Source organism: Ostrea edulis, chromosome 4 (assembly GCF_947568905.1).
Source record: "Ostrea edulis chromosome 4, xbOstEdul1.1, whole genome shotgun sequence".
NCBI classification, from domain to species: Eukaryota; Metazoa; Mollusca; class Bivalvia; order Ostreida; family Ostreidae; genus Ostrea; species Ostrea edulis.
Genome location: NC_079167.1, coordinates 78567008 through 78673798, shown reverse-complemented (window position 1 = coordinate 78673798; position 106791 = coordinate 78567008). Strand labels below are relative to the sequence as shown.

The window sequence follows — 106791 nt, the reverse complement described above, 5'->3', positions numbered from 1 at the left end:
AGACAGTTGTTTTGAGCAAGAGGCATCGGACGGCGCGCACGTATACGTGCTATTCTCTCTAGTGAGGTTTACACATTCATAGTAAACTGCGTGCCGAGATGCAGAAATATTTCTATATCTAGAACTGCATACCCATGGAATTATATCTTAAATTGAAAACAAAAATACATTCCGTTATTTTGCAATATATCGTTTGTAATACTTAAAAACCGTTTTCCCAAGTTAAAAAAAGTCATATGAATAAAAAAAAAATCAAACTGAAATAGGGGGCCTCCGTGGCCGTGTGGTTAGAGCATCGCGCCGGTAAGTGAGAAAGTTTCCCAGTTTACTTTCGGTAGGTCGGTGGTCTCTTCCCAGGTACATTGTATCTGGGTTCTCTTTTCCACCAATAAAAACTGGGCGTCAGCAGATAACTGAAGAATTGTTGAATGTGGCGGAAAACATCAACCAATCAATCAATCAAAGTGAAATACAGCAGTCATATATGATGCGGTAATTTGAATGTGTTTTAAAGCGCGTGGTGAAATTTTTACTTTTGTATATGACTGTACCTTGAGAAATTTCGTTTCTCCTCCTTGGAGACAGTGACCAACGCGCGGCCTCGAGTAGATTTACATTTTAGACAAACAGTAGATCTGAGACGGGTGATTTTAATGTAAGGAAAACATAAATTGTTGACAGCCCCACCTTTCTACATTTTTGTTGTTGTTTTGTTGGCATCATAATTTGCACTAAGGATATAGTTACACTGTTTTACAACATGGCAGCGAAACTACCGGACATGTGGTAGTAAAACGAAATACATGTAGCGTTGTGTATGAATATTCGCTGTTCACACGTCGCATTTATTCAGTTTGTGTGAGTGAAATAGTAATAGTTTACATAGACATGCCTGCACCGGGGCGTCCGCAAGTATTTGACATTGGGGAGGCGAACTGGATCGAAAACTAGCATATTTTGGCTTAAATTCAGAATCCCACCTGAATCTTGATATAATTTTTTCCTATTTTGTCAATATCTTCAGGATACCATAGCAACTGTTTAAAGAGATCATTTGAATAATTATTCTTTTTAAAATTGGTAGAACTTTACCAATAAACATGAATTTAGCTACAGTTCCCCATCTAACATGAATTATGACAGATCTACCATTGCTCCCCTCACAGACAAAATTGTATCTTGTGAAAAATTATATTTTTTTTGAGGATGCTAGCAAAAGAAGTGCATGAGGTTTGGGCTGTATATTTGACATAGGGTACTGCAGGAAGTGGCAATCCGTATTCACTGTATTGGAAAATTACGTGCGGAAACGAAAGGGCGAGTCCATTGTTGCCATGTGACTTGGAAGTTCATTCTTCACATGCTTCATACAAGTATCACACACAACGAAAAAATCTTATCACTCAAAGTCAATAAAATCGTGCAATCGATGTCCGCCGACACTTTATTAGAAAATAAGCTATATCAAATCATATATTTTGTGTGCTATACATTCATGGACCCATAGCCTCCCTAGACATGGTACACTTTTTATTTTCTCTTTGCTTATAAACTTGGTAGGAAGCGTAGATACCCTAATTTTGTAACGTACGTGATTGTCGCCGACTCAATTTTTAAAATTGAACAAGCAAATATAAAAATCTGAGAGCGTTTTTTAATTTTCTTTGCGTTTATATCGTTTGTATTTCCTAAATTTTCATTCAATAAAAGTTTAACACCTTTTGCGTATGATTTAAAGCAGTGGTGTATATATTACTCCATGTCGCCAGATTATATTATGTGATCATAGGGTCAATTAAACACCCAATGTATGAACAAAGATTTCGTATTATCTTTATGTTTTTGATCTATTTTGGCGCTAAAATATTCAAAAACTTTGGGAAAATATTCATCAAGCGATATTTGGATGTGACATTGAGAAGAAGTCATCATTATTCTCAAAATTTTGCATTTCGATTTTAGAAATGTAACATACGATACAATAATTTTTTTATGAAAACATATTTGCAGAGCAAATGTTGCCCCTTTTATGAAAATCTCGTAGTGTACAGAGAATGAAAATATAAACATTTCTTTTGCAAAAGTCATTGGTTGGTCTCAAATTTGACAAACGTGTCAAGATGTAACATTCGTGATGTAACATTCGTTACCGCGAAAATTAATTAAAGGGAATGATAGAACAATTTCCCGCGTGTTTTTGCTCTCTGTCTGCATGATGTGGTATACGACATGAACGTCTATTATGAACATTTGAGTTTGAAAGTCAATACGTGTTAAATTTTGGGAATTAGGATTAATTTTCTCTTTCGGTAAGTACTGTTACAACAACTGCAATGTTTGGTATACAATATTGATTAAGCAGATGGAATGTTTTGGTCTGAATTTGTTCTTCTGATATCAAAGAATGTATATCGCATTCCAAATATCTCGAAATTCCTCTGGTATAAGAATTGCATTGAGTAGAACGCTGGTAACATACGTTACTCAAAGTAACGTATGTTGCTTAATGAAATGCTTGATTAGACATCAAATATTGAACTACATATTGACAAAATATCATCTTTAATGATATGTTTGTTGAATATCAACTATGTTATGAAGAAACAAATGTGTTATTGTTCCCGTATTCACCAGCATATACAGATATTCTCTGCAAGAAATACAGGCCATGTTTTTCTCTGCTACTGTCCTATTTATGATACATGTAACTATGCAACTCTACATTTATCAATTTGCTAGAATTCAGCATCTTTTCATAATATATCTTAGAAATGAAGGGGTTAATATCTGATGATAGTTATATGCAATCTTATAGAGACATCATTAAAAAATATTTTATCCGAGTGTAACGTATGTTACCAGGAATTCCGTTACGTAATATTATTCTACTTGTTTTTAAATTATTTTTTTTCAGAAATGGCGCTTGTGAGAGCAGAAGTACAGAATAACTACCATGAAAAAAATGCATTAAAACATAAGAACAACCATGAAAAAATGTTTTAGAAATAACATTATATGCTCCCCTTGTGACAATACTGAAAAGGTAGAATGTCTGTATAGACAGTGAAAATAAAGGTTTAACTACCGGTCAAAGGCTACCATAATGATACATGTAAGTTTTGTCTCTCAAAATACTTATAAGCAACTGGTCATTTGAGTAATTTTGTATGACCTTTGACCTTGTGACTTGAAATCCAATGGGGGTCATCTATTCATAAGGGGGCACCAGTGTTTCAAGTTTGATGTCTATCAAGGAAAGACTTCTCAACGGACAATAGCGTATGTCCAGAGTAGTTTAACCGTTGTCCTTTTGACCTCAAAATCAATAGGGGACATCTATGTCTTAAGGTTCACGTTAAATATTCATTCATAACACCGCGTGGTGGATTATACTGACAGTTTCTAAGGAAAGGTATTCCAAAATAAGCAACAAAAACATAAGATTCGGTATACATTTAATCAAACTGTTGGGAAATTAAACATTTTCTTTATATTATTATTGTAAACAGATTGTTAGAAATGGTTAAATATGTTTCTTTCCATTTTTTGAATGGAAATGATGTGTTTATAGTAATGAAAGGAAAATAAGAAACATACGTTACTTTCATTGTTTATTATAACAAAGAGCAACCCAGGTTTCAAAACATGTGTCTGTTATTTCTATAAGAATCATGAGCATTTAAATAGCGAAACATCAATCTTTTACTTTTGTTTTAATCGCATATTTATTGCAAATTAACAAATTCAGAAGAAAAGACACATTTGGTAAAAAATTTTGCTTATCTACGTTATATTTCTATTAAAATTGGTATTTCCATTGAATTCAGTGATGTTGTTATGATTTTGCAACATCAATCGTAAAGAATAACTGATGATGACATCGTTTTGGCATAATATTTTCATGGATGTACTGTTGTGTAAGTGTTGAAACATACGTTACATAATTATAGCGCTACTTCATTTACATACAAAAAAGCTATCGTTCTATATCTATTGCTAGTCTTTTGTTTTCATATTTCATACATATTGAACTGTTCGAGAATATTTGTTAATCAATTTTATTTTCTGCCATTTCAAAGATATTGAAAGTGATATCTAGTCGTTTATTTTACACTCTTAAAATCTTATTGCTGACTTTTACAGCAGATACTTTCTTGTTGTGTTGATTAAATATTTTCTTTGAAAACCTGTATTTATTGTCTTTCGCAAATTAGAAAAATATATGCTCAGTCAATTCCAATACAAGTCATGGAATAATACATGGAAAATTAATGTTTATCTTACATATTATCATGTCAAGGACTCAGTAACGATGGTTACATGTGAGAAAAATCTCGAAAAATAAACCATACTTTGACCTACTGAAAAAAAAAAATATGCCATACTTAACTTGAAACAATTTGAGGTGAGTGTTTAACAGATATTTACCATTAATAAAGGCATGTTACCATATATATTTTAAATGGTCGATAAACCATGATTTTGAAACCCTCAATTGCACGCTTTTATTGACTTTGGGTGTTATACATAATGCTAGTACTCTAACAAGTACAATATGCAAGAGCCCTACGGTCCTTATGCATTGATAGGTTGTCCCCCTTGGTTTCAGAACGTTCATTTTCCGCTATTTTTACATGCATAGTTATGTCTACATTAAACAAGATATATTTAGTGACTCCCCCCCACCCCCGGATTTTGACGTTTTGACAAAATAACACATCTATCTGAGTTGTTTTTTTTTTTGGCTTGTCAATAATATTAGCCAACTTCTCTGTACCCCCCCCCCCCTTTCCCCTTTTACTTTGTACTACGTGACTTTATGGTATATCGTAAGCACTTTTTCTTATTTTTCCTTATTATGAGCTGAAATCAAATTGATATTCGTTATTTTTATATGTAATATATATTGATACTATTTACTACTTTAAATGGCGATATTAAGTTGTGTTTAATCATGAAAAGTACATACAATACTACACCTTTTGGGTTCTAGACATAAAACTTCCACTAAATAATTAGTAACTGTATTATCATTATTTGATCTGAAATGTTTGTCTGAATTTGAATTAAAATGATGGATTATCAGAAATCTAATTTTACAGCTCCATATAACATATCAGTATACTTGGAAAATAAATCGATTCTTTCGATTAGTTTTTACGTGTATGTACGGTACAAGTATACAGGACTGTGCATAAATCTATATATGTGAGATAAATCAAATACTGTATGGATAGAAATACATTTATATATTTAATCTAAAATTAAAGGTGCATCAAAACCAGAAACAATATGTAATACGATAATGAACAAATATCGGTACAACTCAGCATATAAACTTTGCGTGGTGTATAACATTTTCATTTGGAAACCTGAACGTATTTACTAGACTGTGCTACATATGTATTAACAAACACAGGTATTTGTACCCGTTCAGTGAAATTAATGACATGTAATATCTAACTAGAATTCTTTTCGGACATGTACAGATTCTATGTTGGAACTGCCATGTAATTATTTATACAAATGTATAATTAATGCATCCAAAATGTAAGCAAATACAACCAATAAACATTTTTTTTTTAATTTTACGTTGCCGCGATTTTGACGTTTCAAGTTCACCAACTTTGACGTCGTTTTCTGTGAATTGTGACGTCGAAAGATAGGGGCCCTTTTCTCATGACGCCAGTCATATATATATATATATATATATATATATATATATATATATATATATATATGTATGTATATATATATATATATATATATATATATATATATATATCACTGAAGAGACATTATTTGTCGAAATGCGCATCTGGTGCATCAAAATTGGTACAGTATAAGTTTTACATAAGCAAAGCATATTTTTCTTAATTTTCATCAAATTGTTTATTAAATGTTCCCAGCTCCCAAAATATGGCGTTTCCAAATATAGACTAATGAATCCCTGTCATAATTGAACACTTTTCCACCTATCATCAGGTTCATCATCTTCTCATAAATTGATGATTTCAGTCATGAGACAAAGAAGCCGTTTTGCTGGTTTTTCACTGTATTTGTCAAACACAACTATAAAGGAGGATGGGTATCTATGTTACAAGAACGGACAGGAGTTACCGACCTTGGATTTCAATACAACTTGCGTCAAACATGGACGTTACGTTATATTTTACAATGAAAGACTTGACGGAACGACTTATCCTACCGGATATGAAACATCCCATGTTTACACTGAATTGTGTGAAGTAACTGTAACAGGTAATATTGTGTTACCAATTATACCTAGTGAATAATAAATGTAAATCAATATGATAAATACAGTAATATTGTGTGTTATATTATGCTACATCGTTGTGCAGTTAAATCCGTTTAGTGTATGAATAAATGAGGTGCTATATTTTTTCTATACTACATCTTTAGGATGTAAAGAATCCGGTGTGTATGGATATAACTGTGATCTACCCTGTCCAAACAACTGTCAGGAATTGAGATGTGACATTGTCAACGGAACGTGTTTGGGTTGTACTGCAGGATGGATGGGAGAGTTTTGTAATGAATGTAAGATTACGTATGTTACATCATTGATATACTATTGATACTTTAATGTCAATAAAGTTGATATAAAATGAGATACTGGTACGACAATATACATCAAAGGAATGAATTTTTTGGTAGCCTGTCCAGCTGGATATTACGGTCTACAGTGTAGATCTATATGTATTGGACACTGCAGAGACAACCTGTCCTGTAATCACACCACTGGACAATGTGACTATGGTTGCGGTAATGAATGGACAGGAATACATTGTAACACAGGTAAGTCATCTGTCATTATCTTAAAAGCTTTCGAAAAGAAACAATATATATCTAAATTTACAAATTGTACTCTTTGAGTATTTTATGGAGAAACACGGAATATCCATGAAATTCATATTTTAGATAGATGAAGACAACAAGGAAAATGGCAATTAATGTGAAGCAGAAAGGGGTATGTTCTTAAAAATAATAAATTTTCAGGGTGAAATAATATTTTGCAGAGTGTCCTGCAGAATCATACGGCCCTGATTGTGTGTATAACTGTAGTGGACAGTGTCTAAGTTACCTCCCCTGTAACAGGGCAACAGGAAGATGTGACAGTGGCTGCAATCTAGGATATACAGGGGAACGCTGTGACAAAGGAAGGGTTCACAAAATTTTGTTTCGAAAGCTACTTTTGGGTTTTGATAATTCACACAGATTGATCACTGTTCGTTATTTTCACCTTGCATTCACATTTATTTTTCCAAGTGTGTATTTTGCTTGTCTATTGAAAATTTGGTTTTCCCAGAGTGCCCTCCAGGAACATATGGCCCAGATTGTCTGAATGTCTGTAATGTGACAAATGGCTGTAATCCAGGATATAGCAAAGAACTCTGCGACAAAGGTATATTCATTTGTACTAACGATATTCACGAAGAAATCAAAAAGTCAATTAAGTACTACAAAATGTACATGCAAAAGTTATGCTTCGAAAACGTTGTTTGAGAGCCGGCTTTTGTATTCTGTTTGTCTTTATCTTTCACAAACCAAGCTTGGAAGCACATTGCTTTACTTTTTTTCTCATTATGCTTTGTTGTTACTGTTCCCAATTACTACGCATAGTATATTCCCTCAACAATGTTTGGGAGCATATTGTTTTTATTTTGTTTCTTATTATCATGTTCCCATGATAGAATTGGGAAAATATTGGTTTTACTCTGTTGATAAGTATCATTGTCCGCAATCAAAGTTTGGAAACATGACGTTATTACTGTTTCTTCCGATTTTCATTCCGTCACTTACTTATCATTGGGTCAAATGATGTCTAAAGTGTCACTTATCGATTGTTGCCTTTAGGCCATTCTTGACACACATATTTTGACTACGGATTATTCCGACAGAAGATGGTTAATCCTCCCAGGCACCTGTTCCTACCTCTGGTATATCCAGGGGTCCGTGTTTGCCCAACTTTCTATTTTGTTTTCCTTTTGGGAGTTCCGGCATTGGTCATTGTTCGTTATCTTCACTTTTCACGTAAGGTAATGACGTCATTTCGTTTAGAGGGCCAGTTTTCCCAGTCGTATTCTCGGAAAATATTCAAGATATCAACTTGAAATTTTCCTCAATTGTAAAGTTGAGGTGTCAGATATGCTTAATCGATCTTTAAAGTTAATCTAATCTACATTATTTTTGTATTCAAATATATTTGGTTGATAAGCAAGAACACAATATGAAATGTTGTCAAAAAGTACTACCCGTTTTTCCTTCCAAACGTTCAATGTATATGAATGTTCAAGTACTTACTTTCAATAACTAAATTATCAATATATGTGTATCATATTCAACATATGACGCAACGCTTTTTCGCAAGGTCATTTTCCCCCTCGATATGATTTTTTTTTATTTTCCTTATGAATTCAATATTTTTTATATTTTTGAAAAGCATATATTCCCTTCTTTCAGAAGATATAAAAATTATTTTTAATGCCTGGCAAAGTTATAAGAAAATAGCTATTTTTTCCACATGTACGTTTTCTTACGATTTTATTTCTCAATGTTTAAACATATCGGCGTTTTACCTATATTTATATATGGAAATAGGGAAAAGTAAATACAGCCTGTAAAAGTAGAGGACATTTCCATTTTGATGGGCCCTTATTCGTGTTATAATTCTCGGTAGTTTTTATACTACGATAAAATGAAATTGGGACATGCTGCGCGGTTTTCTTTAAAATTAGCGACAAAACGTCGTCGCTAAAAGGATCGACGCGCGTCGATAAAGTGGCACAATAAAGTGGTGAAAACTATTGTCATCTTTTCGTAAATTCAGTACCTTTTGATACACTAAAGCAATATACACATATGTATGAAATAATCAGCCAGGTATTTTCTGGGTTTTTTTTTTTTAAAGCATAAAACGAATATTGGTATATAACAGTTACACAACCTACATGTAACTTCATAAAACACCTATTGACGATGTTACATCGGCAGAGTAAATTTTAAAAAAAAATGAAATACTTCAATTTCAGATATTAACGTTATATTTGTTCGGAGTAGTAATAATTTTCCCCCTGCCAAACAAATAAAACTAAAAAGAAGTTCGCATATAGCCTATAGGCCTATAGTTTTATTTTTCCGTGATCGGGATCGCGGGTCCCGCGGGGATTTCTGAAAGTGTGCACTGGCAACACACGTGTTTCCGTTTCAACGAAAACAACAACAACATAGTTTCACTGTCACAGGGAAGGCTTGTATTTTACATCTTTAAAACGACCTGGTGTCAGAAGAAGATGCTCTGGAATTCCTGTTGCAGCATGACCCAAACGAACATGCATTCAGTATAAACATGTACATGTAAGTTGATGTAGCCACATAGGCCGACTAGAAAAAAAATTCCAGATTTGTTATGAAAAGTTCACGATTAATCAACGCGATTTGGGGCCATAATTTGTCGTTTCATGAAAGAAAATATTTATATTTTATGATATCTAAACCAAGTGAATAACACCCAATTGTTTATTAAGAGCTGACATCATTTAATCTGTCCTGGTCCGGCATCAATCCGTCTGATTAACACCCCCCTTTTCCAGAATTCTCTCCTTACCTGACGCGCGAGTGTAAGATGTGGGTGGATTTAGTGTACAATGAGAAGGGGGATGGTGTGGTTTTAATCAGACTGGGCATTCATGGTCGCTGGTTAGAGGGCTATTTTCCAGGATTTTTCCATGTTTATTAAAAATTATCTTTCTATGAAAAGAAAACACAATCTGTTAGGAAAACACATATTACGTCATTGTAATGATAGAATTTATTATCATAATTTGAATTGTTTTCTTCATATTGTAACAGAAATATAAACGAAATGTGTGTTTGGGCCGAAATGGGGGGGTGTGGGGGGGGGGGGGTACGTAACATCAAAGTCTGATTATGACAGGCTAATGAAAAATCATATATATTTCTCTTTTATCCAAATGCATATATTTTATATACACTGAGTAGCTTATGACCATAAATTACATGTGATCCATACATGCTGGTACTGGTATGCTATGAGCTTGCCTAGATTGTCTCTAATTTCGACTAAATCCACACGCCATCAGAGTACCATGCAAGGGGATTTAGACACTGTGTACCATGAAGAACCAGTTCAATTCTACTTTTATATCTGGGGTCACATACTTTCCCTCAGAGTTGCATTATTTTCGCTGGATCCTGTAGGTTTTAACCTGAATGTCTTCATTACCCCCCCCCCCCCCCCCCCCCATGTATATACTAGGCATAATGCTGACACCTACATCATGCATATCTTTTTTTTCATTACGCACTCTGCTACACTTGCAATGTATAATAAATTATTCCATTCATTTCTAACACATGTACGTACGCAATCCCCTACCAAATGTTACTTCAAATACAGGACATCTCTATCTTTAAATAAATTTGAGCTGTACTATGATTGTGTTGTGTTTACTACATTGTAGTTACAAAATGTAGCAGATTTTGTGAAGATAATAAAATATAGCTAGCAGTTGAATTGAATAACCATATTACTTTCTCGTGCGGATAAGCTTATCGCTCCTCATTTTCCTGAGATGAAAATGCACTTTCCCCGCGCAATGGGAAAGTCCAATTCTAGATGTGCGAAACTGTCCCTTGCTACCATGAAACTTATATTTTGCTTTAAAACATAAACCAACAATTCTTAATTGTAATTCTTTTCATCTTTAAAAAGGGTATTGCCATCCCAATATTTAGTTGGAAGTTCCCAGGTATAGTCCGCTAGTGACAGTCTGCTGGCAAATCCAGGCATGCGATGGAAGGATGCTGATGTGAAGGACACAGGGACACCTGATACAAGAACTGTGGCATTTCATTCAGAGTGACAACCTGACATTCAGTTGGTATGACTCTTTGAGGTTGAATACAGGGTTAAATCTGTATACATTTGGTTAACAATAAATAATAATAAATAAATCCAGATAATACATTCACAAATGGAATCACGGCATCATGGTACACTGAAATGCGTGTTTTACTGGTTTTTTCTTTACTGCATTACTAGGTATCACATACATACAAAAAAAGACAAAAAATGGAAAATTATTATTCTGTTTCTAATTATAAGGTATGGCAAGTTTTCTAAATGCTGACAAAAAAGGTATGGTTGCCAATACTCATTTTATTTGCAATTTCCTTTCAGATATTGGACCCGATTATTCAGAAAACTGCAGATTTTAGGAAGCTGTTTTTGACAGAAGATTTGGCTTTATCCATCTGTATTGCCACCAACCATTATGCTGAGATGGTCATATCTAGGGGGAAAGATTGTCATTATACTTCCCAAGGAAGTTTGCATCCTCTCACTGAAGAGGAATTGTACAGGTATTACTAGTTTTAAAGTACCGATATTGTGACGGTGAGTTTCAGTTCAAAACGAATAAAATTCATAATAAAAAGATTATCTTTACCAAAATTAATCTTGCTGTGCGTCTAACACATTTATTAGATGTGTACTACAATTACCTCTGATAAAATTTCATAAGTAATTAATGCATACTAGTGATTTTCAGAGGGCCTTCGCATTCTCTACCCAGAGTTCCGTGCGCTCCTCGCACTATACCTCTGTCAACGGCTTTTTACAGAAATCTTGTAAAAGTTTCTTTGATCCAACATTTATGTTTTGGACTAAATATTTAGTCATATTATGATATGTTTTTGGTGCAATCAAATTGATTTTTACTGTAAATTGTTTAAAATCGCCGTTTTCTGATCATAAATTTGGAACTACTTCATAATATGCGTATGAATGTAGGATATACACGTGGTGGAGATTTAAATGTAAACATGGAATCAAAAGTAAGAAAGGCTGTAAAAATACGATAAAACTTGTGAAATAAAAGACAAACAGCTAAATGGTAAATATGCACTTATTAAAATGTCAGTTGGCTATGAAAAAAGCCTGATGTATCACCTGTTGCCTGAACTTTTAAAGGGAAAGGAAACTGAAAATAATTGTTTATATCATGTGATTATATTGTCACGTGATTCCAAGCGTTGACAGAAGTGTATGTGAAGCTTGCGTAACGCGCCCTCTGGTGAGAGAATGAGGGCCTTGACTATAGAAAACATTTACAAAGCCAATTGAGCATTCAAAAGCTCTGACAATACATTAGTATTTATGGCAAAGTATTAAGAAATTCTTTTTTTTTCCCCCAGATTTTCGTGCATTATCTTATACATGTTTGCTGTGAAGTTCCAGTCGATAGACATATATTGGTCAATCCATGCCCCTTTCGGAACAACCCAGTACAGTGTATCAGGAATGATGTCTAGAAATAAGTTTTAAGAGGTTGAATATAAGAACATTTTTGTTAATTATGATGCAAGTACATTTAAATCTAGTGATTGAAAGTAAGTACTTGAACATTCGTATGCGTTGATCTTACAGAGGAAAAATGGGTAGTACTTTTTGATAAATTTGATAAGGTGCTGTAACTGCTGTTGATTAGCAACCAAATATATTTGAATGCAAAAAATTTAATTATTTTAGATTAACAATAAAGATCTTTGTTTTAATGTTGCAATATTTATTCTATTTAGTGGAACATAATGACAAAACGTCATATTATTAGAAAATGATGGATATGTACAATGTATATAAAGTACAAAGTTTCCATTTTATGACCTTTGACCTTAATTCTCTTCATCATATTTTTTGTTAAAAACCTTTTAAAATGATTAAGATTTATTTCAAGATTATATTTTTAAAATAATGTGACATTTACTAATCATCATTCAATGTAATTGTGTTTAAATTGTGTCAAATATATGTAGAAAGGCAAGTTATGGTCAAAATTGTACTACGAGTGTTGTTACTTAGCAACCAAAAATATTTGTCAATAAAATTGATTAATTTGATTGTGATGCGTTTGTAGTATTTTCAAAGGCACATCAGCTCATACATTTAGAATTTACTATTTTTGACTCGAATCTAGTGAGAGGGGTCGTAATATATATATTTCAGGGGGGGATGCAAAAATGTGCACATGTATGACCTTTGACCCCGTAGATCTCTTTGAGGTCATGGGATACCTTGACAAACTTTATAAGAAATTATTCCCTGTCCAATCCCGAACAAAATTATATGTCATATCCCTATCCCAAATCGTGATACATGCAGATTTTATTCGATGTAAAAATATTGTCATTTAGTCTTTTAAAACCTCTAAAATGTGCCGGTAGAGAAAGGGTGAAGGAATTTTTCTAAAAACTAAGTGTAATGACTTAAAAATCGTGTGATTGAACAAAACATTTTAGTCACTGATTAAATTTATGTTTTTTCTTGTGTTGTTTTCTTGCAAGCAATGTTATAGTCATGATGTAACAAAGTATGTCATGATGTAACAAAGTATGTATAGATATTAACTAGTCCTCGATTTCTTTAGATCAGAGTCACAATGTCCTTAGTATATATCAGCAATTCTCCATTATCAATTTTTATCAATAATTTCGACAACCAAAACACAAAAACATGCAATAAGATATATGCCTAAACACATCACAACCATTTGCTTAATATCAGCTTAAAGAAGGCTTTCAAATGATAAAGATGACCATTTTCTAGACATAATTCTGGAAACTAGGTTGTTCCGATAAGGGCATGTGTTGACCAATATCTGTCTATCGACTGGAACTTCACAGCAGACATGTATAAGATAATACCCAATAATCTGAAACAAAGTATTTCTTAATACTTCGCCCCAATTACTAATGTATTGTCAGAGCTTTTGAATAGTCAATTGACTCTGTAAATGTTTTCTATAATCAAGGCTTTCTAAACATTATGTGTTTAATTACTTATGAAATTTTATCAGAGGTAATTGTAGTACACATTTGATAAACGTGGTAGATGTACAGCCAGATTAATTTTAGTAAAGATAATCTTATTGTAAAACTTATACGGTACCAAGTTTGATGCACCAGATGCGCATTTCGACAAATAATGTCTCTTCAATGATGCTCAACCGAAATGTTTGAAATTCGAAATAACAATGAAGTTTTAGAGCTATTATAGTCTTATTGTAATGCATTTTATTATTCGTTTAAAACTGGAAATCACTAGCACAATACCAGTACTTTAGGACTAGCAGTATCTGTACATTTCCTCTTCACTGAGAGGCTACGAACTTCCTTTGGGAAGCATATGACAATCATTGCTCCTAGATATGACCATCTCAGCATAATGGTTAGTGGCAACACAGATGGAGAAAACCACATCTTCTGTCAAAAACAGCTTCATAAAACCTACAGTTCTCAGAAGAATATATATAATAAGTGCAATCAGATAAAAGAGATATATGATTCTTCATTAGCCTGTCATAACCAGACTTTGGTTTATGTTATCCCCCCCCCTACGCCCGCCCATTTGGCCCAATCACACATTTCGTTTTTATGTTTGTTACAAATGAAGAAAATATGTCAAATTAGGATAATGAATTCGATTACATTACAAGTTAAGTGCTACCCGGGTTGATATAAACTATTTGGTAATGTTACTACAATATGAAATTAAAACTTATTTCGGAAATCCTACAAAACTCTTCATATTGAGGAGATGAGGGAAAAAGGTCTGTTTTAGAGGAAATGTTAAAAATTTCGCGTTCTAGTATGTCCATAAACATAACAAGAATTAAAGTCTTTCTGTGCCAGCAATTTTTAAGTGAACACAACGGGCAACTCAAACATATCTTTATAATATATTTGACATGATTAGATAAAATGAGTCTGGAAAGCTGTGTACAATTTATTTGGATGCGGCACATTATACCTTCAACACATCTACAGCTCAATGAATCACCAAACAACCAAACATTTAATAATCTACAGATAAATGAATCACAAAGAAACATTTGATAAGACTTTTGAACCTGAAATGCCTCAAGATGTGAAACAGAATCGAAGAAAAACGGCAGACAACTGATGAAAACGAGGACGAATAACATTTTGTAAAAACGAGAAAAGTGTTTGAATAAAGAAGAGGAGGGGGACTTTAGAGTTCTTTCGAAAATATATAAGTAGTTTTTCGTCATCTTCTTGGCACGGGTTATTTTTCCTGCAAATCTCTAAACCATATACAATATTCCGATACTAGTCATAACTAAAGACCAAAGTGAAGATAATGGCATAAATACAGCGATCCTCAACTTGTAAGAACCAGAACACACTACTTGATAGCTAACATAATTCTTCTTTAAACAATTAAGCTTTCATCAGGTCTAGTAACAAATGAATCGGGCACTATATTGCGTAAAATACCTGTATATTGATGATAAGAATTGCGTTATGTTACAAGAAATTTGTTAGTCATCGTAGTTTAATTATTGATTGAAATAAGGAAATAAAAGTGAAATTGCTACATTCTTTAGTTAGAAATATGACGGATACACAAGCTAAATTATATTACAGACGTTCAGAGTTTGAATAAAAGCAATGATGAATACCAAACAGGTATTAAGAAAAGAGCAAAGTTACAAATTGCAAAATTCGTAAAAAAAAAAAATAAACTTCTTTGAAATCAATTAAATGAAATTAGACTATACAGATTTTAGGCGTCAAATGTTATTAGAATGGCTAGCTTTGTTGATCAGGACACTTTCGGCTGAATAATGTGCGTTTTGCGAATTTTACTTTTTTGTGAATTACACTTAGTGAATAAACATCGGGCTCGGAATCATCGAAGACCCCTACTCCGGACTGAAATTTGTAAACAGCGTTCTAGAATGCAGTTCACTATAGAATTGCGAATAGTGAACTGCAAACTGCGTACTAAAATATAATTGCCTCAAATTGCGTGTTAGAAACATAATAAAATAATTTCAGTTTCAATTTATTTCCGTAAGTTTATTATATGCTGTATGGGTGTATCTATTATTATTCGATTCTCATTTATTTAATTGCATGTTGTATTAAATGTGTATGAAAGGTAAAGATAACGAACAGTGATCCGTCTCATAACTCCTATAAGCAATAAAAATAGAGAATTGGGCAAAGACAGACCCAGGAAACACCAGAGTTGGGATCAGGTATGTAGGAGGAATAAGCATCCCCTACAATGTAAGTCAATTAATTGTGCTGAAGCACACGTGCATGCATGTGTACACACATACATTATTTTGGACTTTTCTATTTTGGATTCACTCTTATTCCTTCATCAAAATATTTTGAAATTTATTCTGAATTTATATATCAAGACTTGTAACATATCAGCATGGTCAACTACCTCTTCCGCACCCACTGGATTTTGATTGGATAATACCTGTACATTACATGTGGTCTAAAAGTTGTGACATGTGTATATATTGAACTGCTTCACTTAGTGGCGTAGGAAAAATCATTGATATTTTGTATGCATTTGAGATTAATTCTAATTCGATATAAAATACTTTTGAAAAAATTTCTATGGATTTCTTGTTTTTCAATACAATTTTATAAACTATTAATTTACTGAGACACTTCACGAATTGGTGTTGTGAAAGTTACTGATCAGGAAGGATTGAAGATTGATCACTGTTCGTTATTTTCACCTTTCATATGCACCGTTGATTGATTTCGATTGGATAATGGTTGAACTTCAATAGCTCTTCAATTAATGAAGGAAATACTACTATGGTGAAATTTTACTGCATTTAATAAAGGCGTCTACTAAACGATCCAATGGATCTTACTAATACAAATGACACCACTCTTTTAAATGAGAGTGTCTTAGTGGAACATCTGTAACGGTCCCCTTTACAATGAAACCAGTTTCTGTTAATTTTACAAAAGTAGTCCCCAACCAAAATTCTACTCACCATATTTCTTCAGATGTTCCGAAAGTAACACAACTGTAAAACAACAGTACTATTTTACAGTTGTGTTACGAATTGATTATAATTGCTAATCGCTGTTCAATCTATACGAGTTTATTATGTGTCATTTCAGTATCCCGGAGTTCCGCAAAGTATAATGTCACTGAATAAACACTCACAATAAGAATGTTCAGAGAAAAATCAGAATGTGTGAACTATTGAGGGATAGATTGTCTGGTATATCATAGCGTCTGCTGATATGTTCACGGAACAGGAAGGAGATAAAAAGTTGAATATTGTTTCTATTTTTTTCAGAGGCACCTAATACCAGTAATGACGAGTATAGTACTACAGATGCATATATTGCCGTCTTGTCAATCTCAGTGGTCATCAACTCCGTGCTTATTGTTGTCATTGTTATATTACTGAGGTAAGCAAAAAAGTTAGGGTTTTGTATGTCCTGCGTTAGTGCATAAATCTTCTGATATGCATCGTATTTTCTCTTTATTCTTGTTGTTGTCATTGTTATATTATTTAGGTAAGCAAAATAAGTTAAAATTTTGTATATCCTGGGTTGGTGCATAAATCTTCTGATATACATCGTGCCTTCTCTTTATTAGAGTAATATATAACAGAAAACAAGAGCAGCGTTCTTCTGACTACAGCTCCAGTGCAGAAATATCGCCACCTTCCCAAATCCATAATAACGATGTACACCAGTATCAGGAACTCAACATGCCCAATGATAGTTCATACCAGAATCTGTCATTAAGCGATCGTTCGTAGAATGCATTTTACACTAAACGCACTGCTACTGTATTGCTTGTGAAATCACTTTTTGAAATATTCATTTCCATCAATGCATTTGCAGGATATCCAGAGCATGGTGGTTCACATGCTAAAACTAAAGTTTTAGGTGTTACTAATATTGCTGATCAACAATACCGGCGCCACTTTATCAAATGACACTAATTCACGTTGTTTGTATTTACTAGTGTCTTGTCAATAACGATCCTTTGTTAGTTCAATACTTTTATATTCTCATGTAAGAACTCATGCTTACGCCACATAATGACTTGTTTTGATTGAAAAGTATTTTGGAACATAATAATCAAAACAAGTTTGATTTTACAGAGCACGATGCAAATGCATTCCTTCCAAATACTAAATCCCAAATATCATTAAGTACAATATCTGTATCCTTACCGAAGTTAACTTCTTTAAATATTTAAATATCACCGCCTGAATCCATTCGCCTTCTTTCATGAAATGAATTAAGAATTTTATAGACAATATCACCGTTGAATTGACGAATGGTTCCATGCAACATACCATATCTATCTGACTGTCCAGAGTGATTTTATGTTTTAAGTATATTTTCACTTTAGCTATTGAATATTTGAATGGTTTTAATGAACAATGGGTACAAGTAAAGGATATTTTTAAGCAAGATAAAAAAAATCCATAGTGTTCCACAATTTAGAAAACACATTCCCATCAGTCCCTTTGACTCCTGGATCGAATGCTTTCTCTGAACTATTCTACACCATCACATATTTTAACCATGACATAAACACCCTTGTCGTATTAGAGTATTATACATCATTGGAAAACAATTGAGGAATTTAGCATATTCTAAAACCAAATCAAGAAGAATATAAGTGACAGGAAATTGTTTGTGATGAATGTGGACTTTTTTTATCTAACAATTTGCAAACAAACGAAAACATGTAAAATATTTAAAGTACTGGCATCCCCTGTCGATCGTTTTTTTTTTAATATAAAAATCTTAATCTTAGAGTAATATATTGATATAGTCGACGATATTGAACTAAAATCATGAAATGTGAAATCAATTTGAAAACCACCGGTACTGTATGAAAAGTGAAGATAACGAACAGTTATCAGTCTCATACAATACAATAAACGAAATACAATTCAAAATAATAATGATTGCGTGATTTCTCTCTTACTCTAGATTACACGGCACATCTTACTGTTTCAGTGTTAATTATCAATGCTTTCAGTTTTCTTAAACCAAAAAAAAAATAATAATAATAAAAACTAATACTAATGAAAGGGAAATATAATGAACAGTGACCAATCTCATCACTTCTATAAGCAATACAAAATAGAGAGTTAGGCAAACACAGACTCCTGGATATACCAGAAGTGCGATCAGGTGCCTAGGAGGAGTAAGCATCCCCAGTCGACAAATCACACCTGTCGTGAGCCCCATATCCTGATTAGGTAAACGGAATTATCCGTAGTCAAAATCAGTGTGTCAAGAACGGCCTAACTATCGGTATGAAATACGTCAGACAGCATTTGACCCAAAAATAGGTTGTATTGACACACTATATCGTTATAACGACCATAGGAGTTGCAAAATGCTGACTTTAAACGAAACTGTAGAAACCCCTACACCATCAACGTGTTTGTCAGTAGCCTGCCTTGATTAAAAAACTGACCATACGCAGAACAAGCTCTTGCGTATCGAATCAGTTGAAGGATATAAACATCATATGCAGAGTCGTCTACTTCTGCTTTATACTTAGATACTGTATTGAAAGTAGATGTTGAAGGCAAACTAACAACTCAACTTTGTGATAAATGAGATGATTTCAGCTTTTACATCGTCAACTTCCCATATTTATGTAGCAATATTCCATTCAACTGCATATGGTCTGTATATCTCCTTTTATTGTCTTCATCCTCCACAGCGCAAAACGCATATTCTAGTCGCCCATGGCAGGACAAACTGCAAGCCCAGGGGTGGTCACCGGCACCAAAGGTAGTACTGGAAAGGAGAAAAGTATGGGCTGAATTGTAAAACTAACCTGAAACCCCTGTATTACTAGTCAGGTGCTTTAACCACTGAGCTATCCAGGCTAATATCTACTTTCCATATAACCCTAAATTTCAGCTGTAAGAATTCCCAAGAAACAGCCATAAATATATGTACATACAGTGCAAAATGTTACTAAAATTAGAACAGACATTATAAGAATAATTTCATTTAGTAAATGACACAATATTTATAATATTTTGTGAAAATTTGAAACATACATTTATTTGTAATTATACAAGAAGATGTAATACCTGATAGATTAATGAGTTCTGGATTTCAGTCGGATGTAAGTGTGTAACTGCATTCAAATTCTGAATTTTACATAGAAAAAAGACACGTATACAAATGCATTATGAAAGATATGGGATTTACCAGAGATCTAAAGATCCGCCGGGTTAAATGCTTCTAATAAAGCTAATTTTTACTTGGTACTTGGAATGATTACGCTACAGATAGTTCATTAATGGTGGTGTATTTCCATCAATACATCAATCTCATATCTCCTATAAGGAATAAGAAATTAAGAGTTGGGCAAACATTGAACCCTGAACATGAAAGAAGTGTGATAGGTGCCTAGTAGGAGTATGCATCCCCTGTCGATCGGTCACATCTATTAAGCAGCGATTGTTTGAGTTGGGGCACTGCTGACCTGACCATGAAACATGTAGTTTGCACTCCCTCAGTGGCGGTTTAGTTGCATGAATACCCGGGATCTTGGTTACTTGGCGGTTCCTTAAGTATTCATGGCTCATGTAAGTGGTGTGTTCGTCGCATTCCAAAGCCGATGAATGATTCCATCCGTTATCGTCATTGATATTCGTCACTGACAAATGATGATGATCTGCTTATGTATACATTAACATTGATATATTGATTGCTTATTAAACTTAAGTGGTGATTGATTAATTTACCTTTGTCGGTGATTTAGTAACCTATTTCATTAGTTATGTTTGTGCACTGAGAAAATCATACTCTTTGCACAATTCGACCATATTGCGTCATCACATTGTTTCTTAGGGCTGACCTACGGTAGCTCCCATAATCACTGAGACCAGTTGCGCCATATGAAGTCGAATGAACATAACGTGTTTGTACAATACAATCAATATATCAATGTCATTGTATACATAAGCAGATCATCATCATTTATCAGTGAAGAATATCAATGTTCATAGTATAGCATATGACCGATAACGGATGCAATCATTTTAAAATAAATGTGAATCAGGGACAGATCACTCAAAATGCTAAAAACTCGTCTGAGGACGTATTCTAACCCGGATCCCCACGGAATTGAATAAAGGAAATGTAAAAGTCTCTTGCAGATTTCGAACCTACTCGAACAAGAGTCGGTGTCGTTATGAAACTCTGGTTGGTAACACCTCTTGACTACCAATGCGTAAATCCATTTAAGGTATTCAATGTATAATGACCATATCTCATATCTAATAAATGGATGGTGGAATATTTGTAATCATGGTATCATTTTGAAGGGTTCATCAAATAAAAATAATCCACCATAGGAATTTTCAAAATTGTGTTTACTGCTTGATTTATTTCATCTAGAATTTAACATTGAAGTATATGGGAAAAGCATGTTTTATTACAATATTTTAAAATCAAGTTATATTTTCATACTAATCTCTTGGTAGAAAGTTACTTACACTTTCTTTTTATGAAAATATGAAATAAAATTAATCATTGACCACACACAGTTTTAGAATTTTCTTATTTTCACAATGGGCAGACAACTCTTCCAAAAAGTCTTAAGTGCAAAAAAGTCAGCTTCTAATCATTTACCAGTCATGTGAATTTCATCTGCTTCACTTTCATCATTATCTAACAATAAACTTTTATGTTGATCTAAATCCTTCAAAATTGTTCATTATCCTGCCGCCTTAAGGATTCTGATGTGAAACTTTGTCCAATGTCCACGCTCTAACTTCAAAACAAAAGAGGAATGTACACCATATGAGAATGATTGGAAAAAAACACCATATAAATAGTTGTTCTTGAGAGAAGTTATCACTACATGTCACATTCTTAAAATTTTGAACCCGAATATGACACATCCTGCCAAAGTATAGATTGAATATACATGATACATGATACTCCACACCATAGCAAAGGAATAGCTATGCATTGAACACAACTGAACCTCACTACATGGGAAATCTTGGATATTGATTTTACAAACTCCTATCGTGGTATTGAGAAAGGGTTTTTTCAAAATCCACTACATGTTGCACAGCCGTTGATAATTCTGTACTCTACTGAATACCCACAACGTGTGCCCAGATTACTACAATGGTTCTAGTTCATCACTTTATAAAGATACAAATGATGTCTCGTTACTATTAATAACAGCACTTATAACTGTATATGGGCTCTAAATTTTTCACATAAGAAATAAAATCCCTGTTCGTGTTTTCAGGTCAAACATTCCATCTGCCTGTAGGATGCAAGGTGAAGATAACGAACAGTGATCAATCTCATAACTCCTACAAGCAATACAAATTAGATAGTTGGGCAAACACGGACCCCTGGACACACCAGAGGTGGGATCAGGTGCCTAGGAGGAGTAAGCATCCCCTGTTGACCGGTCACACCCGCCGTGAGCCCCATATCCTGATCAAGTAAACGGAGCTATCCGCAGTCAAAATCAGTGTGCCAAGAACGGCTTAACAATCGGTATGAAACACGTCAGACAGCATTTGACCCAATGCGAGGTTGTATTGACGAACTAGATCGTTATAACGACCATAGAATTTGCGAAATGCTGACTTCAATCGAGACTGTTGAAATCCCTGTACCATCAACTTGTTTGTCAGTAGCTTACCTCGATTTAAAAACTGACTATACCCAGAACAAGCTCTTGCATATCGAATCAGTTGAGATATATAAACACCATATGCAGGTGATAATGGAATATTGCTACATAAATGTGGGAAGTTGACGATGGAGAAGCTGAAATCATCCCGTTTGTCATACAGTTGAGTTGTTAGTTTGCCGTTAATGTCTACTTTCAATAAAATATCCAAGTATGAAGCAGAAGTGGACGACTCTGTGGTGTCCTTTATTTCGAGCTCACAGGGATATATCAAATCGACATATGAATGAAAGCTATCATTGTTAATAGACAAAACGTCATCGATATATCTAAAAGTCGAATTGAAGGTCACAGCGAGAGATTTTTTCTTCTCACGTAGAAGTTTTTGAATAAATTCTGCTTCATATGAATATAAAAACAGGTCAGCTAACAAAGGAGCACAATTCGTGCCCATGGGAATTCCAACAGACTGTTGGAAGACCTGATCACCAAAGACCACGAAGATATTGTCAATGAGGAACTCTAGCATATTTTTTATTTCAACTTCAGAGTTTACAAGTGAGTTTTTTATTTCAACTTCAGTTTACAAGTCAGTGATTGAGTTGGTTTACTGAACATTTGGCCCTCTGATATTAATTCTAGTTTAGCAACAGGTCTAAAATTCAAAACTCACCAGGGAAGAAAAACATTAATAAACAAGTTTCAAAAAAGCATTTATGAATTAAGATTCATCTACATGTATTTTGAGAAATTTGGAACAATGCATGCATATCATTCGGTTTTAGACGTTTAGATCATTCAAAACAAAACTGTTTTTTTTTCAACACATCAATTCAAGTTTTAGTCAATGGCTGTATGCAAGGTAAAGATAACGAACAGTGATCAATCTCACAACGCTTATAAGCTGTACAAAATAGATAGTTGGGCAAACACGGACCCCTGGACACACCAGAGGTGGGATCAGGTGCCTAGGAGGAGTAAGCATCCCCTGTTGACCGGTCACACCCGCCGTGAGCCCTATATCCTGATCAGGTAAACGGAGTTATCCGCAGTCAAAATCAGTGTGCCAAGAACGGCTTAACAATCGGTATGAAACACGTCATACAGCATTTGACCCAATGCGAGGTTGTAGTGACGAACTAGATCGTTATAACGATCATAGAATTTGCGAAATGCTGACTTCAATCGAGAGTGTTGAAACCCCTGTTCCATCAACTTATTTGTCAGTAGCGTCCCTCGATTTAAAACCTGACTATACAAGCTCTTGCATATCGAATCAGTTGAGATATATAAACACCGTATGCAGGTGATAATGGAATATTGCTACATAAATATTGGAAGTTGACGATGGAAAAGCTGAAATCATCCCGTTTGTCATACAGTATTATACAAATGTAGAAGTTACATATTTACCTCGTCGACTTACCACTTGAATCCATACAAATGAAATATCGTGTGGAATTACTCACACTCAGTCGGGTGTACCAACAGTACATTACTAAATACAAGTTTCATCTAATTGACATGATATGTTATTTTTAGCATACATACCTGTATAAGTAAACCCAGTATACTATATGCTTTTATTAATCATACCGTTGACAGTTTTGGCTAACAGGATACACAAGAGATTCATTCTGTTTTATTCAAAATGTAATTAACGTTTAGAGATATTTACAACTCTGAATTTCAAATATTCTTTGATTTCTCTGAACTTAAATAACCTTTACGTTGAAAAAGTCAAAAACTAAACTTGGAATATCATGTCGCCAAATCGACTTCCACGTGACGTGTTTTCCTTGGAAGGTTTGTACACTGTAGTGACGGTTTTACTCGCGAGATCATCAATATTTAGTGACAACTGTGACTTTAATTTCATATCGAAGGTTATGATCGTTTATACATGTACCTTTTCAGATCACTGTTCGTTATCTTCGCCTTTCATCTTTAGAACCTAGTCGACCAGTACTGTTTTACAGCTGTATTACCAGTGAATTCATCTGCTGATCTCTGTTAAATCTTTCTGAGTTATTGTGGGTCATTTTCAGTTAGTTACCCCATAGTTGTACAAAAAATAATATTAGAGTGAAATATTGTCATTTATTAGATGACAATTAACAAATATTATCATTCTATATAATGATAACAAAAACAGCTAAGGGGAGATCTAGACAATACTGACAGCGCAAGTTGCTTCTATAAAAATCCCTGAATATGATAAAGTGATCTCCCCTGTTATACAAGTAAAATCAAAAACTTGACAAAATAAAATATCCAAAAATCATCGAATAATATAAACAAAACAAAAAACATCAGCTCCCCTGTTATACAAGTAAAATTAAAAACTTGACAAAATAAAATATCCAAAAATCATCGAATAATATATACAAAACAAAAAACATCAGCCAAAAAAAAATTAGCTGCATAAAATTAGATAGGTGAAGGAAGGGGAAGGAGGGTGGGTAAAACTTCTAAATTCCTCCTTGTAAAAAATTAATTTCAGAACTGACGCTATCTAAACATCACGTGATATGACCTTACCATATGATTGGACAATACATCAGAAACATGAACTGGTTAGAAACACAAAATGACCTTAACTACAGACTGTTACAAAATTACATATACAATGTAGATAGAGAATGGGTTCGCGTATCACAAATTACATAAATGCCATTATTTACAATAATGTAGTATTATGTAATATTGGTGCTCTGGCAGAGTTCCATATAATGATGGAACAACAACATAACATAACACCGGTACTGTGTGAAATATTGTCATTTATTAGATGACAATTAACAAATATTATCATTCTATATAATGATAACAAAAACAGCTAAGGAGAGATCTAGACAATACTGACAGCACAAGTTGCTTCTATAAAAATCCCTGAATATGATAAAGTGATCTCCCCTGTTATACAAGTAAAATTAAAAACTTGACAATATAAAATATCCAAAAATCATCGAATAATATATACAAAACAAAAAACATCAGCCACAAGAAGCAAACAGCATGTTTGCAACCCCCACACAGAGAGGTAGCTACCTAGTATAATACATCAACATCACAACCCTTAAAGATAAGGAACCAGTAGGCACATCAATATGGAAAAGCTACCATACACCACCATCAATAATGTTGAGAACTAACTCAAATATATGTAAAGAAGCCTAAAGGCTTGTGACATGGCACCTAACCGTAAGTTATGTACATAAGATTCAGGAGTGAGGAATAATTCACACAGCAGTTGACTTCTGACCTGTGTGCTGAGATTTTCAGGAAGGAGACTAGAATATACACAGCAGTTAACTTCTGACCTGTGTTTTGGTTGAATTGCAAGAGGGACTAGAAAGTACACAGCAGTTAACTCCTGACCTGTGTTACTCAATTACTATTGACTAGAAAAAGAAAAAAAAACCCACAGCAGTTGACTTCTGACCTGTGAGTTTTATTATTCTGCAACAAGGGACTAGAAGTGATATAGCATTAGATATGTGTCAAGCATTAGTATATGGCGCATCTGACTTGACAACATTGAGAAGGCTAGCTATATTAAATATGGGGATATGTGAATTCAAATTGTAAAGCTGGGCAAACGTATATATCTACGAACAGCATCATATTTCCATCTGACCATCTTCTGAATACAGTTTTCAGAATACCCTAAATGTGCTCCATGTGTAGCTGCCCCTATTCTGAAACTATGGCCTTTACATAGAGCTGGGTTGAGGCCAATTAAGCGGATTGTGTTCTGCAAGTTTTTGGTTACAAATGCATACGTGACTGGTTCACCAATTTCATAAGGATTTTTTCTCTGGAGGTTTGCTTATTAATAACTTGAACTACCGCCAAGTTGTCAGACATAAAAAGTACCCTTTTATTTTTCATCTCATTGCCCCATATTTCAATAGCCAACACTATTGGGAAAAGTTCCTTAATTGCAATTTGATATTCCTTCATATTGTCTTGCCAATGGGATACAAACCAATGGGACCCTAAAATGGCAGCAAACCCCATGGACCCAGCAGCATCGGTATACAATGTGAGATGTAGAGGTACATTTATATTTGGGGTACTGGCCCCTACATGACTGACAGGTGTGGGAGAACTGGCATGGGGTGTTTTTGCATGTTTCTCCTTGGTTGAATGCGAAGAAAAAGCGGACTCTTCCCGCTTGCTTGCTACGAAAGGGCTGCCCAGAATGATTGGGTTTTAGGGACAGCGCAATACATTTTCCTCTTAGTTCTTCCACCGGTTTTTGCCATGCAAGGTCCACTGATTCCTTTAATTTTCTAAAGGACTCATCATAGGTCCTCCATGCTGCATCACCATAGAGCCTATGCATTTCTCTAATGAGGCTCATGTATTTTAACAGGTGGGGGGCCTCTGATGAGTCCTTTTGAATTCTGATAATCGTGAAAATCAAGAAGGCATCAGTCCATTGATTGATTGACATGGGGGTTTTTGCCTTCATTGTATGCTGTACATTAATAACCCCCGGAGAAATGGACAGCGTAAGATGGTCTTCCTCCTGATGAGACAGCAGTATTCTTAGATCCAAGAATTCATTAGCCCAAATTTTTTATTTTATTTTGGGAGACACTGTCGCACCAAGAGGAATCCCCTCTGTTACAGAAATTATATTATTTGTGTTCATGGAACTTGTGCCTACTGGCTCACCTGTACTAGCACGCAACAATTGGGATACTACTGTTGCTAATGTATTCTGTGAGTCATTGACCGCTTGCCCAGAAGGAAATGGCTGGTTTGGCGCCTGAGACTCTGTTTGGTCTAAGTATTGGGGCTGAGGATTAGACTGGTCTTTTTCCTGTGATTGTTGCACAAAAGGCTCACTGTCTCTGGATAAGGGAAGTGCCGACTCCTCCAACAAGGACGACAAGGAGGATGCCTGTTGTATTTTACATATTTCTTTTGCGAGTTTTGCATAATCGATGCTCTCAGTAGCAACCGTTTTTGGACGCTTGGAACTTGTCCCAGACCTCTTTGATGTACTAGGCTGGTCTTCAAGCTCAGTGCCCATTGAGACTGGTCCTCTCTTGCGTCGGGTCATGTTTTGTGCCTACAAGACATCGAACTGTATCATAACATGAATCAATACAATGATATATTTTCTGAGCCTTGTACAATTCTAGTACATCACTTATGGCAACATCATGATGGTGCCCATTTTATGCTATTTTCACACAGTATTTAAAGGTATCATCATGTATAAAACCTTTAACATACATGTACCAAGACAATCGACTAATCAACTGAGGAGTGCATCTTGCTAAAACTTACAGGCCTGCTAGAAAATGCCTATAATTCTCAAGGTGATTTTCGACCAAAAATACGACTCAGAGTATGTCGAAGAAACACTGAACGTTGACTGTGAATAAGGAATCAGACAATTTATTCAGAAAAACACATTGCTCTGCATGAGAGAGAAAAATACTACTCTGCGTGTGAGTCCGAAGCACACTATTCAGCTTGTGGCTAACAAACACTACTCTGTGTGTGACTAACAAACACACTACTCTGCGTGTGACTAACAAACACACTACTCTGCGTGTGACTAACAACACACTACTCTGCGTGTGACTAACAAACACACTACTCTGCGTGTGACTAACAACACACTATTCAGCTTGTGGCTAACAAACACTACTCTGCGTGTGACTAACAACACACTACTCTGCGTGTGACTAACAAACACACTACTCTGCGTGTGACTAACAACACACTATTCAGCTTGTGGCTAACAAACACTACTCTGCGTGTGACTAACAAACACACTACTCTGCGTGTGACTAACAACACACTACTCTGCGTGTGACTAACAACACACTACTCTGCGTGTGACTAACAACACACTATTCAGCTTGTGGCTAACAAACACTACTCTGCGTGTGACTAACAAACACACTACTCTGCGTGTGACTAACAAACACACTACTCTGCGTGTGACTAACAAATACACTACTCTGCGTGTGACTAACAAACACACTACTCTGCATGTGACTAACAAAACACACTACTCTACGTGTGAATAAGAAGTACACTACTCTGTATAAGAAAGAAGCACACTATTCTGCGTGTGAATAAAAGCGATCTGACTATTCTGCATGATCATGGTGACAAATAAACACCCTACTCAGTGTGTGAATAAATAAACACCAAATCTGTGTGCGCCTTAAGAGGCGCACTACTCTATGTATGAAAAATAAAAATAAAAAATGCAATATTATATGACTACTGCACAATTTCTTATATATTAGTAACCCACTAAATTGCATGTGATAACTGGTTACTATAACATAACTATGTCAGAAATAAGGGTTATCAAGTCCTTACTGTATCTAATCATCTCAGGATAAATACAACCAGACATGTTCAAATGATAATAAAGCAACTTGCCAGTTTTCGTACACTCTGCACGATTTGCAAAGATGAGGCAATGAGTTACAAGTATGCAAAAAATTTTCAAAACAAAACAGAAAACGTAATAAAGTGTCATGCTTATCTGGAGTGCTGAAGGACAGCTATCCTAACACTGTGCATATATTTTTTCATGAGCGATGATGTGGCGTCAATGTGCACTCCATCTCTTCCCAGGTAGGTCAGGTCCGCCCAAAAACCACGGTGCGACCAGAAGTGGATTCCTTCAAGCTTCGCAATTTCAGTCCGCAGCAAGCTGTTTACTGTTATTACGTCATCGTTGTAGGAGGGACGTGATGCCCAGGGTTGTCGTCGTAGCAACTGGCCTATTATAACTGATCGCACACCTACCCCCTCTTTCAGATATTGAGCATAGGAGATAATGTCTGCGCACACTTTTTCTGGATGTGTTTGGCATAAGTCATTTCCACCCATTTGAACGAAGCACAGTCCGGGAGGATGGTTAAAGTTTAAAAATTCCGGGCACCGAGATAGCCGTGGAAAGGTTAGACCTCCTCGTGTTATGAAATTCACATTAAACAAGTTGCAATCAAGTTTTAAGTTATACATCTCAGCCGATGTGTAGGTAAATTCCTTTAAACGACGGATATATGAGTGACCGATAACATAAACTTCCATCGCCATCTTCTCAGATTGGACGGCGCGGAGCCTGCCTTGTCCTGGGAATACGCGATAAAACAAGTTGAACTTACTTTTTGTCTCCAAATCAGACTTTGTAAAAACGTCTTTTAGGCCTTTAGTGATTGTTTCCTTTATTTCTCTTGACACCGCACTTATCGTAAAACAGGATAAATCGCTAAAACTTCTAAATTCCTCCTTGTAACAAATTAATTTCCGAACTGACGCTATCTAAACATCACGTGATATGACCTTACCATATGATTGGACAATACATCAGAAACTTGAAGTGGTTAAAAACACAAAATGACCTTAAATACAGACTGTTACAAAATTACATATACAATGTCGATAGAGAATGGGTTCGCATATCACAAATTACATAAATGCCATTATTAACAATAATGTAGTATAACATTCACAGATTTTTCTTACGGATTCTTACGTATTCCACAAATCCATAAAAGTACACGGAATGTTACGATTTAAACATGGAGACCGACGAGTGATTTACGAATGCTTGTGATTGACTACGAGTCGGAGATCCGTAAGGACTCGTAAGAAAAATCCGTGAGTTTGAAGGTGGTATAATGCGCACAGAATTTGTGGTTTTTTTTTCTCTCTATCTATTTCACATATATGTCCGCATTCAGCCTAAGTATATGTGTGTGAAAAATGGCTAAAGCGCACGGGATTTGTGGGTTTTTTTCTATCTTTTTCACGTACATGCACTATATAATCTAGAAGAATAAAGTTTTGTTTACATTTGAGTGTCTCGCATGCATGAATAAAAAAAAAGGTATATATGTATATTTTCATTAGATGAATAGGCAATAAATATGATGTAGGCTATGGAACGGACTAAAATGTACATTTTTTATAAGTTAATCATTACGAGTAAGTTGTCAGTGTGTGCTAGATGTAAGTATGTATACTCATTTAAAAATGTTAGCGTTTAGATTATGATTTTTCCGTTTATTTGCAATAATAATCTGTTAGAATTTAAAGAAAAATAACTTCAGTACAAGTAAGTCAAATGAGTTGTTTTCATGACTGTAACATAAACAGCGCATAATTATGTTCCCCAAACAAAGTTTGGGAACATATTGTTTTTACTCTGTTTCTTCTTATTATTATTATGTCTCCGAACACAAAGTGTCGGAGACATATTGTTTTTGCTCCGTTTCTTATTATTCTTATTCTTTTCTTCTTATTTTTCCTCTTCTTTAGTGAGAAATTTGTCCGACCGATTTTGTGAAAGTGCTTCGACAGATCCACTTCAAACTTTGTGAGCTGATAGGGGGTCACTAGGAGGGCTGCATTCAACTTTTCAAATTTTCAAAATGGCCGCCGTTTCAAGATGGAGGCCAAAAAACGTCAAAAACTCAAGGTTGCCGGATTTCAACCAAATTCTATTTCTATGGTAATTTAGTGACCCCAAGTCCATTTTCACCATCAATTTTTTTTTTTGAGCCGCCATTTTCAAAATGGCCGCCATATTCCGAAATATTTGAAAGTGTTAAAATCTGTACAACATTTGGGTTCTGGGGTAAATGTTGGGTCCACAATTCATTTCTAGCATCAGTATTTCCTTCCCATCAAATTTCAAATGTTTCAAAATGGCCGACATTGAAGAAAATGGCGGCCAAAAATCAAGTGCGTCGGATTTCAACCAAATTCAGTTTTTAGGGTTTTTTGAGAATCCTGAGTGCATATCTGGCATCAAAAAGCATTTCTGACATGAGGAGGTGTTCGGAGACATTTGTGTTGGCATCCCAACACAGTTATAGCTCGTTATTATTATTATTATTATTCTTTTTCTCCGGTACTTTTTTGTCCGGTAGTGTTCTCAGAAACTACAAAAGGGGTCGATATGAACCTTTCCAGGATGATAGTATAGCGTTTGTAAATGTGCATGGTGATAGTCATTTTGTCTGCACATGCATGCACGCGCGCGCACGTGCACTGCAATTTTGGTACAAAAATTGGAAAATCAGAATATTAAGGGGATCGATATGAAACCTAAATACGATGGTAGTACATTATTTGCAGATATGAAAAATGATAGTAATTTTGTCTGTACGCGCACGCATGCGCGTGCACATGCATTACAAAATTTGTACACTAACTTTGAAATCAGTCTAACTTTTTTGTTGTTCATTGAAATGGTTTGATATTCATATCATGGGTAGATATTGAGACCCTTAACTGAGTTGCATGGTCAAAATTACCAATTTCCACGCGCATGCACGTGCGCTTCATTTTGATTGGATAGTACTAAAACATTTGTAACTATCTTATTTATGAAGCGAATGAGATGATATTCACAGTATACGTAGACAATATGTGTATCTATATATTGGTGTAACAAAAAATGCCAACGCACACGTGCATGCGCGTGCGACGTTTTTCAAACGTTCGATTTTTAAAGGACGATAACGTTTTTGTTTTTCATCAAATTCCATTGATATTAGGGTTTTAGATGTGTCTTGGTACTCCTTACAAATTGCTGTGATTAGAATTACTGCTCAGCACGTGCATGCACGTGTGCTGATTTCTGATTGGACGATTTTAAAATCGCTATAACTTCCTTATATTTGGTGGAAACGTTATGAAATTCATACTGTGGGTATATGATACAAATGCCTATTGAACGACATGGACAAAAATTCGAAATCATACACGCGTGCGCGTGTATGCACGTGCAACGCTTTCTTTCATTTCTTGGTACTGAAATGACCATATTAAACGTACTACATGTAATTAAAGGCTAAAATAAAATGATTTTTTGCTATAGATTCACAAGGACATTACATTTTATTTGGGGGAGGTTTGGGGAATATATGTAACGGTCCCCGTTACAATTAGAACTAGTTTAATCATGGAGTATAGCGCTGAAAGCGATACAGGCTCAGTTCTTTTGTCCGTTGGGTCACCGTCAGACATTGGTGTAGATGACTACAGTTATGAAAAAGTTTCTATAATAAGGACAATGAATCAGAATATATAGAAAACACGGTCACCAGTGTACACTGGACAGTCATTTGAGTGACATTACGGACGAGGATTTCTACTTCTAGTCGCATCAACTCCATAGCGTAAATATTGTAAAGTTCCATGAAGATGTTGGTCCTTCTCATGAACTTGACTCCTTATATGAGGTGACGTACAGGGGGTGGTCCTCTCCCCCTCTCTTCCCCTGAATAGTGATGAATTGCATATTTCATTTGGGTACTAAAGCGTATTACATGCCAGTTTACTACCCATATGCACGGCAACGATTATGATGCATATAGATATAACAGGCTTACGTGATATTGCAAATGTATTCTTTAATTGTTTCTTTTATCTGTTAAAACACAATGGGCACGGCATCGAATACGTATAGCCGTTGATGCAGATTAGATGTGAAAAAGGAAAAACGAAGGAGTTATAAGAAAAGAAGTATAAGAACCTCCCCACTAAACATCTTTCTCCTCTTTCATGCACCTCCTTCCTCTCATCCTGTCCGCCTCCTCTTATATCATGTATACTGTTACTTTCTGCTGATATTACCTCTTGTCAGTTTTGGGGAAATAGCAAAGGTTATAGATATGTAAGGAACAGAAAGCAGATCGAGTACAGGACAGCCTGACCCCAACTGGACCCCGACAAACGACATGCGTATCTTTGATGGGAATTAACCAATTACCCGATATCAAAATATACAGAGACATATAATCATTTCTATGATATGTACTGGTCAGATGACAATGAATCGGTAATTTTTTAAAAATATTTTATGACAATGGCAACAATTTTGATAAAATTTCCGTTATTTGAAAAAACACCATAAAACACACACACACATACACGTGATTCTACAACATAAAATATGCATATATGTAAATATAAAATATTGCAAACATTGTGAATTATGTCAGAGAAAAAGTACGATTGTGTACGGTGCCGACGGAGAATCTCTGATCTACATATAGTACTAAATAGTGATGCTTTTAAAAGTACGCTTAAAATATTAGTAATCAATTATCACTACATGTAAAATCATGCAAGAAAATGTACTCTATTGATTGAATATTGTTTAATGTCCCTCTCGAGAATGTTTCACTCATATGGAAACTACTTTGTAAAAAGGGATTGTATTATGTACGGTACATACTCAGTACACAAAGACCTGCAGGATAACCGCATTACGACATGCAGGTATTTTATACAGGACAGGCACGTACATGTATGTAGCATAATTTTTCAACAGGGGAAGGGGAAGCCGAAAAAAATCCCTACACCATTGTCTAAATTTCTTGACGAACAAATAAAAATAAATAAATGGATAAATGAATAGATAAACCAAAAACATAAAAAAAGTTCTTCTTTGGGACAATCAGCACTTAAATTCTCCAAACTCGGGGTGAGGATGCGGGATTAACGTGTAACCTTTGAAAAGTTCCGAAAATAAATTTTAAATTCAGGGGTGTGACATGTATTAGCGCCGACTCATAAATAATCCCAAACTTCGACTTCTTAAAAAGGGGGAGGGGGTTGCGCACCTTTCAATACATGTACACAAGTTCAATTCATAACTTCGACTTTACATTTTTATATTTCAATACTATTATAAAATATGGGAGGGGTCACCAAATATATCTTTTAACATTAAAAGGTGTTGAGAAAAGTTGCGGGATGGCAACACCCCCTCCCCCTATTCTACGTGCCTGCACGAAACACGTTTTATGTTCCATGGTTGAACACCCCAGGTACCGTGAAACCTCACAGGCATTACTCTCTAATGTGATTTCTCACTAGACGTTGCCTAGTGTCTGATCGGAAACTTCTTCAGTCCGATGAGAAAACGGCTTGAATGTGAGACACATCAGCGAAAAAAGCGTCGGTGCCGATGGTGTAGTTTTCTATGCGTGATCGAGGCGAGACAGTGTACGCATTATTTTTATAATATAAATAGAACAAAATCAGTAACAATTAATTTAGATCACATAACGCTGTAAATATATGGTACACTGTTTTATCAATATATTCACCGTCGCAAACCACGCCTAATGTACATACGTACGGTACTCCCGGACTTAGTAAGCGTGACTTACGCGGATGCAATGTACATGTATTTGGCTTATTGTATTATAAACGAACTAAGCTATTGACGCATTTATGATCTACTGCACAATATTATATTAGAATTTGGAGAGTAAAGATATTTAATTTTTATAGGCATATGGTTGTACGTATTGTAGGTTTATATATCTTCCATGTATATTTGAACTTGTACTGCTAGTTTTCATGATATCATTACGTACATGACATAAATATTGTGATAGTTTATTGAACAATTTTTCTATTTCACGGGAAGAAAATGATGAAAAACTCATTTTAGCGATTTATGGGTTATTGTGTTCCCATGGCAACCATAACATCAGATCATACTACATAATTCAAAACTTAGTGTAGCAGTTTACTGGTCAATTTGTATTTTCATGTGAAGGAAGGAATGAAAAATCAACAACAACAAAAATGTACCGGAAAAAAACTAACAACATATTTGTGTCATTCATGGACTCATTTAGTTGCCATGGTAACTGTAAAAAATCGTTACACTGCATAATTAGAAACTTATTTTTTCATTTTGAAATTTTTATGAGTTATATTCTAAAAATATGCATAGAGAAAGTTTTAATTTTCATTAAAAAATTTCTTCAAGTTTTAAGGAACATTTTACAATATTTACAGGCAGTCTACTGTAACTTATGCGCATCTTGTACTTCAATGTTTATGTACATGTATAATTATATTTACAATAAATGACACTTAATTTCATGAATGCATGTAATACATGTATATGAATACAACTATTCCTAAAATTTATATAAATGATGGCTGATAAACATTCAATGGGTGTGTTTTAGGTGACGAAACTGGTAAAAAAACACATTTTTGGGGATCTGTGGGGTATTTCTGTTGTCATGCCAACCGTTACACCACATTTTAGTGCATAATTAAAATCTTCAAGATTTTTGCTTTCAGAATATGCATAGGTTATATTACGAAAATGTGACTAGAAAATGCTTTAATTTCAATTTGAAATATTTGTATCTGCTTTGAAGGAAAACTCGAAAATTTCTGGTAGTTAAAGGGTTAAATGTCTCAAGAATTACAAATATGACAGCTCTTGATCACCTTATTTTCTTCAGTTTAGAATAACACTTCCTTGTTGGTTTAAGAATTCTAACATGCAGGCGTTTGTCTTTTTGATATTATTGACACTAACTTTGTCCTCTGGATACCGTAAGTAAACAGCTTTCATATCAGCTATGTCCGTCTTACTAGTAACTCTCTCATTTGAGTCTATGTCTGTCTTATTAGTAACTCTCTCATTTCTGTTTATGTCTATCTTACTAGTAACTCTCTCATTTATGTCTATGTCTATCTTACTAGTAACTCTCTCATTTGTGTCTACGTCTGTCTTATTAGTAACTCTCTCATTTCTGTCTATTTCTATCTTACTATTAACTCTCTCATTTGTGTCAATGTCTATCTTACTAGTAACTCTCTCATTTGTGTCTATGTCTGTCTTATTAGTAACTCTCTCATTGTGTCTATGACTATCTTACTATTAACTCTCTCATTTGTGTCTATGTCTATCTTACTAGTAACTATCTCATTTCTGTTTATGTCTATCTTACTAGTAACTCTCTCATTTCTGTTTATGTCTGTCTTACTAGTAACTCTCTCATTTGTGTTTATGTCTGTCTTATTAGTAACTCTCTCATTTGTGTTTATGTCTGTCTTATTAGTAACTCTCTCATTTGTGTCTATGTCTGTCTTATTAGTAACTCTCTCATTTGTGTCTATGACTATCTTACTTGTAACTCTCTCATTTGTGTCTATATCTATTTCACTAGTAACTCTCTCATTTGTGTATATGTCTGTCTTATTAGTAACTCTCTCATTTGTGTCTATGTCTATCTTACTATTAACTCTCTCATTTGTGTTTATGTCTGTCTTATTAGTAACTCTCTCATTTGTGTTTATGTCTGTCTTATTAGTAACTCTCTCATTTGTGTATATATTTATCTTACTAGTAACTCTCTCATTTATGTCTATGTCTGTCTTACTAGTAACTCTCTCATTTGTGTCTATGTCTAACTTACTAGTATCTCTCTCAGTTCTGTCTATTTCTATCTTACTAGTAACTCTCTCATTTGTGTCTATGTCTATCTTACTAGTAACTCTCTCATTTGTGTTTATCTCTGTCTCACTAGTAACTCTCTCATTTGTGTATATGTCTGTCTTAGTAGTAACTCTCATTTGTGTCTATGTCTGCCTTATTAGTAAATCTCTCATTTGTGTCTATGTCTGTCTTACTAGTAAATCTCTCATTTGTGTCTATGTCTGTCTTACTAGTAAATCTCTCATTTGTGTCTATGTCTGTCTTACTAGTAACTCTCTCAGTTGTGTATATATTTATCTTACTAGTAACTCTCTCATTTGTGTCTATGTCTGTCTTATTAGTAACTCTCTCATTTGTGTCTATGTCTGTCTTACTAGTAACTCTCTCATTTGTGTCTATGTCTGTCCTACTAGTAACTCTCTCATTTGTGTCTATGTCTACCTTACTATTAACTCTCTCATTTGTGTATATGTCTGCCTTACTAGTAACTCTCTCATTTGTGTCTATGTCTATCTTATTAGTAACTCTCTCATTTGTGTCTATATCTATCTTACTAGTAACTCTCTCAGTTGTGTATATATCTGTCTTATTAGTAACTCTCTCATTTGTGTCTATGTCTATCTTACTAGTAACTCTCTCATTTGTGTCTATGTCTGTCCTACTAGTAACTCTCTCATTTGTGTCTATGTCTGTCTTACTAGTAACTCTCTCATTTGTGTGTATGTCTGCCTTACTAGTAACTATCTCATTTGTTTCCATGTCTGTTTTACTAGTAACTATCTCATTTGTGTATATATTTATCTTACTAGTAACTCTCTCATTTGTATCTATGTCTGCCTTACTTGTAACTCTCTCATTTGTGTCTATGTCTGTCTTACTAGTAACTCTCTCATTTGTGTCTATGTCTATCTTACTAGTAACTCTCTCATTTGTGTCTATGTCTATCTTACTAGTAACTCTCTCATTTGTGTCTATGTCTATCTTACTAGTAACTCTCTCATTTATGTCTATGTCTATCTTACTAGTAACTCTCTCATTTATGTCTATGTCTATCTTACTAGTAACTCTCTCATTTGAGTCTATGTCTATCTTACTTGTAACTCTCTCATTTGTGTCTATTTCTATCTTACTATTAACTCTCTCATTTGTGTCCATGTCTATCTTACTAGTAACTCTCTCATTTATGTCTATATTTATCTTACTAGTAACTCTCTCATTTATGTATATATCTATCTTACTAGTAACTCTCTCATTTGTGTCTATGTCTGTCTTACTAGTAACTCTCTCATTTGTGTCTATGTCTATCTTACTAGTAACTCTCTCATTTATGTATATGTCTATCTTACTAGTAACTCTCTCATTTATGTCTATATCTATCTTACTAGTAACTCTCTCATTTATGTCTATGTCTATCTTACTAGTAACTCTCTCATTTGTGTATATGTCTGTCTTACTTGTAACTCTCTCATTTGAGTCTATGTCTATCTTACTAGTAAATCTCTCATTTGTGTCTATGTCTGTCTTACTAGTAACTCTCTCATTTGTGTCTATGTCTGTCGTAGTAGTAACTCTCTCATTTGTGTATATATCTATCTCACTAGTAACTCTCTCATTTGTGAAGCAAGCTGGTGAATATTAGTAACAATATACACTGTGTTAACAATGACATCGAGACAAGGAGGGTTTCTACGCATGGTATCTCTTACTTAGCTTTCTTTATGAATATTAAGAAACTGATTTAAGTTTAGTTTCCATCTTGTGATTACCTTGCTGGTCTTTGAGTAACAAAATACATATTAATTTGTTTTCATTTCAAAATAGAAATTGATACTAAAATCAGGAATAATCCACTTAATTTTACACTTCTGCTTCATACTTAGATACTTTATTGAAAGTAGACATTAACGGCAAACTGAGAACTCAACGTGATGATTCCAGCTTCTCCATCGTCAACTTCCCATATTTATGTTTTCACATGTATATCACAGTTTTAATTAATCTAATATTTTCCCAGCAAAAAATAATATCAATGTTTTGAATAATGAATTAATGATTAATTTAATGACAAATGTCAGTCATGTTCATAAGTCGTACAGAACAGATACTGCCTCCTACGGTAATCCAAAGCGAGAAGTTGTAAGCGAGTCACGAATTACTGTAAATTCCTGAATATACGCGAGGAATTTATTATTGCGTAGATAAGCGAGAAACATCATTCGGGAAATAAAATAACTCGATTTTAATTTTATAGAGCCAAAATACATGAAAAAACTCTTGATCAACAGAGCACTTGCGAATTTATTTTCTCGCGATTTGACGTCCATGAGTAATTTCGTGATAAGTACTCGCGTACATTAAGGAATCTAAAGTGTATCATGACGAGCCAGGAATGGCACTGCCTCCAAGGGAATTCATCAGCGAGATTGTTCATTACTTTTTTATCAAGTACGCCTACTCTACCGAGTAAGGCGAGCCCGAATCCATCTATTATAGCGATCGAAGTACGAGATGACGGTCATACCTAACAGACCCCTCACACAGACTTCCCATGTAAACTGTGGCAAGCTGGTATTGATCCTAAAGTATCCATCGCAAGCCATAAGCTGTTATTCTAAGCAGTGCTAGTCCGTTATATCCGCTGATCCACCAAGCCACAGCTTACAGCACTTAACAAATTCATGTAGGCATAGATGCACGGCGCTATTACAAATCACGTCAAAGTAATGAAAGACGAAAATAACAAACAGCGATCAATCTCATGACTCTTTTAAGAAATACCAAATAGAGGATTGAGCAAACATGGCCCCTGGATATATCAGAGGTTGGATCAGGTGCGTAGGAAGAGTAAGCATTCGGTCATTCTGAAAAGAGGATAGCAGAAAGAATATTTTGATTCAAATAGCATCACTCTAAAACCATATTAGAACTAAGATATTTCTTTGAAAGTAGTACAAGAGAGGACAAAAATAGGATGGGGTCATTTAAAATCTTCTCCTCAATAACCACTGAGCCAAAAAAAGTTAACTTTACATGGAAACGGCCTGGCATAGTGTAGATTCACTCTCACCCACTTTTGGGCCTCAATGTTTTATATTTTCTACATTTCAATAATTCAACAATAGCAGGGGCATAATTGGTCATATTGATTATGAAGCCCAGACTTAGTTTTACATAGTAATATATGAGGACATATCTTGAAAACCCTCCACTTGTCATAACAGGGTCATGGGTAGTCATCAATGTATAACGATCATATTATACCACAGTATGAGAATTCTATGCAACGCGTAATCTGATTGGTCTAAACAGTCACGTGCCAGGTTTGATAAAACTTCATATCTCCCTCATATCTCCCTCTCAAACATCATATCTCCCCCATCATATTTCACCCCTCAGCAGCCCCGTGCATTTCCCATAATATTTAAATCAATGTAGACTACAGTTTATTGTGACGTTACATTAAGTCCGAGTCAATGTACTTTCATAGTTCGTAAGGCACAAAAACTGGTTATCATATCACTGTATTGCGTTTTTTGTACCTTCTAAGACGTTGATGGCGCGGTGTTACCGATGGGGCGATCTAAGCTACATCCAATGTATAGATCCAATTTCAAATGCATTTTTGTAGCCTTGCTTTGTTTCCGTATAATAAACAATTTATTGCATGAATGTTCGCGAGATGTGAAGATTTAATCACCCAAGAGAAATCGTTGCCTTCAAGGAATATACTTTTTCTTGGGTGAATAAATCTTCATATCTCCCTCACTACAGTATCATGCAATAAATGTAAGGTGAAGATAACGAACAGTGATCAATCTCATAACTCCTATAAGCAATACAAAATAGATAGTTGGGCAAACACAGACCCATGTATAAATGTAAAAATTTTTATATCTGGTAAATGGATCGTGTGATTTTGTAATCATAGTATTATTTTCAAGAATTTATTGAACAAAAGTATTCCACCGTAGAAATTTACAAAATTTTGATTACCGATTGATTTATTTACCCTAAAATTTTACATTTAAGTCCATGGAAAAAGTATGTTTGATTAAAATATTTTAAAAGAAAATTATTTTTCATGCAAATCTCTTGGTAAAAGGTTACATAAACTTTCAATTTATGAAAATATGAAATATCATTAATCATCTACCGAACAAACTTTATAAAAGAATTAGATTTTCATTTTTACCAAGGGCAGAGAACTCTTCCAAGAAAGATCGGGTTCTAATTATTTACCTGTCATAAAAATTCGATCTACACTTCACTTTCATCATTATTTAAAATAAAAGTTTATTAGAAATTTATCAATATCCTTTTGTTATACATTGAATACCTTCCGGTAGTTAAAATTCAAGTTTGCTCAATTCATGAGTACCAGAAATAGAATAGGGTCACATCAGGAGATCAAAGTTTTAACTGCGAATATTTACAAAATCCATTATAACATTTTTGTCAACAGTAGAAAGGTCACGCTAAATCATATCAAATTTGCAAACATTCTCAAGTTGTGTGGATTCAAGTTTGTTCATGCCCCCTCAACTATACTCGGGGGCATATTGTTTTGTCTGCCCATGTCTCCGAAACTTTAACCTTGTTCATAAATTTTGAATGATGAGTGATCCGGTTCTCATGTTTCACGTGTGCATTTCCTATTATAAGACCATTCTGTTGAGACCAATGTCTTTAACCTTACTATCTAACCTGAGCTGAAAGCCCGACTGAGCTTTTCTAATCATCTGTTGTCTGTCGTCTATCTGTAAACATTTTTTTAAATGTTCGCCTACTGCACGAATACCACTGAAACTTGGCATAAATCATTCCTGTGTTCAGGGGTTTCAAGTTTATGCAAATATAGGACCATGCTGTTTTCAGATTTGTGGTAATCAAAAATGTATGACAGAACTCGCACTTGATCGATTTATATATATATACAATGCTAGATAAAAACTGCATATAACCAAATTTAATTGTAAAATTTGGTCTAATATCTTCTTCAACGACGGTTATATAATGCATTTGTGACAACATACTGCGCTCCTATTATTCAATATTGGACCATAACAACTACATTTAAACACATTATTTCTCGTTTTTACAATCGAACTGCGGACAAATACAAACATTACAACTGTAAAATTGTAAGGTTATCCATGACTGAATAATCTGTCCAACTTGCTGGAAACTTTAAAGATGGATTATTCTCTCATTAATTGAAGACGTTGAGATACTATATTTTGTTTGCAACAACTATAGAATGGATGCATTCTTTTGAGACACGCAAATGTGGGTGTCAATGTTATTGTTTGTTAACGTGTAATTTCAAGTTCACACTATTTTCGTACGAAAGGATCTTGAAATTACATTTGTGCAGATGTAAACTATAAATACTTGTATTTTCTCTTAATCTACAGCATAACTACTACGTATAAACAAATTATATCTATTTGCATAGCAGAGCCTTAAAGGACACATCTCGTGTTTTCAAAGTATACAGAATTATATGCATTTTGTCTTCCGTATGCTTATAGAAATTAATTGTAATAGTTCGTTCATTGAAGTATTGCGATAATTTGCCACGATACGGACTTAAATCTAAGCCCCGATTTCAAAAAGCCTAGTTAATTAGATAGGTAGTCACGTGGTACAGTGACGTCATATGCGACCTTCGTCGATCAACTTGTTGTAATAGTAGTGTTAGATATTTTTAAAAACTCGGGTTTTAGGGCCCTAATTTATTTACCATGGATAACATTTATTTCGATGTTGACAAATTTCCCGAGTCTTATATCTTTTAGACACCAGTGCATACAAATAGCGACCCAAATGTAGCGAGGAAAGCGAATATGAAATTTGCGAGTAAATAATGTTTACATGGGATCACTGTCTAAACACTATTTGGTAATGCCATTTCTGTAAACAACTGTAATTAGTGTTGTTGCTTTTCTAAAATAAACAGTGCAATTATTATAAAATTTATTTTTGGAGAAGTTAGATAGGCCTAAATTATAATACGATTATGTAGTATTGACAACTAGGCCTACTGTGACAGGGTGCATTTCGGGGGGAAAATATAATAAAAATGATCAAACTTATTGTGAAAATCACAATACTTTTAAATTATTTTATTCAAGCAATTTTATTAATCATTATATTTTGTTATCTACACGTTGTTACTTAGGAAGTGGGAGCGCTGCGTGCTGTTGTTGTAAACACGTACGCGTTCCTTAAAAAAAAAAAATGAACGCATTATAATTCAATTCAAAGTTGGGAAATATCATATTTTATTATTTATAATTGAAAGTTCTATTATCTTTTATCTTTAAATTTCGTTTTTAAAACTACCAATTGGTAGACACTGCTAGCAAAGTTCTGTCTATATGTTGTTACAAGGTGAAGGTCAGTTGGTGCGAGTGTGTATTGAATTTGAGAGCAGAACGGAATGCATATGCGGTAGGCCTATATGTAACAGTGCGAAGCTTCGATAGAACCATTTTCTCGCAGTTTATATACGTCTTTGTCCAAGAGCTTGTTTGAAAAAGTACAGGGACAAATTCTACTGGGGTTTTTTTATGGTAAAGTCGTTATGCCGACAAAAAATATTCACGTCTTGTCCCTCATACCTTCCTTCGAAAATTGAAAAAAACACAGTCCAAATCATCTCTACTGACAGCAAGTACACCCTTAAACGGCACAAAACAACCCAGTGCAGTGTTATTTACAAACCGTTAATGTGATAATTGTTTGTTTGTCAATTAAATCTAATCTGTTTATGAAATGGCTAACAACTGTTTTCAAATCTTCTCGCTCGAGGTCGCATATGACGTCACAGATAATGGCGCGTAAAATATCGAAGAAAATATGCATATCGCAAGATCTGAATTTCATCGCTATCAAACTCGAAAACTACGCAAACTGTTTCTTTTAAAACACATGTAAAGTAGTTTTAGGCATGAAATGAATTAATTTTGCTGAAAAAATTAAAAAGTTTAAAAACATGCGATGTGTCCTTTAAACATTGACAAACTCAATATGATATAATTTCCTCTGATAATTGTAGATTTTGCTCATCAATTCTTATTCCTGTCATACTTCTGCTACTTAATTTTTTTAATTTTGATTTTATATTGTTTAACGTCCCACCTGCGAATATTTCACTCATATGGAGACGTCACCACTGCCGGAGAAGGGCTGCAAAAGTTAGACCTAGATTCTCGGCGCTCACGGCCTTTAAGCAGGAATGGATCTTTATCGTGCCACACCTGATGTGACACGGGATCTCAGTTTTTGCGGTCTCATCCGAAGGACCGCCCCCATTTTGTCACCTCTCACGACAAGCAAGGGGTGCTGAGTGTGACGGTATTCCATATATTGTGTACTGACATTATGAACTGCTCCCTTATCTTATTTCAAATGCATGTTACAATTACTACTTTCCTGGTTATGTAGTCAAGTGTTCAATAAACTAGAAGCCATGCTTGCGTTCCTTTGTTCACCTGGAGTCATTTAAATGGACTTGTACGATCTGAACCTCGGAAGACCTATTCTAACCTGGATCCCCACGAGATATTATTTTTTTGGAAGTTGTTATATAATAATACTGGGGTGTGATAAGATACACAATGACATTGATAAATCAATTTGGGGTATCTGATTATATAAGAAAGAAAATGTTATTCGCAGCATTTTACGGAAGGAAATATTAGGAGTAGGGCATTTAAAATATCCATCTCCCGGGACATCATACAAATGATTTACAAATTTAACAAGATATCATATCAATGCCCTGTTTCTTTTGTCAGTTACGATTAATTACTCTACTTTCGAATATATGTTCTTGTTTCGATTTTGTTCAACTACAAACAAAATTCAGTACTGCTAATTTTGTTCAAATAGAGAAATAAAATGATATTTTTGAGTAACATTGTTGCTGCCCAAAATAACTAACAATGTGCTTAAGGATTGACACCCCACCGCGATTTGATGTTTATACTGCCATGGAAGTTATCACTTGAAATGACCTACATACGTATAAGGGACATCACTTATGGTTTCTCTAAATTCCAGTATGCTGACCTGAACTACTTTATCACGGTATATTTAGTGATGACGATTTCATTTAACTCGCAAATATCGGAATATTTTGATATCGGCTATTTTACCATTATTTACTGAGATTCACTTATTGAATATCTGAAACCTTTATGATTACAAAGAGCATGCAATTTTGAAACTCCTTAATATGGATGACAGCTTCCTTTGCTCCTCCGCCTTGGCGATTTACTCCATCGTCCTTGCAATTTCGCTTTGTCCATCTTCGTCCTCGCATTTTCCCCATCTCCGTTCTAAATGGCCGTCCTCGCATTTTCCCATCTTTATCCTAAATGCAAAAGGGCGAGTGACCTCATCAGAATATGATAGATTTTGTTAATACTTCATTATGTATTACAAAACAGTAAATGCTACTCATCTCAACAGAATATCACAGTTGTTGAAGGAAAGTACCTTGTTGTCCTTAAAATGTCAGCAAATATGCATCCATGTGTATACCAATTAATCGAGAAATCATGATGAAGATATATTCTGATCATCAATCGATGAAGATTGCATGAAATATTACAGAATGTCATTGGATAATTTGCATGTATGTCAACATGTACTCCACAGTATTGATAGACTAGCTGATTACCATAAGATCAAACAAATCGTGAGTTATGCAACTACAGCTACATTTTGGACTCACAATTTGTTTTTAAATCATTGTTTCATGTTGTCCCTTGATCGCAGAGAGTAATTTATAAACATTGTTTCATGTTGTCCCTTGATCGCAGAGAGTAATTTATAAGATCCTCTTTAAGTGCTGGCTGCCGATCATTATCCAAAACACCTGTTCCGTCTACTCAAGTATTACTGTATAAAGAGCAATCAGCATCCGTCTTTCAGAAATGTGTATACATGTAAATGTATAAAACTTTCTTTTCCAATTATTTATTTTCATTCTGCAGAGGGAAATGTTGAAAAACTTTAAACTTCATCATGGTCATTAAATGCCTTAAACATAAGAAATATGACAACTGTTGATCGCCTTATCTTTTTTCAAATAAAACTTGTTTGTTGTTTTGAGAATTTAAATATGCAGACACTTGTCGTTTTGATATCAATGATACTGACTTTGCCATATGTATACCGTAAGTAAACAATATATTGTTTATATCTATTGTACTGTTAACTTTCTCGGTCGTAATACGGTCTAGTGAAGTGTTGTTACTAACATTACTACACCGTACTAACAATCAAACCGAAACAAGGTACGGTCCCCATTTTCTACAGTTCAGTGCACCACATATTCCAATTTAGTTTTCTTCACACCATGTAATGAAACTAAACCAAGTTTAAGTAGTATCCATTTACCATCGTACATCAAAGTGTAGTTTACATTGTATAAATTTGCAACAAGATTATTATGTTTTACTCGACTTGGAAAATAGAAATGCATTTCACGTCGTTTTCTTGTTGAAACGCTGGAATAACCCCATACATTTTACACGTAAATTTTAATTTTTTATTAATTATGACGATGCAGCTACCATTACTTGTTCTGATCAGAATTATGTTTGTAAGTGGAAAAAATATTATTTTCACTCTCGGATAGCAATAGAATAGGTTTCTTCATTTACAGAAATCCTATCTCAGAATAAGGAGACCGAGCAAGCTGAGAAGGTAACTGACTGCCAAAAATCTGGAACATGTCAGCAGTATCAATCCAGTCGTGCAGTAGATGGAAACATTAGCACGTGTACAAGGACTGCAAAAATTGGAACACCACTAACATTTCCAGATAAACGGACATGGTGGTACATTAACCTTGAGAAAGTACTTAGCATTTACAGCATCAGAATACAGTTCAAAGACTATGGAGAACAATATGGTATGGTTTGTGTTGTTTTATTACCTATGTCTTGATACATAAGTGCAATGATTTTCGTTTTATGTCCATTTCGCTATTTTTTCATCTCTCCTCTTTAATTTTCACTAATACTACATGTATCTACCGGTATATGAGTCCTCTGATGGTCAAGAATAAGAAATTACTCGAATGTTTCTTAATTTCTTAGCGGCTTGCTAATCATACCCATCTAATTGTTTTCTTTTATTCAAAACGTAGATATTACGCCAGTAGTTAATGCTATCAAATTTTAGTACCTACTCTACATACAGCAAATTCGAAATGCTATTGCTGTACAATTAGACAAATAAAGGTTTCATTATATTCTACAAATTAATCATGTCAAATAAATTTCTTTAATGTGTATTTTGTAGATTAATACAGTGAAAGGCGTTGATTGAAAATAATATTTCATAATAATTATATGTATTTAGAATGTAAACGATGGTAATTAAAACTTTAAGAAATTCTGCATCAATTAAATGGAAGTAATACATGCATATCTGGAATGTACATCGTCAACTTCCCACATTTATGTAGCAATATTCCATTATCACCTGCATATGGTGTTTATATATCTCAACTGATTCGATACGCAAAAGCTTGTTCTGGGTATAGTCAGTTTTTAAATCGAGGTAAGCTACTGACAAACAAGTTGATGGTACAGGGATTTCAACAGTCTCGATTGAAGTCAGCATTTTGCAAATTCTATGGTCGTTATAACGATCTAGTTCGTCAATACAACCTCGCATTGGGTCAAATGCTGTCTAATGTGTTTCATACCGATTGTTAAGCCGTTCTTGGCACACTGATTTTGACTGCGGATAACTCCGTTTACCTGATCAGGATATGGGGCTCACGGCGGGTGTGACCGGTCAACAGGGGATGCTTACTCCTCCTAGGCACCTGATCCCACCTCTGGTTTGTCCAGGGGTCCGTGTTTGCCCAACTATCTATTTTGTATTACTTGTAGGAGTTATGAGATTGATCACTGTTAGATATCTTCGCCTTGCATAATGAAATGATAATGTTTGTAAATAAGATGTTTTGTATCAAATATATCGTGAAATATGGATCCATAGAATGTATCATCCTGCATTTCTGTCCAAAAATAAATTAACATATGCTGTATCACAAAGTCTCGCACAAAATGCTTCCTAAGAGGGATATCACTTGATCTTATTATACTTTCACGTAATATACTCCAATCTTATTGGTCAAGAAGCATTTGAAAAAACATTCTAAATATTTCCCTCTGAGAATAATAAGCACGCGCCCCAGGGTTATAGTATCTAGCAACGGATAATACTACTTGACAACGGGTGATATTACAAAAATTATCCCGTATAAAATTTATGCGCGTACGATTCGCCGAAGATTGTTAGACGACGTCGATTGAGCGTTTGTAATAAACGCGAATACCCGCATTAATATACATAGCATGGTATGGTGGTGATTGATGAAATGTTAACAGACAAAGGTTTTTCTGCTTTGTTGTTTATATAGCATACAGTATATTAAAACATGGTATTCATTGATCATATGTCAACAGATTCAGTTTACCTGATCAATATATACATGTAGGGCTCACGGCGGGTGTGACCGGTCGACAGAGTATGCTAACTCCTCCTAGGAACCTGATCCCACCTCTGGTGTGTCCAGGGGTCCGTGTTTTCCCAACTCTCTGTTTTGTATTGCTTATATTAGTTATGAGATTGATCACTGTTCGTTATATTCGCCTTTCACGTACGTTTTTCTGCTTTGTCGGCTACGCCTCGTTTAAAAATGGTTTTCCCGGGGTGAAAATTTTCAATTTTATGCTCAATTACAGGCAATATCTATATAGTATTATCCTTCAGAATAATACAATGAATTTTATTGGTCGACGACTGGTCACGAATTGTCTCCCTCACGTGCAGTAACTACTCTATAAATGTTACCAGCGCAAGCGAGACAACTCTGATAAAAATAAATAAAAAATGTGCGTGATCGTTAATTAATGAATTCTAATAATGAATTGTGTCATCCTAATGTGATGTCAAAATCGAATCTTTTCGTCGCGTTAATGCTGGTTTAACTGCTCTATATTGCTAAACTTATAAACATCGAATAAATGTATAACATTGAATATAAAATAAGATAGTGCATGTAATTATGGATAACATTGATTACACCCCTCGAAAACCATTGAAAATTTATCTAAATCTGCAGGAAAAGTTGTTACAATTTTTCTGACGTTCAAGAATTTTAAATATGACAAAAGTCAATAAATGTTTGATTACCTTTATACTCCTAGATTCTAATAAAACTATAATGATAAGTGTCGGAAGGTGATAACTCTACTGACACAGAATAATTTGTGATGTCTCCCTTCTAAACAGTCCATAATTGTATAGTGTATTATACAGTTCTTACACTTTCCTATTGTGGGAATGGTATCAGTACATGCTTGTTTGCCAGTTTGACTTGCCACTCACTTTTAAGGTTACCTATCACAGGTGCAATCGTGCTTGTACCTTACTCTTTTTCTAACATGTTACATATTCCACTTGTCTTCAGCGATTTCAATATTTTGATCAGAATCCATAGCATATAGATAAACGAACATGTGGTTTTCTAATAGAAAGTTGATACAAATAGTCAAATACCATCGCTTATATATCAAGGAAAAGTCTTCTCTTCTTTCCAACTGATAATAGTGTCATCAAAAATTGATAATTTCAGTCATGAGACAAAGAGGGCGTTTTGCTGGTTTTTCACTCTATGTGTCGAACACAACTATAAAGGAAGATGGGTATCTGTGTTACAAGAACGGAAAGGAGATACCGACCTTGGATTTCAGTACAACTTGCGTCAAACATGGACGTTACGTAATATTTTACAATGAAAGACTTGACGGGACAACTTATCCTACCGGATATCAAATAGAGATAGTTTTCACTGAGTTGTGTGAAGTAACTGTAACAGGTAATACTGTGCTACCAATTATACAATTAAAAATCCATTTAGTGTATGATAAATGTAAATTAATATGATAAATATATTAATATTGTGTGTTATATTGTACTACATCATTAACCAGTTTGTACATACGTTTGCAATTTTATGATGAGTGTATTGTATTGTTTATTTCGAAAAGCAGTATTGTTTATAGGTTGCAAATATATGTAACATACATGTATATTACAGTAATAACGTACATGTAAGTGAAAAAGACATCAATAAATTATAATGACAATTTTTAAATACGAAATAGATCATGTGGCCCAAATATAAAGGATATCTTTATGTTGTGGCCTATGTTGTGGTGTGTAAAATGAGGAGTCATATCTCCAATATTTTCTCTGTACATGTACTATATCCTTAGGTTGTAAAGAATCCGGTGTGCTACCTCGTTATACGGTTAAAATCCATTTAGTTTATGTAAATGAGGTCTTATATTTTCTCTGCATCATATATATATATATATATATATATATATATATATATATATATATATAGGTTGTGAAGAATCCGGTGTGTATGGATATAACTGTGATCTACCCTGTCCAAACAACTGTCAGGAATTGAGATGTGACATTGTCAACGGAACGTGTTTGGGTTGTACAGCAGGATGGGTGGGGGAGTTTTGTAACACATGTAAGATTATTGTTAATACTTCATTAAAATATGATTGACACTCTCATGTATGTATGCAATTTATAATGAAATCTTATTAAAAGAATGAATATTCCGTAGCATGTCCAGCTGGATATTACGGTTTACAGTGTAGATCTACGTGTACTGGACACTGCAGAGACAACCTGTCCTGTAACCACACCACTGGACAATGTGACTATGGATGTGGTAATGGATGGACAGGAACACATTGTAACACACGTAAGTTATCTTAAAGATTTTTTAAGCAAGTAAAATACAACTACTAACTATAGTGGAATATTTGAAAGATAAAAACGATGAAATATCAACGCATTGTAAATTTAGACTTGTGAAAAACAACAAAGCATTAGTAAAGTAGCTTCGGTTGTGAAACGGAAAAGTATACGCTTTTTTCAAAATAATAAATTGCTGGATAAAATCATATTTTACCAGAGTGTCCTGCAGAATCATACGGCCCTGATTGTTTGTATAACTGTAGTGGACAGTGTCTGAGTTACCTCCCCTGTAGCAGGGAAATAGGAAGATGTGACAGAGGTTGTAATCCAGGATATACCGGGGAACTCTGTGACAAAGGTTGATGTTGAAAGTGTAGTTTGATGTTTTAAATAAGTTATCGGTGGTATTACAGAAGTATTTCTTCTTTCTAAGTTGATGAAGTATGCTCTAAACAGTATTGCACTTTGATATTTTATTTTGTTATACACCTAAAATATTTCCCCATGTTAAACTTATAAGATTTAGAACCAACATTTTAACTGTTAAACTTACTCTCATATTTATTATATGAAACACATAGCAGAAACACGAAAAAAGTAATTATTGATTATCAATTAGGACATTGGGTGTGTTTTCTTTTAAACTACAAATGTAGTGGACACGTTGATAAATGTACGCAATCATTCTGTCTTGTTAAACCTCAACAAACCATGTGCCTCTGGTAAAAACTATACCTAGAAAATGAAGGTGCATAACAAATAGATATAGACTGTGTCCTCGGATAACGGCTATTTTTTTAATCCTCGAACGGATCTGTGGCCGTCTGGTCAATCAAACAGCACCTGTCATCGGACTCAGTCAATAACTGTATAATTCAAAACATACATGATATCTCTCTAATATGGTTATCATTAAATGATTTTGACACTTGAATCCGGCCATGATTTGCTCAAGAACATTTAGATATGATGAAATTATAAACAATTTTTAATCACATTGATAGTCTGTTCAGTTGGTCGGTACGGATTGAATTGTTCAGAGAGCTGCAGTTCCCATTGTCGATCTGAAAGTAATCATTGTAACCACAGAGACGGACATTGTGAACATGGATGTGACGATGGATTCAAAGGAAATAGATGCGAGGAAAGTAAGTATCCAGTTCTTAAATAAAACAAACTTACAGTCTGAAATGAATTTGAACTTTTACTCTAAATTGCATACATACATAGCTATATCTGTCTGTCCTTGGCCTTCAAAAGTTTACTGCATTTATTCCTCATTTTTCTTAAATTGTAAGCATCAAGGAAGTTAATTAATCAGTAAAAAAAATAATAATTTACATGTTTTACGTACTATATTGAGTGATATGATAGATAGTATGAACATACCAGTATGTTGGAGTATTACATGTATTTGATCTTTCGTTATGGATGGTGGAATACTGTAATGTTCTTACTTCGTTTGATCTTTTTGCATGTATGACGTTAATAAATGTTTGACATTTTCCTAACGGCACCTTTCACGCTTGTAGTCGTGTTTTGTAGGCCTATTTCTTCAGTTAATGGTTTATTCCCTGATCTCTGGGTAAAATGGTAGCCTGGTTTTTAGTGGTATTTGATGTAGTTTCTTGTATGATCTTGCTCATATTGTTTACTATCTAGCATGTGTTGATAAACACTTTTTGATAAGCAGATTTTGTTCAAATTGTGTTTTGTCACAACTAAGGCATAGCTGAAAACGAAATTCGGAGACAAATAGGAATGGTGTGGTTGATTGGTAGGTTGTTTTTAGTCACGTCGAGAATTTTTCACTCACATTGAGACGTCACCAGCTGTTTTCTGTGAATTTAGATCTATACATAGAACACACCACCGTAGCAAAAGTCTCTATTGTTTTTTTAAGGTCATATCCGAAAGATTATGATTCTAACTTCTAAATGTCGAGCGTTTAGTAAAGGAGCAACCACTACCTACATGTATGGTTACATCGTAGGTTTGAGGCGGCCATGGCATGAGAGAAACTCGAACGCACGACCTCCCGGTTACAAGGCGAATATTCCATTACTGCGCTAGCGCGACGGGGAAGTGATTTGGAAATCATTTCTAAAGTCATGTGTGCGGCATCAATGACAAATGACAATGTATCTCCCTATGAATATACAACTCATTCTTCAGAAATGTTGACGATTCACATACATATTGCAACTGGCTCACTGACCTTATCCTACTGTCACATATCGAAGATAATCCAAACAATAAAATTTTTGTGTACTTAAGGTATATGAAAAGTATCTCCTTCGTGGCAATATGAAATATGATATGCTATGTAACAGTTTATGAGCTGTGTTATGGAAGCTTATTTTGATTTTATTGAAAGTACGTGTTATTCATCAAGTATTATCAAAGAAAAATAGGTATGGTATCCTTGGAAATATTTGCCTTGTGCCATTTTTGTCAGGATGAATTGAAAAACAATTTTGCTCTGTTTTTTATTTCCACAATATTGATTGTTGGTAGTCTAAAGTAATACGTATATTCACGTAACATTGGATTGACCCTTTTAGTACTTCGTTACTAGCTTGAAAATACGGATGTATATTTAATTGCTGTTATAAAATTTAGAAATTCATTTCAAAATTAAGGATTATGTCCCTCATGCATAGCTCTTATCCTTGGACGAATTTGGCTCTACTTGTTTGGCACGCTGTTTTGGGCTATATTTTGCTCTAAAACGTCATACTTATTTCGGATTTCAAACATTTCGGTTAAGCATCACTGAAGAGACATTATTTGTCGAAATGCGCATCTGGTGCATCAAAATTGGTACCGTATAAGTTTTACATTATGACCCCTGGGTCGAGGCCTCTGCTGGTGGACTGTTAGTCCCCGAGGGTCTCTACATCCCAATAGCTAAGTACTTCGTTACTAGCTTGAAAATACGGATGTATATTTAATTGCTGTTATAAAATTTAGAAATTCATTTCAAAATTAAGGATTATCTCCCTCATGAATAGCTCTTATCCTTGGGCGAATTTGGCTCCACTTGTTTGGCACGCTGTTTTTGGCTATATTTAGATCTAAAACTTCATAGTTATTTCGGATTTCAAACATTTCGGTTAAGCATCACTGAAGAGACATTATTTGTCGAAATGCGCATCTGGTGCATCGAAATTGGAACCGTATAAGTTTTACATTGACCCTTTTAGGGTATTAGCGAAAACAAATCAGTGGCAAAATATCCTTAGCTACCGTAGTCAATTTTGATATTTTGAGATAATTATCATTGTCCATTTCTCTTCTTTTAGTTTGTAATGATGGCTGGTATGGAGAAAACTGCTCTGCACGATGTAACGAAAACTGTGTCAATCAGTCATGTGACCATATCACAGGCAGCTGTACATACGGATGTAAACCGGGATGGAGGACCCTCAAATGCGAAAAGAGTAATTCTTGATATGACATTTCTTACTAATATTCTTTGCATCATATAGCCTTTAATTATTTCAGCTTCGGTATTTCAAATGATCAACAAATTAGTACAAAAATGATCAATAAAGTGGAAATCTATTTTTCCAAAATGCATTTCTATAATACTGTCAATTTTTAGAATATATGTGCGCTTTATCTACGTATGACATACATCAGCATACACGTATATTGAATGGAGTCTGACGTGTTTCTTACCGATTGTTAGACCGTTCATTTTATGCTAATTTTGACTACGGATTACTCCGTTTACTTGAATAAGATCTAGGGTCCACGATGGGTGTGATCGGTCAACAGGGTATTCGTACTCCTCCTTGGCATCTGATCTCACCTCTGGTGTTTCCATGGGTCTGTGTTTGCCCTGTTCTCAATGTAGTGCTCTTTATAGAATTTATGGTATTGATTGCTGTTCGATGTCCAAAATGCACTTTTTCATCTTGCAGGAAAAGCTCGAATCACAAATAAATAATCTTATATTGCTTCCCTCTAATGTTCTTGTAGAATGCTCAGTAAAAACGTACGGCAAAGGTTGTGGAAATCACTGCAGCAGTCATTGCAGATATATGACATGTAATCCAATCACTGGATCTTGTTTGGAGGGCTATTTTTAATTATTGTGTACACACGTCGGACCCAGGTACCTACTTCACCTTTTTCATTACTATTCTATTTTTTATTTTTTTTTAAATTATTTTTAATTTTTTTTTTTTGCAAAATTATTGGGGCGGCGACCGCCGCCCCTGCCGCCCCTGCCGCCGACGCCCCTGTAGGAATATTATGTATAAGATGTTTTCGTTGTGCATGATGCACAGCGAAAACATCTTATACATAATACTCCTACAAGTACAATATGCAAGAGCCCTACGGTCCTTATGCGATGATAGGTTTTTCCCCTTGTTTTCAGAACGTTCATTTGCCGTTATTTTGACATGCAGTTATTAAAATAGGATATATTTAGTGACCCCCCCCCCTCCTCTGGGATTTTGACGTTTGGACAAAATAACATATCTGAGGGCTTTTTTTTTTTAGCTTGTCAATAATATTAGCCAACTTCTCTGTATCCCCCCGTACGTTGTACTACGTGACTTTATGGTAATCGTATGCACTTTTTTCTTAATTTTTCTCACTATAAGCTGAAATCAAATTACTGCATATTCCTTCTGGTTACATGTAATATATAATATATTATATGATATAATATAGATAATATTTGCTACTTTAAATGGCGATATTAAGTTGTGTTTAATCATGTAAAGTACATACAATACTACACCTAGTTTTAAGACCTAGACATAAAACTTCCACTAAATAACTAGTAACTGTATTATCATTATTTGACCTGAAATGTTTGTCTCAAATTGATCAAAAATCTAATTTTAAAGCTTCATATAACATATCAGTATGTTTGGAAAATAGATCGATTCCTTCGATTAGTTTTAACGTCTATACATGTACCGTACAAGTATACACAGATCTGTAAATGTGAGATAAATCAAATACTGTATGGATATAAATACATGTATATATTTAATCTAAAATTAAAGGTGCATCAAAACCAGGAACAATATGCACTACGATAATTGACAAATATCGGTGCGATTTAGCATATAAACAAATTTGCGTGGTGTATAACACTTTCATTTGAAAACCCTTACGTATTTACTAGACTGTGCTGCATATGTATTAACAAACACAGGTATTTGTACCCGTCCAATGATATTAATGACATGTAAAATCTAACTAGAATTCTTTTCGGACATATACAGATTCTATGTTGGAACTGCCATGTGATTATTTATATAATTCATGCATCCAGAATGTAAGTAAATACAACCAACAAACTCATTTTTTTTTTTACGTTGCCGCGATTTTGACGTTTCAAGTTCACGAACTTTGACGTCGTTTTCTGTGACTTGTGACGTCGAAACATAAGGGCCCTTTTCTCATGACGCCAGTCATATATATATATATATATATATATATATATATATATATATATATATATACGTATATATAACGCGCTTGCGTTAAATTTTTAACTTTGTGTACTGTTTATTCTATTTCTTTTTTAATATATATATATATATATATATATATATATATATATATATATATATATATATTAAAAGAAATAGAATAAACAGTACACAAAGTTAAAAATTTAACGCAAGCGCTTTCATTTTATAATCTTCAGGCGTTACATTTTAAAATAATTTTGAAATGGTCTGACGTCATAAAGGCGTCCTAACATTTCACGTACATAACGACGTCATAAACGAATGAAGGAAAAAGGTCAAACTCCCCGTCGAGGCCTCATTACGTCACCTACGTACAGACCTCTCCTATGTGACGCAGCACAATATACAGATTTGTATATTGTGAGTCCGCGATTATCACGCGGGCAAATAACAATAAAGAAGTAGTTCGTAGGTAAAAGATTGAAAATATTGACATTAAGAGCATTAATATAAAAGTATGGATTTTATTTTACACATAAAATTATCAAAAGATCATTAAAAGGTAGGGATACTCTGCTCAAATTATAGTGTTTAATGTTTACATTCTTCTTTTGAACTGTTTACGTTTGACGTTACGTTTTTATCGTCATTCTACAGTGACGTCACACAGTATATGCGGCCTAAGAATTCGCTATCCCATAATGCCTAACTGGAAGAGATTGGTTTGTGAGCAAACGAACTCTGGCGGAAGTTTGGGGAAAAGGTTTTTACGTTAAGCATATTATGACGTCATAGATAATAACAGTAAACATATTTCACAGTAAGATATTGAGAACCGGTTTTAAAGTATTAATAAAGTGTCTTTCTTTTTCTCGTCGGGAAATAGTATTTTCTGTCTACAGTTTATAAAACGGAAATACACTGAATTGTCCGTGGCCACTCACATCTATATATTCACTAACTTTAATTTTTCTGTATCCGGGTGCTGAAATGTGTTGTTTATGAACTCGTATACGAGTTCGTAGAGTAGTTCCAGTCTCACCGATATAATGTTTTCCACAGCCAGCACATGTTATAACATAAATTAAATTTTTGGTGGAGCACGTCATATCTGAATTTACCGTAAATTCCTTGTTGTTAAATTTAAACGAATTTGCTTCACTTAAGTATGGGCACGTTCCGCATCGCCGATTGTCACATTTGGTAAAGGTGAAATTTTTTTGGTTTGACTTTTCCTGAAACTTAGATTTACATAACAGTCTCCTAAAATTTTTCGGTTGTCTCTTGCTGTTGATAAAAGTATACTTCTTCATAATTTTCCTCAGTTTTCATCTGTTTTTAGTAGGTCGTTGAGTTGCCGAACGATAGGTGTAACATTAGAGTTCCTTGGGTTGTATGTTGTAACAAACGGTAAAACGTGTGGATTTGTTATGGGATTGATTTTGGATTTATTTATAAGATTTTCTCTATTGAGTTCTCTGGCTTTCTTGATTCCGTCGTTTATAAGTTTGATTGGATAATTCTGTTTTTGTAAATAACTATTTAATTTCCCTAAACGTTGTTCCCTGGTAGGTTCTTCGCTAACGATGGTACATATTCTTCTGGCGAGGTTGTAAGGTATGGCACGTTTTGTGTGTCTTGGGTGCGAGGACGAAAAGTGTAAATACTGGTGAGTGTCCGTGTGTTTGTAAAAAATATCTGTAATTATTTTGTCCTCCTTTTTGATAACAGAAACATCCAGAAATGGTAGACAAGATGTACTGTAATCCATTGTGAATTGTATCTTTTCCAGTTTTGTCTTATATATAGACCGCATTGTTCATCAAATGATTTTTTAACTTTTTGGTATAATAATTCCTCTAAATAGCCGAGTGTAAGTGTGGCATATGTTGGAGACATTTTGGTTCCCACTGCGGTACCTTTATCTTGAAGATAGTGTTTGTTGTTGAATGTAAAAACATTGTTTTGTAGTACAAATGCTGTTGCCTCTAAAAAAAAAAAGTCTTTAGAAAAACGTTCATCTATTTGTTCTAGGTGTTTATATATCCAATATTCTAGTGCTTGAAGTCCTAGTGGACAAGTAATATTAGTATAAAAATTAACAACATCAAACGTTACTAATATTGCGTTCTCGTTTACCTTATCAGGTAAGTGTTGTAAGAAATCTAAATCATCACGGACAAAACTGTTGACTTCATTACACAGAGGTTTTAATATAATGTCCAGCAAGTTACTAAGTCTTTGTGTTGGGGCAGATGGCCCCCACACAATTGGGCGGAATTTCAAATCCTTGGGTCTAAGACAAGTGATGTATTCACAATTTTTAAGCTATATTGTGTGTTTTATTTCATCCGATTTGTGGACTTTGGGTAAGCCATAGAAACAGCTTTCTTTAAAATCAAAATTTGTGATAAAATCCTCTTCTTTTTCAGTTGGTGATGACGGATGTTTTTGTATAATTTTTCTAATTTTTTGTAGAATCTTTTTGTTTTGACTTTCATTTATTTCCGAGTAGAACTCATCGTTGTTTAGCATATCTAATATTTTGGATTTGTAGAAATCTGAGTCCATTATTACCACTGTTCCTCCTTTGTCAGCTTCTTTGATAATAATGTTTTCTTCCAATGACAATGATTTTAACGCATTCATTTCAGTTTTCGATAGATTGTTTTTTCCGGTGTTTGAATTATCATCAATGATTGGAGTTTTTAGTAAAACATCACAAACTCTATCTAACATATTATTTCAGCCTCTCCTTGGATTAAATTTTGATTTATTTCTGAGAAGGCTTTCTTCCAGATTTTTCTCTTCATCATATTCATCCTCCTCACCAACGAATTCGGCCAGTCTCAATCTGCGAGTGTATTCTTTAGTTAATTCTTGGGTATTATTTCTCGGTGTTGGTGTAAATTTTAAACTTTTCGATAATAAATTTATTTCGTCTTTTGTCAAATGTTTGCTAGAAAGGTTGATCACCTTTGGGTCCACGGTTTTGGTCTGATGTTCTCGAATCTCTGGCTTCCGTTCAGTTTGCCTCCGCCTAAAAAATACTGGCTGCTTTTTCTTCCAATATACGTGGTGCAATTATGTTTGAACACGTTTGTTGTTCCCGAATTTTTATAGTTTTTATAAACAGTTTGGTTTTTCGTTTTGAATCCTCTGTTGGTTTTTCTATGGGTATCTGAGTCTGATGTCGGCCTTGATTGATACGGATTGCGTCCTGATTGTCCTGTTTGTTTTTGTTGGAAATAAATTTATTATCGAAAAGTTTAAAATTATTATTAATATTATCAGCATTGTCTATTTCTCTTCTTTTAGTTTGCAGTGCTACGTTTTATGGAGAAAACTGCTCTGTACGATGTAATGAGAACTGTGTCAACCAGTCATGTGACCATATCACAGGCAGCTGTACATACGGATGTAAACCGGGATGGAGGACTCCTCACTGTAAACAGGGTAATTCTTAATATGGTGTTTCTTGTTAATATTCTTTGCATCATATAGTTTTAAAAATATCAAAAATTCTTTTCCAGCCTTGGTATTTCATATGATCGCCAAATTAGTACAAAAATGATCAATAAAGTGCAAACAAATTTTTCGAAAAAGCTTTTGTATAATACTGTCAACTTTTAGAATACAAATACATGTGCGCTTTAACTATGTATGACATACATGTATATTGAATGCTGTCTGACGTATTTCATACCAACTGCTAGGCCGTTCTTTATATAATCATTTTGACTTCGGATTACTCCGTTTACCTGATAAAATCTAGGGTCCACGACAGGTGTGATCGGTCAACAGGGTATGCTTACTTAATGGCATCTGATTCAACCTCTGGTGTTTCCATGGGTCTGTGTTTGCCCTGTTCTCAATGTTGTACTCTTTATAGAATTTATGGGATTGATTGTTGTTCGATGCCCAAAATTCACTTTTTCATCTTGCAGGAAAATGATAATCTTATATTGCTTCCCTCTAATGTTCTTCTAGAATGCTCAGCAGGAAAGTATGGCAAAGATTGTGGAAATCCATGCAGCAATCATTGCAGAAACATGACATGTAATCACATCACTGGATCTTGTCTGGAGGGCTGTACACCAGGATATTTGGGGAGTTTCTGCAACAAACGTATGTAGTTTGTTAAGAATAGTAACACTTATTGTTCATTTCTCATTAATTGCGAATATGTACATTGTGTATGTATTTAAGCATGTGACGAAGGAACATATGGACTCAACTGCTCCCAGAATTGTTCTCAGTACTGCCTCGGCGTTTGTGACAATGTTGACGGATCCTGTGCGTGTTCCGCTGGGTGGGCGGGATCCCCTGACTGTAGTGAAAGTAAGTGTCTATCTTATATATTTTGCCAACGATTATTCTTTTTTTATCTCAACTGAGCTGAAAGCTCAACTGAGCTTTTCTGATCGCCTGTTGTCCGTCGTCTATCCGTCCGTCCGTCTATCACAAAATCTTGTGAACGCTTCTCCTCCTATATCGCTTATCGGATAGATTTGAAACTTTGTACAATGCTTAATTACCATTTGTAGATGTGCACATTGGTGGGACAGGAGGATCCAATTATTTTCCTAAAAGTTATACTGGATCCAAGAGGGGTGGAGGATGCATAATGGCTAGTGAACAATTCTCCTATATGGCTTATCTGATTGATTTGAAACTTTGTAAAAAGCTTCATTGCTATTTGTAGATATGCATATTTGCAAAACAGGGGGATCCAACTATTTTTCTAAAAGTTAAAGCAGATCTAAGAGGGGTGGATAATGCTGAAATAGCTTGTGATCACTTCTCCTCTGATATTGCTTATCCGATTAACTTGAAATTTTGTACAATTATCGGAACAGGAGGATCGATTTGTTATCCTTGAAGGTATAGTGGATCTGGGGGATGGGGGTGTAAACTAGTTTGTGAACACTTCTCCTATGTGGCTTATTGGAGTTCATAATGTCTATGTTCCTGCTCATGCTCTCTTCTCCATACCATGCCGTACATTAAGGGGAGGAGGTTTCATTTGGAGCACTTCCAATTTAGGGAGCTGGGAAGACATTCGTTTTTCATAAAAACAATCTCTTGTTAAATATTACGTTTATAAGTCATGGACGCAAAGTAAGTGATCCCTTGGTTTTAATAGCTGCAACTCATGAGAGCAACGACTTCCCGGGTCAAGCCTAAAGATCTTTGGAGTTTGTCATCACACGTTCTACACTACATTTCAATTGTTCTCCTCAGGTACTAAGAATCACAATGTGTGTATCGATCGAAGTAGAATAGTTCTATTTACAATCATTTCGTCAAGTTACATGTACCACTTGAATTTGTAGATGTAAGATAGTGTGTACAATTACTTCATGCAATCCGTTTTAATCAAATTATCAAGATTGCATTCTTTAAAGTATATCAAAGTTCCACAAAGTATTTAAACCATTCCATATCCTGTGATTAATCTCATAACTTCTATATTTATATTACAAATCGCATTTTTCTCCATGAACCAACCAGTTTCAGAGCACGACACAATCCGTTCATATTGACTATGTGCTAGCGCGATTCACAAAATTTGTCTCAAATCCAAATCCGTTCATATTGACCATGAACAGCTCAAACATGCTGTTCATTTCTTAAATAAGCAATACAAAATTTAGAGTTGGGCAAACACGGATTCCTGGATATAGCAGAAGTGGGATCTTGTGCCTAAGAGGAGTAAGCACCCCCTGTCAACCAGTCACACCCGCCGTGAGCCCTATATCTTGATCAGGTAAACTGAGTTATCCGTAGTAAAAATCAGTGCGCTAAGAACGGTTCTCAATCGAATTCAAAATTATATCCCGTAATGTGCATCATTGAATAAATTATAGTAGTAGTTAGCATTCACTTCATATTTAATTTGTCATTAAAAGTACGAAAATATATAAGATTCATATTAGTACATCAGACGAAATATCCTCATATTCGAGTCAAATTCGTTTCTGTGTGATAGCTTTTGTGCAACTTGGATTGTAAATCACTGTAACAATCACGAGTACGTCATATCGAATACGCCCTTGAAATTTGAATTACCCATAATTCTCTGCAAATAGCTTCTATAAATCTTAATGGTTTTAAATGACAATGTTTGCATCGTGTGTTTTTTTTAAATATGAAAAACAAATAATTAAAACTAAAAAGAAAAAACATATTTCCGGTTCAGATATCTTAAATACTTTTGAACTACTTCATAGATGGCATTGATATAATCAGGATCAATGTTTTACGAATTAGATACAAACTTCAAATTACTAATATGATTGGGATCATTACGCTTGATATAAAAAGAAGAAAATACAGACATGCAGATGCTTTAATATTCTTGGATAATTGGATATATTTCAGCAAATTACATACACGTATACAAATAGAAAACAATACATATACGTGTAACAGGTAGAAGATGAATGGTTTGGTGCGGGAAATACTTTTTCATGGAAATGTCAGTTTTTGAAACACATTTATCTACGTATGACATGTATGTTTATTAGTAAAAGCTCAAGCGATAAATAAATCATTTCAGAATGTTTCCCTCTAATATTCTTTAGAATGCTCAGTAGTAACATATGGCAAAGGTTGTTGAAATCACTGCAGCAGTCATTGCAGAAACATGACATGTAATCACATCACTGGATCTTGTGTGGAGGGCTGTACACCAGGATACTTAGGAAGTTTCTGCAACAAGCGTATGTCTTCTTTTGAGAATAATGAACACACTCCATGTGGGTATCAAGCTATATACAAGTTCTGGTGTGTAGATTCACACATACATAGTTTCGATTTTTATTTAATCCTTATCATATGTACAAGCGGCAAGGAACAGCCATCTATAATCGACTGAGATATGAGATTGGCCAAAAACAAAACAAAGCATTAATTAGTCCAGGTAAACGCAATCTAATTAAAAATTTGACTTCTTAGATCCGCGCTGTATACTCTGCGTAAGAAGATCTCACATAACCCGACTAGGGGTCATGTTCATGTGACCTTTATGTTAACCAATCAGCGCGTCGCCTATGAAATCGTCGGTGTTAACAATTCAAGGATAATGATTGTTTAGTTTGAAAGAAAACACATCGCAGGTAGATGTGACGTCAAAATGCACTATTTACGTCAACTGGCGTTATATTCCTCGCGTTAATTAAGTAAACCATCTTGACAACTATTCAAATCGTACTTAGCTCTATTCACACATAAATCACAATTCACATTTGATTTAATTTGGGTGTATTTTATGCCGTATGTTTTGTTGTTTATATGAACGGAATAGATTAGGCATTATTGCGAAAATTTAAAGTCCTTTATGTGAGAATATGCATTGTTTAGTGTGGGATAAACTTCGTGGGAGAGCGATTACTGCAACTTGTTTACGAATTGCCGGGAACCGCCTAGATAGCCCTCATTGTATGTATGACGCAATCTGACTGGCTGATAGTTCTCATGAATGTCCCAAGCAAAACGTGTTGCGGATGTGACCCCTATGGGGTTATGCCAGATCCTACTGTAGAGATTGTGAGCGTATCTTATAATCTAATTTTAGTTAGATTGAAATAAACGTAATTGACTCATTCCTTCCTGAATAAGACCACTTCATCTAACAATATTTCCTGACATATATTCAATATATTAGAATATAAATGTCTATGCTTAAATTAATTGATTGTATATTGTTTAACGTCCCTCTCAAGAATCTTTCACTCTATGGAAACGTCACCATTGCCAGTGAAGGGCTGCAAAATTTAATCCTATGCTCGGCGCTTACGGTCTTTGTGCAAGAAAGGATCTTTATCGTGCCACATATGCTGTGACACGCGGTCTCGGTTTTTGCAAAATCATCCGAAGGACCGCCCCATTTAGTAGTCTCTTACGACAAGCAAAGGATGCTGAGGATCTATTCTAACCCATCATTGGGTTAAATGCTGTCTGTGCGTTTCATGTCGATTGTTAAGTTCTTGTCACACTGATTTTGACTACGGATAACTCCGTTTACCTGATCAAGGTGTAGGGCTCACGGCAGGTGTGACCGGTTGACAGGGGATGCTTATTCCACCCAGGCATCTGAGGGCTCTTATTCACAAAATATCTTACGACTAAGATCAAAGTTTACAAACACTGTCATTTTCTTATTTTTCATTTCTTGTAGATTTTCTTGATCAATACATAAAGTACACCCATGGTTCATAGAACCTGAATACATACTTGTGACCTTGTGATCGGTATTTAATTTTCAGACAGAATTATTTTGTTCAGGTTAGTCGTAAGATGTTTTGTGAATAAGCTGTCAGGGTTCTTTAACGTGCCAACACCTACTGAGACATGGGACCTCCGTTTTTAAGGTCACAAGAAGCAAAAACAGTTCTCACTTCTTGATACCGAATGTTTGGAGAAGGAGCAATCACTACCTATGTTAATGTCTAAGGTTTGACGCGGCCTTGGCACGAGAGAGGCTCGAACTCACGACCCCCCGGCTACGAAGCGAACAGTCTACCATTAAGCTATCGCGATCGGTTGTATCGATCGAAGTATAATCAGGGGTCAAATGCTGTCTGAGGTGTTTCATATCGATTGTTAGGTCGTTCTTGTCACAATCAATTTAACTACGGATGACTCCGTTTACCTAATCAGGATATAGTGCTCACGGCGGATGTGACCGGTCGACAGGGGATGCTTACTCCTCCTAGGCACCCGATCCCTCCTCTGGTATATCCAGAGGTCCGTATTTGCCAAACATTTTATTTTGTATTGCTTATGGGAGTTATGAGATTGATCACTGTTCGTTATCTTCACTTTTCATCCGTTTAACCTAATATTGGTCCTAACAAGCATTATTCATTTCTTTCATTAACTGGGACTGTCTGTATTACATGTATTTAAGCATGTGACAAAGGAACATATGGACTCAACTGCTCCCAGAATTGTTCTCAGAACTGCCTCGGCGTTTGTGACAATGTTGACGGATCCTGTTCGTGTTCCACTGGGTGGACGGGATCCCCTGACTGTAGTGAAAGTAAGTGGCTAACTCATATTTATACACAATTATTTCATCTATCTACCGAAAAATATCAAGTTTGTAAAGTCCTATTTTTGAGATACAAATCATGACATCAATGTTGCCTGGGCCAAGCCTTACGACGTTTAGACTCTCTGCATTAAATAACGCTGCAGTAAATATAACCTTTTCAGCCTCCTCCCTCCTAGTGAACTAGCAATCACAATCTGAATAGAAATTGTTTATTGTTTAAATTAGAACCATATTATATAAATGAATAAGTTACATATTTACCATTATCTCGTCAACTTAGCACTTAAATAAAATAGTGTATCAAACTACTCACACACAGTTGGGTTTATCAGCAGTACATTCTAAAATACTATTTTCATCTAATTGACAGACTATTGTGATGCTTAACATACATACCTGTATAAGTAAATCCAATGTGCCATATGCTTTTATTGACCATACCTTTGACTAGGTTTGGCTAAAACAATACACAAGAGAAGCTGTTCATAATATGCTTTAGGGTATGTAATTAACGTCTTCAGATATTCATAACTCTGAATTTCAACCAGTATTTGATTTCTCTGAACTTAAATAAAAGGTGAAGATTACGAACAGGGAGTGATCAATCTCATAACTCCTATAAGCAATACAAAGTAGATAGTTTGGCAAACACGGACCCCTGGACACACCAATAACTTATACGTTGAAAAAGTAAGAAACTAGAATTGGAATATCATTTCCCCAAATCAAATTTCTCTTGACTTTTGCCTTCGTTGGAAAGTTTGTTTACTGTAGTTACTGTTTTACTCGTGGTATCACGAATATTTAATGATAACTCTTAATTAAATTTGATACCGAAGTTTGTCATCGTTTTTACCTTTTCAGATCTTTCTAATTTAGTTCAACCAGTACTGTTCTACAGTTGTATTACCAGTGAATGTATCCGCTGATCTCTGTTAAATCTTTGTGAGCTATTATGGGTCACTTTCAGTATCTAGTTACCCCATAGTTGTACAAAATATCATATAAAACATTTTCAAAATATCCCCATCCTCATCCCCCCCCTCCCCAAAAAAAATATCAAGAACCTTTAATAGCATTGTTGTCTATCACAAATTTGTAATCTTTCATATGTTCTAGTGATAGGGAGTAAATATAGATTCAGAATTTGAATATTTTTGTATTACTTTCAGACGCACCTATTGTCTGTAATAACGACTATAGTACTCCAGATGCATACATCGCAGCCTTTTCTATTTCACTGGTCATCAACTTCGTCGTTCTTGTTGTCATTGTTATATTATTGAGGTAAACAAAATTGTTTGAGGATTATGACTATTCTCAATGAGTAAAAAAGTCTTTGTTATTAATATCAATCATACTACATTTTAGGGTAATCTATAACAGAAAACAAGAGAAGCGTTCCTCGGACTATATAGCTAGTACTGAAATATCACCGCCATCACAAGTCAGCAATAACGATGTACACCAGTATCAGGAACTCAACATGTCCAATGATAGTTCATATCAGAACCTGTCATTAAGAGATCATTCATAAAATGTATATTAAACGTAACTTATTCTTCTTTTTTTCGTGATTATGCTTTTTTATTGATAAAATGTGAAGATAACGAACATTAATCAATCTCATAACTCCTATAAGCAATACAAAATAGATAGTTGGGCAAATACGGACCCCTGGGTACACCAGAGGTGGGGTCAGATGCCTAGGAGGAGTATGCATCCCCTGTCGACCGCTCACACTCGCCGTGAGCCCTATATCTTGATCAGGTAAACGGATATGTTTTCTTCACCTTCACATTTTGATAAGCAGGGTTCATACATGTTAAAGCTACATTTATTGAAATATGAAAAGGTGAAGAAGATAACGAACAGTGATCAATCTCATATCTCCTGTAAAGAATACAAAATTACGAGTTTAGCAAACATGGATCCCTGAGCATACCAGAGGTGTGATCATGTTCCTAGGAGGAGTAATCATCCCCTGTCTACCGGTCTTATCCGCCATGATCCCTATGTCTTGATCAGATAAACGGAGTGATCCGTAGTTAAGTTCAGTGTGTAAAGAACGAAGATGAAATAGATATACAATGATAAATAGAGTATGTGGTATTAAAAGGGTGTATGATATAAATTTGATTATTTGGAAATTAATTGTGGAATTTCTATTACACTTATCAGAATTGTTAAATATAATGTACTGTTAAATCGGACAAATGTTGAAGACAAATTATAAGTTATGATAAAGAATCCTCACAACTACGGTTGTAGGCAGCTTAATAAGCTGGTGACGTTTCCACAAATTACGGTACGTACACTGTACTTTGTTTGGAAATATTGCACGTAGTTGTGGTGATATTGAGGTGAAGCCGAAGTTAACAATGGGTTTTTTGAGGGGTAAATATTTTCAATATTACCCTCAACTAGATGCGGAGGCCTCTGTGGCCGAGTGGTTAGAGCATCGCGTTCAATATCATACGGCCTCTCACCTCTGTCGGCGCGGGTTCGAATCCCGCTCGCGCCGGTAAGTGAGAAAGTTTCCCAGTTTACTTTCGGAAGGTCGTTGATCTCTTCACAGGTACATTGTATGTGGGTTCTCTCATCCAACAATAGAAAAACTGGGCGCCACCGAATAACTGAAATATTGTTAAGTGTGGCGGAAAACATCAATCAATCAACTACATGCAATATTTGTTTTGTTTTATTATACGGAATGTTATATAAACACTAAAGCAGAGAGACACGTCTGTTGACATTTTGTCAATCACTGTCATGCGATGTTTTGTATATCAATGCAAGGTGAAGATAACGAAGATAACGAATGCAGGTATTCACGTTTATTTTAAATATCGTCTAACAATCTACGGCGAACCATACACGAATAAATTTGACGCATGTGATGACCTTTATAATATCATCCGTTGTTAAGTATTGTTAACTGTTGTTATATTTTGTCACAGTGGAACGAATGCATTCAATTCTCAGAGCGTAAGAATACGGTTTTTTATCTTCTCAATCAGATTAGAGTATTTTACATGAAAGTATAATGAAATATGAAAATTTCCGTTTTCTATTTCTATTCCAGAAACAACTTCTTATGATGTCAAAAGGTCTAGTATATGGCTTCTCTTACGGTTTTAAAAAAAATATTTTGGAAACAGTTAGACTTCTTTATCACAAGAGCTATTTTCCAGTGGCTATGCATTTTACAGAACCTAACAAAATACGCATAATTACATGCATACCAAAAACTGGAAAACCATAACAGTATTTGAAAAACTGGAGTCCCATAAGCATCCTAAATGTTCTATACAAAGTAGCTTCTAGGTGCATTGCTGGAAGATTAAAAATATTTCTACATAAAGAAGAAGCTACGGTTTCTACAGTAATGAATGATTCCAGTACGAGTCCCAAAATCTGGCATTCAAATAAGGAATATATGGAAAAAACCCAAACTATGTTTAATTTGATCCAAAAATTGTTCTGTGGCATACGCAAGGAGCATGAAGTTGGCATAAAATTGCAAAATGTGCGAATCAATGAAGAAAATTCATAAATTCAGGGGTTTTTCCTTTTATAAAACATACAGCTCATGCGTCAACAAATCCATATTCAAATACATTGTTGTCTTCTATTAACACACAATACCAATTTTATTTTGTTTGACAAATGAGCACACCTTTTCCTAAGCAATATTCTGAATGGAATTTATGTTTTTACAGAGTGTATCAACCTTTGTTGTGAAGTGGAAAAGCCTTATTCATGGCGTAATAATGCTACCAAATAAGTGATAATTTTGATTTAGTTGATTTAGTATACTTGGCATATATCAAACTTACTTAAAACACAGATCAAGCTTAATTCAAGAAACATTTAAAACAGATAGATTTTGGGGTTCATTTTTGTGCATAATAATACTTTGTTCTTATTTGATAGGGATGAATAAGGTATTTTATAGGGAAAATACATCTGTATTAGGCCGGGGTATTATCTAATGCAATTCAGAATATTATCATATACAGTAAAATATCTGTATCTCGAATATGGTTTCTCTCGAATACCCCGCTTGAGTCGAAGTCGACCGCCGGTCCCGGCCGTTTTCCCTATATAAATGATTTAAAAAACTTCTGATATCTCGAACACGGTAATCTCGAATACTCCGCTTATGTCGAAGTATTTTCAAGGTCCCATGCCCTAATTTCACCTGGCTTATCTCGAAGTGCAGTCAATTTTCCGGTCTGCTTACCATACCTGGCGTCGTTAAAACACACGTCTCCGCCCGCGGCTACATCAATTATAATTAATGACCGCTAATCCACGCTCGCCTTTTCCGAGTAGTCACGGGTGGCCATAATTGTTTCAACAGCTCAGGTGATCAGTGAAGCCTTCCAACATTACGGATTAAGTCCACCGCCAATTATGAACCGACACGTCCGATTCCAGGGATGGTGTTTTGATTGATACACGCTATATCATTAACATGTGGGTTAGATAAACGCACAAAATTGTCGAAGTGAACTTGAAGTTAATGCTCATAATAACGATAATGCATTTAATAATACACGCCTCATCATTAAAACTAGAACATAGAAAACACGAAAATCTTCAAAGTGAACAGAAATTAAACACTTTGGATCACAACAACATATAAATAGAGACCCGTGAAATTTTCATCATTCGACAACATGTCTCAAGACAGTAAAGACAAGCTGCTAATCCCTGGCATTAAAAGAAAGTTAAAATCGCATACCATAGAAACTAAGATTCAAGCTATTGCAGATGTAGAGAAAGGAATTGACATTAAGGCGGCCATCGATCAAAAATACGAAATCCCTCCAAACACATTATCAACATGGATAAAAAATGCTGAATAAAATAGCATGCGTATTAGCTGTACTTAATAAGATATTGTATTTAATAAACATAAAAAGTTCTTTTTAAAAATCCGTCTTTTTTGTTTCTTACGTGATAGGTTCTTTCACTACAACGCAATAGCTACATCCTAGTCGGGCCTAGACATCAGTAAAGTAAGCATACAAATTGTACGATCATCTTAATTTTGAAACACATTGTGAATGTGATGTTTATAGATATGGAGAAAAAAAAAACACCGAAATATTTGCCTGTGAAATCCCACAATATCAATCAACTTGCATTATAAGAAACGGCAACGGGGTTGTTGTTTATAATGCAAATCCCATACTATGCATCATATATCCCCCTTCAAAAAAAAAATTCAAGATCGATTTTGGATATCTCGAACCCCCGGATATCTCGAAGTATTTTCGAAGTCCCTTGAACTTCGAGATAGAGATATTTTACTGTACCTGGGAGTAAGCATCCCCTGTTGACCGGTCACACCCACCGTGAATCCTAAACGGAGTAATGCGCAGTCGAAATCGGTGTGCCAAGAACGGCTTAACAATCGGTATGAAACATGTCAGACAGCATTTGACCTAATGATAGGTTGTATTGACGAACTAGATCGTTATAACGACCATAGAATTTGCGAAATGCTGACTTCAATCGAGACTGTTAAAACCCCTGTATCATCAACTTATTTGTCAGTAGCTTGCCTCGATCTAAAAACTGACTATACGGAAAACAAGCTCTTGCGTATCGAATCAGTTGAGAGATATAATCACCATATGTAGGTGAAATGGAATATTCCTACATAAATCTTTAGTATTTTAAACGAACGTGACATTACTTCCACTTTTGGTAATCGTACTTATACTGCAACAGCCCTATCAAAAGATGAAATTCTTCAAAACCATGCTTCTGTTTTAAACACATTTAATATCCCAGTCAATGGGTCTAATGAATATAAGTTACCGTACCTATACTGGATTCATAAACTATATGAAAACCCTTACAAACAAAGATACATTGCTGGATCCAGTAATTGCTCTACCAAGCCCCTATCTTTGCTCCTCACGAAAATATTAACAGCTGTGAAGGAGAGGCTTCAAACTTTCTGTGCGACTACATATGTCAGTATTGGTGTTAATGAAATGTGGATTCTAAAAAATTCTAAAGAACTTTTAGTAAACTTGAAATGGCAAAACTTTTCTCAAATCAATACCATCAAAACCTATGACTTCTTAACACTATACACGACAATTCCTCACGATAAATTAAAGACTAGACTTTTCGACATCATAGAGAGCTGCTTCTTCAACAGAAATGGAATGAGGAAATATTCATATCTAGTGATCAGTCATCCAAAAACTTACTTTGTTAAACACCACTCTGATTCCACGCACAAGTACTCTGAAATTAAAATTAAAAATATGCTAGAGTTTCTCATTGATAATATCTTCGTGGTCTTTGGTGATCAGGTCTTCCAACAGTCTGTTGTAATTTCCATGGGCACGAATTGTGCTCCTTTGTTAGCTGACCTCTCTATATTCATATGAAACAATCTGTTGTTGGAAGGAACAATATGTATAGATTAAAATCTTGAATTGGGGTCAGTAATTGATGGGAAGCCAATGCAGTTTCACCAGAAACGGAAATATATGCTCGTGTTTCGGTGTCCTCATAACTAGACGAGGAGCAGTATACTGGACTCGTTGCATTGAATCTTAACATGGTACATTGTGCATCTTGGTTAAATTGTGTTGATGTGATATGCTCCGTAGTTAAGTCACTGGATCCTAAATGAATCAGTAAAATTCAGGGGTTTTTTGATCGTGCTTAAGTAATAAATCGTTGAAGTTTTCCTCCTACTGGTCCCATTTCAGTCCTCTGAAACCTTTCCAGGTGATGTTGACGACCCCACAATCCAAACAGTTTTACTTGTAATACTTGGCTTGTATTACTTGAGAATAGCAATAAGTATGACTGAAATACCTTAGTGCTATGCATGAATTCAGTGCGGGTGTATGTGGTGTCTGACTTATGAGGGGTTAATAGAAATATGCATTAATTCGTAGTGTTGGAAAGAACTCGGTGTCCATAAGTTTGATAATTTGACAAACTAGGGGCTTGCCGGTTTGGTTGGTCTTAGACCTATGTAATGATACTTGAAATTGACATAGTTGGATTTGAAAAACTTCCGAAATCAGCTATGACAAAACTTCACTGACTCTGCGCAAACTGTAAAAAGCCAATGAAAAAGCTGCTGACAAACTACATGATTCAAAAGGCGAGGGACATACTGATGTTAAGGCATGACTTATTTTAACAAATAACTGGTATTATATAGGAAGTCTGATATCTTTGTTGACGCATACAGACCGCTTGACACCTTCTAGAGCTTTTGTGATAATGAATACGTTGGTAGTATCTTGGAAACCATGGATTTTATTATGATAAACAGTTGCACTCAAGTGCAAACAAATGGTCATATAGGTATGTAAGCTTATTTAGTGACAAGTAATGCAGCAGCTGATCGACGGGGACAGGTCATGTGCTGGTGAAACCATACTGTAAAGTGAACTGTTTAAACTTAGTTTGAGCCGTATTGTACGCAAGGTAAGTGTTGTGAACCAAGTGATCCGTTAAGCAGTCTGGATGTTTTCTGCCCTGTAAGTCCCGTATGTGGGTTAGTAATTGTGTAGGCCACTGGTCTGCCTCTGGTGCAAGTCTTCGAAGACGGCCCCACTGCAAACGAGATAATGCATCCGCAATGTGATTGGCCATAGCATTAATCACCCCTACTAACGTGTTCGGAACATATCCTTTATCGGTGTTAAGTAGAGCGTAAAATCAGAAAATATCGGATAAAATCTAATATCGCTGCTCTCGAGACTCCAACGCGATCTACCCGGTGAATTTTCTACCAGATATAGATGTGCTATAAGGAATTCCAGTGTTAATGTAAGTATCAATTAGAAATTATGGTATATTGTGATTTATTTCTTTTCGCAATATATAGATCTACGTATCGATGCATTATTTTCCTAACGACATCAAATAATAAAGCTTAAATAAGAAATGGTAAGAAAGAGTTATCGTCCTTAGATTTGGACCTAGGCCAACTTTGAGAGAACTTTTGATCATCGTGGAAAAAACATTGAGAGGGCGTCTCTCTAATTTCAAAATACCATATTTAAATTTTAATGTTTCATAGGGATGGTGTTCAATTTATCAAATACTGAAATGTTGCATACAATTTACCATTTTCACGCAGAAAATACTATAGTCTGTTTCATATTTGAGGCATATGTGTATGTGAATGTACATGTTACAAGCAAAAACAGATGCATTGCAAGTATTTTAAAACTTCTAAACTTAATATTTCTTTGGTGGAAACATAATCGTTTTCCTGATTTAACAGTATAAACATAATCATTAAATAAAGTGAATTCATTTTATGAAGAAAGTAAATTTTATTCATTGGATCTATTGGGGTGGGGGTGTATACTAACCATTCATAATTTTTTGAAACGTAAATATTTTCTTAATTAAACTCATTGATGCATACACCACACCTCAGAAAATTAGAATTAATGAAAAGTACATAACATGTATTTGTATGATAATCAGTTGGTACATATGCAATGAAAATTTTTAACTTTTCCTTATATTATATGATTTGGTGATAATTATGGATTGTAAGTGGAGGGAAAGCAATAATAAAAGGAAATTCGAACATGACTAGATGTAGTACAATGCATGTATACCATTGCCATAGCATATTATACAAATATGTACCAGTTATAATTTCAAAAGTTGATCACAAAACTGCAAAGGACACCAGGGGGCAGTGGATTCTATTTTATTGGATCCTCCCTTTATCCAATGCAGGATTGTATCCTACATTAGAGGACGACATATACAAAAATTAAAATCTTAAATCAAATATTAAATCCACAATATTAGGTTTACATTGCATGACACTGTAATTAAATATTGTTTTTTAAATATACATCAACTATATTTTGTCTGTAAGAAACTTTTGCCGTTTCATTTATAGTATTACATTTCTTGACATAATTAAACAGTTAAGTTTCAGAAATCAAAATTGAGCCATGAGCCAGAAACAGTTCTAGAAATTTAGGAGAAGACATTTTGCATGGTCATACATGGATTTGTTTTAAAGTTTGGGCAAGTTAAGACTCATAGTGTGCACTGAATATTATTGACCCTAAAGTAAAGAATTTTGTGAGCTCTCTTTAATGAAAAGCTGTGTTAATTATTTTACATGTTTTAATTTGTGCTATATTTTACTGAATAGATTTGCAAAAAGAATTGTGAATTAAATACAATTGTAACTGATCAAATATACTGCATGCTGATTGAGTTTTAAAAATTTAAAAGCATTATATAAATACCACCCGTAGTTTTTTTAAAAGATATATTTTTGAAGAGATAATTGAAGAAACATTGTTTGAGGGACTTAACATCTGTAATCAAATTCATCTATAATATGTAAATTTAATCAAACTAAATCTAAAAGTTGCATTGACATTAAGAATGAGCCCCTCATGTTCAATAAAACATGTTTAAATGGAGATTGTGATCAGAATGTTAAAGCTTAGTTTATAGTTAAAGGAAAAAGATATGAATTACATATCCCAATCTGAATTAAAAACAGACTGCTATGCAAGGTGAAGATAACGAACAGTGATCAATCTCATAACTCCTACAAGCAATACAAAATAGATAGTTGGGCAAACACGGACCCCTGGACACACCAGAGGTGGGATCAGGTGCCTAGGAGGAGTAAGCATCCCCTGTTGACCGGTCACACCCGCCGTGAGCCCCATATCCTGATCAGGTAATCGGAGTTATCCGCAGTCAAATCAGTGTGGCAAGAACGGCTTAACAATCGGTATGAAACACGTCAGACAGCATTTGACCCAATGCGAGGTTGTATTGACGAACTAGATCGTTATAACGACCATATAATTTGCGAAATGCTGACTTCAATCGAGACTGTTGAAATCCCTGTACCATCAACTTGTTTGTCAGTAGCTTACCTCGATTTAAAAACTGACTATACCCAGAACAAGCTCTTGCATATCGAATCAGTTTAGATATATAAACACCATATGCAGGTGATAATGGAATATTGCTACATAAATGTGGGAAGTTGACGATGGAGAAGCTGAAATCATCCCGTTTGTCATACAGTTGAGTTGTCAGTTTGCCGTTAATGTCTACTTTCAATAAAATATGTAAGTATGAAGCAGAAAAGGACGACTCTGTGGTGTCCTTTATTTCGAGCTCACAGGGATATATCAAATCGACATATGAATGAAAGCTATCATTGTTAATAGACAAAACGTCATCGATATATCTAAAAGTCGAATTGAAGGTCACAGCGAGAGATTTTTTCTTATATTCGACTCGTCTACGGTACACCTCCATACAAGGAAGTGCATCGTAGAGAAGCGGAATTTTTTTTATCCTTAACCAACCTGCCATTATCTTAACTTAAATGTTTTAGGAAACACAGCAATTTATATGTTTAGCCTTAATTCCAAATCATCATACATATTTGTGCAGTGTACTTTTGGGGGAATTTGAGTGATTCACCTGACCCTTTGAACAAGGCTATATTGAGCTCTTCAAAGGAATCCTAGATTTGTCAAGGTATCACATCATCTTCCTATAATTGAATGTAATGATTATGTTTTAAAGATTTTACAGTAGATTATTCTGTCACCTACAAAGCAAAATCATTTGATCTGTCCTTAAAGTTTTGGTCAAGCTATATATACTGTATGTAGATAACTATGTTTCTTAAAAATTGTTATTATATTTTAACATCTTTTATATGGTTGTATATGTAGATGTAACAGAAGTTATGAAAAATGTGTTCAGTGTTTTATTATGTAAAATCTAGTTAGGAGTACAACTATACATTTACAAATCATGTACATGCATACAAAGGCACAAACACAATTTCTACCAGAAAACTTTAATCAGATACAAGTAAAAAAAATAAGATTATGAAACTAAAGCTAATAATTGTACATGTAGCAGATCTTAGAAATATTTTCATGAAGCACGGATCCTAAGATAATAAGAGATACATTATTGCTTATGCTATCACTTTGCCTGTATTTCTGTCTTTGTTGAGTACATTACACTTGCAGATGACACACACTGTTTCATGGAATTTCATAATATCACATTTTTTGTTGCATACTGAATAACTGCATGAGGTTTTTTTTTCTTTTAGAAGATAACGAACAGTGATCAATCTTATATATGTTTTAATTGCTGACCAACAAATAGTACACTGTCATAGTGTAAAATGTAAGTATTCAGTATGTTAGTATAAATCGTAGGTATTTTTGAAGCATAATGTTACAGTTAGATTATTATGTCTCCCCTCTTCCAAGGGGAGACATATTGTTTTTTACTTTCTGTCTGTCCGTCTGTCTGTCACAAAATCTTGCGAACGCTTCTCCTCCTTTATGACTTATCGGACAGACTTGAAACTTTGTACAATGCTTCATTGCAATCTGTAAATGTGCATATTGTTGGGATGGGAGGATCCAATTATTTCCTAAAAATTATAGTGTATCTAAGAGGGATGGAAGATGTTTAAATAGCTTGTGAATGCTTCTCCGACGATATGGATTATCGGATAGACTAGAAACTTTTTACAATACTTCAATGCCATTTGCAGATAGGCAAATTGTAGGGACAGGGAAATCCAATTGTTTTCTTAAAAGTTATAATGGGTCTTAGGGGTGAAGGGTAAAAAATCGTTAGTGAACACTACTATATGGCTTATCAGAGTCCATAATGTTTATGCTCCTGTTCCTGCTTTCTCCTCCATACCATGCAGTACAATAAGGGGAGTTTCATAAGGAGAACTTCCAAGTTAGAGAGCTGGGCAGACATTTGTTTTTCCTAAAACAAGCTCTAGTTTCAAATTGTTATTGCGGTATTTTTGTTTCTCGTCTATAAAATGTATATTATATCAAATATATGTTTTTAAAAATATATAATATATATATATAAAGTTATAAGACTTTTCTTTCTGGTAAAATAGGCACAGTGTATATACAGCGTAGATAGAAATAAATCACATAGCATAGAAAAATTCCAAATCCATTTTAGCTCACATGAGCTGAAATCTCGAAAGAGCAATTCTGATCACTTTGTGCTGTCATCAGTCCATCTGTGCAACATTTTCGACTTCTTCTTCAGAACCATAGTTTTAATTTCATCCAAACTTGTCACCCTTTAAAAGGAAGATAATCACAAAAATAGGGTGAGGTGATTTAAAAATCTTTATCTCAAGAACTACTGAGCCAGAAAAGCTTATATTTACATGTCAGCTTCCTGGCATAGTGTAGATTCAAATCTATGAAACTCATGACCCCTTGGGATAGGATGGGGCCACAATAGGGGATCAAAGTTTTACATACAAATATATAGGGAAAATCTTTAAAAATCTTCTTCTCAAGAACCACTGAGCCAGAAAAGCTGAGATTTACCTGAAAGCGTCCTGACATAATGCAGATTCAAGTTTGTTAAAATCATGGCCCCAAGAGATAGGATGGGGTCACAATATGGGATCAAAATTTTACATACTAATTTATATATAGAAAATAAATTCTGTTTTTTTTTTATTCAACACATTTATTTAATTCTTTTAGTCAGGATTTTTACAAATGTCTCTACATCCAACCTGACCAGCGGGTATGGTGACTCAATGTTATTTACACGAACGCTTTCACACTTATGATAGACTATCATACAAAGGATAGAAGTAAAGATAAAGAAGAGAGAGGTAAAATTACTCTGGCTGCTGAACAAAAACATAAAAATAAGGGAAAAAAAATTAAAAAGTAAAAAATTGCCAACAATGGCTATGTTGTTCTGTTCACCCTGTGCACAATCTAAAAGTCATAAGATTTTGTTCACAAAATCAGTACAAATATATATTCGTGTACAAATTACATGCTGATGTAGCATTTATGCCCATAATCTTCTTATACATGCACATTGTGATATATAATCAGTTTTTAAACAATTTCCATTTTACATCAACTATGCAGTTCTTTCTAAGAGCTAAGTGTCTTTCAATATGATATGCATTGATCCAGATATTCTTACATTTTATTAGAAGCAGTGAACTTTCTTGATATCGAGAAGAATATATATAATGTTTCAAAATGAAATTGATTATAATAATATAGTATATATGGTGTATATGTGTGAAGCATTTAGATATTTTTTTTCTGATTGAAAGAACAAGGTACGATTGTGTACATAAAAAGGCCCCCAAAAATTCTCCGATTTAAATGTGTCTTGAATCAAGCTTGATCTGTGTTTTGAATAAGTTAAATACATGCCAAATATACTATCTCAACTTAAATCAAAGTTATTTCTTATTTTATAGCATTATTACGTTATGAATAAGAGTTCTTCCCGCCTTTTTTCAAAAAGAGCTTGATAACTGTTAAATTTCATCTAGATTATTGCTTAGGAAAAGGTGTGCCCATCCTTCGAGCAAAATGAAATTAATATATATTGTGTATTAAGAGAAGATGAAAAATGTGTTTGAATATAAATTTGCTCGACTTATGGGCTGTATGTTTTCTAAAAGGAAAACCCCATGAATTTTTGAAAATTTTCATTGATTTTTGCATTTTTTGGCAATTTTATGCCAACTTCACGCTCCTGTCATACAACACAAAGCAATTTTGGATCAAATTAAATGTACTTTGGATTTGCTTATATATTCCTTATTTGAATGCCAGATTTTGGGACTCCTACTGAAATAATCTATTTTCTGGCCCAGATAACTATAGAAAATGTCTCTACTTCTTTGTCCGTTATTCGTCGTAGTTGTTGTCGTTGGAGTTGTCGTAAACTTTTCACATTTTCATCTTCTCCACAACCAATAGACCAATTTCAATCAAGCTTGGCACTAAGCATCCCTGGGTGAAGGGGATTCAAATTTATACAAATGAAGGGTCATGTCCCCTTCAAAGGGGAGATAAACACAAATATGTAAAAAAAAAAATGTTAAGGTCATTTAAAAATATTCTCAAAAACCACTGGGCTAGAAGAGTTGAAATTTATATGAAAGCTTCCGGACATAGTGTAAATTCAAGTTGGTAAAAATCATGGTTACGGGGGTAGGTTGGGACCACAATAGGGATCAAAGCTTTACATGAAAATATGCAAGAACAATATCTAAATATGGGCCAAGGTAATTCAGGCGAGCAATGTGGCCCATGGGCCTCTTGTCTTTAATGCTATTGATACTAAATTGAAACTGAATAGATAATTAGGAGTAATGAAGGCAGGCCTTTACCAAACTTTGAATTGATTTTATGATTGCAGGGGTAGGGACTTTGATTCCAAGGTGAGTGTTGTCTTTATCATTTGAACGATTTCTGTAAGTCTGCTGGTACAGTATAAAAAGTCCGTGCATAATTAGGAAAAGCAAAAAAGGATGCACCAACATTGTGAATTTTGCAACCCCAGGGTTTTAACTTTAGGACGGGTCCAAATTAGTACATTATGATGTGTTGATTTACAGATATTATATCACGCAACTCATTTTATGTTGGTACTTTAAGGAACCCTCACCGTTACGGTCCTGAGCGCTAAGCATAGATCTAAACTTCTAATTATGTGGTTTCTCATCTACAGCTGGTGAAGTCTCAATATGAGTGAAAAATTCTCGACGGACGTAAAAACAAGGAATTAGTATTCATATTTCATACTGCAAAATAAATTTCAGATAGCTTATATTGATCGTTGTGAATTTTGTTTCTTTCAGATATTCATTTTGAGGAAATAGCTGATGTGCAGTGCACAATCCGAAATGAATTCATCAGTTTACACCATGATCTACCTTCAAATCCCGTACATAATCTGGCCAGGGATAATCTAAAGTGCAAGTCACAGACAAAAAGTTATAAAGATAACTTCCAAGAATTTTTAAGAACTTGTTATAACTTTGAAATGTATACATGTATATATACTGATATTGAATTAAATTTTATAAAATTTCAGCATCTGATGTTATATATATATAGACATACTGTAGAGATTTTCCACTCTAAATGTTCAGTTTCTTTAATGTTTATGGCTAAAAAAAAAACTTTTATGCAGATACATTGGTGTAACATTGTCCTACTATCTGATCAATACATATAGATAAGAAAACTATGTATATTTCAATATATGTGGGAAATTTTCAACCATTCTATTTCCATTTATGAGCAGTATAACTTGTACATGGTACTTCTTAACCAACTTTAATACTGAATAACTATAACTACCTGCTTGCATTCAATGCAGAGCACAGCCGTAGTAATGATTCACATTTGCTGACGAATTACTTTAGCATGAAGAGTAAAATTGTTACGTGAAGTTTTAAATTTATGAAAACAGACAAGAAAATGCATAATAGGCTTTTCACAGATATTTCTTAAGATATGTAGAAAATATGTATACATTCATATACTTTGTATAAATCCTGCTATTCTAGCTTCTTCCTAAGTGAGGTGTATGGTACGCCATATTTATATCTATTCCTATAAGGATTTCGTATATAATTTATGAAATACTCCTATTTTTGATAAGATATCTAATAAATCTGATAAGATATCTCATACAATTTACAGTTTATAAAATATCTAAGATATATTATAAATTATGTAAGATTTCTCATAAGATTTATAAGATATCTTGTATATCAAACATGATATCTTATAATGTTTATGAGATATCTTATAAAAATAGAAGATATCTTAAATATATTTTAATTTGATATCTTATAAAACAAAAGATATCTTAAATGTTTTATAAGATTTCTCATAAACTTTATAAATTATCTTGCATATCTTATAAGATATATCATAAACAATTTTAAAAAAAACATATCTCATAACTTTATAATACATGCAAGATATCTGATGTGTTTTATGAGCTACCTTATTAAAGTAAATTCATATGATACATTATAAAGTTTACAAGATATCTTATAAAAACTCGTTTTTTTTTTAGATATCTTATAAAATATATAAGATATCTTTTTAAGTTTGAGATATCTTATAATACATTACATATGTTTTATAAGATATCTCATAAAATATATGACATATATTGTTAAGAAATAAATATAAAATATATCCGATCTTTTATCAAACATCCAATTATAAAGGATACAATTAAGATATTTCATAAACTTTAGAGGATATCTTATACGATTTATAAGAAATCTTGTAAGTTTTATAAGATAGCTTATAAAATCTATGTGATATCTTTAAAGAGGAATAAATTTAAAAACGGCAACCATAGAAGCGTAGTAATAATGTCTAACAATAATTTCAATTTCATTTTTTTCTGTGACATTGACTATTTACTTGTAATGTGTTACATTATTTTGTGCAGTTTATATAAGTCGCAATTATATTGTAAGTGGGGGAATCACACATATTTTCTTCACCAATTTTATTTTCAATCCAAAATATTCAGTTTTTGTAACCAATGCTAAAGATGATTTAATTTGTTAAAAATCCTTGACAAGAAAAACATTCTTTTGTCCTGTGACTTGCCTACTCTCCTGTGTTCGAAAAAAATTCTTCATTTCTTACTTCGGGGGGAAGGGGGACTTAATTACTACTTACTACCAAACCTTACCTTTGATTTCGTAATTCGGGGAGGAAGGGGGATTGATATATATACAAATTATCCATCGATACATGTTTGCAGTTCTGTCTTTACCCTAACTAGCATTATAAATGAAAGTGGAAGAGAGCACTCATCCCAATTTCTCTATTTGCTTATGTTATAAACAATTGAATATTACCCCCCCCCCAAGACAAGAGAAGAAAAGACCCTCATGGCACGACAGTAAGACTTTAAATGACTTTAACTTCTTGAACTTTTCACTATTTCACAATCATCGCCGGTACTGACAGTACTTAATTGGATTTTCTACGTAATTGCAAGGTATCAGGACAACTCGCCCCCAAGACAACTCGCCCTCAAGACAACTCGCCCCCTCTTCGGGACAGCTCGCCCCTAAGAAAACTCGCCCTCAAGACAACTCAATCCCTCTCTTAATATAACTCTCCCCTTCATATCATACATGTTTACAATTATTATCTTTGGTCTAAATCCAAGAGGTGTATTAGCAAAATTTGATAAATTTCTTATAGATAGTATATATATACATCACAGACCAAAAAGACGCGTTCACATAAACACACTTTTTTATGCTAGACGAAATATTTTAGTGAAAATCAAATGTTTGGGATCAAATTCATCATCAACTTTATGTACATGTAAAATATATAATTTCAGCGGAAGCAAGTAAGCGTTTGGTAGGGAGAGTATTAGCTTGGTCTACGGCTGACGTACTATAATTATCTATAATCTGCATCTGTTGTTAATTCTAATTGTTTGATTTCTCCCAAGCTATTATAAACTTACTTCAAACGTTAAGGTACTCATCATGGGTACAAGTCAACTCGACACCTGGTTAATTCGGCACTTGAAAAAAAGGTTGATTCGGCATTTGGTGAACTCGGCACCTAGTGAATTCGGACTCGGCACCTAGTTAATTCGGCACCAAAGTCTGGTCATCTCGGCACCTGTTTTGATTTGTTTTAAAGTTGTTTCTATATGAATAAAAGAAAACGAATTGTGAGATTTTTGGGATGTATTTGACAATAATGTTTGTCGGTCTACGGGTGATAATTAGAAAAAAAATAATTATGAGACAGGTAATTGAAGATACATCAAATAAGCATTTTCAGTCATTTTCGTTAATTCTTTCCGTTTTTACAATTTCCCCCAATGTAATTAGAAATATGATTGGAGGAGCTCGAAATTTTTTGGAAAGTAACTATAGTTACAGGATAAAAGTCACAAATAAAAAGTCGCATTTAAATGTTTGATGGAATTAGGACAAAATGGCACAGGGCAGTCTGTACGAAAATATTAAAATTTTAAAAGAAATATGTTCTTGTCGATATAAAGGTTAGGTTATATGTACAATGTATGTTGTATATATTTTTGGAAAATTTAAAAGGTTTAGCTATAATAATCTTATGTGGTCAGGTTAATCTAAGAATGCAGTGGTGTCTGTTTTGATAACAATTTCAATCTAAGTCCCTACATAATACGCCGGTTTCGAGATACGTCCGAGTTATTTCCCTTTGGAGAACTTTCGTACATAGTAAGGCGCGAAAGAATTTGTTTACACGCGGGGGTGGGACAGATATTCATCACAGCGTAAGTGAATGTACTCAGTAAGTTTCCCATATGCTGTTTGATAACCCGAATTCGATTGATACACAAAGTAAGTGATAAGTATTTAGAGAGTATTTAAATACATAAAATTCTTATCCTATCACGTTATTTTGCTATTCATAAGTACCATATCCAGGATATTTCTTGCAAATATGACATTGTTTGTATGTTTCCACTTCGGTAAAACATTTATTTCGATAGTATTTAGTATTTCCCACATTTACATATTTAAAGAGAAGCCGCTTTGAATACATTTCATCGTCTTCCTCGTTGACTGCATATCCACTCTGTCCCACTTAGGCATTCAAAGTTCCACTAAATGCACCTCCTATACAGAAGAGTTCGTATCTCGAAACTGGCGTATTCAGCGATGAAATTGTTAAAACAACAAGGTGGTCGTATAAGGTTTCATTGTACACAAGGCGTGTGAGGTGATAATTACGAGGGGGGTAATGAGGGGACCCATGACCGGGCAGGTTTCAGTGTTCCTAGAAGTACGAAGATGGGAGGTACGTTTTGAAATGTTTTTTCGCACCACAATTTCTTTATATCCAGATTGCTTTTTTAAAAACTCACACAAATAACTGATTTATATTCCATTATGTAATAATCTTGATTCATATTCATGCGATAAGTTTGATTATATTTTTAAATGCACATGCAATGTTCTTATCGTTTTGCTTAGCCTACAACATTTCACAAGAGATCAGAACTTTTAATTTTTGTCACATACAGATAACCAGATTATATAGTATCAATCAATATTTTCACATGTAATTGGCAATATTCTTCAATGAAAATCAAGATTGGTATACATATATGTACACTTTATACTCTTGTGGTAAATGGTCAACATATGCATCGATTATATTCATCAAACTGGCAGTTATTATTACCATGACCTGTACAGGTCATAGGTTAGAATAATGATAATAAAGTATTGAATTGTTTGGAAGTATTGCATTGTTTAAAAAGAATCAGTAAAGCAAATCCGTTATAAAATTTCTAACATGGGAATTTTATGATTTTTCAACGGGAATTAGTTGAGAAACGCATTAAAAGATAATTGCATGTATCAGAATATTCATGCAAAATTCTTCGTCATGAAATGGTTCATTACAATGTATGATTCTCCCTTAGCGTCCATTGTCATCGTAAATTCTCTAGAAGGAAATGTTGGAAAACATTAACTCATCACGGCCATTAAATGTCTCAACAATTAAAATATGACAACTGTTGATCACCTTATTTTCTTCAGTTTGAATAACACTTCCTTGTTGGTTTAAGAATTCTAATATGCAAACGCTTGTCTTTTTGATAATATTGAGACTGACTTTGTCCTCTGGATACCGTAAGTAAACAATTTTCATACCATCTATATCTATCATATTAGTAACTCTCTCGTTTGTGAAGTCGACTACTGAAGATAAATCACTAATACACTGTGCTAACAATCATATCGAAACAAGGAGTGTTTCTACAAATGGTATCTCCAAATCAGGGTTTTTTCATATATATTATCGAAGTGGGTTTAAGTTTAGCATATCCATATTTACTATCATGCATCAAACTACAGTTTACATTTTATAAATATTTCCCATCAATTGGTTTTCAATTTGAATTATGATTTGTACTGGACAGTAAACACTCGGAATAATCCACAAAACGTTACATGTATTTTACTGTTTTAATTAATTAAATATTTTCCCCAGCAAATGTTGGATGATAAAGGTCGCGGTTTTAATAATCAATTTGATGACAAATATCAAACCGTCGTGTTCACACAATCGTGCCAAACGGTCTCCTAGGGATATCCAAAGCGAATAGTTAAGTGACTCACGTGCCCCTATGGCGAGCCATGAAGGATACTGCCTCTGCGGGAATTCCTTAGCGAGGTTTCTCATTCCTCTACCGAAAAAGGCAAGCTCGAATCCATCCGCTATAGCGTTAGACCCCTCACACAGGCTCTTCTTGCAAGCTGTGAAAAGCTTATATTGATCCCAAAATATTCATTACAGGCCATTTCCTGCTATACTAAGCAGTGCTAATCCGCTATATCCGCTGATCCACCACGCCCCAACTTACAGCACTTCACAAATTCACATAATCAGAGAGAGAGAGAGAGAGAGAGAGAGAGAGAGAGAGAGAGAGAGAGAGAGAGAGAGAGAGAGAGAGAATATATAAAGCACTAAAATGACCAACAACACAAACAGTGTGGAATTGTCCAAATTTCGGGACGAACAAATAAAAGACACTGTATTTACATAGATATGAAAGGCAAATTTATGTAATTATAACGAAGACAAACTATCATTAAAGCTAAACTACTAAACATGGCGTTTTCATATTGAAATCGTAAGGTTGTTCATGTAAGTATCATATGAATGCTTCTGCAATGTTAAGTCAACCAAAACTGTCGAAGGTATAGTCAATAAAAGCGTATATTGGGGTACTTAATGAAAATAATCTATGAATGATCAAATCTGTATTTTGTAATCTGTTAGGGTTAACCCAAGTGTATGTGAGTAATTTGTCATACTATTTTATTTCCATGAATTCAATTGTTAACATCAAGAAGTAAATGTAAATATATAAGTTCTACATGTATATGGTATGATTCTATTTTGAACAATAAACGATTTTCTACCGCTAACATGCATAAAATACCATATTTCAAATTAATAATGGTGGTAACCAACTTCTTTACAAGCATTTTAATGCACCGGACCACTCCATCTTGTCCATGAAGGTAAGGATTTTAAAAAAAATTTACCATCACACAAATAATCCTACATTAAGCACCCCTTTTCGTAGACAACGAGAAGATCACTGGATCAGGACCCTAGGCACTGCATTTCCATATGGATGCAATGATAATGTATATGATGTGGGAAATTTGACTAGTCCACAAGGAAATAACGTTAATGTGATGGGACTCTTTCCCAATACCCAAAGACGAAAACGCAGTCACGGACATCGTTCATATAAAAGACCAAGTATAAATGATGTCACGTTTGATTCACTTTTGCCTCACGTCAACAGACAATTGGGTCCACATCATATTCGTACAAAACTTTACTCTATTCCATTGAGGGTTTTACATACGTTATTTGAAGAAGCTATGGCTAGTCTATACTTGGATTTTTCAACACCTGAATATAGACTTCACTCTATGATTATGGATGTTGCCTACCACAGGCTCTATAAACCAGCACGGACCATGGATGATATTCCTTCCAAATCATGCCGTCAGTTCCTTAAGCTCAAATTTACAAACAAAGGAATAGATGCCGTCAACATAAGCAACATTCTTCGTCATAAAAGGGTTCAGTCGTGTATTCCAACTTATTTCAAGTTCAAGTCTACACCCTGTATTTCCTACAGCTATACTTCTACTATTGCATCCAAACTTTTTAATTATAAACAAACTTTGCAGTGCTTAGATATAGACCATCTTATACGTAATCCACCAACATGTTCTTGTTCTTCATCTTCTTTCAACTACAGTCCAGCTGGACATGTCATTACTGGTGATGTTGATATAGTTGAAAATGAGGACCTCAAATCACTTATTCTTAAAGGTCCTAAATACAGAGAACCTCGGTCTTTTAATTGGCGACAGAACTTCATCTCTATTATGAGTTCTGTCGAAGATTATGCCAGACGATGGGCTAAATATGAAAAAGAAGAACTTCATACATTGTCAGAATGGGTTAAAAGCATAAGAGGGATATTAAAATCCCGCATTAGACACATGAAAACAAAAGTACGTACCATCTATCCTTCTGTGTTTAGTAAACCAGAAGTGATAAAAGAATTAGATAGGTTACATGAGGAATATGTTTTGGTTCCAGCTGACAAAGCTAGTAACAACATTGTCTTTGTTTGTAAGGCTCATTATTACAACTGTATTTTAAACGAACTTGGCATTAATTCCACTTTTGGTAATCATACTTATACTCCAACTGCCCTTTCAAAAGACGAAATTCTTCAAAACCATGCTTCAGTTTTAGACACATTTAATATTTCAGTCAATGGGTCGAATGAATATGAGTTACCGTACCTATACTGGATTCCTAAACTACATAAAAACCCTTACAAACAAAGATACATTGCTGGATCCAATAATTGCTCTACCAAGCCCCTATCTTTGCTCCTCACGAAAATGTTAACAGCTGTGAAGGAGAAACTTCAAACTTACTGTGCGACTACATATGCCAGAAGTGGTGTTAATCAAATGTGGATTCTAAAAAATTCTAAAGAACTTTTAGTAAACTTGAAATCACAGAATTTTTCCCAAATCAATAGCATTAAAACCTATGACTTTTCAACACTATACACGACCATTCCTCACGATAAATTAAAGACTAGACTTTTTGACATCATAGACAGTTGCTTCTTCAACAAAAACGGAAAACGGAAATATTCATATCTAGTGATCAGTCATCCAAAAACTTACTTTGTTAAACACCACTCTGATTCCATGCACAAGTACTCTGAAGTTGAAATAAAAAATATGCTAGAGTTCCTCATTGACAATATCTTCGAGGTCTTTGGTGATCAGGTCTTCCAACAGTCTGTTGGAATTCCCATGGGCACGAATTGTGCTCCTTTGTTAGCTGACCTGTTTTTATATTCATATGAAGCAGAATTTATTCAAAAACTTCTACGTGAGAAGAAAAAATCTCTCGCTGTGACCTTCAATTCGACTTTTAGATATATCGATGACGTTTTGTCTATTAACAATGATAGCTTTCATTCATATGTCGATTTGATATATCCCTGTGAGCTGGAAATAAAGGATACCACAGAGTCGTCCACTTCTGCTTCATACTTAGATATTTTATTGAAAGTAGACATTAACAGCAAACTAACAACTCAACTGTATGACAAACGGGATGATTTCAGCTTCTCCATCGTCAACTTCCCACATTTATGTAGCAATATTCCATTATCACCTGCATATGGTGTTTATATATCTCAACTGATTCGATATGCAAGAGCTTGTTCTGGGTATAGTCAGTTTTTAAATCGAGGTAAGCTACTGACAAACAAGTTGATGGTACAGGGATTTCAACAGTCTCGATTGAAGTCAGCATTTCGCAAATTCTATGGTCGTTATAACGATCTAGTTCGTCAATACAACCTCGCATTGGGTCAAATGCTGTCTGACGTGTTTCATACCGATTGTTAAGCCGTTCTTGGCACACTGATTTTGACTGCGGATAACTCCGTTTACCTGATCAGGATATGGGGCTCACGGCGGGTGTGACCGGTCAACAGGGGATGCTTACTCCTCCTAGGCACCTGATCCCACCTCTGGTGTGTCCAGGGGTCCGTGTTTGCCCAACTATCTATTTTGTATTGTTTGTAGGAGTTATGAGATTGATCACTGTTCGTTATCTTCACCTTGCATGCACTCCAGAAGTCGTAAGGGTTGTCAAAAAATTCTGACTTAAGAATTTCGTAAGTTTTACCTTAAGATACGACGCTTCTGTTTTACTAACGTGTTCTTAAGTTTCCATCGTAAACTTAACTTGCAAACTATTCGTAACTTACGATCTGACGCTGTGCAAACACACTTGTCATATTCCCTTTCAATATTTCATAGTACTTGTATATTTAATATGGACATTCAGCAGCTGATGAAATCCTCATTGGAGAATTAACAATTTTAATGCAAACAAAGTTCAAAATAGATAATTGCTAGAATCTACGAATATTTTTGTACAAAAATGTATTCGTTTTTTATTATTGCATTTGAAATATCAATCGTTTTCATATATTCTTTAGATACATTTCAAACTATTGTAAATGACTACATACACTGTACAATACACTGGAATTATCCTCTTAATCTAAATACTTCACATAACAAAATGTATACATATGTACGAACAGAAAAATCTGCAAATTTTCCGTCTCACCATTTTTCAGTCATATTGAATTTTTCAATATTCATATTTAATTTTTCGATGCATTTACCATCACATGCCCTGTACATGGTGTATTAGGTATACACCACCAAGTGTATACCTTTGCTCTTGATTACGGAATGATGTACACTTTGTGGTCGGTATAGACAAATCAAACGCGCCTTAGGTTTTTAAAAGTGAAAATAGGCAAATATATGTTTTACCAACTCGTGGTGAGGGAAGAAAGAAGTTTGGATATGATGTACCCCTACTTCTATATGTAGACTAACATAAGTATTAATTTTCTCTCAAGCTAGGGAGACGATCGTTCTGACCCTCGCCTACCCATTGTTGAATCGGTATAGCGTAATATTGCAGAATAGGATATATAGGTAAACATAGTCAAAATCTCTGTTAAACAGCAAGACTGTGATAATCCTGAAATTTTATAAATAAATAATAATTCCAGTGTAGCGTTGGTGTATTTTTCAAAGAAAAACTTAGAACAACACTATATTGTACAAAATCCGAACATCTAATACAAGGGTTAAATCTATATTACAGCATTCGCTTATAATACAATGCTATGCAGACCTAGTACATGTTTTTCTGATTTTTTTAAGGATACACTCAGACTCAGTCAAAAGCCTAGAATTTCTTTACTTAGTCTGTCAACTAAAGATTATACGTGTTTTTGAAAACTTGTAGCGTTCAATGAGTTCGACATTTGTCACAGGGTAAGAACTTTGCTTTCGTCGCGAACGTTTCAATGATGACGCAGCGGTATGTTTTCATTTTTTCTAAAAATGTTCCGGAACATTGAACAGCATGAGGGCAGCCATTTTTATCTAGTTGACAGCAACTTACAATGTACGAAAAGAAATCTTAAGTTAAGGTAGCCCGTAGACTGTCATAGAGTTACGATGATTTTTTTAACGTAACTTAAGTTCAGAAGTTTTATAAGACGGATATTTCTTAAGGTTACGGCAAAATTTTGAACTTACGAAGCTTAGTAAAACTCAGTCCAGGATTTTACCATAATGGCAAACAAACGTAATATTTAGTTGTTCGGTGGAAAGATGGAATGATTGTCTATAACTATGAGTTCCACACTTACTTTCACAACAGTTAGGATATCCTGTGCATCCAGAGAAACGCGTGCAGGATCCGTCAACAAAATCCCTGTGATGAAGTTAATTTTCATTTTAGTTAGTTTTTGTGGTGTTGCCAGTATATAGTTGTTTATGCTTGTAAGGTGTTTCCGTAGTGTGAGTGTTGGTCGATAAGGCTATTTTTAGCATACCGGTTTGGTCAGTCAGAGTAGCTGCTGTTTGTCAAGCGTACGACCACGTTTTTATGCTGTCCAGCAGGGGTCTTTTCTTGGCGAATTCCAGAAGTCAGTCTGGGTAATGGGTAGCCAGAGAGACAAACATTTTACTGTGTGGGCATTGATTTCCCCCAGCCGTGCAGAGGGGATTTAAGAAGCTATCTGGGCCATATCAGGCAGTACTCTCAGCGTTTCAGTAGGTGCTCGGCGTGGGAATCAGAACACGTGAGACAGCGCTGTACATGGGTGTTCCAAGTGGTGGACTCGGCAATTATTTTGTGGGCCTAGTGTTGACATTGGTTTGAAGTCGGCGTTACCCAGTATCGTTGTTCAGTGAGAGACCTGTGAGTCCGGGACTGGAAGCGGAGGGGCTGTTCGCGCTGTATGGTGGCCTGGTGGTGCCAAGTGTGACGTGGCGTTAAATTGAATTGTGCTGAGTAGCCAAACTTTCATATTGAGTTTCAGTGAATTATTATTTTATCAAAAAGAAATTGGAGAAATTGTGTATTTACAACACGTAATTTATTACTGTTTAACCTTTTCTGTAGTTAGCGGAATTTGCTACTATTTGAACCATTTTGTAATACATTTATTACCAGTTACATTTTCAGCCTGGAATGGCATATTTTTTGTATTGACTATTGAATTGTCTTGACAGTTATAGTTTTTACGTTGTATTGATTGTCAATATTGCCAGGTTTATTATACCAATTTATATTTTCTTTCTCGGTGAGAGAGTATGGGTGTGTGTATGTGAAAGTGTGATTTCTTTGTGTTTTTCAAACATCTCTATATTTCTTATCTTATTACTAAATAAATTTTCTTTTTATTTATTCCACGATTTATCATTTTCTCTATTGCCTAAACAAAATCCAAAAGAACTTCATTACATTCACAAATACCGAGGCATTTTTGACAACAATTCTGGGAGTAGTTGAGTCCATACGTTCCTTCGTCGCATGCTTGAATATATATAATACAGATAGTCTAAGGCAATGCAAGAAATGAGCAATATTAAGTGTCAGGATTAATATTAGGTGATACGGATGTTATTGGTTTGTTTTAGACATGTTTTGGCTTCTGTTTGCATTTCTGCATGCGATTTTTAACCATAGAGTAGTGTTCACCATATGTTGGGAGGACTACCTGTGTTACGCAACTTGGTTTAATTTGCCTTGCAAATAACTTCCTTTTTTATGTTTAGAACTTTAACATACTTTAACGTTTTTAGGCAATACTTATATGGAAACAGTGATATATGATTGTTTCTGATGATTACGAGGACTATCAATATATTTCCTATTGTGGTCCCACCCCAAACATCTAAAGATGTTTGTTTGCAGTGACTAATCATGGCCCTCGTATGTTGAGATGAAGATTGTTAAATCTGTTTCCCTTTGTATTCCTATGTAAAATTTTCATTCCCTATTGTGACTCCACCTTACTCCCGGGGACCACAATAAGAACAAACTTGAATCTGAACTACCAGGAATTGCTTGCACATCTAGATTTGTATGGACACTTCAAAACACAATTTTTACCAATAGAGGACAATATACACCCATATTTTACTACTTTACTGTGCGACGCACGTTGATTGATTTCGGAGAGGACATTTTATGACTAATTCTAAAGCACATCGCATAGTAAGTCTCATTTTTAATTTATTGAAAATGAAAACCACCGAAAATTATAACACAAATTAAAGCTACTTTTACAGGATGAATTTACCTTTCCATATTATCACATACTTTACACGACCATTCCGCACGATGAATAAAGACTAAATATTTTGACATCACAGATAGTTGCTTCTTCAACAAAAATGGAAAACGAAAATATTCATATCTAGTGATCAACTTCAACTCGAACCCATGAGAATTCCAACATACTATTGGGAGACCTGATCACCAAAGACTACGAAGGTATTGTCAATGAGGAACTCGAGGATATTTTTTTTTTATTTCAAGTTCAGAGTACCGTGGAATCAAAGTGGCGTTTAACAAAATAATTTTTCTTTGGATGAGTGATCACTTGCTGACTATTAGAAATACCTTAGTTAAGCATTTTAAACATTAAAAATGGAATAATAAAACTTTCAGCTCAAATCGTGACCATGCACATCTTAGGATGGATTCTTCTCATATTAATTGGTCATGTTGGAATACATTTTGTTTGCAACAAATATAAATTGCATGCATTCTTTTGAGACACAACAGGAGATGTTAATCATCCTAGTCACCTGATCCCACTTCTGGTATATCCAGGGGTTCGTGTTGCCTAACTCTCTATTTTGCATTGCTTATAGGAATTACGAGATTGATCACTGTTCGTTATCTTCACCTTTTAAGCAGAGCATTGAAATTCCATCACAGCAGATATCAAATATATTTTCATAATACATAATTATGAATAATTTCGAATGTTCTCTTAATTTACAGCAGTATCACCATTTATTTAAAGAAATTCCTGTCTGTTTTCACAACAGAACTATACAGATTGTCAAACCCAATAAGATATAAAAGATGCCAAATTTCCTTTGAAAATGTAAGATTTCTGCACATCAATAGTACTACTATACTTCAATACTTCTACTATGAAGATTTTGTGAAAGCTGGTATGATAAGGTATCTAATGACATTCAATGAAGATGGCTTATCGGGTCGAATTAGAAGAGAAATTGATTTTCTCAATATTTTACTTAACAAAACATTAGGAATAGGACATGTAACATGCCCCCAGAGATAGCAAGGTCAAGATATCATACAAATACCCAATCTGATTAAAACCAGATCCTGAGATCCGCTCACTTAGATCGCTACACTAGTATAGCGATCTAAGTGAGCGGATCATAGGATCTGATTTTAATCAGATTGCCTCAATACCCTGTTGCATTTGTCAGTTACTACCTGTTTCTATAGTTTCACAAAATATTTTTTTGTTTTGATTTTGTTCAACTGGAAACAAAATTCAGTACTATTGATTTTTTTATTCAGGGATTAAAGGGATATTTTAGTAGGCCTTTGATTTACTGAAAATATAGTCCCCTTTAATGTGGATCCCTCAGACCCAATTTTAGTATTCAATGTTACATCTATAAGTAAGAACAAGTCATGTGGTCATGTAACTCGAATACAGCCATATACCCAGTGTCTGAATGCTCACAGGAATCCATTTTAATCAAGCCCATTGAGATTCCAAGCCAGGTCTGTAACTTAGTTAAATGCAAATACACGTTATCGTACCAAAGTTACTCCTGAAGGTAGCAACAGCTATTACTGTGAATTTACAGTAAGTGTGAACGACTCAGCTTCTCAAGTTCATTCGAGGTCTCGGATAGTTGGTTTCAAAACAAATCTGTCAATGTTGACGCATCAAGGAAAGAACAATCACTGCGATTGGACCAATATTTAAAGGGGCGGGAATAAAAATAATATTAGATGGTCACACGTGTCTTTAAACTGGCGTGTCATTACATAATCTTTTAGCACGATGGAAGAGACTGCGAAAAGAGAAAACCAATACCAACTAAAACAATGACGTTGATTTTAAAATTACATGCCGAGAGTTTATTTTATGGTAAAATCAGTAAGAAATTAGGCGTCGCAAAGGCCACGTTATAAAATTGTCAATCATGGGAACTCTTGCACCGAAAATGTTGCCAACGAAGCTCACACCGGCAATGCTCACACCGGATGTACTTTTGTTAATCGAGTATGAAATTAAAAAGAAATCAAGTGTATATTAATAGAGAAATCAGACAAAATTTATTAAGAAGAAATATTTGTACCCCTGACAATGTACCAAAGGTGTCTTTAATTTGTAGAACTGCGAGAAATTTTTAGGGAAATGACTTTCAAGAAACTGCAAAGAAAATCCAAGAGAAGCATATTTCGTCTGAACACAGGGACTCGTCACGAAATATTTGTCTTTTTAAAATTTGACATCGTCTATTCTATATTTACAAATAAATGTAAATATAGAATAGGGAGGGTCAATTCGTGACGAGCCCCTGTGGTCTGAACACAAACGAAGTGTTGAAAATTTCTTTGCTACTGATTTTATTGCAATTTAGGCCGAGTCAGTTAGTTATATATATATATATATATATATATATATATATAGAGAGAGAGAGAGAGAGAGAGAGAGAGAGAGAGAGAGAGAGAGAGAGAGAAACTCTAAACGCTTTGTTGAAATATTTCGACCGGGTTACCGGTCTTCTTCAGTCGTGTTTTCGTGAAGAAGACCGGTAACACGGTCGAAATATTTCAACAAAGTGTTTAGAGTTTTTTCTGTATTTTACTTCCAAAAAAGAGACTTATATATATATATATATATATATATATATATATATATATATATATTGACGAAGCGAGTGTCGCGTTCGTTCAACGGGTAATCGCAATCATGGACATACCATAGGAACTTGAAATTTTATCAATAAAGTTAATAAAATGTACTTGATTGACCATAGCTCAAGGCTTGGTCAATCAAGTACATTTTATTAACTTTATTGATAAAATTTCAAACTCCTATGGACATACAGTTAAGGGTGGACCAGTGATATAGGTTCAAAGGTACGCCAGTATCGCATCATTAACAATCGACCATTGCTGTGGTTTATTATGACGTTATAGAATGCTAACGAAATGCTGAATTTCTTTAATAATGTGTTACATGTACAGGAGAGGGGTGGTTTGGGGAATTTAGTTTTTGCTAGAATTCACAGAACTTGCCGTTGTTCATTCAATTAACAGTATCTAGCGATGGTTACTTCCGAATTTCTTACGAAAATGTGGGTATATATAATAGTAAAAGACATCAAAGCATGCCATGTGTTGAAAATAAATGTTTTCTCGAAGTAGAATATCTATTGATCTTATTACTTAATCTGACAAATTATTTTAGGGGCGAGATCAAATGTTCAATGTTAGAGAAAACTGAGTTCGCATAGTTCTCACCAAGACATCCCCCTCCCCCCCCCCCCCCCCCCCCAATACAAAACTAAATATGAAGTATGTTGAAACTAATTGATTAACAAGTAAAACAAATGAAAGTGTACATTGAAACTATTAAACGTTTATTAAAATGTATTATTATGTGGTTTTAAAGTCAGTTGTCTTTTTTTCCCACTAACGTGTAATCGATGTCGGATGACAGAAACTTACGAGTTTTTACCCCCTCTTCCCCCTAACTATTTGAATTTAGAAATTTTTCCGACATGATCTTTTCCAATGCTTTGCAAGATTTCGAAAATATCCTCTGAGAGATTTATTTTGAAATAACGATATGGAAACTGCGAATGTGAAAGAGACAACAAAACAAAAGCATTGTTCTTAAACGGACAAAATCGCCTATAGAACATGTACTGAAATTTCTGATCACTTAAAACAAACAAGTATCTACAGGAATTTAAGGGAGTAACCTTTCAATTTTTATTGGGATATAGAGGCAACTACGTATTCTGCCTTTTCCCGCAGCATTTTCGATCCCGTCTTTTTCTTTTCAATATTCAGCACTATTTGAATTCTGGGATATTGCTATCCTGCCTTTTCTTTACATATCGGAGCTCGCCTTTTTCACCCAGTATTCCCCCTCCCATACCTATTGATACTGCGATGGATTATAAGTATAACACGGTTATTCCTGTTTAAAAGATAAAATTTATAAGGTATCTGATAAAAGTTATATCTTCTAAAGTTTACGAGATATCTTGTATCTTTTATAAGACATCTTATATTTTTTTCTTTATAAGATATCTCATCACTCTTATACATGCAGATATCTAGTATATATAAGATAAACTTTACAAGACATTTTATTAACGTAATCTCAAATCTCCGTTGTCAAATCAAAACCGATATTGAATCTCACGCTACGTACGGTGCAATTTACACCGAAATCAAATAGTGAAACTTACACTTGTTAGGCACGAGATAATATAATGCCAAATACTTGGGACCGCCTACCTATAATTTAACCGACCTATCAAAAGCGCTCTTTAAAATCACTCGGGGACTTTCCAAATGAACTATCTGAAGCACGTCATGTACTTGCCGATATGTCTCATTCACACTTACTGTAAATCCACAGTAAGATTATCTGATGTCTTCGTACATATTCCTACTTACCCCAAGGCGGTGTCCACTAGTTGCGAGTCATATCCTAACATAAGGAAAGAATACCCTAGCTACGAACTACCCTTGTACAGAAAATTTAAAAGTAGTCCGGTTAAAGACTGTAAAATATTTTGAGTAATACCTTTGTTGCTAGAAATAACAAATCATGCAACTGATAGACTATCCAACTTATCCTTTAAGATGCTGATGTGTTGATTATCAGTATAAATCACCAAACCCAAAAACCCAATACCTTATGTACGGCTGTTTGAAGCATGTTAAAATTCAAAAGATAGAAAAGAAATACAGCTGCCGAGGTTGTCCATCTGTAGGGCGAACTATTTCTCTATGTGACATACTGACTAAAAGTATAAACTACTGCTGTGGTCATTTTGCCCTATCTATTGTCCAGAAACTATCTGCATACATCAAAGACGCATCGCATTTGATGATTCTTAGCTCAAAATCACTTGCCAAAATGAACTGCGCTCGTTTCTTGCTCAAAGCAAGCAAATCAAAACAAGTTTGAGAATAGAAAATGTCATTTATTTAGTAAATGAGGAAAAGTATAATTAGTACAGGGGGTTACTAAAACCAAGTATACATGTAAATCAAGATCATATGCTGCAAATGACTAGTTGACCCCCTGTTACATACATTAGAAATTCATTTCAAAATTAAGGATTATCTCCCTCACGCATAGCTCTTATCCTTAGACTAATTTGAATCCACTTTTTTGGCACAATGTTTTCCCCTATAATAGCTCTAAAACTTCATTGTTATTTCGGATTTCAAACATTTCGGTTGAGCATCACTGAAGAGACATTATTTGTCGAAATGCGCATCTGGTGCATCAAAATTGGTACTGTATAAGTTTTACATCTATAAAATTAACATTAAGAAAAAGAACATATATACACAGAATAAAAACATCCGATAGGGGATCTAACAAGATAACCCCTTATTGCATTTACAGATGTAAAAAGACTAGCATAAAAATATTGCCTGTCCACAAAAAAGAGTGGGTAGCAATAACATTTTATACAAACACTGGGTAAATTTCCCGAACGTCTACTCGTCAAAAAACAAATCTAATTATGTAATATGTAAGGGGATTAAGGGTAATCTAAGGAGAACACAGGTAGAGTTTAACAGTATTTTACTAAGATAATGAAGAATTAATAAAGTAACAAAACATCTTTAAAATAAATTGTATTCATATTCTTTTCAATGCTTTACTTCTTTGTATTGCAAGAAAATAAAACATTGGTTTGTTGCATCATGAATATATGATGATTTTGTTTTAGATTATACCAAATTCTGTAATGAAAAATTAGTAGAATAGCAAAACATTATCAATGTTCCCGTTTTTAAGCGATCTGATGACGTACACAGATTCAGCATCAAACTTCTACACTTTGGGCAGTGGTGTTATATGACTTAGGGAAACTGTGAAAACAGTGAAAGTGACTCACAGTAAGGAAAACTTGTGATTCAATGCCTCAAATGAAATTTGTTCTGCGACTGACAAATATTAATGTATATAAATCAGTGGCAGTGTCGGACGGTGAACAAATGCTAAAACTTTTGTAAAACAATGCTTTAAATAAATATAAATTGTGAAAGTTTCATGTCTAAACAGCGACCTATATGCTGAAATGAATTGTGTAAAATGAATGAATATGCATTGCATTATCAGTGCTTTTTGAAATGTATTGTGCATGCATGAAAATTATCAGTGCTTCATGATATTTAATGAGGCATAGGCATGTTTTTCTGCTTTATTTATATTTAGATTATCCAGGTATACTCTACCTGAGTTTCCGTGAGAGGGCCCTTTAATCCACCTTCATTATGAGATGTTGTTTTTAACGAGTAGACGTTCGGGGAATAAACCAAACATGGAATCCTTCTCTTTATCTACCAATATAACTCTAGTCCGTTACGACGTTACAAGCAGGTATACTAACATGGAATTATATGTATTAACACGTGTATCACAAATGTATTTTGGACATTATTTCCCGGTCGTGGCAGCTTAGTGGTAGAGCGTTCGCTTCATTACCAGCATGTCATGAGTTTGAGACCCGCTTGTACCTATTACGTTAACACCGGTAGTGACCCCTCCTTCTCCAAACGCTCGGCATTTAGAAGTGAGAATCACGGGTCTTCCGGATATGACCTATAAATCGGAAGTCCTGTGTCGCGGCAGGCGTTGGTGCGATAGCGAACCCTCACTGCTACGCCCATCAGCGCTAAGCATAGGTCTAAATTTGTGGTACTTCACCTACAGCTGGTAACTTCTCAATATCAGTGGGAAAAAAACTCGATGGGACGTAAAACAAACAAATCTATAAACATTTCTTTTCCAATCATTTGTTTTTATTCTCCAAAGGGTAAATGTTGGAAAACAATCATTAAATGTCTCAACAAGTAGAAATATGACAACAGTTCTGTTGGTCACCTTATTTTCTTAGATTTAAAAATAAAACTTCCTTGTTGTTTTAGGACTATGAATATGCAGACACTTGTCGTTCTTATATCAATAATATTGACTTTGACATGTGGATACCGTAAGTAAACAATATATCATTTAAATATATCGTACGATTAACTTCGCTATCGCATTACAGTCTAGTAAAGTGTTGTTACCAATTAATACGCTGTGCTAATAATCAAATCGAAACAAGGGACATATCCAAGGAAGATATCCCGATAGTTTATTATTATTACTTTATTCATTTATAAAGCGCAAAATTACATATAGTTTTCATGAGCTGACAGTTTACTGTTCAGAGCACCACTTAATCCAAATTAATTTCCATCACACAATGTAAGGAAACTAATTCAAGATTAACTAGTATTCGTTTGCCATTATACAATTAACATTTATATCAAGGTGCAGCATACATTTTGTAAATTTGCACTATAACTATTGTTTTAGTTTCATTGGAGAATATAAATGCTGTTCACTTCGTTTTATAATCAAACTTGACACCGAAATCCTGTCACAATCCTATAAATTCAACACATAAATTTCAATTTTGATTAATTATAACGATGCATTTAGTAGGTATATGTAGTATTACTTGTTCTGTGTAGAATTATGTTTATGTGTGAACGTAATTTTGGAAATCAGTTATTATTTCCACAATCAGGTAGCAATGGAATAGGTTTCTTTCAATTAAAGAGATCATCTCTCAGAAAAAGGGGACCGAGCAAGCTACGAAACTAGCCGGCTGTCCAGGACTTGAAACATGTTATTTATACCAATCCAGTAATGCTGTAGATGGAAACATTAGCACGTGTACAAGGACAAAAGATATAGGATCAAGGTCTCCAGTTAAATGGACATGGTGGTATGTTGACCTTGAGAACGTACTCAGCATCTACAGCATCAGAATACAGTTCAAAGACTATGGAGAACAATATGGTATTGGTTTTTATAGTTTAATGATTTATGACTTGATATAAATGTTTTCATTTTCCTCCGTGTCCAGTTCACTAAAATAATATATTCCTTCTCAACTCTCACTAATGAAATGTTAATGAGATCCCTGATGGTCACCAATTTGAAGTTCCTTGAATGTTTCTTAATTTCCTGGCGGCATGCTAAATTCAATCCTCTATTATATGCAGACATATCCTACCAATTTTTTCTTTGTTTTCAAACATTTAGATTGTACGCCAGTAGTCCATTTTACCAAATTACACAAACTACTCTACATACAACAAAGTCGAAACGTTTTTGCAATAGCATTTTTAATAAATAAAAAGGTTTGATTTGTTATAGTTTACAAAGTAATGCAAATTTATTGGACGTGTATTTTGTATATTATTAGTGAAAGCAGTGATGAGAATACAATTCCTTATATGTTTTACATTGAGAACGTGAAACATTGACAATTACGACCTTTAGGAAACCCTGCAATTATGTGTAAATGGACGTCAATAGTCAGATTTTTAATGAAATGATATTGTGTGAAAAATTTAACGTGCTTGTGTTAAAAGTGAATACTAGTATAACGTACATTAATCAATCTGATAAGGAATACAAAGTTAAGAGTATGACAAACTCGGACCCCTAAACACAGAGTTGGGATCAGTTGCCTAGAAGTAAGCCTCCCCTGTAGACCGGTTACATACTTCATCTTGATCAGGTAAACTGATGATCAGTGATCTCGACTGAGATTTGGCTCAGCTGAATATTTGGACTGACACCTTCACCGAATCTCGCAGCAGTCCTTCATAATTCATGTCTGGTTTACATCCAACTTCTGCCTGTTCTAGTAATTAATTTGCACCTAGATGGCATTGCCACTTGCTCTCGGCTGAAATGACTATAGGAACTTCGGGAGATAAAAAAAATGTGCTATGAACGTAAGCCTTTGAACGGAAAAAGTGATAGTTTTTATTATGAAAGTTACATTACCTAGACGGTAAGTAATACAACATTATTAGTGATACAGATTTGGTTTAATGGTCAACTAACTTATCTGAAGTGAGAAGCAATGTCACATAGGTGCACATTAATTGGTAGAACTGACCGAAGCTGAATGAATGGTATATGACTGCTCCGAGATTCGGTGAAGGCATCACTGTACAAATACCCAGCTAACCGAATCTCGGCCGAGATTAAGTAATCAGTAGTCAAAATCAGTATGTGAAGTGGTATGAAACTTTACCCAGTGGCAGGTTGTATTGGTAAATTAGGTCGTTATAACGACCATGAAATTTGCGAAATGCTGACACCAAACGAGACTTTTGAAACCCCGGTCCTGTAGAATCAATTTATTAGTCAATAGCCTGCCTTAATTCAAAAGCTGATTATATGCAGCACAAACTCTATTTTATATCAAATCCACTGAAAGATATAAACACCATATACAGGTGATAATGGAATAATCCCCATCAGCTAATGTAATCCGATTACACATATGAGTTGCACAGCTAATGTAATCCTGATTACGTTAACGGTTGCGAATGCACCTGCTAATATAATCCCTTTCCAATGAATCCCACAAGTAGTTGATGATGTAGATATCAACCAATCCACTAAACTATGTTTTGAGACATACTTTGTTTACTACGTTTCTTTTGACTGAGATTCGCATTATAATAGTTATTATTATTATCATTGATATTATCGTATAGCCCCCCCCCCCCCTTTTTTTAGTGGAACACATTTTGGCGGATAAGAAAGAGTTATATCTCTTGCAAATACCGAAATCGCAATTTGATTAATATCTGGCAAGTGAAATGTTGGCGGAAAGCTATCTAACCACTAAAATAAGCCAACTTTATCACACTGAGGGAAAATACCCAGCCGCTATAAGGGATTAAGGTTTCCGTAGGATTTTTTTTTTCTTTTTTTATATACGAATTGTAACAATGATAGCGCTAAAATTTCCCATTTTATTTTCATGAAACTTTCAGACATCATTAAAGATAAAATGAACTTTAATTTGTTTTCGAAAATTTGACGTTTTCTCTAATTCTTAAGACCATTTTGTGCACACAACTCCTCCAAAATTAATGACGATAGGTAACTGAAACGACTATGGTACACAGTTCAGAGTTCAAGCAGCAGTCATACCTCACCGGATAAAACTGATAGACGTCCAACGGATGACAAAATTGTCAATCTGTTCCTCTCCGTTCCTTTGCATTTCGTGCCCGTTTCTCTTTCAGGCCAAGGCGTTCTTTTCCGTCGAAGTCCAGTTTATCCAGTGGAAAATTTTAAGCATGTTAAAAAAAATTGAAATGGACACCACCGGACTATGGATTCCGCATTGTGTATGGTACCTATACGTTGTAATGAGTTTTAGTCGGAAATCAGAATGCAGTGTTTTACCAATTTCTACCCAGAATTATCGTTCCTTACACTCACATATATCTCTGTCAACGACTCAAAATAAGCAATGTTATTTCACATGTAAATCCACCTTTTTACGGTTAATAAAACTAAGAACTACTTTATAAAATATCGGGAAAATGTAGGACAAACAACCATTTGTAGTTTCTCCCCCATTACTATGCATTCTTCATGTACCTATGCATAGGTCTGGTGCAATAGAACAACCCAATATTCGCGTTTCAACCCAAAATCAATGCTTCTTGTGTCACAAAAAGACTTGACATCTGCTCAGTATTTATTTATGTATGTATATTTTTGTAACTGAAGTCGAAACAATACTTTATTTGAGCATACGTGCCATTTTACAAAAAATCTTGTAAAACCCTCGAGACCTTGATAGAGGTGTATGTGAAAGCAAGGGACGACAACTCTGGGTAGAGATTGTTTCTTGTCCAGCGTTAATATCCGGTAGATATGATGGACGGCCGGACTACAACCGGGCATGTAGCGGGTCAGCTAGAGATGTAATGGACACCAACCGCATGTTTACGTAAAAAAAAACGCATGGCACTGGTGAATAACGGTTGTTAAACATTACATTGTCCACGGGACCTGTGTTGTATAGTAGTCGTTCCTTCTATCAATCCCTTCCCCCGAAAAAATATAGTAGTTTTTCTCCCCGAAAATATTGCTTTATAGTAAATTTTACCCCACGAAAATAGTAGGATTTCCCCCTTTTTATAGCCAAATGACAGCCCCCCCCCCCCCCCCTGAAAACGTACTATATAATAGATTTTTCTTCCTCTTCTCACTCCGATTACATTTACGGCGGATCTTTCCCAGACATATTCTTTCCATTCTGAAATACTTTTATTCTAAATATCCTAAATGGAGAGTTCATTTCCGAATTTCCTTGATTTGCTTCATGCATTAGCAACTTCTCAATAACTGCTGGGCCAATCTTTACCAGTTTGATATGTAACATCTAAATTTATAATGGAAGGTAATGATGAGCCTGAAAGCCTCTACCAAGTTGTAAATTCCATGACACCCGAAGCAGGCGCTCCTGTGTTAGGGCGTGATCATATTAGTCATGTAGTGAAAATGCATTAGTCCTTTAAAAATAGTCTTCTTTACTTTTAGGCAATTTTAAAACAGACACACTGAGTATATAGTAATGATGGCCAAGGAATCCTCTTCCAAAAATGTAAATTTTATGATCCCTGGGGCAGGGGCTGCAATAATGCCTGATTGCAGGGGGGGGGGGGGGGGCTAAAATGCTTGTATAGTTAAAATACCTTTAATATTTACAAATTCAAGATATTTCTTTATTCTGAATGAGATTAAACACATAGGATAGAAAGACCACAGATTATCTAGCGAAATTGTTTATTTTGTAAACCACGTTGAAGGGTTTCAGGATGAGCGGGGGGGGGGGGGGGTTAAATGGTCAAAGAGAGTTAATGTTTATGATGCTTACAATCTTATATTTAGTTCCTTTGATATAAGGTGAATACTTAATGATAATCAAGATGCTGTCTACCCAAGCAATGCATTGGTGAAATACTTTGTAGGGGGGTGTCTGAAATTCCATCTATTAATCTGCTAAAATGTGTTGATATATTGAACACTGGATGCTTTTCTAAAAAGGTTGGAATGCACTCTACCAAATATTTCAATTGTATAGGTTGTGGGGGACTATGCAAATAAGAGCCTTTCAGACAGGTGCATGTAATGGGCTCAGGTGACCGTCAAGGCCTGTGGGCCTCTTGTTAATTCAAGATATCGATACGATTAAGACTGCAAAATATCGTTGAACATAAAGATTTATTCTGATACATTGTACAAGTGGGTTTACTCTTTCTTTCCCACAAAACGCTTTATACATGCATATTTCGTCAAAAAGACAACAGGCCACGACGATTTTCTTATCAATACTTTTTTCAAATAACCTGAAGAAAAAAAACCAACTGACTTCTGGTGAAGGAGAAGATGGGTGGGTGGGCAGGTGGTCGCGTGTTTGTATGCGCGTGATTATATCATGGGACTATTCTTTTTTGAAAACATAGTTTCGTATGTTTTATATTTTCTCATCAATACCGTTAAGTATAGTTGGCGTTAATGCTGGCTCTTTGTGTCTAGCATCTTTTTTCACTGATAGACGGGTGACATCCTTATTTTGATAGCGAAAGGTAGAAGTCTATAGGAAAAATAATTGGTTTATACATTTCTCAATTTGACATAAAGTGTTAATCGGGGATAGACGGGCATAATTATGTTTTTATTATAATCGTTATGTACCGAGATTCGATCTCTTCATGAAAAATAAATTGATATCAACATCAGTCTTGAAGTTCACAAAAACGTTTTAGAGACATTATCCATACTGGATAAGTGTAGCCTAATGTCATTATGAATTTATTTCTAGCCAATAATTAAAGGAATAAATCAAAAGGATAAAATTCAAACGCAGAGACATTATAACGTTTGAATGACAAACACAAACCGGACTTAAATGCAGAAAAGCTCTTACTATATGTTTTAAAAATCTAAGCAATTAATTTAGCAAGAAAGTGCCAAAGCATGTTTCTACAATTCGGTAGTTTTAGCGAGTTTGGCGAGAGTTTTAGTGAAAACGGAGCGCCCTACATTCTGCTTTTATCACTTCATTATACGTATCTTTCGTCAGTATTGATGTTTTCTCTTAATTGACAGAAATATAAGTTCTAGCACTTGTAAGTTTAACATCTTTTGAAGCTCACTGGATAATTTTCAAATATTTTTATTAAGGATGTTAACGAGTACTCAACTATCGTTTCCTAGTCGAGTACTCGTTAAAATAGCTTTTTTAAGTAATGTCCATAAATCCTTACAGCTGTATCTCCTGAGAAGGGGGAGAATGTTCGCCACTCTGAATTAAAGCTTTACCTCTCCGATTAAGTTAAAGGAAAGGGAAGGAAGGAAAACCGCTTTCCTCTCCTGGCATTTTTAGCCCATGAGTTTTGCCCGTGCCTAATACCACCTTCACACTCACGGATTTTTCTTATGAGTCCTTACGGATCTCCGACTCGTAGTCAGTCGTAAGCATTCGTAAATTACTCGTCGGTATCCGTTAATAACTCGTCACAACTCGCACACACTCGTAAGGATCCGTGAAAGTAGGGGCCAATTTTTTGACATGTCAAAAAAAAAAATCACAATTGTCCACGGATTTTATTTTCCGTAAATAATCTGTAAATAACTTGTAACAATCCGTAAGTATCGTAAACTGGTCGCAAGAACACGTAAACTGCTCGTAAGAATCCGTAAAACACTCGTAAAAAGTTGTTGTTTTTTTTACGAATCTTTGTGGTTAGTTTACGATATGGCACGGATAGCTTACGAGTTGTTTACAGATTAATGCGAATGCCTAAGTGATATTTACGATTTCATTCACCTCGGGTTACAATCGCTTTACGGATTGTTCAGAGTCATTACGAGCGCTTTACGTATAGACATGATTACTTTAGGAGTACATGCTTAAACTTTACGATTAATACCACCTTCACACTCATGGATTTTTCTTACGAGTTCCTACGGATCTTCGACTCGTAGTCAATCACAAGAATTCGTAAATCACTCGTCAGTATCCGTGTCTAAATCGTAACAATCTGCGTACCTTTACGGATTTGTGGAATACGCAAGGATCCGTAAGAAAAACCCGTGAATGTGAAGGTACCTTTTTCATCGACTAGACAATTGGAGACAAAACTTAGAAATAGCCCTTCGTCCAATATTGTCGACCAAATCATTTTTTGATTTGAACAAGAATATATTGTACATTGTGCATACGTTTACATGATTTACATGGTTCTTTTTATGCCTAAGTGCACATACATTTTTATTTTTGCTTGTACAGTATTCATTATCGAAATAAAAATATTAATAACTGTGATGGATTAATTACGGTCTATTGTAAGTGTATAACACACATCCTTAAAGTTTAGTTAATTTCCCTGGAAAATATGCACCGTGCACCCCTAAGATTTTCTCATAGAAAAGCATACCCTAGTGTGTTTATTTCGCATAAAAAGATAATATGTCTACCCAGGTTCGCCGAGGTGTGACTCTTAAGTACACTTATACCATGTCCCGGTTGTTTTAACCGAGTACTCGACTATCGTTCGACTAAAGCGTCCGAATATTCAACTAGGTTATCCGAGTAAAATTGACATCCCTAACGTTTTTGTTCTGATGAACT

At 34.7% G+C, this 106791-nt stretch overlaps 2 protein-coding genes, 2 long non-coding RNA genes and 1 pseudogene across 4 annotated transcripts; 4 read left to right on the top strand and 1 right to left on the bottom strand.

Annotated features, from left to right (window-relative positions):
- The first annotated feature begins 6020 nt into the window (after nt 1–6020).
- On the top strand, nt 6021–7366 carry LOC130053858 (multiple epidermal growth factor-like domains protein 10). Its single transcript, XM_056161482.1, has 5 exons — nt 6021–6261; nt 6424–6561; nt 6679–6819; nt 7041–7186; nt 7331–7366. Exons 1-5 carry the CDS (start codon nt 6021–6023, stop codon nt 7364–7366), a joined length of 702 nt encoding a protein of 233 aa, XP_056017457.1.
- A 3390-nt stretch (nt 7367–10756) lies between these two features.
- Nucleotides 10757–12490, top strand: LOC130054367 (uncharacterized). The gene is made up of 3 exons (XR_008802677.1): nt 10757–10925; nt 11225–11406; nt 12241–12490. It is a non-coding gene; the product is annotated as an uncharacterized LOC130054367 (long non-coding RNA).
- A 12147-nt stretch (nt 12491–24637) lies between these two features.
- LOC125669326 (uncharacterized) lies at nt 24638–29879 on the bottom strand (annotated as a pseudogene).
- A 5960-nt stretch (nt 29880–35839) lies between these two features.
- Nucleotides 35840–66696, top strand: LOC125669350 (multiple epidermal growth factor-like domains protein 10). The gene is made up of 14 exons (XM_056163853.1): nt 35840–35929; nt 46495–46743; nt 49486–49728; nt 50263–50400; nt 50500–50640; nt 50854–50994; nt 51641–51784; nt 53942–54079; nt 59399–59536; nt 60071–60208; nt 60290–60421; nt 64995–65126; nt 66314–66428; nt 66513–66696. The coding sequence occupies exons 1-14, from the start codon at nt 35875–35877 to the stop codon at nt 66676–66678; spliced, it is 2070 nt and encodes a 689-aa protein (XP_056019828.1). The 5' UTR covers nt 35840–35874; the 3' UTR covers nt 66679–66696.
- A 9196-nt stretch (nt 66697–75892) lies between these two features.
- On the top strand, nt 75893–80071 carry LOC130054371 (uncharacterized). Its single transcript, XR_008802681.1, has 2 exons — nt 75893–76355; nt 79849–80071. It is a non-coding gene; the product is annotated as an uncharacterized LOC130054371 (long non-coding RNA).
- The last annotated feature ends 26720 nt before the right edge of the window (nt 80072–106791 follow it).

Coding starts and splice junctions, on each gene's coding strand:
- LOC130053858 (XM_056161482.1), top strand. CDS start 6,021: ATGAGACAAAGAAGCCGTTTTGCTGGTTTTTCACTGTATTTGTCAAAC. Junction 6,820..7,040: donor AGGAATACATTGTAACACAG/GTAAGTCATCTG, acceptor AATATTTTGCAG/AGTGTCCTGCAGAATCATAC. Junction 7,187..7,330: donor AACGCTGTGACAAAGGAAGG/GTTCACAAAATT, acceptor TGGTTTTCCCAG/AGTGCCCTCCAGGAACATAT.
- LOC125669350 (XM_056163853.1), top strand. CDS start 35,875: ATGCAGGCGTTTGTCTTTTTGATATTATTGACACTAACTTTGTCCTCT. Junction 50,401..50,499: donor GGGGGAGTTTTGTAACACAT/GTAAGATTATTG, acceptor AATATTCCGTAG/CATGTCCAGCTGGATATTAC. Junction 50,641..50,853: donor AGGAACACATTGTAACACAC/GTAAGTTATCTT, acceptor ATATTTTACCAG/AGTGTCCTGCAGAATCATAC.